Genomic DNA, 144,179 nt, shown 5'->3' on the forward strand with positions numbered 1-144,179 from the left:
CATCTATTATAATGGGTCCAAAATACTTCATTAAGCATTTATGAATATAAATATATAAAGTTCTTTATAAGCTTTTTATAATGAATTAAATGCCATTTCTCTATAAATATACCTTGCATTAAGCTTCCTTGTTAGATTTTTTTTCAGGAAACATTTCAAATAAAGTGGCCCAGCCTATTCCTATTCGAGATGAATGAGATCATTAGGAAACATTCATATCTGAAATAAGGACTGAGATCATTCGGCACACAACCTAGGGGCTGTAATTTTTAAAATATTCCAAATAATGAGTCTCTTTCAAATCATTAGGCTTAGAGACATTTAAGGAACTGATTCAATTAACCCAGAGAGGGAAAATGCTATAATGTGTGATTTATTTTTTGCAGATAAATTAAAATGCAAGTATCTATTGGAAAAGGTGGGCTGTCAGCCTGGCTAGTAATGGGAACACAAAGGCAATTAGGCTGGGCCACCTGAGACTTAATAACTCGTGCACACCAGAGCTTAAAGTTCGAGCTGGACATCCTGTTATTGTTTTAAAAAATTAAAATAAAAAAAGTCATCCAAAAGGGGAATCTTTGTGCTCCATATATTATTTGCCTCAGTGATTTCTGAAGCATTTACCTGTTTTTCCCCCATAGTTGTTTTTGAAACATAAGCCTCTAAATGTTCCAGTTTCATACCTCAAAGTCAGAAGTTACACAAAGCTAATATTTTTAAATTATAGTCTTGTCTGTTACCATTTAGCTGAGAAAAACATAGGACAAAATTTTCTTTTTCTCTTATTTTACTGTAGAATATTGGCTCCATGAAGCCCAATAATTTTTCACAAAGAAATAAAGAGTATACTTAAGTTAACTTCACTTGGGGCTTTCATATAAGATGTATTCTAAACAATAAACAGTTATAGCTCAAGAGGATAAAAGAGAGGCAATGTGAAAGACTACAAAAGTTGATACAGTAAGAGATGTAGAGCTGAAAGGGATCTTGGAGTTTGGGTAACTCAAGCCCCCCATTTTACAGATGAGAAAATTGAGACTCAGAGAAGCAAAATAACACAAATAGTAAGTGGAAGATCTGGGATTCAATCCTAGGTGTTCAGACTAAATCCAGGGCTTTTTCCACTAGCACTATTTGACCTCAAGATATTGGGAATGTAGAATATGTAGATGTATGACAGAGTAAACGGAGGGGAGAGAGAATGTAGGAGGATGGAGGGGAAAAAAAGCAGAAGGTGAAGGGTGCCTATTACGACACTAAGCTAGAGGCAGAATAATGCAGTGAGGGGGGAAAAAGTACTGAATTTGGAAGTAGAAGACAAGTTCAAATAGTGGCCTTACTTCCTTACAATCTGAGTGACCTTTAATAAATTACTTAATCTCCCCAGGTCTCTTCTTCCTCGTCTGCAAAATAAGACAGTTGTGCAAGATGACCCCTGAGGTTTTTTCAAGTTCTAAATCTATGAACCTATACATTAAATGCTGAAATACACAGAAAACAAGGAGATGGTAGGAGAAGATGTGGTTATGATTCATTGATCACACAGAAGTAGACTTACCAGGGAGCATTGCCCTGACTCTGGGAATTAAAAGAATTTAGATGGAGCAAGGACATCCTACAGAAGGTGGCCGTCATCATGTATTAAAGATTATGAGGCAGGGAGATTTATGAAGAGGAAGAACTGAGGAAGAAATGCTTAGTACCCCGGGCTAGGTGGTAATTCTGGACAAGCTTACAGATATGAGAAATGGGAAAATCCAAGGTCAGAGATGAGATCACAAAAAAGAGGAGGAGGATGGGAATGTTGGTTAATAGAGTGAAGAGATGGACTTAAGATGCAGAATAAGATATTTTTTGGATGTGGCTACTGTAGGAATTTTTGCTTAACTATATATATATATATTTGTTAAAAGGGTTTCACTTTTTTCCCAATGGAATTAGGATGAAGATAAAATTAAATGTTAACTGAAATAAAACAAAATGGAATATTTCATTTAGGAAGAATAAATGGGTTGCCATTATTTTCACATGTTTTTGAACATTTAAACATTAGTGGTTTGGCCAAAAGCTATTCTCTATTTGCTATTAAAACAAGAGAGAATCAATAGGGTTTAACATGCAGCCAGGTATAGCCCACCTGACTTCTAGGATATGGCATGCTTCAGATTTTTAGCAAAAACAATGTTTTTACTCAGTTATTCATTTTCCCCAATTAGTTATTGGCTTATCTTTAGGTCAATAGGCCTTAACCACACCCTCTTCTCTGATCCATCAGATGACCACTAGGTGTCATGCTAGCAGCCTTGAAATAAACAAAATCTCAGGGTTGGAAGGAATTTCAGAGGCAATTCTGTCCAACTTATATCTGAATAAAGATCTTTTCTACAGCATATGAAACAAGTGGTCCTTCCCTTATCAAGCAACCCATCCCACTTTTGGAAAGCTCTAATTATTAGCTTTTCCTTATACCAGGCTTAAATATGTACCTCTGTAATCTATACCCATTATGGCTACTGATTGTGTCCTTTGGGGCCAAACAGAACAATTCTAATACCTCTTCCTCATTCTAGACTCTTAACAGACAGCTGTCATGTCCTCTCTTTTATGTTTTCTTCTTTCTAAACTAACCACCCCCAGTTCCTCCAACTGATTCCATGTGACATGATCTTAAGGCCCTTTACCATTCTGGCTGCCCTCCTCTAGACACTCTTCAGTTTTTCAAAATCCTTTCTAAAATGTGGTACCAACAATTGAAAATAACACAGTCAGTAGAGTATGGTGGCATAGTTCCCATTCAGGCCCCCAAAATTATGATCCTCCCTTCCTTGACATAGTCTAAGATTACACTGTTGTTTTTTTTGGTTTTGGTAAAGGTTTGAGGGAAGCTGTCATATCACTGTTGTGCAGTTGTCCAATTTATTTCCATTTGAATGACATTATTTAAATCCATAAACATTTATTAAGTGCTTACAGAATGTAAAGCTCTGGATGAGGTGTTAGAGAAGCTACAAAGGTTAGAAAGGTGTGGTCTCTACCCACTCTTTCTATTTTCTGGAACGTTCTGTGTCTGGGATAGTGGAAAGAACACTGGAAAATAATAAATCCATGTAGCCCCCTCACACACACAGACACCCAGACACACACACACACACACACACACACACACACACACACACACACACACACACGCATGGATTTCTAACCACTGGCCCACCACTAAAAAAAAAAAGAGAGAAGAGAAAAACAAAATAAGAAGCCTTTAACACTAAGAAAAGCAAATCATAAATGAATGAGCAATACTGTGGATGAGGTTACAGATAAAGTGATGGGACACAAGCATTCATGCACACTGAGGATCTTCTTTAATACGTTGTTGTTCAATCATTTTTTAGCTGTGTCTGACTCTTTGTGACTCTGTTTGGGATTTTCTTGGCAAAGATACTGGTGTAGTTTGCCATTTTCTTCTCCAGTTCATTTGACAGATGAGGAAACTGGGGAAAAATAGGATTAAGTGACTTGTTCAGGGTCACACAGCTAGTAAGCCAGATTTGAATTCAGAAAGACTCAACTTTCTGACTTCAGATCCTGCATTCTATCCACTGCATCACCTAGCTTCCCTTTATTGAATATAGTAAGCATTTAATAAATATTGAATTAAATTAAATGGGGAATATATTAAATATTTTGCTTGAATTGATTAACAGTTATTCATTAGGTAGTTGCTATAGTATATGCTCAGAACAATATTAGGAGATTTAGGATATAAAATAATATGTTAGAATATATAGGATATAAAAGAAATACAGGACACCACCTTGCTCTACAGTCTTTACAATCTAATGGGAAACCTATGAATCCTGTCTATAGCACAGTACTAGCTATGGACAAATCATTTAACCTCTTTAAGTCTGTTTCAGAGTGTCAGGCCTGGAGTCAAGAAGACTCACCTTCATGAGTTCAAATCTGGCCTCAGACTCTTGCTAGGTGTTACTCTGGACAAGTTATATGTAAAGTGCTCTGCAAATGTTAACATACCATGTATCAAGTGTTATTATTATGAAATAATCAGAAAGTGCATGGCTAGTATAGCCTTTTACTTATTAAAACTAGGCCTTTTAAAAGGAACTTTTTGGAGCTAGTACTTTTTGGAATGCATTGGAAAATGAGAAGTACACCTGTTCCTAGCATTCAATCAACAAACATTTATTAAGCACTTACTATGTGCCAGGCATAATACTAGGCCTTGGGGATACAGAATGGAAGGTAATCTCTCTCTTTTTTACACTAGACCTCTGATTTCATCAGTATGGGAAGCTCCTAGTGAGGGATTTCTACCAATAAAGATCATAAATTCATAGATTTAGAGCTAGCAGGGATTTTAAAGGTCAAATGAAGAAAATGAGACACAGAGAAGTTAAATGACTTACACAGGTCACACAGCTAGCAAGTAACTCAGCCTAGATTTGAATGTAGGTCCTCTTGACTTCAAGTCCAATGCCCAAACTAAGCCATGTGCCTCCTCTTTTTTTTTTAATCTTAGCACTATGGTGAGACAAAAATGTATCTTTCTCCTTTCCATAGTATGATATAGCTTTAAAAGTACACTGGCTAGTCCTTAAAAAGACTTCATTTTATTATGTTGATATATAATATGTAGCAATTCAATTAAATAATGGGCTTATTTTCAATTTATGCCAACAATCCCTTTTGCTTCTAGACTGTAAATTCCTTTGTATCGTCCTCTGTACCTAATAAAGTGCTCTGCACACAATAAGTGCTTAATAAATGTTTTCAATTATTCTATCACTAATATTCTTTTTTTCTCATTAATGTCTCTACTTCCTCATTATCTCCTTGTTCCCCAAACCAATCAGACTCTACTTTTTCCCCATTTAAAAAAATCCTCTCTTCATCTACATCCTCACTCATTCACTTAATGTTAAGTACCTACTATGTGCCCATGGTCCCATCATTTAGCCAGATCCTAAGGTCTTTCCCTTCTCCTTGCAAACTAGAAATGCTCCCTTGAGTAAGTAAAATAATCTAGACTTTATGACACTGGAACTTTATAATGGGTGGGCTACAAAAAAACCTAAAGTTTTGTCTTTCATTTTTACCCCTCTTCATTGAGAGTCTGGGTGCTAATTAGACAGACGTCCATAATGAGGGCTGATATTCCAGGTTTGATATAGAAAGGACAAATAACCGGGGGACCCAACTGCTTTCTGGAACCAATGGAACTGTAATTTCAGTTGCTTCTGAAGTGGCATCAGAGAGCATGCTGGACCCTGCACAGTGGAAAAGTAGAGAGCATAATCCTAAGGTTCTTGTCAAGTTTGGATTAGGGGATGTGATTTAAGGGAGGAATAAAAAACTTCCTCCCCCCCAAGTATTTGCTGCTCCAAATTTAAAGACTGGGACCGAAGCTCTGTTCCACGAGAAGTTGTGGTGCTCTCTACATCTGGCAGTCGGATGAATTTTTTACAGACAAGCAAAAGGATAAGGATTGTAAAAGTAAATGAAAGAAAGATTAATGGAGGGGAGAAGAGAGAAAAGAAGCACAAAGCAAAGAAAACTAGTGTGTGGAGAATGGGGTCATGAGATCGTAGGATTTAGAGTTAGAATTAGCCAACAAACATATGCCACACATGCCCTGTCCTGGTGCTGGCCACACAAACAAAAAGCACGAAGAGGGGCTTTAACGATTAAGCTTGAGTAGAATATCTCTATACCTAAGAAAAGGAAAGCGAATGGAAAGGAGAGCAGAGGGCGAAAGATAAAAAGATGAGCAGGAAATTGAGGAGAAAGGTAGGAAAGCTGGAATAGCGTGACGAAGGGACCTCTTCCATACGGGCTCCCCCAGTCCCAGCCCTGCATCTAGCCCTGGTCCTCCCTTCAGTGAGCTCTGGGCCCGGCAGAGGGCAGCAGCTCAACAGGAGAAGATGCCTGGAACCTGCCAGGGCTCTGGGACAGAGATGGGGGGCGGAGCGGACAGAGGGCGTTTGCACTTTTGGGGGAGGGTGGAAGAACGAGGAGAAAGTTTTCATCCGGCACTGAAGCTTGGGGGGCTCTGGCCACCTAATGTCGGTGTCTTCAGCAGCGCTAGGCGTTTTGGGGCGGGAAGTTCCTCTTGGGGAGGCCCCCCCCAACTCTGCGCCCTGTGACGTCTTACTCGGCGTCTAGGAGAGCGGTGCAGAGAATGGCTCTCTTCCCACTCTCCGAGCCACACTGGGAGAGGCATAGTAGTTTCGCGACCGAGGCTAGGGGTGTGTGTGTGTGTGTGTGTGTGTGTGTGTGTGTGTGTGTGTGTGTGTGTGTGTGTGTGTGTGTGTGTGTGTGTGTGTGTGTGTGTGTGTGTGTGTGTGTGTGTGTGTGTGTGTGTCGGGGGGGGGGAACCCAGGATACTGAAGAAATTGGGTAATGCCCTTCCCACTCCTCTCCAGAGAGAAAACAATTCAGCTCAGAATTCTGTCCGCTGAGCCCTGAACGCCACGCCTAGGCTTCTCTGTAAAGCCGGGAGCCCAAGCCCGAGTTGGGGACACCTCGAGCACCCCGAGCTGGAGATGAGCGGGGAAGTGCTAGAAGCCCAGAAAGTCGCCTCGGGCGTCGCACTCTGGTCTCTCTCCGCTCGCTAAGGAAAAGTTGTACCCGGGTTCTAGACGGCTTCGGGGACCAACGCGAGCGCAAACTGCGCTCTCTCCTCCGGGCACCCCGCGAGCGCCCGGGAAGCTGCTTGCCGAGAGAGCTCTAACAGAGAAAGAGTTGTCACATACCCTCCCCGCCCAGCCCCCCTTTTCTCCCCTCCCCCCGCCCAGTTTAGCACTTGGTTGCTAATTCACTTCTCCAAAAGTAGCCACTTCTGCTCTCTTAAGCGAAGACCCAGGTCCCTGCTTAGGCACCCCGCTAAGATTTCTTCCCAGGTGCGCCTAGTCCCGAGGTGCTAATTCTGCTTAAAGGATGAGGGAATAAACCTCTCTCCACTCCGCCCGCCCCTATCCCGCCTTCCTTCCTCCCCCATACCTAGGATCCCTGTGTTTAGCTCCTCTTCTCCCCGCTCTCCCCACTTTCCAGGCAGGATTGGGGGCTGGGGATTCGGGGAGGGGGCACTTAGGACTTAGGGGGTGGTAACTGGGAGAAGTGAGGGATGCAGGGCGTGAGGGACGCGGGGAGGGGGTGTAGTGGTGGTGGAGGAGGGGCGGGGTGGACTTGACCAAGCGAGAGCCCATGACCTGTTGCGTGTTGATTGACTTAAGCCTTTCTCCTTGATCGGAGCTGAGTGGTTTATGTAAATAGAGGATTTTAATTCTATCGTCCTAGGTAGGATGGACCAGCCCCCCTTGCCTCTGCCCTCATGTCCAATAAGAAGAGACCCAGCTTGACACCTGCCTATATACAGAGCGAGAGCTAAATCTTCCACACTGATCCCCGGGACATATATATATATATATATATGTATATATATACATATATATATATACATACACATATATACACACATATACACACTTGCTTCTCTATATATATGAGAGCTAGAGAAATTCCAAGGCAAGGAAAAAGGGGTGTGTGCTAGGAAACCTTAAGACCATGACTTCTAGTAAAATTGAGATGCCTGGAGAGGTGAAGGCAGACCCCACCGCCCTGATGGCATCTCTGCACCTTTTACCTTCGCCCACACTCAACCTTGAGATCAAATATACCAAGGTAAGTAGACACCATTGTCCTCTTCCACAGGGGTTCCTTTCTAAAGGAGGGGTTTTTTTTCAATTGATTAATGCGGGTGGGGGACAATGAGCTGAAGGAGGCTAGAGATCCATTCTCGTCTGACCTTCCCAGATCCTGCGACTGAAATCCCAAAGAAACAGCTTTGGACCACAAGAACGCTTAAGCAGATTCCGCAAAAATCTTGGAAAGCTCCAACCTGGTTGCTGCAGAGTAGACTCTTTCCTTTCTTCTCTGCTTTCTGTTGGTCTAGAGTGACCCTCATACATTTCTTTCTCTTGCTCCTCACTGCTCAGAGAAAGTTATATGAACAACTTCAACTTTTCAGCGGGCAAAGGAGAGGGTCTTCTTTCCCAGCCTAACGTCTTTGCCCCATGGGGCTTCTTGGTTTTTCACTGTTCTAAGTTTTCCAAGGGCGCTCCTTTCTGCTAGATTGTTATATGTTGGACGAAATCTCTGGGCTAATTTTGCCCTTGAATTGACATTGTTGCTGGTGCCTTTTTTTTTCCGGTAGAAAATTGTGAAGACGGAAAATATTAGTGCTTTTTCCAAGAATTGTAAGAAAACTGATAATATTATAACGTAACTCTGATACCTACCAGCATTTCATTTGAATTTTGCAGAGTGACTTTTCTTCTAGGAACCTTAGAAACTAAACATTTAAGTGTATGTTAGCAGGTTCACTTTGGAGTTCAAGTTTTTTATAACCTAGAATCTAGAAGGGTTTTTAATTGTTAACGTAAAAAAAAAAAAGAATACACTTTCTTCTTTTAACTATCAATCGTCCTTAGAATTTCTTTATACCTTTTTTCTCCATCGAAAATTGTCAGCTAAAAATTAAACCATACTTCCTGAGAGATTTGTAGCTGGCATTAAAAAAATAATAATAAAATAGAAGGAAGAAATACTATGACAGATGTCTTGTAATTGGTTTTTAAAATACTCTCGTCTTCCTGCATTTGTCCATTTTGTTTAACGGTTTTTTTCTTAAAAAAAAAAAAAAGGTTCACCTTTTAATTTTTTTTTTAAGAGGCCAGCACTGAAAGGTGTTTTCTGGCAAGCTTTTGATGGTGAAGTTCTGTTTAGTATGAAAATCAGTTGTTATATTCCACATTACAGTTTATGGTGAATAAAAGGTACTGAATTGAAGTGTTGCATTAGAAGTGCTTTCACTTGTATTGAATTTTAGGAACTAAATGAGGATAATTCATATTATGAATGACAAATGGATTTCTTCTACCTGTTAGGTTTATGGGGGTGTGACAAATGGGTAAGAGGGGTAGAATGAAAAGTTATTAATGGTTACAGCTATTTAACCTTCTTTGCATAACAATTGTGCCAAACTTTTCTCAAATTTTGCAAATAGGGAACAAGGCAGAGGAGGCAGGAGGGGAGGGAGAAAAATTTCCAAACATAAAAGCTGCAATGAATAGCAGGTCCCTGGCTTCCTCAATATTAAAAACAACATTTTAATTAAAAAATAAGAATTAAGATCTAATAATTTTCAGTGGCTATGGACCAGAGAAAAATAGTGATGGCTTTACTGGCACATTTAAAAAAAAAAAGATCTCCCACGGCCTATTGGGGTTTGGCTTTACTGCTGCTCTACTTTTGGCCACGTTTTCTGTATAGCCTTCTCAGAGAGCTAAAGTTAGGGCTAGAGCAGGTATCTGTCTCAGGTTTTAATTTTGAGGCTCCTTCGCTTCTCTTGTTCAGTTGGACTCTCCCCCCTCCTTCTCCCTCCCTTTTCCTCTCCCCTGCCCGCTTCTGTAGGAAAGACAACTGATTTATAGCTAATTGGAGCCTTTAATGTGAAGTCTTGGCTGGAGAAGACTTTTATCTGGTATCCACTTTCCCACTTATTACAAAGAAAAACAATTAGAAATGAAAGAATGGATTGCAACCTGATTCTTTAATTTGTGGGGAGGAGGCACTTCATTTCTTGTGTGACAAACAGCCCCCATAAACACTAACACTAATCCAAAGGAAAGCACTTTCCCCCAAACTTGTAAAATCAGATATCTGTGAACATTCTCAGCAGCTTTACTCCTCTGCTATTCAGCCTGGACCCCTAAGCTTGCATATATTCCAAGCAACAGGGCAAAGCACTTATTAAAATCCTGAGCACCAGCTACAAGGAAACTTGTTTTTTCTTCTTTCCTGATAATTTAGTATTGCAGTTCCTCACCCCAGGGTAAACAAGGAACAGAAAAAAAATAGCCATTCCAGTGATGTCCTGAATTCTAAAATAAATAAATATAATCAATTTGCAAATATTGATTTCAAAAATGATCCAATGTAAAATGGATAATTAGGAAAATGATCACCTTTTTAGGAGCCTCTAAGATAAAAGTACAAATTTAAAGTATCACATTTTTAGGGTTCATTAGATAGCATATATAAAACAGGCCTTAGATCTATATTATCTTGAGACAGTATGTGATATGAAAGGAAAAAGTCCCTCAAAGAACCATTTTCCTATCTCGAGTTGATGGGTCTTTTGGGAATGATATTGTCTATAATTTTCTTTACCCTTTGGGACTGTAATATGTCACTGAACGCAAACAAATGTTTAGATTAGGAAAGCTGGAAATTTCAGTATGCATTTAGAGTGATTTTCATTTATCAAAAGGCATTTATGTTTCTTTCTAAAATAAAATTTTGATTTCTTCCCTTGTTAAGAGCCTTTTATTTAAACACTTATCCAGGAGATTTAAGATAACTTGGCTAAGGCAATTCTGCTAGTTTAGGAAAGAGCTAAGAATTTCTCTCTCTTCTCTCTCTCTCTCTCTCTCTCTCTCTCTCTCTCTCTCTCTCTCTCTCTCTCTCTCTCTCTCTCTCTCTCTCTTTCTTTCTCTCACTCTCTCTCTTCCTCTTTTTTCTCTCTCATATCTGTCATCTATCTGTCTATCTATCTGTCTGTCTGTCTATCATCTAATCTCTATCTCAATAGACAGATTCCGGCTTAGGGATACTTAAGAGAGCCAAGGTCAGTGATTTTGCCCGCAAATCACACTCGTCATTACTTAAGTTGCTGAAGAGAAAACCTCTACGGTTTTTCATTGATCTTAAGGAGGTAAAAACTAAAGTCCAAATCACAGGATGTCACTGAAAGCTCCATTTTCTCTAGTAAGAATGATGTCCAATGGCACTACCCCTTTTTGAAGGAGATATCTATTCTTACTTAATGTCTGTTCTTCGTTCCGTAATGTAGTTACTTAGGGTCTAAAGGTTTGGGTTGATGCCATTTGAGGGGTGTGTGTATGTGTGTGTGTGTGTGTGTGTGTGTGTGTGTGTCTAATGAATGATTCTAAACAGAGGGGGCTGCACAGAACAGAGAAGAGCCACTAGAAAAGGAAGAAGGACCCCAGATGCAGTAGTAGTAGTAGTAGTAGTAGCAGTAGTAGCAGTAGCAGCAGTAGCAGCAGTAGCAGCAGCAGCAGCAGCAGCAGCAGTAGTAGTAGTAGTAGTAGTAGTAGTAGTAGTAATAGTAAGGAACCAGTTTGAGAGGAAAAGTCATGAGTTTCCCACAGGGACATCTCAGCAGTTAGTATGGAGTTTTAGTCTACTTTAAAGTTTGCTAAACTCAGGGACCTTAGAAATTTGCAGACGAAAAAATTGTCATCCAGAGAAGTTATCATTTACCCAGCATCAGACAGCTAGTATGTGGCAGAGTGGGGCTTTGAACCCAGGCTCTCTGAATTCAAATCCATATTCTTTTGTACTACACAATGCTTGTCACCACTAATAATAAAATCCTGTATTTAATTGGCTTGATTATAGCATGTTGTATGGCTAAGCATGTGATAAGGCAGTGGTACCCAACCTGGAGTACACATATCGCCCTCCCCAAACCTTTGGAATTATCAGAAGCCATTCAAGAGGGCATGAGAAATATTTGATAAATAATTATATTATCCTATTGAAATATTTCAAAAGTAGCGGTATTAGATGAAAAAAAAAGTCATATTCCCAATAAGGTTTTCTTTATAAAATTAATTTCTTCATTTTATTTCATTTGCGTGTGTGTATATCTGGCAAACTCTAGAATTTATTTCCTTTCATAATGAATGGGGGTAATGGAAGGTTTACTGATAATTAAGGGATATAGGGACCAAAAAAAAGATTGACCGCTAATTGCTAAAAATGTGGATACTTAACCTTTTTGTGTCATCGACATCTTTGATAGTCTGGTGAAGCCTATGAATTGCTATCTCAGAACAACATTGTTTTTTGCTAAGTTTCAGTTAGAGATTAGTGAAAATAAAGATCTAGGGTTTTTTTTTCCCCATCCAAATTCACAGCCCCTCTATAATCTATCCATCAATCCCTCTGGAGTCTGTGGATCCCATGTTAAGAATGCCTCTTATAGGTGAATTAATGCTGAATGATCATTGATTGGTGCTTCCCTGATTAATTCATGCCACTAAAACAATTTCTTCTAGATTCCAGCAGGCTCTTTTGGGGACACTTGTCATCCTCCTTATACTTTCTCTTTCATTGTGGTCAGGGCTGGGCATCAATAGCTTTCCTCATTAGGCTAATGACCTATATATACATATCACTTTTCTCCTGAGAACACATGAACTCAGAACCTATTTCTATCAATATGTGATTTAAATTGTTCCAACACGTATTGTTTAAGGCATACATGTGATAAGTTTAATTTGCTGTTGCATTATCTAGATTAATTAAGACCTTCTAAAAAGGCCTAGCAAGCCAAGATTAATGCTACATTTGTTGGTACTCTAGAAAAATTATTTGAATTGTTGTGCATCCTCCTTAGAGATGCTGATGAAACAGTTTAAAGCCCCATAAAATAATCCTTAAAAAATAGGTGCAGGGGATGGAAGAAAGAATTGCTGTTGAGTTATGTGAAATACTTTTATTGCCATCCACCCTCATAGGGACCATTGTCTATAAACAGTGGAAACTTTGTTGAATTGCATTGAATTCCAGCATCAGGTTCAGTGGGTGTGCCTGACCATTCCATTCCTTGATCAGAAACCCTAAGTGGCTTCCTATGGCCTTGAGGAAAAAACTACAAACTCCTTTATCTAACATTTTAAGGCCCTCCACTATATCATATCACATCATATTATATCATATTATGTTATGGTATATGTTATGCTATGTTAAGTTGTGTTACATTAGATAATTTCACATCATGTATCATATATATGTGATACATATAATTATCATATTATATTGTGTTACATTCCATTACGGTGTATTACATCATATTATATTATAGTATGTTACATTATGTTATACTATAACATTTGCTCCCTGGCCATACTTGCACCTTCCCACCTCCGTGCATTTTTCACAGGCCATTACCTTGGCTCAAATGCACTTTTTCCATATCTCACCTCTTAAAATCTGTCTTTTTCTATCAGGCTTAGTTCAGGTGGCACCTCCTCTATGAAGTCTCCCCTGCTTCTCCCTGCTAAAAGTGATCTGCCCCTCTTCAAAAGTTCTTATATCATCCATCATTTTGTCTGATTCTTTTCTTCACCCTTTTGTCACATTCTACCTTGAGTCTTATTTTTTTGTACATAGTGGTCAGATCCTCCTTGAGGGAAGGCCCTGGGTTGCTTTCTATCTTGTGCTAGTGCAAGGAGCTTCATAAGTATTTTGTTGAACTGAGCTGAAGAGGAAAGAGAAAAAAGATAAAAGTGGAAGCCATTGGAACAGGGAGGAAAGAGGAAGAAGAAAGAGGAAGAAGAAAGAGGAAAAGCTTATTCTAAGGGCTTGATCTAAAGATCTAAAAGTAACTGAGCAGGACTCTTGTTTGGTCTTTACTAGTAGACATCTGAATTTACCTTTAGGACCTACCACACAGGGTGGCCGTGAAGATCAAATGAGATCCTGCATGTTAAGTGCTCCATAAACCTTGAAAGTCAATATAAATGTCAGCGTACCAGTATGTTCAGCATACATGAATGTAGCGCCAGGTTTAACCTGGGACTTTGAAATATTTAAGCTACAGTGGAATTTTCCTGTAGATATTTTACTAGGAGAGTTACAATAAAGAGTAATTTCTTTTATTTCAGTTCAATGAGTTTTATGTTGAGTTATAGTACTCATTGAACTGTGTAAGGTTGGTAAAAAAAGAAAGTTGCCTTGTCCAGCCTTGGATGGAAAATATAAGAAATTTAAGACATTTTACTTGTCTTCAAGGAGTATGAAATCCTATTAGAGGAATTATGGTTCAAAATGCAGTAAGGATGAAAATTGGAGACATTGAAATTGGGCCCAAAAAAAGAGTAGTAGATTGACTTCCCTCATCTGAATCTTGGTTTCTGCATCAGTAAAATGGGGAGGTTGGGAGAGAATTTGGAACTCAAAATTTTAAAAAATAAATGTAAATTTTTTACATGTAATTGGGAAATATGTAATGAAATAGATAACCTTTTATTAAGCTAAAAAAATGAGGAAGTTGGTCAAATGGCTTTAAGATCTCCTCCAGGTCTGGATCTAAGATTCTATTTATGGTCAGCCTCTATATAAAGATAAAAAATTTTGAAGTTTCAGGAAGTCCTTATTTTCTGACAAAACACCCACTTTGTCACATATCAATACGCAAAGATTATAAACAGTTTTATCCATCTTAGAGCTGAGGTACTGACATTTATGGCTTTCCTTTTAAAAATTAACACTTACTAATACTCCTGTTTTTGATGCAACTGTGCAGAAACTCCTAGGGCCAAGTATCCTAGGCCCATCATGGGAGGTGTCTTTAGTGATTAGTAGAAATTTATACACCCTACAGGACTTTACAATCCTAGAATGAGTGTTTTAGTGATAAATTACTCATACAATTTTAGATTTATATGTTAGTTACATATATTTATACAATTTAAACCACTGGGGTTTGTCTTTGTTATGTTTTGTTTTTAGTAATTTCACACCAACCCAATGAAGCTGGAAGGGCAGGGATTAGGGTTTTTGCCTTGTTTGTAGGGAATGGGGTCAGGAAAATGGGGCTGGCTGGATTAATTGTTTCATCCTACTCTGGAAGCTCCCCTCACTGATCTATAATTCCTTCTCCATTTATAACATTAGGGGATTTCCTGGGACACTGAGAAGTCATGACTTACTCCATGGTCATGTAGCCAGTGTGTGTCAAAGGCAAGACTTGGACTTGTCCTCCAGTCACTAGGTCACCCACAGTGCCTCTCTAGGGCTGGTATTATAATAGCCATGTGATAGATAAGGGAATTGAGACTCACAGTTTAAATGACTTTCCTAAGGTCACACAATGAATTAGAGAACTAGAACCCATTTCTCTTGAACCAAGATGTCTAGTTTAGTAGATTTTGCTGCCACTCTGTTAGGGACATTTTCAAGACCTTGTAGAACTACACTTATTAGTTCAAAAACAATTCAGGTGGCTTTTTTTCCTATTAAGTCTTCAAAATAAGAGAAAGTAGGTAACCAATCTTCATGAGGTTTTAAAGTGGCCAGACACAGTCATAGGGACACAGATTTAGGACTGGAAGGGACCTTGGATATCATCTAACTCAATGCCCTCATTTACAGTTGAGGAAACTGAGGCCCAGAGAGGTGAAATGACTTGATGGGGGAACGCAGGTACAGGTAACAACAACAACAATAATATCTAACATTTATTTAGTGCCTACTATGTGTCAGACCCTAGTGCTTTTCATAATTATCTCATTCGATCCTCACAACAACCCTTCCAGGTAGGTGCTATTATTTTCCCTATTTTACAAATGAAGAAACTGAGGTAAACAGAGCTTAAGTGACTTGCCCGTGTTTACACAGCTAGTCAGTGTCTGGAGTCAGATTTGAACTCAGGCCTTCCTGACTCCCAGGCCTAGCATTCTATTCTCTGCACCACTGAGCCATCCCTATAAGGTAGTAAGTTCCAGGGCCAGAATTTCACCTTGGATCCTCTAACTCCTAAATCCAGAGGTGTCTACTATAGAAACAGAGAGCTTTCTATTCTATTTAATGCCATTAGGAATCTAGAATATATATGTCCTGGGCCTTGATGCCTTGTTTAGTAAACTATACGGCCATTTATTAATTGACATCTTCACTTGATAAACTATTCTTACCGTTCATGTCTAAAAAAGGGAGGGAAAAGCCCAATGAGGAAAATTCTTCGTTATGTTCAGGTAGAAGTTAACTTGTTTCTTGATGTGTTTCTTTTCAAAACCTTAGCCCTCGTGAGTTAGTTTCACTGCTGGCCAGACTCTCTTGGCTTACATGATTTGGAAAGGCTACCGACCTTTCCAGTTTGAAATTCTAGTTTGAAAGATAATTGGAAAGTTTCACTATTCTTTTCTCCCTTTGCAAGCTTGCTTTGCTCTCAATAGCTTTTCCTTGGAGCTGGACATGGAGATTTATTGATTCTTCTAGGATATGGTAAAAATGAATGTTTGTGACTCAACATTCTCCTTTAAAAAAAAACTGAGGGAATCCCCTGTTCTCTTTCCTTGCTTCAGTTGTATTACTTTCAGAAGTGGTTGCCTATGCTGTTTTCTCTGTTACATAGAGGCAGTAGATGGTAATGGAAAGAGAATTAGCCTAGGAGTCTGGAGTACTGCATTCTGTCCTGCCTTTGTTACTAGCTAGCTGCATGACTTTGGGCAAGTCACCTCTCTTGTCCTCCATTTTCTCATCTGTAAAATGTTCAGAGTTGAACTAAGGAAGAGGTTTTCAGAACAATTGGATTGAGGGACAAGGAAGAGATCAATAGTTCTTATGCTACTTCCAATATCTTTGGGGATATTTCCTTACTGAGCATTCACATTATATTGAGTCAGAAAGTGATACTCTTTCTATCACATCACCAGGCTGGTATCATGGAAATAGTATTGGATTTGGAGTTAGACATCTGGACTAAAATCTTTGCTTTGCTGCTACCCATGTGACTTTGGGGCCCAATTTCCTCAGCTTTAAAACAAGAGATGAACTCCCCAAATTTCTTCTACTTCTGAAGCTATGATTGTGTGTCCATTAGTCTTCAGATAATTGGTCCAGATAATTGAGGCAGCGAGGCAGCACAGTGGATAGAGCATTGGCCCTGAAGTCAGAAGGACCTGAATTCAAATCTGTCCTCAAACACTTACTAGTTTTGTGACCCTGGGCAAGTTAGTTAACCTCTGTTTGCCTCAGTTTCCTCGAATGTAAAATAGGGATAACAATAGCACTTACTTCCAAGGGTTGTTGTGAGGATCAAATGAGATTATAATTGTGAAGTACTTAGCACAGTGCCTGGCACATAATAATTGTTATATAAATGTTTAGTATTTATTATTTTTGAATGTTAACTGTTCCTGGGCTCCCTCCCTGCCCTCAGCACTAAAAAGGGACTCAATGGAAATATATTTAATAACTAATAGAGTAACAGGCCTGACACATATGCAGAGTACCTGTGATAACATCTCCTCTCAGGGATGGGCTTCCAGGAGAGTCTGATGGTTTGTAATGGAAGTGCTTTGGAAGGACACAGCTCTCCCAAAAGCCAGGTCCCCAGCCTCTCAGCAGGGGTGATGCCCTCAGAGGTGCTCCATGCATGTGCCACTGTTACCCTGGTATACTTATATGGGATGCATTTTGAGGATAATAGATCCTAGGGGAGAAGAGAGAGCTCCATTTTTCTCCTTTCCTTCCCTGCTCCCCATCTCCCTCCTATCCCATCAATGAGGAACACCATGCATAGATTTCCATCAGTTTAATTGTACAGTTCTCCTCTCCACTCTTGAAAGTTACAAGTATTCTCTGAATTTTATGTGTCCAGTTTCATAGATTTGAAACTAAATGGACCTCAGAGGCCATTTAACCCAACCTGCTTATTTCACAGATAAAGAAACTGAGGGGATAAATTGCTTACTGTCACACAGCTCTTAAGTGACAGACAATCCTTGAATGCAAATCTTTGGAGTATAAGCCTAGAGCTCTTTTCCATTGTACTACACTTTCACAAGGCACCTGGGTGTCACAGTGGATAGAGAGCTAGTCCTGGAGTCAGGAAGACTCATCTTCTTGAGTTCAAATCTGGCCTCATATACTTACTAGCTGTGTGATCCTGGATAAAGTCCCTTACCCCTGTTTGCCTCAGTTTCCTCATCTGTAAAATGAGCTGGAGAAGGAAATGGCAAACTACTCCAGTATCTTTACCAAGAAAACTCCAAATGGGGTCGCAAAGAGTAGGACATGACTTAAAAAGAAAATTTTAAAATGACTGAACGAGAAGAATACACTTTCACAGAATCATCCTGCATTGAAGCTGCAAGGGACCATTTAAATCACCTTATCCAAATCTCCTTTATATAGTAAGTTGAAACTTAGAGAAATGAAATGACTCTTGCCCAAGGTCATAGTAAAATGGTAAAGTCAGTTCTTGAACCCAGGTATTCCAATTAAAGGTCCAGTGTTTGTACCACTCTACCATTGTGCACTAAGAGATGATCAAATGAGAACACGCACACACACACACACACACACACACACACTTTAATGTTTAGATATTAGTAGTATTATTAATAGATCTATTGTGTCTTCTGTATTAGAATATTCTGCAGGTAAATTTTTATATTACCACTATTGCAGACTATTTTGACTGCTCATTAGAGTGTTTTTATGTGATGTTTGTAAGTGAATGGACAATGCCCACTGTTACACGTCAATGAAATGCATATTGCAAATGTGTTAATTGCCTACTATGTGCATACTGCTGTGGGAAATCTACAAATTAAGTGTCATGTGAAGTATGAGGAGGGAAATCCTTCTAAAACTTGGAGAGGATGGGGAGCTCCCTAGAAGAGGTAACATTTAATTTGTTTTTTAAAGAATGGGTTAAGAGAGTGGTGGAGTAAGTCATCTGAGTAAGAATACATAGGCATGCATATACTTCATATCATTGAGCTACATAATATCAGTGTAGTAAGTGACCTTAGGAATCAGCTTGTATCAGAACAGGATTTCCTTCAACAACAAACATCTCCAACAACTCATCATATAGCCTTTGCTTGTAGACTCAGTGAGGGGCAATCGGAAGGATCAAAAAATTATCTAGTTTGGCTGAAACATGGAGGTCCTGGAGGGAAATAGTATGAATAAGGCTGGGATCCTAGAGTGTCATGAGGACATGGAGGTTGTTGAATATCAGGAAGAAGTGTGTGAACTTTTTTTGGAAGGCAATAAGGAGCCACTGAAGATTTTTGAGCAGAGGAATTACATATTCAAATATATGCCAAAGAAAGATGATTTTGGTAGTTGTATGAAGCTAGGTGGCACAGTATCGGAACTATGGTCAGGAAGATTTATCTTCCCAAGTTCCAATCTGGGCCTCAGATACTTACTAGCTATGTGACCCTACACAAGTCGCTTAACCCTGTTTGCCTCAGCTTCTTCATCTGTAAAATGATCTGCAGAGGTAAAAGGCAAACCACTCCAGTATGTTTGCTAAGAAACCCCCAAATGGACTAAACAACAACATGAAAGAGGAACTGGAGAAGGTAGAGTATTACAGATATTTTGAACAGAAAAAGGACTCTGGTGAGAAATCTACAATTGTAGAAAAGTAATAGTTCATTTTTTAAAAAACATAATGGGATCTTTGAAGTAACTTTTGTTATAATCTGTACTAATAGATTATTTTCACTAGCACAATAAATATTTGCTAAGTGAACCAACATTTGTCAAATTAGCTTCCTCTCAATTTGCTTTAATCCGTCACACTTACTTCTGGAGTGAGGTGTGTTGATTGATGTAGTTTGTAGTAAATCTTGAGGATTTGGTGTTAGAAGGATATTAAAGATCATCTAGTCCAAGAGACTAATTTTACAGATGAGGACACTGAGGCCGAGTAATGAAATGAGTTCCCAGAAGATCACAGAAGTAGAACAACCAAGATTCAATCAGGATTTCATTTTTGCCTATATGTCCCCAGCACTGTGCTGTGAAAATAGAAGACTCTTAATAAATAACTGAATTGAACTGGCCTCAGTCCCCTGACTCCAAACCCAGTGTGCCTTCCACTAGAGGTCCCTGGTAAGTGTCACTTAATAGCCCTAGATTTAAGTCTCTACCTATCGCTTATTCTAGCTGTGATCTCAAGTAAGTTACCTTTTCTTCTCTGAGTAACAGTTCCCAAAGGGTCATAGATAGAAAGCTGAAAGGGTCCAGGCTCTCTCTATATATATAGATGAGGAAACTGAAGCTGGGAGAGGTTTAGCTTCTTGCTCCAGGTTACACAGGTAGTAAGTGTCAGAGGCAGGATTTGAACCTAATTCCAGACTCTTTCCTCTGTGCCTTACTCCCTCATCTATAAAACTGAGGATAATAATACATGTACTACCTACCTTCAGGGATGTTATGAGGAAAACTCCATCGGAAACCTTTAAGTGACATCCAAATGTGAGTTATTACAATTATTGACCTTGGTTATAATTATTTAAAGTAGTAATTTTGCATGTAAGATTATAGGACCAGAAAGGGACTTTGAAGGTTATCAAATCCAACCCCACTCATTTTAGAGATGAGGAAAAATTTGAGTGACTTGCCCAGAGTGAAATAGCCAGTAAATGCCTGAGGCAGGATTTGAACTCAGTTCTTCCTGAATCTAAACCCAGGATTCTACCCATTCGTCATACCACTTAGCTGCCAGCTGTCCAATTTCACTTAGAAGTTGGGATTTCCGAAGCTGTTGGAAGCTGGTACATTTTGCACAAACTCCTTCCTCTTCGTCTTTTCCCCACATTTCCTTTTACCTATAGTCCTTTCTGGCATGCAGACTTATATGAGAGATGCAGTTTCCAAAATAGACACTCATCTAAAATTACATAGAAAGGGTGGGCGGATTCCATCTTGTCTTTTCTGAGCAGGTCTCTTATTGAGGCTTAACTATGAAATCTACCATCTTCTATGTCCTTCAGTAAATGGCTGTGTCAGAGACATGACTGAATGGGATAAGAATGACCTGAATTTCTTGGCTATATCAAACCTCTAATATCTTTTCAATTACTTTTGGGAGGTGGTGGTGGTATGTAAAAATTAGCATTTTCCTGGGGGGAAATTTACAATAGACTCTCTCCTTTTCTAATGAATCTGCCAGAAGTTTCTTTCCCTAGAAATCTGACCTCATATTCTCCAGATTTTTCTACTTTTATACCTTCAGAAAGAACACATTATTCCAACCCTTTGTCCTTTCACCTCTCCAGTACAAACATTTTCTCACTTTTTCTGTTTGTTCCCTCTTCCATCTCCCTCTGCCTCAATGCATCTCTCTTAAGATGAGCCTTTGACATCTCATTTCTAGGTTAGAGGAAAGTCTTTACCTGTTTTCACAGAGCAGGCTGAGCCTGGGAACCTTTGTGGCCACCAGCTCTTCCAGCTGTTTGCCTAAAATGCTCCTTAGGGAGGCTAAAAGCAATGAACCTGGAATAACCACATTTGACTTCAGGGAGCCCTCTTGAGAATTTAGTAATTACTTAATGGATTGAATTGGCGACATACACTATTCCAGATAACAGCTTGGGTTACATTAAATTAACCTTCACAAATGGGTATTTATTGGTGTACTCTTAAAAGACTACATGTGTTGGCCATAATTGCTCTTCCATGCTTCTCCATGCTGATGGGTATTTGCACTGTCTGAGTGAAAAATTTCTCAGATTAAAGCCTGGGTTGTAGTTTGAGCCATTTAGTGGTGTGTGCCATTGTGTGAAGCACATTGAGCATAAATCCTGTCTTGTAAACAGCAGGGACGCTAAGAAGATTTGCCCACATTCTGGTGTCATTACTTGGAGTTCCAGCAGAGAAAAAGAAGAGACCGTTTGAGAGAGAAGCATAAGATACAAAGACAGGATGAGGATGAGAATTCTAGGATCTGTCTTATTGAGGAGTAATCAGTGTTGGGGATAGGCCTATATGTATCCACACACATCCTTTGTTGATTTACACTGTTTGAGCAAAAAAAAAAAGGCGGAGGGGGAAACAAGTGCTATGCTTTTAATAAACATTTGTGGATTTAGCTGATTTGCTCCAGAGAGATATGAAGAGCTTATTTTTGTACATGTCTAGTATGAAGAACAAGGGATAACTTTTAAAAAATTAGTGGAGGCAATTATGAAGGTGGGGTTTTGCTTGGCCCAAAATTTTGTAGCCCCTTATCCTACTTTTATGGAGACCTTTAATTTTTTCCTCCAGAACATTCCTAATGTGTCTGTTTGTTGCATATCCAAATACTTGAAAGACTTTTTCCTGATTTTGTTAAATATGGCTTTATTTTCCAGAGCTTTTAATGCATAATACAACTTTAAGAGAATTAATTTTTTGGTCATACTGTTTGTAGAGTCAAGACCAGCCTTAGAAATAAGAGAAGACTGTAATCTCAAGGATAAAGTATGTTGGAAACAAATTGTTATTGTGTCCCTACACCCTGAAGGGGCTGTAAGATGAAGGATCCATCCTTATTTTCTGTATTTATTTAAACTTTGTGGCCCCTCTGGAGTTTAGAACACTGCTCTGCATGCAGTAAGTATATGCTTAGTACATACTTTTCAAATGAATTATTTTCCTTAAAAGGAATAGTTTTCCTTCCTTTTCCACTGCATGTATCTGTCTGCCTCACCCCCACCCCCATAAGAATCCCTTCAAAGATATAGGGACTGGAAGACTTAATTCTAGTCCCAGATCTACCAAACCAACTGTATGCTCTTGGATAAATCATTCCTCTTTGGGCTCCCTTTCCTCATCTGTCAAATGAAAGGAGGAGGAATTAGGCTACATGATCTATGTGGTCCCTTCTTGCTTTGAATTCCTATGTCTCCCTTATTCCTTTCCAACCAAAAAGCTTGCTGATTTGGAATCTGAAGGAAGCGGGGAAGGGGATATCTCATATATCTTCTTGAGTTCTTTCTTGGCACCCAGATTTCTTTAATCAAAGAAACCTTGTTTAAAATATATATTCTCTAAAGGTTTCCATATACTCACCAAGAAACCTTATGTAAGTACCGCAAGCAGATATTCTTGTCTTGTTAGGGAAGTCATTAGTGGCAGCCTCCCAATGCAGATCAGATGAAGCTATCCTGTTATTTGAAGCCAATTGGGAACATATCATTTTCAGCTATCCCATTATATACAACTATAGACAAATACTAGGTATATTTATTGTTTCCACTGATAACATGTAAGCTCCCTAAAGGATAGGACAATTTCATCTTTGTCTTTGTATAGCCAGAAAATAGCACAATGCTGAGCACACAGTAGATAGATGGCACAGTGGATAGAGTGCTGGACTTGGTGTCAGGAAGACCCAAGTTCAAATCCTACCTCAGAAACTTATTAACTATGAGACCCTGGAAAGGAAATTTATCATTGTCTGCCTCCGTTTTCTCATATGTAAAATGGGAATAATAATTGTTGAGTTGTTGAGTCATTTTTCAGCCATGTCCAACCCTTCATGACCCCATTTGGAGTTTTCTTGGTAAAAAATACTGGAATGGTTTGCCATTTCCTTCTCCAGCTCATTTTACAGATGAGGAAACTGAGGCAAACAAGGCTAAGTGACTTGTCCAGGGTCACACAGCTAGTAAGTGTTTGAGGCCAGATTTGGACTCAGGAAGATGAGTATTCCTGACTCCAGGCCTGACACTTTTTTTTACTGTACTACCTGGGGATAATAATAGCATCAAGGGTATTGTGAAGATAAAATAAGATAGTATTTGTAAATCTGTATAAGTGCTAAGCTGTTATTATTAGTTATTTAATAAATGTTTATTGATGGGTTAATAGAGGCTTAATAAATACTTAATTGATTAATAGCACTTTTACATGGGCAAAATGTTGTAATCCTCCATATATAGTGTGTGATTAGCTTTTTACATTTGCAAAATTGCCCTGAAATTTGAGTGTATCAATGATCCAATGTATCTTCCATAATAAAAATAACTCACATTTATATAACATTTATATCGCAAAGTATTTCCCATACATTTTCTCATTTGAACTATAATGCCACTAGAAAAATAAATTTTCTAAGACTTTAAGCTTTGTCAAAGTTTCATTGTAAAGTAAAATTTTGTCTCTTTTCTAAAGATTCAGAACTAATGACAGTGTCTTTTGAAGGTTGGAGATGAATGAACAATGAAGCTGAGAAAATTCCTCTTTAAATCTATACTTGGTAGAGAGAGTTTGTGGGAAGGAAAGACTTGCTACCACTTTGCCCTAAACTGTTTAAGGAGTTCCTGCCCTAGACTAAGTTCATGAATACTTTAATGGGCTAGAGAAACTCTATGGTGAGTGAACCTTCTAGAAGCTTATGGCTGTGCATTTGCTCCAGTCTAATACAGGCTTTAGCACTTTGCAGGTCAGCGCCACTGCTATTTGTCTCTGACCTAAGAGATCTGGAGTTCTTCACATCAAAACCACATCTTGCTGAGCAGAGATCAAACGTAGGAAGGTAAGGATTCTACCAGTGATTTATCATGCCAGAGAGGGTGATCAGGCCATATGGGGCCACTGCAAATGAAGCTGACATTCCAGCAGTTTCTCATATAGGCTTCTTATGTAGTTATAACCAGATTTTTCTCATAGAAGAATTCTAGTAGCAGTTCCTGTTTCATAGCAGGACTGCCTGTAACAGAAGGTTTATACCAGTAAGATAAAAAGGAAAGAAAAAAAAAAAGGAACCTAACACTTCATTTGACTTGGGACTTGGCAAAGTATCTGAGGGTCACTTTCATACTATTAATTCTATTTCTAATTCTTCCTTTTCCCTGTTCATTGGGAAGGTCTATATATGTAGTTCAGTTTACTGAGTACCTTAAGACCTGCAAAGCAGAGTCTCTTCCTAAATCTGAGGTATTACCACCAAGTAACAAGGTTGAATTCACTAGACACATATAATTAGACTCATTACTTCATTAAATTCAAGAGAGCTGGAATTTGAAGGGTTTTATTACAGCAATAACTCCAGTGGGGAGCAAATGCCTTCATTTTGCTAATAAAAATACTAAACGTTCTCATAGCTTTAAAAGTAGATCGATCAACTGCCATTTATTGCACACCTACTATGTGCCAAGCACTGTGCTAGTGCTGAGGATGAGAAGATGGCAATGAAAGAAAATGTTTTACTTTTTAAGTAAAGAGGATAAGCTTTAAGTCAAGTGTCTGGTATTGTCTGGTAACTGATTTTGTAATTGCAACAAAGCAAAACCCAATCTACTTACATATTATGGTCTTCAGCAATCCCTCACTATTTCTCAGCTTCTCGAGAGCAACACTGACCCTGGAGATGGTCACTTTACTCACGGCTGAGTTTGTATTACATTTACAGTCACCAAACAAATGTTCAACACCCTGTGGAGAAAACTTTTTTTTAATTTCAAAGGCAAAGTCAGTGACTGCCTTGATCATATGCTATGCACTGTGGTGTTTCTGGCTGATTTGCTTTGTATAAGAAATGAGAAGTGCTCCTAAAGTATAAATTCGTGATCAGGACATTATTTCCTAGTTCAACTCAAGATCTGAGGCTGCAACTTGCCTCTGCATTGTGTTTAAGATCCTAAAATGATAAGGTCTGGAAGGAACTTTTAAAACAATCTCACCCAATTCCATTTTCCAGATGATCAAACAAGCATAGAAAGTTTGAGGGACTTGCCCAGTGTCACACAGATAGTTGCAAGGCCAAGATGCATACTCTGGTCTTCTGACTCCAAATTCTATTCTCTTTCCTTCTTGGATATTAGAACACTCTCCACAGGTAAAAAGGAATATTATTTAGACATAGGAATTCTTCACCAGGGCCTGTGAATTTGTTTTTTTTAAAAATATTTTGACAAATGTATTTCAATATAATTGCTTTCTGTTGTGATCTTATGTATTTTATGCATTTAAAAACTTTCTGAGAAGGGATCCATAGACTTCAGCAGAATGCCAAAGGGGTCCATGACACAAAAATGGTTAACAACCACTGGTGTCATGTTAGAGCTGGGGTTTAGCACCATCATCAGTTGTCTTATCCTATAATTAGTGCCACCGCTAGTCATTTAAATTCTTGTTGCCTCAGTTTTTTTGTCTTTAACACAGAAATCATTATTTAAACTGATAAAAGTCTTAAAGTCATTATCTCTAGGGGTCACACTGAATGAATTTAAGCACACTAAGTCAGATGGATTCCAGTTTTCCCCATGAGATATATGGCTTGTTTTTTAAAATTTTCATCTGTGACAAACACGTAAAGGAGATTTTAATTAAAAAAGGAATTGATTGCTTGATAGAAATGAAGGCCAGAGGACCCTTTAAAATCATTGAACCTCAATAGTAAGGAATATAGCTGCTAATTACTGTGCCAAGAAATGCAACAGAAAGATTGGGTCTTGGCCCAGCCTTGCTGGTGAAGTAAGCAGACTACAGGCCCATTGTAAAGACTCCCCTAATCTCCTAAAGGAATTGCCCAAACCTCCTAATTTGAAATCATACAAACAAAAACATTGAGATAAGCTGGTTGCTTTTTCAAATGGGGACCCCTGTGGTTTAGAAAATAAACACCTCTAGTCTCCCCCTTGTTCCCCCACCCACTAGCCTTTCTGATGCCTCTCTATTTGCAAATGAATAGACCCAGCTCCAAGAAAGACCCGGGACTAATTAAAACCAGAGAAGATAGGCAAAGGAACATTTGTTTCAGAGCAGAAGACAAAAAGAAATCATGTTAGATTCCACTTTCTCAAAAGACTGACAGGAGGGAGTCAAAACCCTTTCCCTGGGTTTTTTTCTTTCTAAAAGCAGTTGGATTTCCCACATACCACTCTCTCTCTTTCAGAGCCTCATGGTCTAATGGGATGTTTGAACAAGCCTTAGCTGCAGTTACTTCCGTAGTAGAGCCAGAACTGTTTCCCCAAACTGTGACCTAGAGACCCTAGTAGCCTGGTTCAGATTTTAGGTCACCTTCACTGTCTTCACCAGCTGCTCATACTCCCTTTTAAATGTGTTTCCTCTGTGTTCCATCAGTCAGGCAGTCGATGAGCATTTATAGCAGTTACTATGTGCCAGGCATTGTATGAGCTAAGTATTGAAGATACAAAAGCCAAAACACAGCCCCTGACTTCAAGGAGCTTACTTACATTCTACTGGGGGACACAATATGTAAATAACTAGGTAGAAGCTTATATAGAAGTAACAAGGATCATAAGTTCTTTGAAATCAAATGCTCTATTTTTATCTAACTTTTAAAAAAATCTTTACCAGTACCTAGCATGAGACTTTCTCCACAGAAGGCACTTTATAAATATTTGTTGAATTGCATCTCATGGAACATATAGGAGATAGTTTTTATTACCTTTTACAAAAGCCCATGTTATCATTAGAATAATATTATAATTAATAATATTAGAATAGTAGCATTTAGAGTTTAATTGGTGCCTTAGAGTCCAACTAGAAAGGTTAATAAGTGACTGAGGTTTTCCAAACCTAAATACAGTTCTCCATCCACTATACTATGAATTGCAAGCTTCCAAGTGAGTAGCAATTTTGTGCTGTATCAACCTTAGGAGCTTCATTAAATCTTTTTGTTGTTGTTATTGTTTCTGTTTGGGATGTGAAGGGCATTTCCTTTTAGTGGGAAGAACAATGAAGTCATTTGACTAATCATATATGGGATGGCTTAGCTTATTTCTAGGCTCATGGCCACCTTCTTTGATAACTCTGTTCCTTTCTTTGATTTAAAAAGAAATAGTTAATTTTCAACACAGTTAAATCATATTGACTGCTGGTTTGCCATCTGGTCATCTCGTAATGATCACAAAGCCATTCGGGGGCAAACTTGACACGATTCAGCTTTTTTGAACACAATCCACTGCAAGTCTTCAGGTAAATCCTTTAAAAGACTTTCCACTTTAAAAACATGTTTTATTATGTAAATAAAACTTGGCAAATTCATGTCAAAGATTCAATAAAGATAGAAAATCACCAGAACCTGACCTTTATTAATAAAAATGTCACATGTTCCTTACTCTTGCATTAGGGAAAGCGATCCAGATATTATCTCCTCATCCTGGTAGGCTTTTATGAAGTTCAAAGCTTGCATATGCCAGGCAGTTGGTTCACTTTCGATTGGCTTTCAAAGTAAGCCCACTTTGTTCATTCTTCAAAATGTCTACCTTAAGCCACCATGTATTAAACTATCCATTTTACATTCCAGGCCTTTCCCTATGGAGACCGGGAGCTCCTCCTTCACCAAAGCTTGGGAATCATGAGATCATGGAGCTAGAGTGGGAAGGGCCCTCTGGGGCCATTTGGTCCAAACTCTCCTTTTACAGAGAAGGAAACTGAGACCCAGAGAGTTTCTATGACTTCCTCAAGGACACCCAGCTAGGAAGTAGAGGAAGTGGGAACTGGCAAACTAACTCTCGCAGTCTCATTAGGTTAGCATAATCATTAGGGCTCTTGAGAACATTCCAGAGGAAAGGAAATTAAGTTCCTGAGATAGGAAAGGATATGACATTTCCTGAGCAGGACCAGGTGCCCAGAATCTGGGACATTATGAAATATTTACAAAAGGAAATTACGCTGCCAGATTTTTCAGATGCCTCTGTAGAGTGTCCCCAGCAAAGTGCCATTACTTGTTTCTTCATTCCTTTAGCCGGGAGAAGATGCTCAGAGCCAAACAGCTGCGGCTGCTTCATAAAAAAGACTTTGGCACTGGGTGCCCTACCTCTTCCTACCCCTCTCCTTCCCTTCTTTCCCATCCCAAGACTTTAAAGTCACAGCAACATATGAAAAAGAGATCACTTTGATAGAATGAAACTGTAACCAGCTACTAAATCAGCTGTTTAGAAATTACCATCCATTTCTCTCTTCACCCAGAACCATCCTCCTGTGGGAAGCCATTATGATTTGGATAGATTTTAAAATCCTCTTCCTGGACTAGAAATATATTTCTGGTGTCACAAGAGCACAAAACCATTCTTTATTAAGTCCTAGGGAAAATAATTCCATCTCTAAGAATTGCAACAGCCTGGCTGCTGTCTGTCCTCTGGCAGAATTCTTGCTTTTGCACCTGGGGAGGCTGCAAAAATGTCCAAGGGACTCCATCACTAAGCAATATCACATTAGGAATGTAAATCACCACTGTTTCACTAACACATCACGGCTGCAAGAAAGGAAATGAAAAGTTACATTGTTGTCACCTGCATTGATTGCTTTACAGAAAGAACGTGACTGGCCGAATTCCTCCTGCTGCATAGCTTGGGGAGGGGGGGAGACAATGAGAAGTAGATTCACTTAGCATTAGTCATGTTTTCTGGTGAACCCCCAAGTCAAGGCTATTTTCCTGGTCCAAGTTTAATCTCTGGGTGAAGAACAGCAAGAATTCTAATTATGGGAAGAGCCTGGACTGAAAACCAGGAGGACACGAATTCTAGCCCTGGTTCTCCTATTAACTAGTATGTAATCAGAGACCAGTCTCTGGATTACAGTTATCAGTAAAGATAGACTACAGACCACCTCTAGGGTCTCTTCCAACTCCATGTCAGAGCGAAACAACCCTTTTTTTTTATTTGGATCAAGCAAAAAGATATTCATTCAATAATGTGTTTTAAAATACTACTCTAATAGTTCTTGGCTGTTAAATTTGGAGTTGGTTTACAACATGCTGCCACAACAAGAAACTAAAAACAGTTGTTAGGTTTGTGTGTGTGTGTGTGTGTGTGTGTGTGTGTGTGTGTGTTGTGTATGTGTGTGTGTGTGTGTGTGTATGAGGGTGGGGTAGGTGGCCAGCTGTTTCTGGTGATGACCTGAATATAGATTATAAAATATTTGTGGTTGGAGTCACCACTTTTCCACCTGGTTTTTCTTCACATTGAGTTACCTCCTTCTATGTAATTCCATAAACATCTTTGAGCACCTATTAAGTGTAAGACACACTGAGAACACACAGACCAAATTAAAAGATTCCTACTTATCCTACTTACTTTTTTTTGGGAAGGGGTGGTAGAATATGAGGTATCCACAGGGTGACCAATTTGGATAGAGTATTGGCCTCAAAGCTAGGAAAATGTGGGTTCAAGTCCCATCCCTGACACTTACTACCTGTGTGACCTTGCATGAGTTATTTAAACTCTTGGTGCTCTGGGTAGCTCTCTAAGACCAGAAATTGCAGAGAAGATGCTGACCCGCATTGGTAGAAGTTTACTCCCTGGGAGTTTTTAGTGGCTTGTTTAAGTAAATATATGAGAAAGGGCTGGAAAGTCAACTTCTTCTGTGGTGGCCCCATGTGGCCCATTGCCCTTCCTGGCATGATAAATCATTGGTTGAATCCTTACTTTCCTACAGATATACTTCATGTTGGCTTTCTTGTAAACACATATTCTCCCAATAAAGCTCTTCAAGGGTATGAAGGACTATTTCATTTTTATCTGTGGATTCCCAGTGCCTTGCACTATGTAATTTCAAAGGGGAGGGAATGAATGCTAATGACTGTAGTAACCTGGAAAGGCTTGATGCAGGTATCTGAATTGTGTTTTGAAGGAGCAGAGATGAGGAGAGAGTACTTTCCAGGCATGTAGGACCATTTATGTAAAGGCTCAGATGTGGGAGATCAAACTTTATGTTTGGGGAATAGCTATCAGACAGATTTAACTGGAATAGTGAATGCATAAAGGGAATGCAAAAATTTCTAGTTGCTGTGAGTGTGAAACACTTGGAAAGAGGCCAGTCACTTTTGAATCCAGGATATATTCTATGGCAATCATAAATCATTGCTAGAATGAGAGAATACTCTCTTATGTGAATAAACATGATTCCCACAGCCTCAAAGTTTTCCCATTACGTTGACATCAGTTTTTCAAGTAGCTATTGATGGTGGACTATAGGAGGAAGTCCTTTAGTGATTCCTTGATCTTTGCTTCTGAGGATGATGTTCCTCCCAATAGATCAATTTCTTTATATGGATATTTCAAAATTGTGTAAAGTTACATGATTATTGGTAGCCAGGTGAAAGAAATATTCTAGTTTCTTCCACCAGCCCACAGAGTGCTGAATTGATGTTTGTTGAATTTAGTCAGGTTAGTATCTTTTTAAGCAACTGGGGCATCTCAGTGGTACAGTGAATGGAGGGCTGGTCCAGGACTCAGGAAGACCAGAGGTCAAATTCGGACTGAGACACTTACTAACTGTGTGACCCTCGGCAAGTCACTTAACCTTTTTTGTCTCAGTTTCTTCATTTGTAAAAAAAAAAGCTAGAGAAAGAAATGGTAAACCATTCCATTGTCTTTGCCAAGAAAATCCCAAATGGGGACAATGAAGAGTAGGAAAAGAGCAGCAAGAAAGCATCTTCTTAAGCAACTGTGTACAAGGTATTTGGCCAAGTATCCCTGCTCTTCCGGAGTTTACACTCTAGTGTGGAAATAAGCATATCAACAGATAATCTGAAATAAAGTATAAAGGATAATATAAAATAATAGCTAGCATTTGTATAATGCTTTAAGGTTTGCAAAGTGCTTTACAAATATAACCTTATTTTGTCCTTACAACAACCTTTGGAGGTAGGCATCATTATTATCATCTTTTTACTTTTACCATTAGTCAATTTGATTTATTTTTATTAGATGGGAAAATCAAATTACCAACATGAAAAATAAAAAGGCGAATTGACAATGGCTGAAGAGGAACTAAAAGAATGTATTAGAAACTATAACATCCAGTTATATACCAACAAAATTGAAAATGAATCAAATGGATGAATATTTCCCAAAAATATTTTTTTAAACACCACAATCACAAGCTAAAATTAACTGAAGGGAGGCGAAGAGGAAGGAGAGAAAACTTTGCAGCAAAAATCTCTGGTATCCAAGATACACAGAAAATTGTGTTATCACCATCTTAAAGAGGAAGAAACTAAAGCAAGCTTGCCCAGGATCTCACAGCTAATAAGGGTCTAAGGCTGGATTTGAGCTCAAGTCTTTTTGACTCTAGGTCCTGTGCTCTGTCTGCTTCACCTAGTTGCCATATATAGGAGAGAGAAGACATGGCCCTAGAGTAAAGAGGTCCTATTTTTTTTTGTGTGCTTAATTTGGATTCCAAAGCATTCAAAACCGACAGTGCTTGAAGCCTTTAGACCAATGACATGATCCTTCTGCAACAGATGTTGGACCAGAGGTGAGAGAGCTGGAGCTTGAGGGGACCTCAGAAGCCATACAATAGAACCCATTTATTTTAAAGATGAGGAAACTGAGGCCCAGGAAGGTAAAGTCATTTTTCTAAAGTCATATAAGTCAGTAAGCACCAGAGGCAAAATTTGATCCCAGGTCCTCTAAATATAGAGTTAGTGCTATTTTTCTGCTGCGATCAGTGTCAGTCTTGTCTTGGAGGAAGCTTATTTGCCTTAACTTTAATCCGTTTTTCAAAAGGCGATGGTTCTTCTCTCAGGGAAGAGAAGGTAAGCCTGGATATTGTTGTGTTTTTCAGTTCTTCATGACCTTGTTTAGGGTTTTCCTGGCAAAGGTACTGGAGTGGCTTGCCATTTCCTTCTCCAGCTCATTTTACAGATGAGGAAACTGAGGCAATCAGGGTTAAGTGACTTGCCCAGGGTCACACAGGTTGTAAGTGTCTGAGGTGGGATTTGAACTCAGGAAGATGAGTCTTCCTGACTCCAGGCCAGGACTCTATCCACTGAGCCACCTAACCTCACTAGAGCAAAATTCAACCTCGAATCCTCTCTTCCAATAAGGTGTTAGAATCATATACCATTCCTTAGCATATGCAACCACAGACATATGACAACTGTGACAACTTTTGGTTATTAATATTAAGCAAGGTTGAAAATGAATTGTTTTTGTCCTTTGTTCTCAAAGCAGACCAATGACATTGTGAGGGCGATGTTGAGTTGCACAAAGTTGCCAGCCTCACTCTCTCTCCAGAGTCATCGGAGTCCAGTGACAAGTACATGCTTTCCATAAGTATTCGCAAAGGTCATGAAGGATGTTTTGAACACATCCAAGTGGAAGAGGGATTTCTCTATAGATAATGAGGTCCTGCCAGTGCTGTGTTTGCAGAGGACACTGTGCTAACTGAATCCAGCCTTAGAATATTAGAAATTCTTCAGTGAAATCCACAGCCACTTAGACAATTCTAACAATCGATACAGAAAAGTCCAGATGGATACAGAACCCCTTTTATGGAGACTGACATGCAGTCAGATGAGTAGCCAACTGAGCTGGTTCATCCCTATCCATCTAGGACAGGTACAGCAGATGGACCCTGAGCTGAGTGCAGAATTGAATGGGAAGAAGAAAGGAGGCTCGATTTGTGTAATTAAGGTTTTGGAAAAAAAATCCATTATTAGATTAGCTGTCCAAGCCGTCTCCATTCCCCATTTCTTTTCTTTGTACAACTTCTCACTTTGATATGCCTGTGTAGATGTGACTTTTAGCCCAATTTTTGGAGAAGGGCTTACTGTTTGGAAGCTCCTGGTATTTCATTTGGGGGTGGGGAGGCAGAGGAGATTTAAGCTTGTATTGATTAGACTCTGATTCCTTTAGACTGATTCTTATCCTCAGAGGCCTACTCCATTGACTTCTCTGGGCCAGGTTAGTGGGTACCATGCTTTGGGTAGAGTTCTGTTGCTCTGCACAGGCTGCCTGTCATGTTCTTTATAAAATGAGGGCATGTGGCATATTCTTTCCTTTAGGCTGAAAATCACAGCAATGACTTCAAGGGAGTTAAGAGGTTGTATCACTTCGAGAAAATGCTGAATGTCTCCTTTTTAGTTTTCCCCCATTCTCTTGGTATTATTTGGCTTTCTCCTCTCCCTCTCCCCATCCTAACAGTGCTGGTAGGTAGCTTGCTGATTTTAGTACATCCTTTATATAAGACACACTTTTTTTCCCTCCTCTTTTCAGTCACAAAATGGTAGGTAACATGATTCTGTTCTAACGAAACAGCTTCAACAAATTCTGGAAAACTCCACTAGTTAATCAGTTACCTTTTATTTAAATATATATACTTAATGCTGAATTAAGTTGTAAAAACCCAGGGCTGATTTATGGTCTCAGTCTGCCTTAATTAACATTGATTCCAGGGGAATAGTAAATGGGAATGGCCTTCACAATTGAGGTTGAACAATGAACTCTCTGGGTGTTGTCCAATTTGTAACATGATTTACATGGAAGCAAGCCCTTCCTTTCCTGGGGTTATCCCTTTTTTCATCTGGTGTTCAGGACGGGTTATATATAATCCATAGATAGGAGCATTTGCTGTCAAATAGTTTCACTGATTTAGAGCAAGGCCACGCAGTGGTCACTATTAATAAAGGAGGAGAAAAAAAAAACCTAATTTGAGGCTTTGCAGGGATTCCAGGTCCTCATGATGCGTCATCGCTTGTCCAACCTGTGGCATTTTTACGAAGTGGCCATAAAGAAAGTCAGATTAAATGCACAGGATATATACATTTAATCAACAGCCATTGGAGTCTGTAGTGCTGGAGGAGTAATAAAAGCCCCCGTGAATGCAAATTTATTGCCAAAGAATCGAAGCAGTGGTGGAGTGAATGTCTGTTGAGTGGTACTACCTGACACGGGACACCAAAAACTTTCCAAAGTGAGTTATTTAAAGTGTAAGGTTTGGCTTGTAAAGCTGCCAGCTGCTTGGTTTCAAGAGTTGAAACATTTCCAAAACATTGGATGAGGCACTTTATATGTGCACGAGAGTAAATACTCAGGTTTTACTGCCAATTTAAATGTACTCAGTTTACAGTAATGAGCTTGTATAGGCATTACCTTGTTTATAGAAAGTGGAACAGGAAGAAGCGGACATTAACCATTACCAGTAGCAAGTTCCCCTTACCTTCTACCCCAATGTGATGCCAAGCAATGTTCCTTCAGTTTAGAGGGCAATGGCCCAACTGACATGGAGTGGGCCTGGCTTAAATGCCACTGTAGATTCAAGCAGCTTCTCTGCCTTTGGTTGGACTTTTCAAGGACAAGGCAGCACATAGATCCAGATTCTGCACATGCAAGAGAAACTTTGGGACTGGTAGTGAGATGAGGGAGGGGAGAGAAGAGGAATAGAAGAGACAATAATGGGAACTGAGTATACCAGACACTTTGGAGAATATTTTAGCAAAGTAAGCCATTTTGGCAGTGGACCATTTGCTAAATAAAAATTTTTATATACTTTTTGGGTAAGTTACACTGCTATAGATGCAAGCTGTAAACTCTGATCACTTGTCTCACAGGAGTTTCCTAGGACTTAAATTTGCAAAGGGGCTTCAGAACTGCCCTGTCTACGTAGTTCAGTCAGCTCTCTGCAAGACTTCAGCAGCCTTGTACTTATGGAATGCAGACGCTAGAGGAGACAGATTGGTGCAGACCCAAGGACACAGGGAGAGGAAGATAGAGATTTGCACAGATCCAAGGACCAGAACATTTTTGGAAGACTTAAATGCCATATTTCAGAAAAGATACAAATGCATAAAGGGCCTTAGAAGGCAGAAAGAGAAAGGGACACTTGAAGAACAAAAGAGACAGATAGGGACAGAAGCAGAAGCAAACAGACAGAGAGGGATATAGATAGAAAGAGACTTTATGAATGACAAAAGTGTGACTCTTTAAATGCATTGATCTCAAATTCTTGGATGCTTTCTCTCTTAATTTTTTTTTTAAGTAACCTGATGGGAAAGGGACAAATAAAGCTACCATTCTCCCTGGACATCTTTGGGTTTTGAGAGTCCCTTGTGTTAAGAATCCTTTCTTTTTTTGGCCATTAAAGTTGACTGCCTCTATCAGGAAGGCAGAGAACCACACTTCCCCCCACCCCTCCTTTTTTCCCCCTTTTTTCCATTCCTATTGTTTGGGGATAGGACAGAATGTAGGAATTGATCACAACCAGGTTATATGAAAAATATAACTAGTAAGATTCCTCCCATTTTACTATTAAATAATAGTGTGAGTCCATGTTCCTATTTCACATTCTTCTTGGCTATTCTTACTCTTTTCACTCCCCTCCCACCTTTTTTTATCTTTCACTCATTGTCTGGTTTGGCAATGTTTGCATCATGTTAGCATAACTAATGCTTTTTAGTGGGGGTGAAAATTTTAACTGGCTGTTTAGTGTTGTGTAGATAAACAACTAATTGACTGGATTTTTCACTTTTCAATATTTGTGTGTGTGTGTGTGTGTGTGTGTGTGTGTGTGTGTGTGTGTGTATAATAACATCCCTGGACTTTTTCTCTTACTTCCTCCTCTTTCTTTCTGTTCCTGCCCTCCCCACCCCCAATTTTGGAGAGGTCATTGTCTTGACTTTTTTTTATAGCATTTAGTTTGTATATAGCCTACTTTTTCAGTCTCAAATCTATTTTGTGAGGGAAATTCATTTTAACACATTAAGATTATTTTGGTCCCCAACATAATTTTCTCTTTCTACATTATTCTTTATCTTTTCTAATTTATTCTTATCTTACTTTATCCTCAGTGTCTTCTTTTATCCAAATTTTTTTCTACCCCTCTCAAATCTATGATAGATTTGCAGTCCATTTTTTCTTTTCAATTTCTTGCCCTTTTAATTCCATTTCTTTCCTCTTCTAACTCTCTTTTGATCCCTTTTCCCTCTACTTTCTATTTTCTTTCCTTCTTCCTCTCCTTTACTATGTTTTGGAATTTTCCTGATGTTTGTGTTTTCATGGTATTTTACTGTACACTGATGTTCTAAAGCACACCTAGCCTTCTCTCAAGACAAATCCTGAGGCAAATATCAAGACACCAGGGGGCTGGGGTGGGGCTTCCATTCCACTTCAGGCCATGGCTATTTTGTATTTTATGAAAAGAACATCTCATGATGACAGCAGCTCTGCCGCAGATCCCTACCCATTCTCTGCCTTCTATTTGTCTGTCATAGCCTGCCGTGACTGAGGAAGTTCTTGTGTTTCTGTCCTTCTCAGGAAGTATGCTACTCAGTCATCATCCATTCCTTCCTTCCTTCTTAACAGAGGTTCTTTTCTATCTAACCTGGTGACATGGAAAAAACCGTGCAAATATCCATAAATATCCCATTGCCAGAAGGCTTGGCTTATGGGCTAGCAATGCTATAATTTACTTATAACAGAATCATGGACTTTTAGAACCCTAGGGCAGAGAGAAGTCTTGTTCAGCCTAAGGCAAGAGGAAACAAATCACCCCAGACAAATAGGAGATGCCATCATTTTTTTTTAAAGGTAAACGAGGTAGGTATGACAAAGTCTCTGTTCAAATGAGGGATTTTGGTGAAGAAATTATACTAAACAATGGAGTTGGCTATTGCCAATTGCTGGCTAAAGTACTTCCAAGCAATCTGATTAGGGATTATAGTATATTGGCTTTTGGATGAAGATAACTGATGGCGTAGAGGAAACTTCTAACTATTGGCTGAGGGGATGAGCCGTTCTATCCTTTGGTCTACAGAAAAGCTAGCCTTTTCTCAACTACGTGTATTCGTACAAGTTACCTCCCACATAGATGTTGGCTTCTCAATTCCCCTTCTCAGAATCCATTCTTCCTTTAGGGTTCAGGTCAGGTTGTTACATTCTCTGAAATCTCTAACTCTTCCAGAAGAAAGAAGTAACTCAGTTTGTAGTGTGTTAAAAAAAAAAAAAGATAACCCAAAATGTAGCAGAAAAGGTAGGGAGGAACCAGATAGTGAAGGGTCTAAAATGTTCTGCCTTTCCTAGGAAACAGTTATTGACTCACTTTCAAAGCAGAGAGAGCATTATTAGAGCTCCTGTCTTGGTTTTTCATATAGTTTAGCAATATTTGAAGTATCAGATGAAAAAAGAAACATTCACCCCTAACTTATTCTTATATGCTCCATGAGGGCTAGTTTAATTTTTGCCCTCTGTATCCCCAGCAACTTGCCTAGTACAAATTATTAATAATAATAAATTTGTGATGTTGTTCAGTTGTTTCAGTCATGTCTGACTCTGTGACTTCACTTGTGGTTTTCTTGGCAAAGATACGATAGTGGTTTGTCATTTCCTTCTCTAAGGAAACTGAGGCAAACGAGGTTAAATGGCTTGCCCAGGGTCACAAAGCTAGTAAGTGTCTTAGGCCAGATTTGAACTCAATGAAGATGATGAAGATGAATCTTCCTCGACTCCAGGCCTAGCACTCTATCCGCTGCACTACCTTACTGCCCCAATAATAGTGCTTACTATGTGCCAGAAATTGTGCTAAGACTTTTGCAATCTCATTTGTTCCTCATGACAACCTTGAGAGAAAAGTACTAATTAATAAATGTTTGCTGAATTGAATTAAAAATTCAGTTATATTTCATTCTTTGCACTATTTCAATTGGCAACAGATTTAGTAGTTTAGTGCTCTGTTATCCAAAATTCACCAGCTGTATTTTTTTTAACCTTTTCATCCTAGTTTTTGAGGAAAGCCAAGCTGAGAATTCTCTTTTTCAAGAGTACGATGGCCTGTTGAAATATGATAGGAAACCTTTTTTTTTCCCACAGGATTTGGATACTTTTGAGATTGTTCAGAGAAGCTGAGATGTTTCAAGTGTTGTGGAAATATTTGCTCACCAGCATGCCAAGAAAATTAGATGTCAGTACGGATTTGGGAAATGTTATCTTTAAGGGAGCTAGTCAATGGCACAGCCAAAAATATCAAAATATTTTCAGAAGGCTTTAGATTGCCAGTGAATGTAATAAAGATTTGGTCAAGCATTCTCCTTGCTAAAAATCTAAGGGGGTTCCCCATGATTTAAACCTTATTTTTTTTAGTCTAGACATATATTTGATTGGCGTGGAGGAAATTCCTGTGTGGAAGATTCATCCACTGATATAGAAAGCAGCCACAGGATTCTTCTGTCACGCATAGAGTTGCCTGGGGGCACAGAGATGTAAAGTGATGTACAGGATCACAGAACCCATGTATGTCAGAGGCAAAATTTGAAAACAGGTCATCTGACATCTAGAAATCATTTCATAGATTAAAAATATCGGTTTGGCTTATTACTGTCTGAAGATGTGGGTTCAGGACAAGGCCTGTTCAGAAATCCTGAGAAATTTAACCCTCTCTCCAGAGTGAAATTGATCCATTAATCACCATTCTTCGGATATGATCCTTCAACCAGTTTTAAATCCAACTTTCATTTGATTTGAAATAATGTTGTTGTTCAGTCATTTTCAGTTGTGTCTGATTTTTTGTGACCCCATTTGGAGTTTTCTTGGCAAAGACACTGGAGTGGTTTGTCATTTCCTTCTCCAGTCATTTTACAGATGAGGAAACTGAGGCAAGCAGTGTTGTGATGTGCCCAGAGTCACAAAGCTATTAAGTTTCTGAGACTGGATTTGAACTCATGAAGATGAGTCTTCTGGTTCCAAGCACCGAGCTCTATCCACTGAAAAACATATGAAGAGTTTGACATGGGGACATTAAATAAGTTCATCAGCTATTCTCTCTTTTCACCTCCCCCACCCCAAATTTATTATTTGCCTCCATTTTATAGAGGAAGAAAGCCATATTTGCTTATAATAAAATCATGAGCCAAAATGGCTAAAGCATCTTCAAGTTCCTTCAGCTCATCCTGTAAGATAGCTGTTATTACCTATTTCCTCTGAAAAGTCTTTTCCACACTGAACAGCCACAAATCTTTATATGGCCATGGTTTTCAGTCCCCTTACCATCCTGGAGTCTTCTCCCTGGATACTGGTCAGCTTGTCAATGTCTTCCTAAAATATGACACCAGAAATTAACATGATACTGGAAATGTTGTATGAACAGCGAAGAATGTAGTAGGACTGTTATCTCTTTCCTCTTGTACAAGATTAGTCTGTTCACATATTATAAGATCATCTTGCCTTCTTCCCCCTACTACACACTCGGGACTTTTGTGCCTTCCCACCAACTCTGAATCCAGGGGGTATGCTGGAAGCCACTCTAATGGGCTGGTGAGAGATGGTTGTTAAATTTTTTACTGTCAGCATTTACACCTCAGAAATCATGCTACAAATCAGGGCTTGATTTATGGTTTTGTTGATTAGCTAGACTTAAGGAAGTGTTAATAATGTGGATTAAATTTAAAAGTGTGTGTCTACTTACATTTCCCCAACTTCCCCACCCCATCCTAGCCAGGTTGATAAAATATTTACCAGCATACCCCCATCTTTTGCTGAACTTGCTTTCATGTGTTATATTCTCCAGTTATAGTGTGAGTTCTTTGAGAGTGAACTGTCTAGATTTTAATTTTGTATTGCCACTGCACAGTATTTGACACATAGAAAGTGCTTAATATATATTTTTCCTTCTTTCCTTCCTTCCTTCCTTTTCTTTCCTTCCTTCCCTTTCTTTCTTCCTTCCCTCTCTCCCTTCCTTCCTTCCTTTCTTTCTTTTTTCCCTCCTTCCTTCTTGTTTTCCTTCCATTTCAGTTTTTTTAATTTGATTGCCATATTTGAGAGTTTAGGCCACTAAAACTCCTAGGTTATTTTAATATAAACTACTCTGTAGCCATACCCTATATTATACTACCCTCAGCTTAAGAAGCTTAGAACTGGTCTCTTTTTGTTCAGGGTGGTTACAACTGTGATCTGCCATTATATCTGGGGAAATTCTCTTCCTTGTCCCCAACATAACAACCTTCCTGCACCCCAGATCCCAACTCATCTTTTCTTGGCAGCTGACATCTGTAATAGCTGCAGGCTGCTCTGTGCTCCCTGGTATTGGCCAATAAATAAGAACTTCATCTGTGGGGGTTCTGATTTTGTTGGGAAGAAGTAATTTTTAAGTATATAAATTAACCTGCTTGACTGTCTACAAAAATCAAATTAACTGAATAATTAATTACTAATGAACAACCATTATTTACCAGACTACTCTGCCCCCAGGACATGCACAAAGATTTTTTTTAAGTCAAAAGAGGATGCTTACTATCCAACAATTTGCCCTTCCTATACCTCAAGCTGTGTCCAGAAATCCAAACTTTATTCTCAATTTTCTTTCTTAAAAAAAAAAAACAACTTTTTTTCAGTGAACAAGAATCCATCTCCTCTTCCTCCCAGTTCCCCCTGCCCCATTAAAATAAAAGAAAAACAAAACCCTTATAACAAATATGATCCCCCTAAGCCTTTTCTTCTCTAGGTCAAATATCCCCAGCTCATTCAACTAGTCCTCATATGACATGATATAAAGTTCCTTTTCCATCTAGGTTATCCTCCTCCTCTTTGTCCTCCTTCTCTTCTTCTTGTTCTTCTTTCTTCCTGCCTTTTCAAGTTTCTTTTCTTTGTTTTCTTCCTAAAGCATTACTTCCGTTCTTTAAAAGAATACTTCACTTCTCCCTGATAAGCTAAAAAGGGGCATCCTCCAGGAATTATTCCTCTTGCCCCTTCACTGTCCCTGGCAGGGCAACCAATTTACATTCTGAACATGTGTCATTGGAAGGAACACAAATGTAGCAGTCTCTGCAAGTCACTGCTTTTGCCCTCTGTATTTGCTGAAACTGAAACCCTCCGCTCTTTCTTTTTAATTTTATTTTCCTACTAACTAACTGCCAAGTGTTTTGGCACAAAGCTTCTACGTGAACTTCCTACCTTTCTCTCTCACCTGGTACCAGGTACTACATGTTCAAGAATCTTTCACCTGCAGTTAGTATGTTCCTGCCCGTTTCCTATTGCAAACAGCTACCCTCAGCTGTTATCTGTGGGGTCTTCTAAAGAAATCAAACTCACAACCACAACTCACATTTCTCTTCTCTCCTTTCAGTGGCTGATCAGACATTACCTTTTGGTCTTTGCTTGTCATGTGTCTTCTGTGTGTTCCCAAGTTTTGAGTTCTTATGACAACTTTTTTATAATTTTTTCCCTTGTCTGCTCCTTCACTATGAGTTTTTCACTAATATCTGTGTGCCTATCTATAGCATCTCTTCTAATTTATGTGTGTGGGGGCAGGGCAGAGCAGAAGCACAGGACCGCTGTAGTTGATGGGTTCTCTGAGTTTGGTGAGGGGTTCATTCAGATGACCTAGGAAATCCCTTCTAACTCACAGATTCTATGATTCTGTGACTTACTATATACCATTGCACACTAAGCAACCATCTTAATAGCAGTTTCATAAATATTTTAAAAATATTTGTCATTCTAGATTTTCATCAACAATGAATGGCAGAACTCAGAAAGTGGGCGTGTATTTCCAGTCTACAATCCAGCCACCGGGGAGCAGTTGTGTGAAGTTCAAGAAGCAGATAAGGTAATGACTTTGCTGAAAGAATACTTCCTGTGAGATAACGACCTCTAAAAAATAGAGGACCGAGAATGTTCCCAAGAATAGTATTTGTCAACTTAGACTGCACTGTGGACTGATAAACTGAAATTATCTACTACGGAGCAATTCACCCTCTAAACCCTGGCTTTTATCATCCCAAGGGCCACGTTTAGGGAGCCAGAGAGAAGGAGGGAGCTGGGTGTGAGAGGAATCCAATGTAGGGAGAAAGAGTCAATGGTTAAAATTTATAGAACTAAAGGTTTCTGGAATTAAATATATAAACCGATGCCTATTTATATACTAGTAGTTTACAGACACTGGCCTTTTGGTAGTGCCCCTTCTAGCAGTCAATATATTTCTAGGGAAATTAGATTATTCTTCCTTAATGTGGGGTGTTACATCGTAAAGGGGAACTTCAGTGCAATTGTATCTCCTTCTCTCTGACAGGCTGACATAGACAAAGCCGTGAGAGCTGCACGCTTGGCTTTTTCTCTGGGCTCCGTGTGGAGACGAATGGATGCTTCGGAGCGGGGGCGTCTCCTGGACAAGCTAGCCGACTTGGTGGAAAGAGACAGGGCAGTTCTTTCAGTAAGCAGCATAAGAATATCCTATGTCCTTTTATGCTGAAATCTACTAGGGAGATTTCTATTCTCATATTTCCCTGAAAGTTTTTCTGTCTTTTCAAAAATCTGATAAGGAATTGGAGGTCTGGGACAAAGGCAATGAGTGTTAGGTGATCACCGGGAAAGAGAGGTGCTCCCCTGGGGCGAATGAGGCTGTATGCAATCAGGTGATGAAGGAGGAATCAGATTAGCAATTCTCTTCTCACTTAGTTATAAGGTACCAAGTTACAATTTCAGACCCTCAAGGGGGATCAAGAGAGTTTTACAGGCTTATCTCATGTGAAGACAATAAAAAAAATTATAATCAGTGCTATACAAAAACGGAATGGTTGCCTCGAAAGGTAGTGAGCTTCCCATTGCTAGAGCTAATTAAGTAGGATTTGGGTGGACACTTGCCAGATATGCTGTAGATGAGAGTCATGATTTAGGCAAGAGTTGGATTAGATGTACTCTGAGGTTTCTTCCAAGTCTAAGATTCTAAAATGCTGATACTACCTTTGAGTCATGAGAAGGGAGCCATTTTGTTGTATGATTGACTGGAATGGCCTTGAAAATGGATAGGCAATCATAATCAACCAACTGGGGCCTCTTCGTGGAGAGAAGATGAATTTATGAGATCAGTCCATACTTTCCTTTGATACTGACTTTCTTCTGCCATCAAAGAAAAGAAAATTCCTTAATTCCTCATTCTGCTTACTTGACTACTCATTAGTTCATAGCAATCGTCACATGCTTCTCTTTGCTCTTCATAGTCATCATTTCTTATAGCACAGTGATGTTCTATATATTAAGGGACCACAATTTGTTTTGTTGTTTCCCCAATTGTAGAGCATTGACTTTGTCTCAAGTTATTTGTAGAGCCCTGATTATTAAGAAGTTTTCGCCTATATTAAACAAAGATTTCCAGCCATTGCTCTAAGTTGTGCCCTGGTGAAGGTAGCAGAACAAGTGTAATCTCTAATTTCAAATAATAGTCCCCTTTACATAATTAAAAACTACCCTTGTGATTCCCCCTAAGCCTTTTTTGTCTGGTTCAAATATCCCCAGTTCCTTCAACCAGTTCTGATGTGATTATTATTTCAAGTCCCTTTTCCATCTAGGTTATCATCCTCTGGATACAGTCCAGCCCATCAATTGTCCTCAATTTAGGACATACTCCAAACATGGTCTGACCAAAGTGCATCTCTCTCTCTCTCTCTCTCTCTCCTCTCTCTCTCTCTCTCTCTCTCTCTCTCTCTCTCTCTCTCTCTCTCTGTCTCTCTCTCTCTCTCTCTCTCTCTCTCTCTCTCTCTGTCTCTCTCTCTGTCTCTCTCTGTCTCTCTCTCTCTCTGTCTCTCTCTCTCTCTCTCTCTCTCTCTTTCTCCCTCTCTCTCTCTTTCTCCCTCTCTCTGTCTCTCTCTGTCTCTCTCTCTCTCTGTCTCTCTCTCTCTCTGTCTCTCTCTCTCTCTCTGTCTCTCTCTCTGTCTCTCTCTGTCTCTCTCTCTCTGTCTCTCTCTCTCTGTCTGTCTCTCTCTCTCTCTCCCTCTCTCTCTCTTTCTCCCTCTCTCTGTCTCTCTGTCTCTCTCTCTCTGTCTCTCTCTCTCTCTCTCTCTCTCTCTCTCTCTCTCTGTCTCTCTCTGTCTCTCTCTCTCTGTCTCTCTCTCTCTGTCTGTCTCTCTCTCTCTCCCTCTCTCTCTCTTTCTCCCTCTCTCTGTCTCTCTCTGTCTCTCTCTGTCTCTGTCTCTCTCTCTCTCTCTCTCTCTCTCTCTCTCACACACACACACACACACACACACACAACACACACACACACTACCTCTTCCATTTCACTTTCTAAGTCTTTTTCCACACAAATTGCTTTCTAAGCATGTCTTCCTCATCCTGTATTTGTACAGTTTGTTCTTTGAACCTAAGTGCAGATTTTATATTTATCCGTATTAATGTTCATCTAGTTAGCCTCAATCTACTGATGCAGCTTGTCAAGGTCATTTCAGATCCTATTTTGGTATAGTCAAAGATATAAAATGTAAAATGATCTGGAGAAGGAATGACAAACCACTTCAGCATCTTTGCCAAGAAAACCCCAAATGGGGTCATGAAGAGTGAGACTTGACTAAAAATGACTGAACAATAATAGGGGTGAGAGGATGATTATGAGGCTGAATTATCTACTCAGGATCAGAACCTCTATTCTTTCAGGACTATTAGCTTCTCATACTCACATTATTAGCATTACCCATGCCTCAACCTTCAACAACCCCTCTGGGATCTTCTTACTCTGTAAAAGTAAAAAGTAGATCCATTGTAGATTGGCTAATTGGCATTAGGTTAATTATACATGCAATAAGTTTATAGCCAAGATTATTGGCTTGATTACTGCAATTAGATCTTAGTATATAACTGAAATGTCATTTCTCTCCCAACTTGTGTCCTTCCTTTTTTCAAATCTCTTTTCATACCTTATCTATATCATCACTGCTTGTGGATTAGAGGTTTTGGAACTAATGCAATAGAGATACAAAGCCTTTGATCAGTTTTCTGAGGAGGTAGATCTCACAGCTATTGAAGTCCCATAGTGTACTGTTGACTTCTCTGAGCCATGGCAAAGGTCCAAGACTCTGCTTAGGTCAATACAACATAGAGTGTGGTGCAAATTTAGCGATTACGCAATGAGTTTGAACTGTGTCAATAGTCAACAGAGACTTCACAAGTTCTACGTAATTGGTGGCTCTACACTTTACTATGTGGATCTTAGTTATTAGCATGCTAATTCTTGGAGAATGTTAAACCCATCCCAAGGGCTACATAAAGAAGTACTAATAAGCAGTGGGATATGGTTTCTCTTGATCCTTGTAATTCTTGTGAGCTAACACATGCAGAGCTAAGTAATGTGATATTGAAAATGAATACCATCTTGTCCACATTGTAAATGGATAAATTACTGTGTCAGTAACAGCATTTTTCATTCCAATGAGAGAACATGAAGATGGAGCACATTTTCATTACATCTTGGTCAGCACTAAAATAATTTTTCCCAATAATGTGTGCTGTAAAAATACCCTTAAGAAGAAATTGTGGGTATGTGCAGATACATAGGTTTTTATCCTGTTACCTGTCAATCTGACATACTTTGCTGGTCATTAAGGTTGGACTTGTAATCTCATCTTTCTTATCCGAAGGTCTTTATTTTAAAAATTCTCTCAGCCTACAACCATTTACATTAGATAATTGGATGGTCACTTGAAGTTGTTTGATTGGATTCTTTTCGTTCAGCAGACCAAGGATTAGAATTACTAAAAAGATTGTTGGTAGTATGATGGTGGACAGAGGGAAACTTAAATCCTTTGGTTGTTAATGTATGTGATTCCCTAGAGAAGATCTTGTTTATTTGATTTTAATAAATGAATTAGCTGGGCACCATAGATAGTTCTGTTCACAGCAGGGACCTTGGAAACCATAGAGAACATTTTATATTCTCCTCAGTTCCCTAAAAGTCCCTTGTCCTCATGCTTTTAAATAGATTCAAATTGCTTATGGGGTCTTTGAGCCCCCACTCCCTGCTAGCTGTGATCATTAACAAAACAGAATTTAAATAACATTATCATCTTTGCTATTGATTATAGAAATGTTGTGTTTGTATATCAGAGTGGTGAGCGAGTCCACTGGCTTAAGAATTAGGCTCACATTCAAACACTTGCTATCTCTAGCTTAAAAGTCAAAAGAATATGGATATTATTTTCAGGAAAAAAGGGGAAATTATTTCAATTTTTTTTTTTGGTGAGAAATCATAGAACTTTCCGTAAATGTAATGTCCAATAGGAAGCAAACTAGAAGTTACAAAAAAAATCTTTAGTGTTTCCTGGAAGTTTGGTTGACCAGATATTATACAGTCTTTGCTGTCAGAGCCTTTATTTTGTTTTGTTTTTACTTCTGTGTAACACTGGATGGCGTATGGAGAGGAGCCTGATTTTTCTTTCATTTCTTTTTTTCCCCTTTACAGACCATGGAATCATTAAATGGTGGCAAACCATTCCTTCAAGCTTTTTATGTGGATTTGCAGGGTGTCATCAAAACCCTTCGATATTATGCAGGCTGGGCAGATAAGATTCACGGGATGACCATTCCTGTTGGTAAGTGGAATTTAAATATCTTGAGAATGAAAGTGATGTCAATTCTCCACAATTTTATGACATTTAAAAATACTTTGTATATGCCATACGCAGTCCATGCTTTTATCCCTAAATAAAATGGCACTTGTACAAAAGACACAAGTACACATCCATTTATGTAATGCACACACCTTCAGAAGCATTCTGGGGGTCTGAACAAGAAACTCATGTAATTCCTTCAGGAACATCAGGGTATTCCTTTACCCATTTGTTGACTTTGCACCTATCTGCATGGTACAATATAGAGGGCTGGACTTGAAGACAGAATGATAGGATCGTTTGGGCTCAAATGCTTCCACTATTATTAGCTGTGTGGCTAACAGACAAAGCTCTTAATTGCTCTCTACCTCACTTTCCTTATTTGTAAAATAGGGATAATAATAACCTGTAATCTAAACTTGATAGACTTATTGCGAGGTACCAGTGAGGAAGTGTATATAAAGTGTTTTCCAAACTTTAAAGTGTTCTCTAAATGTCAGCCATAATTATTAGTACTAGCACATTAGGGTGAATAGCTGGGTGGTGCAGTGGGTAGAGCACCAAGCCTAGAGTCAGGAAAACTTACCTTCATGAGTTCAAATTTGTCCTCAGATACTGTGTGACCCTGGGCATGTCACTTCATCCTGTTTGCCTCAGTTTCCTCATCTGTAAAATGGGCTGAAGGAAATGGCAAGCCACTCTATTATCTTCATCAAGAAAACCCCAAATGAGGTCACAAAGAATCAGATGTGACTAAACAACAATGAAAGCCTTAGGTCAGTAGTGCAGCACATGAGTCTCATAATCTGAAGGTCCTAAGCTTGATTCTCAGAGAAAGCAATGTAGTTTTATTTTATTATTTTTGGGGGAAGCTAGGTGGCACTGGGATAGAGTACCAGGCCTGAAGTCAGGAAGACCTGAGTTCAAGTCCAGTCTTGGGCACTTACTAGCTGGGTGACCCTGGGCAAGTCACTTAACTCTGTTCGCTTCAGTTTCCTCATTTGTTTAAGAAAAAAAAGCTGGAGAAGGAAATGGCAAACCACTCCAATATCTTTGCCAAGAAAACCCCAACAGAGATCATGAAGAGTCAGACATGACTAAAGATGACTAAAACAACAACAAAACAGTACACCTTAATTATTGAATCCATCAACTAACATTTAATAAGTATTTTTTGTGTGCAGAGCATTAAGGGTTGTGGGAATAGAAAAATGTAAATCACAGATCCCTGCCCTCAGAGAATTTGTAATCTAGTGAAGGAGACAAAATTAACACACATTAAACAGAGAACAATAGAAGCTAACTCATAATTATGTGGTTCATACAGAGTATATTTGGCTGTAACCAAGAGATTAATGACACAATCCAAGCATAAAGGGATATGGGAATGGAGAGGAAGGGATGGATAAATAAGACATTTCTACAAGTATTTTTGCTAATTTTAGTGAATGGTAACATGCTGAATGTTAAATTTCAGACTGTAGGCTAGCTCCTACCCTTTATGGGAATAAGACTCCCTCCTGAAACAAATTCCTAAGTGCCTAAGAACTTGACTTAAGCAATGCCAAGTCTTGTTTCCTGACTTCATCTCTGCCCAGGTTCGAAAAAGAAATTGAGCAAATGTCAATGGTGCCAGGCCCCTGTGCAGAGCCTAGGGATTCTAAAGCATCTGGAAGGTGATGCCAGTGGGATGCTGAGGTGAGGGACAGAGGAAGGGACAAGCCATGGACACAGACCAATAATGTTTTCTTCACTTTTCTTACCCTGAAAAAATTATCAAAATTATCCTTGGTTTAAATATTGGGCTTAGTGAGTCTAGTCAGTCAGTCAGTCAGAAACCAAGGATGGAGGGGAGTGGTAATTTAGTCATTCATTCATTCATTCTATAAATTCATTCATTCATTCAGGATTGTTCTGTTATGATTCTCCTAGATACATCTAATTTTACTATATATCATTTTTTTTTCATTGTAGCATATTAAGAGACTACAGAAAGCCAGGGGATCTGAAGTGTTCATGTCCTCTCATAGAGCCCATTCTGAAATACAGTCTTTATATATTTATTTCTAATTATGTCTTGAAAGGGTTATGGTGTCAGCTAAGACAAAAAGGAGAGACAAGCCAGCCACCATTTTGCAAAATGTAAATCTCTTGAGCATAAGAGATTAAAACACGTGGGTCATTTCAGAAAGCCTGGGCTCCCCAGGATTGTATCCTGGGCTCCCAACATCTCCTATGTTCTTATATTCTGTTAGGATGTAAGCTCCTTAAGGGTGAGGACATTTCATTTTTGTCTTTATATCCAGTGCCCAGCATAGTGCTTGGTTCACAGAAGCTGTTTAAAATTCTTGTTGATTGGTAGATTGATCTCCCAGAAGACTGTGGTTCTGTTCTGGAGCATCTTTGCCAGAATGCAAATAAAGTCATTATCAATATCATTGTTTGTCCTTCATTTCAAAGAGGACCAATGATATGGGGTGATGTCTTGACCCGTATGTGAATTAGATTTCAGTGAAGCAGAGTTACACAAAGTCATCAGCTTCACTGTCTCCTACTGAACCATCAAAGTCCAGTGGCAGGACGATAACCTGGGATGCAGTGGATGACCTTGGTGTCTTCAACGTCTGACCAAGCTCTAAGCGCTCTACAGCACCTGCTTCTGCTGCCTTTATGGCCATTGGAACAAATTGTTCTCATCTGCCCATTCCACTGGGGGAAATCATCACATGCTTAGGGTAGACACCTCCCTAACTCTCCAACAGGGTTGAGGTCTATTGGGTTACCCTTAACCTGGTTTAGCCCATCTGCTGAGATGGTTTACCAGGATGTGACCAATGTGCACGCTACAGCATCTTGGAGCCACAGGTGAGAGGATCAGGTACATAATTAGACAAGGCCCAGGTGTAGGTAGTTTTTAACATTTTTAAATGGAAAAAAAAAAGCATCAGAATGTCAATTAATACTCATTTATTAAGTGCTTACTTTCTACCCAGCACTGTGTTAGGCACTGAGGGTAAAAATATAAAAATGAGATAATCCCTGCTCTCTAGGAACATACATTCTACTAAGAGGTTACAGTATATTTATAGATAAGTATACTAGTCTAGGAGATACAAAACAAATCGGCGATTTGGAGAGGGAAGCTAACAAAGAGGGAATGAGGAAAGCCATCTCAGAGGATAATCATTGAATCCTACCCGCAGTTGCTTGCATCAGTATTCTCACATTGGCATCAAGGGATAAGGATCACACACAAGTTAGGGGAAATACAACAGGGAACCTCATTGTTTGCTACAGGGAAAAGAACCTTGACTCTTTAGTCAAAGGACTGGGTTCAGATCTCACCTCTGACACTTCCTATCTATGTGTCCCTGGTCCAGGCTCTTAATCTCTTTAGGCCTCAGTTTCCTCATATGTCAAATAAAGAGGGTTGAACTAGATGACATCTCACGTTCCTTCCCCTCTGGATTTTGGGTCCCATGTGAGATGCTTATGATCTGCCTGCTTCTCCCCTTCTTATTTTAGAGGGCTCTAGCAATGTCCCATAAAGACTTCCTCATTCAGTCTCCCTTAAAAGGGTAGAATCACTGCCTAGCTACTGGTGAACACAGATCTTGTCAAAAAATGAGTTCTTCTGCCCTATTTTAGAAACAGCTGCAGAGCAAAGGCTCTATTAGGGGACGTCTAGAAGACAGACAATCCAGGAAGAGCAGGCTCTCTGATTTAATTTGCTGACACACCCTGTGCCTCACCCACCATCTCTGCCCACGTGTGACTCTGCACTGGTACTGAAGCATCGCCCTGGCATGGAGCAGCAGGATGCATCTTCTCTCCGTAAGCCAAATGCACGCCAACATTTGTGCTAACTCTTTGAGGAGTGCACTGCCTCGGGAATGCTTTGGACATACAAGCCAAAAAAAGCCCCTTAGTTAGGGAATTTCTTTAGTGAGGATTATTTATGCAGAACACCATATGTAAAGGTAATCAATCAGAAGCAGTGACTGTCAAGAAGCTGGTATCAACAGTATTAGAGGTATTAGAATGAGAGTTTAGAAACTGTCCAATTGCTGTGTTTATTTCATATTAAGGTGAAATCACTAGCAGCTCAGACATTAACAGCCTAGCAGTAATTGGTTGATAGGAAAATACGCTCTTTTCAGAATTAGGACTGACTTCCACTGAAGCAGTTTCATGGATGTAACCTCACTCAAGCTACCCAACATCCTTAAGACATGGGAAGGAGCAAAGATATTTATTTTCATTTTACAAGTGAGAAAATAAAGGGCAAGTCATGTGACCAAGAGACAGCTCAGGCATCCAGGTCACCAGGCATCCAGTCTATAATTCTTTTTTATAGAATCCACTTCTTTTTCCTTCTGGGAATAAATTTACTACTCTATTAATCATGAGTTTTTTTTCTTGTCAATAAATGTCTTTTTGAAATTGCTTTTATATGAACGCAAAGAAAATGTAGTCCTTGTTTAGGATGAATTGCTAGTCGAATGTGCTTCTTATATCCTGATTCTGATACTACTGATATTCCTATAAAGGGATAGGTACTGGATCTGCACAGGTCAACACCTTCTCTGAAATTGATAGTCCAAGTTGTCTGGAACAGAGGTGTCTAACGTATGGGTTAGGTGCCACAGTCTGCCAAAACAGATTACAATGCAGATGGGAAATATTTAGGAAATAAATAAAAATACAATAAAATACAGATAATATTATATTTTAAAACTAAGCAGTCTTAAAAAGATCCTTATGGATGGACTGGTGGCCCCCATTTCTATTTGAGTTTTGACACCATTGAGCTAGAGCATTAAGAGGTTCAGTGACTTACCCAGGGTCAAATAGCTGATATATGTTAGAGGTGAGACTTGAACTCGGATCTTCTTGGTTTGAGGCCAGCTCTTCATCAAACACATCATGCTGCCTCTAATAGATGTACATTTGTTGTTATTGTTCAGTTGTTTCAATTGTGTCTGACTCTTTATCGCCCTATTTGGAGTTTTCTGGGGCAAAGATACTGAAGTGGTTTGCCATTTACTACTCCAGCTCATTTTCCAGATGAGGAAACTGAGGTAAGCAGGATTAAGTGACTTGCCCAGGGTCACTCAGCTAGTAAGGGCCTGAGGCCAAATTTGAACTTCAAAACTGGTACTCTATCTGTTGTGCTGCCTAGATGCCCAAATATAAGTATGTAGAATAAGCTAAAAGAAGCTATGTATTGTCAGCAGAGAGATTTAAAGAATTTTTAAAAAATTGGGAAGGAAACATGGCACAGTGGAAAGGATGTTAGATTTGCCATCAGGACCTTGGTTCAAATCCCAGCTCAGCCACTTAATATCAATGTGACCTTGGAAAGTCACGTAAACCCTCTGTGTCTCATTTTCCTCATCTGTTAAATGAGTTGCGTTTGATGATCTCTAAGATCTGAGATGACACTAAGAGAGGCATAGTGTACAAAAGTAGGGAGGTGCCCACATCTAGGGAATTATGTTCAGTCCAGGATGCCACAATTCAGGAAGACCACAGAGAAATAGCAAACAGAAAGTCTTGAAAACTGATCGAGATTTATATGGTTGAGATTCACAGCTGGCTCTAAAATTAATTGTGACCCTCTTTTGCCCCAAATTCACAATAATAATAATGGACATTTACAGAAAAGGCACTTTGTAGAAATTATCTCTTTTGATCCTCAAATAATCCTCAAATAATAAATAACAACCACTATGTCAATCCCTGTTTTACATGAAGATGATCAGAGAAATTAAGTGATTTACCCATAGTCTCACAACTAGTAAGTATCAGGAAAAAGACCTGAATCCAGGTCTTTTCTGATGTCAAATCTGGTGCTCCTTATATTGCAGCCTGCTGCCTCATGACCTAAATCCTGAGTTTTGATCAGAACCAGCATGATTTAGAAAGAGTTGCCAAGGAGAGAGGACTACAATGGGACTCTAGTCCTTCAGTGGGAAGCGCTAAAATAAATGACCCGTTCTACCCATTTGAGAGTGGGGGCTCTGAGGACCCTGGGCTTGGAAAGGGTCTTGGAGTCAGGTTTAGGTAAAATAATTTTCTTGAGTCCTGTGCCTTAGGGCAAATGTCAGAATGTAAAAAACAAAAACAACAAAAAACAAAAAAGTCTCAGACCCCTGGGAAGATGAAGTGAGAAGCCTAACAAGTACCCTCAGAAGTATTAGCACCTTTTTATGCCAACTTCAAGTTATAGTGTTTGTGTTGGCATTTTGAACGTTTGCCATTACAGCTGTAAAGTTTTCACTGCAGTCTGTTTAGCATCAGAAGGCATAAGACCTTCCTGAAATGGGGGGGTGGGAGGGTGGAGCAAGGGATATTTAATAGTTCTTACTTAGCAATCTAGGGTGTCTAAGTGGACAGTGTCGGAGTCATCAAAACAAGGCCTCCAGTCCCAGGCAGATGGTTCTTTGCTTGGATCGAAGGATTGGGCCTTGCCCCATAACCTTAGAAAGACAGACAACTCATACCCTGAGAAGGAAGCAGAGTACTCATAAAATCCTGCAATGTGATGAGCTTGTAATGGGGTAATATAAGTAAATATCAATTACTGTTAATTGCCTGATTAGGAGAATATGAGGTTCAGTGGTGACATCAGCTTGTGTGGCATGTTGTAAAGTGATTCTGCTGGCATTGGTAAAAATCCTGATAGGCTGGTGAATTCTCCCTTTTTTGATACTGTTGGAGCATCAGAGCCTCGAGGCTCATGGGAGGCAACATAACAGTTGTCACATTTATGTAATGTTATATCATGATAATATTGTGTATTTACTAACATCATTGAACTAATTACTGTAATGTAATGATATTGCTATTATGTAATTTCTGGACTATTTTATCTGAATTTTTCCATTTCCTAGTTTATTCTATAACTAACTGAGCCATGCATGACCAATCATCATGAGGATCCTATTTTTGATCCACCTCTTCTTTTAATCTGGGGGTTGGCAAACTTTGTCCGACTATATTTTTAAAATATTAAGCTTATTCTTAGCTCCCAGGCAGTAGCATAGCAGATAAAGAGGTGGATTTGACCCCCAGGCATAGTTAATGACAAACACTTAATGAATGAAAGAATGTTGTGAAGCCCAGAGGGAACGGGCTTCTAAAACACCTGGATTCTCCACTTTTCTCTCCATCACACTTTCTCTTAGTCCCATCCATAGTCATTTCCAGATCATTTTCTTGCCTTTTTATGCAAGTTTTATGGATATGTTTTGTTTTAACATTATAAACATTTACAGATTAATCTCATTTCTTTAGGGGTCTCTGGTAACTGAGTACAACAGTTAAATAGAACTAATAACGCAGTGACTTTCCCTGAAAGGGCATACAACATTTCACATCTGTAACATCCCTCTACCTCTCTATTTGAATTTTTTAATCTATTTTCTTTCTCTCCTAACCCCTACCCCATTGTAACAAAATAGAAATGAAAAACAAATTTCTTGTAACAATTGTTGGAGGGAATTCCCTCCTTTTCCATCACCTATTCAAATCCACCTATGTTGCATAACTTGAACTTTGAGATTTGCTGGGGCACTTGTTCAGATTCACACAGTCATTATGTATCACAGTTGTCACTTGAAACATGCCTTCCAAACTCTGAGGCCAGCTCTCTACCAGTATGACCTGTTTGGTGCAGTGGATAGAGAGCTGGGCCTGGAGTCAGGAAGACCTGAGTTCAAATGTGGCCTCAGACATTAACTAGCTGTGTGACCTTAAGCAAATCACTCAAGTTTTTTTTTGCTTCAATTTCCTCACATAAAATGGGGATAGGAAGCATCGAGGTGGCTTTGTGGATAGAGCGCTGGGCCTGGAGTCAAGAAGATCTGAATTCAAATCAGACCTCAGTCACTTACTAGCTTTATGACCCTGGGCAAGTCACTTACCTCTGTTTGCCTTAATTCACTGGAGAAGGAAATGGCAAAACACTCCAGTGTCTTTGCCAAGAAAACCCCTTGGACAATATGGTTCACAGGATTGTAAAGAGTTGGACACAACTGAACAACAACAACAAATAACACCTACCTTCCAGGGTTGTCGTAAGGAACAAATCAAAAGAACTAATATTTGTAAAGTGCTTAGAACAGTGCCTGACAAATAGTAGGTGCTGTATAAATGCTTGCTATCATTTTTATTGTTTTTACTACTACTGCTACTGCTGCTGCTGCTGCTGCTATTACTACTATTACTACTACCACTTCATACCAAACAGGATGACACATGAAGGCTTTTGGGTGGAAGGAGATGCATATCATCCCTTGGGGAGGCAACCATACATCCTTGACCCCATGCTGACTTAATTGTGCAGTAATGCTTCAATTTAAGTAGTAAATGTGTTCCTGAAGAACCCCAAATTAATCATTTTTCAATAAGTAAATCATGCTTAAAAGGTACTTTCTACTTATATTAACCTTGGAATCCATTGAAACTTATGTAAAGTGAGTAATAACCACCTAAACTACTTTCCGTAATTCTAGATTTTTTTTCATTTATCCATTTTATTTAAAACGAAGAAAGCGGGCACTACAAATTGCATTTAATATCTTATTAAGGCAAATTAATTAAAACCTGGACAAAATTAGGTTCTAATCAAAGTGATACTGCAGTTTTTATTTTACTAATATTTTATAAGAAAGAAACTTTCAAGATTAACCCATTTATTATTAACAGATCCATTAAAATTTACTAATTAGCTTTCCATATGTGCTCAATGTTGCAATTTCAGTTACATCTTATGATAGCACTTATCTTTTTTGCTGGATTTCTCATCAGTTTCCTCTATGTTTTGAGTGATAGACAGCAGAGAGAGGGAGAAAGAGAAAGGGAGGGAGGGATGGGGAGAGGAAGAGAAAGAGAGAGGGAGACAGAGACAGAGAGAGGGAGAGATAGAGACAGAGAGACAGAGAGAGAGAGAGAGAGAGAGAGAGAGAGAGAGAGAGAGAGAGAGAGAGAAGAAGAGAGAGAGAGAGAGAGAAAACATTAAGTGCTCACTTTATGTCAGGAACTGTACTAAGATCTGGGGATACAAATAGAAATAAAAAGATAGTTCCTTCCCTCAGGTAGTTCACATTTTTACAGGAAAAGACTACATAAAGGGGATGGGGGGGGGATGGTAGAAGGATATGCCTGCAGAGACATGGAGTAGAGATGGTCAAGAAATTCTGTGGAAGTCTGAATCTGGGCAAGATGAGGTCAAAGTTGGCCTATCAAAGTCCAAAGTCGTTCTAGGGGGTAGAGTCCAATGTTCTATTGGGAAGAGGTTAGAGATGTTGACCTGGTTATTTTGATTCCATTGACATTACCTAGGAATACAGAGATATGTGGATTCTATTGGTTCATGCTAGACTTCTTGATGAAAAAAAGGGAAAGAAATCAGATCGTCATCTGGATTTTTCTAATAAGCTAGCATTAAGAAGCCAGGTCATTTAGAAGATAGTAGGAGATTACTAGGATACCTGCGTTACAGTAATCTGACTTGGTTGGCATTGGTTTTTAATCTATTTTGACCCATCCTGTGGTTCACTGTGGTCACTACATCAACACAGATCAATGACTTCACACCATATCACTTTGTACCCAGGAGACATGACTTAACCCATACATAGTATAAGCAATATCATTTAGAGCTAGACAGAACCTGTTACACATCACTTAATACAACCCTCTCATTTTACCAATTGAGAAACTGTAACCCAGAAAAGTTAATTGACCACTGCCAGGCCACATAGAGAGTAGTTAGTATCAGAGGCAAGATTTGAATCCAGATCCTCTGACTCAGAATCCATTGCTTTTTCCAGGTTGCCATGGCACTATTCCTTGATTCATAGTATAATGAGGCATTTTACACAAAACAGATGGTTATTTCCCCTTAGGACACACTTAGATATAAACATATCTGCTTTGTAAAGAAAACCATATTTAAGATTTTTGTTATTGTTATTGTTTTGAGTCAGCTTTAAATAGAACCACTTTTATGTGGTGCTCATCACTAAAAGCTTGGTGAGAGATGAACACTTTGTTCTGTCCATTTTATCAATGGGAAAAGAGACTAAATAGAAAAGTCAGAAGTGTTATTAAAGCATTGTAGTATTTCCAGTGCAGATGCCTCATCTTTTTTTTTTAATTATTTTTTTTCTTTTTAGCCTTCTGAGCCAAGGTTTCATCCTGACTTGTTGGCCAAAAACAGATGTTATCTGAAAGGTTCTCCCTATATCACTGGTAGATGCAAATGGAGCCTGCTGAGTCATGGAGCTAGGGTTTTATAGAGAGGCATGAAGTTATTAGGCCTAAAACTATGACTCTGAACTAAGGGGCAGAGTTTTATCTATGCCAAGTGAATGAGCTTAGGGCAAGAATAACGTAATCTTTTCTACTTTTTTTGTAGCACAGAAATAATTAGCAAATATTGTAAAGAAAAGATGGAAGAAAATCACTAGTCGTTATTTGCCCTCCCAGACATAGGAGGCTGTAGAAATCTTTTGGGGCAAAGAGGAGAAACACGTAGCCAGGAGCATTTAGCCTTGACCAGGGGTTCTTAACCTTGAATCCATAAACTTAAAAAAAAATTATAACTATTTCGATATAATTCATTTCATTTGTAATACTATGCATTTTATGTATTTAAAAACATTATTATGGTTATCTTTCCCTGATCCTCACTATACATCTCACATAGCATTCTGTTCTAAAATCCTCTGATGTGCTCTACCTGTGTTATTATTCACTTAGCCCCCTACTAGATTATAAAATCCTCGAGGGAAGAAACTTTGTCTTATCTAAACCTCTTATCTAATAGACTTCATTGGATTGTCAAAGGGGTCCGAGACAAAAAAAAAAAAAAGGTTAAGAACCCTTGTGTTGGAATGTGAGGGGATGAACTCATGGCCTCCAGGAGAGCAATAGTCTATATGCCACTGTGCAAGCTTTCCCATAAAGCTAAGAGACTTGGGTTTGCATGGGGCTGTGGATGGCTGTGACCCTGCTCAGCATCAATGGTGAAATGAACTCCCTTTTACATAAGGTGCTTTAAGGACTAAAACAACCAAATGTAACTTTACTGGTATTTAACATCACCAGGAAACTTTTAAGATTGGGATATTTATTATTACCAGATCCACTAAAATTTACTAATAGCTTTCCATTTGTGCTTAATGTTACAATTTCAGCATCATCTTCTGATGGCACTTACTCATTTTGGTGAGCTTCTCATCTGTTTCCTTTATGTTTCAGGTGATAAATAAATGGACTAGAAAAAAATACACTTTAATAAATATACTTTAATACTTTAATAAAAGTATTGCCATTATGAAAGCAGAGCTAAAAGCTAGTCCCATCATTGGCCCAATCCCTGTACCCAGAAAATCTTCGCTCAAGCTTTCCATCTGTTGACTTCCAATGTGTTCTTTGAATTAAAACCCAGCTTCTAATCTATTGTCTTTGTGTTGGCGGGCAAGTCACTTAACCCTTCTAGGCCTCAGTTTTTTCATTTTTAAAATAAGGAGAATGGCTCAGATGACCTCTAGGGCTCTTCTAACTCTAAATCTGTGATCACGTTGTCTTTCCCTGGTCCTCACTACACGTTTCACATAGCATTCTGTTCTAAAATTCTCTGATGTGGTTTTTGTTGTTGTTTGGTTGTGTCCAACTCCTTGTGACCCCATGCCCAGCACTTCTATCCTCTACTATCTCTTGAAATCAACCCATGTTCAAGATGTGTTCACCTGTGTTATTATTCGCCTTAGCCCCTATTAGATTATAAGCTCCTTGAGGACAGAAACATTGTTTTATCTAAGCTTCTTATCTAAATTTTGTATCTTACCTGTCCCACCCCCAACAATGACTTGTACACATTAGGTGCATTTAACAAATATTCTTAGTCCTCTAGATTCCCTGGTTCCCCTACTAGCAAATGTGTGAGAACTCGTATAGGATACTAGTGTTTTAGGAGGTCTCTGGGTCACCTGCATTCCTAGGAGAAAAAATAACTCCAAACTTATCTTAGTGTCCCAAATCAAGACTACCAGTGGTCTCTAGACCCACTGCAACTCTAAAATCCAATTATTTGGTAGTCTTGAGTTGTGGTTTACCTATTGGTCTCCTGGCTGTAAATGGACAGTAAATAGTCTATGGCTTTGAAAGAATTAAGGTACTTTGTATTTACTATCTAGGAAAAGCTAAGACCCTGGGGGGACCATGTCTTAGTCTGTCGCTGATGGGTATCTTTGCCTGTTTGTCAGAAATGTGAACAGTATATCCAGAACAGTTTTAAATGTTTCCGATACCAACTTGTCCCGTGGGAAACCCTTCTTCAAGCTAACTCCTATTCTTGAGAACTTAGCTTTTTAAATGTTTGTCTAAATTTTCCTTTGCCCTCTTTCAACTCAGCCTCATTTTTTCTCCTTGGGACACCCCTCCCCCCTTCTTTTGCAGGCAATCCTATACACTAACTCCATCCTTCCACTCCTTAGTCTAAATGAAGCACTGGATTCTTTGGGGTTTCTTTAGGAGTGAGTCCTGCACATGGATGGGGATTACAACATTGCTTGTATGTGTATGTTAACTTCACTGGTTGCTCACTAATGTCTTTTATTTTTTGATGATTCTAGAATTGAAGATTTGGGATTTCCTGGGAAATTCCAACAGGAATTCCAATTCTTTAAGAATTTGGTCTCCTTTCTAAAAATGGCAAAGGGCAAGTCTTTTATTTTTCTGTTTAATTGTTTGTAAGAGACATTTAAGAAGATTGTCTACTTGTTTTTGGTGTTTTTGGATGGGACCTATGATTTTATTAGTATAGAGAAGTCTCATTGAGAAAACTGCCTCTACTGATATAGACTGGCAACTATCCTGCAACCTTCAGTCTTAGAAATTTGCCTGGGACATTGAGAGGGTAAGTGATTTGCCCAAGGTCACAAAACCGGTATGTGTCTGAGATGAGATTTGAACCTAGGTCCTCCTGGCTTTCAGGACTGTTCTCTATCCATTATATCATGGTTGCTTCTATATTGCTTGATAATATGAACAAATTTTTTTGATTATTCTTTTCTTTTCCCTGGAAGGCTAGTCATCCCTAAGATGTTTGGCCATGTCTAAACCAAACCAAAACAATCAGTCAATTCAATTAAAAAAAAAACCAGTCATTTTTGGGTCTGGATTTATTTGTTTATTCTGGTAACTGGTTGATTGAATTTTTTTTCTAGTTTGTTTTGACATATAAAAGATCCCAAAAGTAACTTTTTCCTCATTATTTCTGTTATTTTTGACCATCAGTGTGAATAATATAGACAGTCAACCTGAATAATTTGGATCAAATAAATTTTCTTTTTCTAAGTAGAAAGATGTTGGAAAGTTTTTTGTTTTAGTGTGGTTTGGATTTTGGGAGGCTACATTATCTGGATAATTATATTAATTTCTTGTTTTACTTTGGCTAAATTCTTTCCTTCCTTCCTTCTTTTCTTCTTTCTTTCTTTCATAGTCTTCTATGGCTTTGAAAGAATTAAGTTACTTTGTATTTACTCTCTAGGAAAAGCTAAGACACTGGGAGGACCATGACTTAGTTTATTGCTGATGGGTATCTTTGCCTGTTTGTCAGAAATGTTAACAGTATAACTAGGAAAATTTCTTCATAATCATCTCCTTCTAGCAAAACCATCCAGAGGAGGCATTCTCTATACCCACTTATTCCCAGGAAAACAAAGAGAGGAAGGAGGAAGAATAGCAGCAATTCACTTGTTTGAAGATAAGCACTGACATAATATCATAGATTAAGATTTGAAAGGGACCTTAGACATAATTTTAAAGATAAGGAGATAGACTCAGGTTAAGTGATGTCCATGGTCCCAAAGGTAATAAATGACGGAAGCAAAATTTGAACTTAAAATCCTCTGGATTCTTCTTCTTCTGGCAATTGGGGTTAAGTGGACTTGCCCAGGGTCTCTGAGGTAGTTTGAAATCAGGTCCTCCTCACTCTAAGCCTGGTGCTCTATCCACTGTGACACCTAGCTGCCCACTCCATTCCTCTGATTTCAAAGACAGCAAAATTTCCACTGTAACATGTGGTCTTGATCGCAATTCTATGCAGCCCTCAAAATGGCTGTCTTCCTTTTCTAAGACCTATTGAGTTTATTTTCAGACTTTCCTTGAGTTGGGTTATTGGTAACAGTATGAAGAATACTTTTTTTAAAAATTTTTGCCCTCACATCTTTCCAGTGGCTGGCATTTTAAGTATATTAGATTATTTGTGGTTCAATCATTTCAGTCCTGTCTGAATCTTTTTGATCCCATCTGGGGTTTTCTTGGCCAAGATACAAGATTCTACAGATCGTTATGCAGATGAACAAACTGAAGCAAATGGGATTAAGTGACTTGCCCAGGGTCACACAGCTAGTAGATGTCTGAGGTCAGATTTGAGCCCATGAAGATGAATCGTTCTGATTTCAAGTGCAGTACTCCATCCACTGTGCCACCTAGCTGCCCTATACTAGATCATTAGGTATTCTTTTATTATAGATTTTGTCATAAGATCGTAGATTTTAAGTTGTAAGGTACCTCAGAAACAATCCAGTCTAAACTCCTCATTTTATAGATGAGGAAATTGAGACCCAGAAAAGAGAAGTGATTTGCCCAAGGTCACACAGGTAGGTGGGTTTGCATCTGTCACATATGGAGGAAGGGTTGCACAGTGGTTAGAGAGCTAGACTTGCCTCCAGGAAGATCTGGCCTCAAGTGCTGCCTCTGACATATTGGCTGTGTGATTCTGGGTATCTCATTTCTCCTCTTAATGCTCTCAGCAATTCTTTAAGACTAAGATGCAGATAAATAATCACAGTATTTGCCTTGATAGAAGGAATTTTCTCTCACCTGAGAGTGCCTTATGCCAATGAAATCCCAGGTCCAATTTCTGTCCACACAGAGGGGAGGGCTAGGATTTGAACCCAGATTCTCCGACTCCCAGCCCAATATGCTTTCCACTGTTCCATGCTACCTTCCTTATAGGAACCTCAGTTTAATGTTTAATCATTTTAAATTATATGACGCTCCAATTTTACTCAGTTTTTCTTTTTCCCCAGTGTGTAGCTTTTTTTTTCTCTTTAAAGACTCATGCTCAACATAGTAACTTGTGATTGTTGTAAGATGTGGTCTCTCGTGTCCTACATTTCTACCTTTACTGTCTTCCTTTTGTTTTTATGCTTGGATTCAGCTATCTTGTAACCATTGCTCCTACAAGAACTTCCAGGATGGCTCGTGTGGATATTTCATCTCTCTCTCCCTGTTTCTGGCTATTACTCAGTTTCCCCTACTCTTATTCTGCATTGTAGGTTTGGTTCTTTAAGTTCAAACTATTCTAAAGAGTGACCATGCTCATCTGTTTCAGATGGAAATTATTTCACATTTACAAGACACGAACCCATTGGAGTATGTGGACAGATCATCCCGGTGAGTGTATGTCCTCCTCACGCCTCATATTTATTTTCATTTGAACTGAGTTCTCTTTAAAGACACATAAAACATGGACCTCAGCAATGTGTGTTTTCCATTACAGAGGGGGAAAAAAGGGCTGAGATCATGTTGTTGACATATCTTTAACAGCCTCCCTGCAAATGCTTATTTGAACAGGTTAATAGGGTTTCAGCTCTGTTACCAGGAGTTGAGTTCTCAAGTCATGGAATTCTCATGATTAAAATAAGCAAAGTGAGACACAGAGTATTAATAACCTGCCCCTGGTTATGGATGCCCAGGCAGCTTATGGAAAATGAATGCTTTGTAATGTTTGCTTATTTATTTTTTAGAACTCTGACTCACCGTCTTTCCAGGCAGATTATATTATTTTATATGGAATTTTAATCCCATTCTTTCCCACTGTTTCTTTTCACAGGAATTTAGCTAGAAGACACTCCACAAGACACAGCAGCGCAATTAACGTCATGGACATAATTGAAACCATGCCGGGCTGTTGTGTGTCTTTTAAAGGGAAATCAGTGTAGTTCTCTAGTGTTTGGGTTGGCCCATTAAACATTGTCCTTTTTTTTTTCCTTCTCTTTCTCTGTCTCATACACACCCTTGGCACAGCCTAGGACATCACTGAATAATCTATCTTTTAAAAGTACTGGCTAATAGTTTCTGGCAGTGATTTCAAGGGGAGGCTCAAATGAAATGATTACACTATGGTGTAAGAAGTTTTCCTTTACAAACCATAGGGGAGAAGATTGAAATGTTCACTGATTTGGGGGAAAAGGGGAATTGTTTTGATTTTCAAAGTCTCTTGGGATGGTAGAAGTAGAAAGGGGAATTAAAGACCAACTAATCTAATTCTCAAATTTTACAGCTGAGGAAATTGAGGCCCTGGAAGGTAAGTGACTTAGCTGAGGTCACACAGTGAAGTTAGTCACAGCTTCTCTGACTCCAAATCCCATTCTCTCTCCACCAAACCATACCACCTCTCTGGTCAGTCCCTGTGAAGAAGCAATTTGGAATGCTAGACTTGGAATAAAGAAGACCTGAACTTAAATCCTACCTCAGACATTCACTAGCCAGTGACCCATGACAAGTTACTTAATCTTTGCTTATTTAAGATAACTCCTTATGACTTAATTATTAAGCCCTAGCTGGTTGTAATCAGTGTTGCTGGAGGGAGTTCCCACATTGGGAGTCTCCCTTCTTTGCATATAATTAATTATTTGCGTTCTGTGTTGGCCCCCACTCCAAGCTTCTAACTGCTGTTAAATTTGCTCTCTGAAAAAAAAACAAGGAAGAACAGTTAGAATAAGGTTCTTCTGCCTTTAAGGCACTTAGTGAAATCTTCCTAGACCAGTACACAGTGATATAGAATCTGTCATCTGAACCACAGAGGCCAAACCTGCTCCCTCTGCCCTTTAATCCTCCCCCAAACTGTAGCTGTCCCTGACAGACCAAGTACTGCTCATCAGCCCACTCTAGCTCAAGTGCTGGGCTCCAAGATTTATATACTGTGGATGGAATTAAAACATCACTGTGGGCTCTCAAGTTTATAAACAACTGTGGGGAAAAGAAATTGAGTGTTTGATGAAGGCAAGACACTTGTATATTTTTGCAAGCTTGCCAGGGCTAGGAAGAGGGCTCCAAGGATGGCAGCTGAGAAGCTTCAGACAGTCAGGGGCTGAAGTCTAGGTGACCAAGATTTCTGTTTTCTTTCTTAATGAAATTATCAATGACATCTGATACCACCAGGATACATGCCTGAGCTGATGACAGTATAATCTTAATGGTCTTTTAAAAATAACTTAAACCAGTTGCCCCATGTATACATCTGTGTGCTTACTCATGGATTTCAGTTTTCTGTCTCCATTTGCATGGAGGTGGGGAGCAGGACCCAAATTTATAAAGAAGTGGAAACAAGTAGCTTTGATATACATTTGCTAATAAACACAGTAACTTCTATAATAACATTTGGGCACAGAGGGTAAAAAAAAAAAGATGTGGCTTTGAAACAAATGTTGACTCGACTATGATGCTCGCCAGGAGCCCTTGGGGCTGGTCCTCACAAGTTGGGAGAGTTTGCAGTTTTCCCAAATCAAGTCAAGTCAACAAGCATTTATTAAGTGCCTACTACTTTCCAGGCACTGTGCTAGGCCCCAATAATACAAAGAAAGGCAAAGACGTAATCCCTGCTCTCAGGGAACTCAAAATCTAAAGGGAAAAATGAAAACACATTACCAGTACCAAAATTCCAAGTACTAGGGGGGGGAAAAAGGTACCCTCTTAACCAAATGCTCACTAAAACCAAAAGCCTGAGAAACAGGCAAACGCTGCATCATATTGTTGCTTTGGGGAGTGGGGTTGATGGTGGTTGTTACTGGTGGATCAATGAATAGAGGAAGAATTTCAAGGTCAGCCATCCTCCATATTTAATAGGGGTGATTAAAAAACCCAAACACCCATACTTTGTACTGGACAAGATTTATGACGAGAAATCTGAGAAGTCACTATTTGAAAACAAAGTGGTTTTTTCCATCTGTCAATCTTGGGTTATTTCTCTCTCTCTCTCACTCTCTCAGTGGAACTTCCCCCTGCTGATGTTTGCCTGGAAAATTGCTCCAGCTCTGTGCTGTGGTAATACAGTAGTCATTAAGCCTGCGGAACAAACACCTCTCAGCGCCCTCTACATGGGAGCCCTCATCAAGGAGGTAAGAGAAACTCTTACCTCTGTCAAGGCTCTGTCAAGGGGCTACTAGAGCCTATCAGGGGTGGGGAACCTGTGGCCTCGTGGCCCTACATTGTGTGTGTCTTCCATCAACTTCCACAAAACATGTTTCTTCCAATTGCATTTTATCAGGCTGGCTTTCCACCAGGAGTCGTCAATATCTTACCAGGATACGGGCCAACAGCGGGGGCAGCAATAGCTTCTCATGTTGGCATAGACAAGATTGCCTTCACGGGGTCTACTGAGGTGAGTACCATGGAAAACATTGGTCAAAAATCAGGCCTGTAAATGGGCACCAACATATGTGATGCTTAAGGCTTAGACTAGATTAAATCCAACTTGAAAGAAGCTATAGCTAGGCTTTGGAGCTGATCATTGTAATAAATGTTATCGACCTCACCTGGAAAATGGGGCTAAATCTAAAACCATGGTTATATAGTATTTTTTTTTTATGAAAAAAGATCTTTGGAGGGAAGAATGAACTGGAGAATGTTATTAGAAGAAGAATGGAACCAAGAGCCACTCCCCAAAAGGATAAATGGTCAAAGGATATGAAGAGTTCTCAAATGAAGAATTATGAACTATTAACAGCCACATAAAAGACTGCACCAAATCAGTGATAATAAGAGACATAAAAATTAAAACAACTGTAAAAGGAATTTGGAACTCAAAAAATGTTTTAAACTGCATGTTAAAATCAATGAATGAATGAACAGATAAATAAAAGGGGGAAAAAAGAAAAAGAACTGAGGGTATCAGGGGGCTGCAAGCTTAATATGAGTTAATAGTGTGAAGTGGCAGCCAAAGAAACTTAAAGCAAAATTGGGCTATGCTGCAAAGAACACAGCCTCCAGGAAGAAAGAAGCGATGATCCTTTTGTACTTGGCCATGATCAGACCAAATCTGGAATATTGTCTTCAGTTCTGGAGACCACTGTTTAAGAAGGACATTGATAAGCTGGAGAACACCCAAGTGAAGCCAATCAGAAGGACCTCAAATTCATGGCATAGTTGATTGGGTAAAGGAAACAAGATGCTCAGTTTAGCCTGGAGAGAGAAGATTGGGGAATGGGGTTGGGAAGGGGAATGGGACATAGCTATCTTCAAGTTCTTGAAAGGTTGTTAGGAATGAATGAATTAAGTATTTATTAAGCACTTAACATGGAGATACAAATAGAAAAGTAACACTCTCTGCTCTCAAGAAGCTCTAATTGGATAGATAGGTGCGTTGTGAGGCTCAAATGTAATCATGGATATGAAGCACTTTGCAAACCTTAAAGTGCTACGCAAATGATAGTTATTATTATTATTATTATTATTATTATTATTAGCCTCCAATCTGATGACTTCACTTCTTGAGCTTTCTACTACATACCTCCTGAGTTCAAGCAGTTAATAGAGCAACATAGGGATGTGCTGGTAAATGTTTAACAACTGGATTCTCTGGGGGAAAATATGTGCACAATTTTTTTAAATTAAATTTTTTATATTTTATTTTATTCTTCCAATTACATGTAAAAACATTTTTAGCATTCATGTTTTTAAATTTTTGAGTTCCAAATTATTTCCCTCCTTCCCTCCCCACTCCCTGAGAAGACAAGCAAGTTGATATAGATTATATATTTACAGTCCTGCAAAATGTATTTCCGTATTAGCCATGTCCCCAAAGAAAACAGAGACCAACCCCCCCCCAAAAAAAAACCACAAGGAAAGTAAAGTAAAAAAAGTATGCTTCAATCTGCATTCAGACTCTATAGATTCTTTCTCTGGAGGTAGTTAGTATTTTTCATCATACATACTTTTGAATTGTCTTAGATCATTGTATTGCTGAGAAGAGCTAAGTGATTCACAGTTGATCATTGCTGTTACTGTGTACAATGTTTTCCTGGTTCTGTTCACTTCATTTTGCATCAGATCTTTAAAGTCTTCCCAGGTTTTTCTGAAACCGTCCTGCTTGCCATTTCTTACATGTGCACAAACTTTCAAGTTTAATTTACATTATTAATACTTTCCTAAGTCAACAAAATAATAAATCAAGCTCTGATTTGTAGTAATTGCTTATTCCTGAGATATGTACTCTCACAATGAAAATTTTTAAATGGGCTTTCAAGAGCCCATCCAAGCTGACTGTAGTATGCTCCTGGAGACAACACATATGAATGGTTTCAGCTGCAAGTCAGACAGAAAAGTCTCATGGTCCTTAGTGTACAATGGCAAAGTAAATGGCAATGTCTCTTATTCAATGTCATTTCCACTGATCACATGGAAGAGGACTTAGATTTGTTTTGTTTAGGTCTGTAGTACAGAACTTGGAGCAGTGGGTGGAAGTTGTAAAAAGGGAAACTTAGGCTCCATGTAAGGAAAACTAATAGAGGCAGAATGGTATAATGGATAAGGCCCTGAACTTGAAGTTAGAAAGACATGATCTGGTGTCAGATCCAGTCTCAGTTACTTACTAGCTACGTCACCCTTGGGAAGACACTTAAATGTCTCTAAGCCTTAGTTTTTCTCATCTATGTGTAAAATGAGGGGAGTAGAACTAGATGATCTAGAAAGTCTTTTCCACCTCTAAATCTGGGACCTTATGATGAAGTATATATACATATATATACATATATATGTGTGTGTGTGTGTGTGTGTGTGTGTGTGTGAGAGAGAGAGAGAGAGAGAGAGAGAGAGAGAGAGAGAGAGAGAGAGAGAGAGAGAGAGAGAGACATGGTCAGAGCTAGAAAGGGAAGATGGAATGACCAATTACGTAGTGCCTACTATGTGCTAGGCACTGGGCTAAACACTACGAATATCATCTCATTTGATCCTCACAACAACCCTGGGAGTTAAGTGCTGTTATAATCTTCATTTTATAGTCAAGGAAAGTGAGACAGACAGAGGTTAAGTGACTTGCCTTATACAGCTAAGTGTCTAAGGCTGGATTTGAACTCAAGTCTTTTTTACTTCAGGCTTAGCACTCTATCCACTATGCCACCTAGTTGCCTCAAATGATTCTGGCAGCTGTGTGGAGGATGAATTGGAGTGGGAAGAGATTAGAGAGAGGGAAACTAATTAGGAGGCTATTTCAGTTGTCTAGATAAGAGGTGATGAGGGACCAAACTAGGGCAGTGGCTGTGTGAATGAAGAGGAGGTGACCTGTGTGAGACATACTGTGGAGAAAAAAAATAGAAGTATCTAATAACTGATTGGATACGTGGAATGAGAGTGAGTTAGGATTGTGGTGGTAATGGAAATGTAAAGAAGAGTTGGATGTGAAAGGCATTTTGATGGAAGAATTAGTTAAGACTTAGTGACTAGGCTTGGTGTTGTAAGGATTGGGTTAATGAGGATTGAGTGGAAGGTCATTAATCAATCCAAAGTTTTGAGCCTAGGAGACTGAAAGAATGATAGCAGCATTGGCAGGCATAGAAGTATACTGATGGATGGTTGGATTTGGGGAAAAGATGAGTTTGGTTTTGGGCTTGTTTTAGTGGAGGTGATCGAGTGGGAAGTTTCAGATTTGTAATTGCTACATAATAAGGTCTAGAGTTGTAGATTTGAGAATCATCTGAGGGGAGGAGAGAGTTGAAGCAATGAGAGTAGATAGCATTTCCAAGACTGTACTACTAGACTGTAGTGGGAGGAAAATGGGACTGAGGTCTGAGCCTTTGTATAGCCATATTTATAGGAGAGAAGGGGGAAGTGAATCCAACAACTAAGACCAAGAAGAAAGGGCTGAAGCAGTGAGAAGAGGAACCAGTCCAGTGTTAATTTACAGAAGCTAAAGAAGTATAGAGAGTTTCAAGGAGGGGGTGATTAATAGTGTCAAATGATAAATGCTTCAGAGAAGGAGTAAGTACTATTTTCTAGCCTTTTAATCATCTTAAATTGTTTTCCTTAGCATTTTCAACATTTTTTTTTACATCTCACTCAAGTTGCATAGTCCCCAAGTAACTTTCTTTGAGAGAAGTATGAAAGGGTTAAATGTTAATAAGATAGCTTAAGAAGGAATGCAGAATATAAGACTAAAATGTCATTAATAACTAGCTAGGTCTAAGTGTGTTTATAAACATTGAATTTTATGTCAGAAAACCTGGATTCAGAATCCCAAATCTGCTATCTATGTGACATTGTGCAAATCATGTTATATCTCTCAACCTCCTCATTGTAATTTCCTCATTTGTAAAATGGAAAGGTTGAATTAGATGATCCCTATGGTCCCTTCCAATCTGTCCTTTCTAGAGCCTATTACCAGGCTCTAAGGAGAGATTACATCCGTCTAAGATTCATAAATTTGAAGAAAGTTAGTTCATAGGATCATAGATTTGGAGACCATCTACCCTAATACCCTCATCTTTGTAGGTGAGGATACTGAGACACAGAGAGATAAAGTGATCCAGAGTCACATAGTTGTCAAGTGGCAAAGATAGGACTGAACCCAGTCCTCTTTCAAAATCTAGCACTCTTTCCACATCATCATGGCACCTCATAGCTTGTGATCATAATCACTGGGAAAAAATAATAGTCCTACAACTTGATTCTATCCATTTTATAGGCAGATCTGGGAGAGATGAGGCCATTCTCCATTTTCCATCTTTAATGTTACACCTCTGCTTTGGAGGAATTGACATGGTAGTCCTTTGGGAGTTAAAGAATGGGGAAATGGCAATAACCCCAGCTAGTATTTGGCTATTTACTATTTTCAAATAATCAATAAATACCAATATTATTCAATTTTCTGGGTTATTTTCCATAGCTGATGTTGAGATTCAGAAAGTTTGATGAAATTTTTATTTGAATGTGAAATAAAGAGATGCCTTGTAACAGTGAAAAGAGCACTGGGTCTGGAGTAAAGCACCTGGGTCTAAACTCCACTTCTCCTGCTTATTACCTGTATGATTTTAGGTAAGTCATTTAACCTCTCTGAGCCTCAGTTTCCTCATCTGTAAAATGAGGGGATAGGACTAGATGGTCTCAGAAGGCCTTTCTAGCTCTAGACCCTATGATATGACCCAAAGTGTCAGGTTTCACAATTGTCTCTCCTAGCCAAATAAATAGGGTCTTTTGGGAGAGAAGAGGGAGTGGGAATTCCAGACAGCTTTACTTTAAATAGGCATTTATGCTCCAGAGTTGTAGATTTTATACCAACTCAATGTCTATCTTTAAAGGCCTCTGTAATAGGAAGTGAAAAAACCCTACAGAGATGAAAAAGCTAGCTCCAAGAACTTAAACCAAGAGCAGATGGACCATTTTAATGCAGTGTTAGTGTAAGCTGTTCCATACTGGTTTTGATTTCCTATGACACTGAATGCTTGTTAGAGTAAGTCAACACTGTAAAAACACGCAGGACTTTTAACAGTGACTAGTGAACATGTAATTTCAACCTTGCAGTAAAAGTGTTTAGTATTTGAAGAACATAAACATGTCCCCAAATAACAGGGAAATAACTTGGTTTTCCTCTATGGTTATTTCCCATGTCACTTTTCTCCCTGCACAGACCAGATTACCCTCAACTTTATCCAGACCAAGTTAATTTCCTTCCACTCAACCTTACCAGTGATTTGTCATATGGAGAGCTAATTCCTGAGCTGAACAAATTAATCATGAAATCTGATTAGAAGAAAGGACAAGTTAAAGAAGTTTTAGAGTCTTTGGCCTTCAGAGACATTGATTGGTTCAGTTTGAGTTAATCTCTTTACAACTTTGATTTCACAGTCTCCAGGAAGAAAAACAAAACCAACACTACAACATATGCCACACCTTTAGAAAAAGAGCCACTAAAGCTGACTTAGAAGAGAAGTGGCCCAACAGGTGTTTTGTCTTTTTTACAAAGAGGAAATCTTTGCTAGAGTGGGAGGGAGGGTGGAAGGACAGTTAGCAAGAGTCTTCTCTCTCTTTATCCTCTCCCTTCTAAAAAACAAATCACCACGACCAAAAACCTGTAAACAAGGCAAATCAAAGCTCAAATGCAATTAAGCATTAATTAAATTATTATTTAATTAAATTATGTTAATTATTCAATTAAATTTAATTTAAACAGGAATTAAAATAAAATGTGTCCTAAGCCCAGACATGGTAGTCGCATGTAAATCAGCTTCCTAGGATCTGTGTGTGTGTCTGTAGGTATCTTGCTGGCCCACCTTGGGCCTGTTTGGGGAGAAAGTGTCCATTTGCAAATCAAATGCCAACTGCAAATTAGTCCCTGCAGGCTCCTGACAGTTTGGTGTTGGGTCTGTTTGTTTTTAAAAATATTTTGGAAAGATTTTCAACTTCTAGTAAAAGTTTTGTATATCAGTGTTTGTTATTTTGTTTACCTTTCAGGAAGTTGGGAAAGGCTTTGGGCTGGGTGTTTGCTTTGCTTAAGGAGATTTAATTGTTTTACTTTGGGAAATAGATGGGGGAGAAAGGGTGACAATGTTGGGTGGTACAGTCTTTGGACTCATCTCTTAGCTTTCTGTTGGCTCAGAGTTGCCTTGATAAACAATGACATATAAAACTGATAACTAGGATTTGGAAATCTTTCCAAAATATTTATGAAAATAAACATATCCAAAACAAAATTGAGAAGAGACTGAAGGAACTAGCTAGAAATTGGAGTCTTATTTGCGAATGAACACTTTCTCCCAAAACAAGCCCAAAGTTGATTTTCACTGTTGAATTATGGTTTAGGGAAAAGTATCTTTGCAGGCAAGCAGAAACAACTTTTGTTCAAAATTAGGATTGCATGGATAAATAAATCTCCCAGAATTTCTGGTAACTCATCCAGTGATAAGGCCACCATATGTAAACTTGCAAACTTGAGCCCCGGCTCAGACCTTTGTAAATTGATAAGTAATCTACTTTGCATGCCAACTGTGCTATAGTAATAGTCCAACAATAGTTTCAGTATCGGGGCACCTAAAAGGAAGAAACAATTAATTCAAAATGTTTGTATGAGCAATCATCTTTTCTCAGAGCCTCTACCACCTTAACTCTCTACACAGTGAAGAAAAGCCAAGATGTCAAAGTTTTAGTAAGTATTTGAAAATCTTTCCAGAAGTTTGTAGAAGTAAGGAAATCGTATAATACAGTGATATAAAAATGCCCACCTAGAGCAGGAAAACTAAGTTCCCATTTGGGCTGGGCCATCCTCTCTGATGTATTTTTCCCTCACAAATAGATTGTAACTTAGAAACGGTATAACTATGAGGCAGTGAATTGACCACATATCCAAAGCCTTTGGTTGTTCTGACATAATTTTCCAATCTGCTTGTGATTAATTACATTTTCCCCTCATTCCTGCTCCTTGCAGTCTGTTCTCTTTGGGAATCACTCCTTGGTTAACTTACTGTTGCTAAGCCTGACTCATTGGACTTCCCCATTAACCAAGCCCTCCCTTTTGCTCCAGGATTCCCCCCTTATAGACTTGATGGTATGACATTATAGATTTAGAACTGAAAGGCACCTTAGTTGCTATCTGGTCCAATTCCCTCATCTTAAAGGCGAGGAAACTGAAGCTGTGAGAGGTAAAAGTTGCTTGGTCAGGGCCACACAGTGTGTAGGGGTTTGAGGAGGATTTGAAATCTGGTCTTCCTGACTCCAAGCCCAGCACTCTGATAGATCTTTTCTACCTTCTTGAAATACATCCAAAATATTCCTCAAGATTTGACCTAGCTAGTCCTCTCCTATATGAATGTAATACTTTAATGTTAGGACAGAGTGCATGATTCAGGCCATGACAGGGCCTCTCTCTCAGCATCATGGGAAGGGGTTGTCTTCTTGCAGTAAGGTGTCCAATGATCTATTTGATTACTTCTTATTATCAGTATGAAAGTCTTCAAGCACTTGAGTCTTTTATGTCTTCCTCATTGCAGGTCTTCAATCGGAGGCTGAAGCAGAGCGGGGATACTTGTCCAGGTGTAGGTCAGAACAGATTAGGGTTAGGTCCCTGAGGTCCTTCCCGACTTTGAGATTTTATCAACAGAACATTTCCTGGGTACAATAGTTTCTTTACGTATAATCAAATTCCCTTGCTCTAGCTGAAATGTAATTCTTTTGGTTTTGTCTTCAGTGAAGATGAATACGAACTTCTATATTAAAATATTTTCTAAATTTTTGTTTCTCTCTTTCTATGTAACTTTTCCCCACTCCCTTCCCTAACCCTTTTAATGCTTTTATTCTTTCACCATATCCGGGCCTGTCAGCACTCTTTAGTTTTGTTCACTTGGATGTCCCAAAAGCTCATTAACTGGACATGTCAAGAACAGAATTTTAATCTCTCCATCTCCCTCCCTCCGTGGCTCCTCCTTCTTCTACGTTTTTTAAGTCCATGATACCTCTATTTACCCATTCACTTACTCTTGAAACGTGTTATCTTTGACTTCTCACTCTCACTCACCTCCCCTAACCAATCAGTTAACAAATACTAATAATTCCACCACCACAATATACCTTGAATCATTTCTATTCTCACTTCCCATCTGTGGGGAGGCATCAATTACTAGTAATTTGGACGACTATGATATTTGCCTAACTTGTATTCCTTACCCCCTGTTTCTCTCTCCTCCATCCTTCCTTGACATTGATGCCAGATTTAATCATCTTTTTGGTTGTAGCACTCTACTCAAAATGTTTCATTGGTTCCCTACTACTTATTGTCAATTAGACTGTGAGCTTTTTGAGGGCAGACTGTCTTTTGCCTTTTTTTTCACATCCTCAGCATTTAACATAGTTCCTAGCTCATAGTGGGTGCTTAATAAATGTTTATTGATTCATTTTTTTGATTATCAAACAACATCCAAACTCCTTGGCTTATTATTCTAGCCCACCACATCCCAGGATCTCTAGTTTAGTCTTCTACCACTCCCCTCCTGATGCTCTGAGCTTCAGCCAAAGTGGACCATTTGATATCATTGACACTTATCCAGAACATGCCCAGCCCTTCCATTCATTTGCTCTCACTTTGCTACACCTGGAATACCTTTTCATCATCTCCCCTCTCTCCTACCTCTGCTTTTTGAAGCTTTGTCTGTCTGTAAGGCCTACCTCAAATGCTACCTTCTCTGGGAAGCTTTTCTTGTACTTCTGATCAGAAATGCTTTTCTTTCCTCTCACCTTAGATAGCATTTTGTCCCACTTGCATCTTATTATTTTCTCTTCTGCATTGTTGTGATTACATATTTCTTACACACTGATATCTGTATATACAATAGTAATAATAATAATAATAATGGCTTTGACATAGTGTTTACCATGTTTCAGGCACTGTGCTAATTGCTTTATAATTATTATCTTATTTGATCCTCACAACAACTCTGGGAGGTAGGTGCTCTTATTTTACTGCCATTTTTATGGATGAGGAAATGGAGACAAATAGAGGTTAAGTGACTTGCCTGGAGCTGGGTTTGAACTAAGGTCTTCCTAACTCTAAGCACTCTATCCACTGTGCCACCTAGCTTTCCTTGAAGGTAAGGACTGCATCTTAATTATATTTTTATCCTCCTATTGCTTAGCACAGTGCTTTGAACATGGAAGACATTTAATAAATGTTTGATGGATGAATGATTGACCTTTTCCCCCCATTCTGCTTTCTCCAAATCTCTTCTCCTTTCTTTTCATTTCACTTCTTCTTTACTACATTCCACTTTTTTTTTTTACTTTTTTAGACAAATGCTATTGCTTTTTAAATGATACTTAAAATTTGATTGGTCATTTATGGGGTATATTTCATATAAATCAAAGCTATTCAAATTACTTGTCAAGAAGATACAGTTAAGCAATTTTTTTTTCTTTCAGTAGAGATGATGCAGCAAGATATATAAGGTAAAATATACTGGATAGATATTCATGAAGTGCCTGCAATGTGCCAGGTGTTATGAGAAGACCCGGAGATACAAAGACAAAAACTAAGCTTAATTTGTACTTCTGTAATATTATCATCAAAACCATTATTTAGTTTCTACTGCCCCTACCTTTTTTTGCATTAATCTCTAGCCTTCTCCCCTTTAACCAGATCTAGTCTTTCCCTAATACTGTTTTATTCATTGACCGTTGTGAGAGAGAAGTGTGGGTTTTACCTCTGTATACAAACTTGCCCAAAGAGAGTGGCTGATCAAATTTGCTACGTCTCTCCATAGGCTGCTATCGTGAAGCCTTCAGTCTGAAGACAGAAGCCCATAACTTGACAATTGGCACTAAGCATCTCTTTGATAGATACATTTAAGCATAAACTTATGCCAGGTGCTGTGATGAACACTGGTAATACAAATACAAGCAAGTAAGATTATTTCTTCCCTCAATGGGCTTACTTTCTGATGGGGGAAGGTAGCATATAAGAGCTTGGTGTGGAGAGTGGCCAGGAAGTGATGTGGAGACCTGGTTCTGGGCAAGATGAGGCCAAAATTCACCTAGAGGTCTGGAATTCCAAAGAAAAGTGAGGCCCAAATCTCATTAGCAAGTTATAACTAGCTGAAACTACTCTTTTGGTTGGGGGTTAGTGAATGGGTGGGCAACATGGAGGACATTCCCACCATAAGTGAGGTTCCTGCAGGACGAGAAAGTTGGGTCTCACTCCTGGAAAATGAGAAATAAAGAATAGAGATAGTGATTGCCTTAGAGAAGAAATATGGAAGCATGCCCTTGGAGACAAAAGTGTACTCCTATGCCTACCACATGGGTTCACATTCTGGTATGAATTGCCATTCATCCCATGCTGGTTACAGCTTTGCAAAATAATAATAATAAATTGTTTTTCTTTTGTCTAAACCCTGGGCTCTTAAAATTATAACATATACAAGTTTATCTTTTAAAATGAACAAAATATCTTCCTTTAAATTGAAGTCAGCTTATCTGAGAGTTCAGTAGCTGAAACTCTTCTCACTTTAGCTCTCAAATAGTATATAGCCAATAGGCAGGGCTGGACAAAGATATTTTGTAGCTCTCTACTATGCTTACTGCAGATTGCATATACCATCAAAAGGCGAGCCATATATTTTTTCAGAAAGGACATTAATTATAGAAGTATAAAGTTTTGCTTGCAGATATACAAAGCCCTATCTGAAGCACCTGTGGGGTATTAGAAAGAATACTTGATCCAGAGCCAGAAGCTGTGAGTTCTAGTCCCAGTTCTCTCATTTCATAGCTGTATGACCTTGGGAGAGTTACCTCTCCTCTCTAAGCCAATATTCTTCAACAATAAAGAGGGAATAAAAATGCTTAGTCTATTTCACAAGGTTATTGTGAAAAACAAATGTGGTGATGTATATATACTTTATAAACCATAAAATGCTATATTGATGTGAGCTATTAGTATTGTTAAGAATTAAGAGGAGAAGAGAGGACCAGGTAGAAGAAATGGGGGGAAATTGGGAAGAATCTGCTTTTGCCACATGAACCGAGACCTAGTTTCCTGTCCACAAGAAAACATCTTGCAATTTTCACTGTTATATTGTAGCAACTGAAAGTCTTATGAGTGTCCCTTATCTTCCTTTCCCCATTCATAAATGTTTTTTAGAGGATAAGATTTCATTTTTAGGACTCAGAAGGACTCGGAACATTTAAAAACATGTAGTGCCAAAAGAAACCAACAGGAGCTCCGGGGCCTCCAATTACAGATTCACAAAATGTTAGGGCTGGAAGGCACCTCAGAGGCCATCTAGTTTAATGCATACTTTAAAAAGAATCTCATCTACATAACATCATTGCTAAGTCATCAGCCTCTTTGTTAGAAGACCTACAATGAAGTAGAAACCACTTCTTTCTGAATCGTCCCATTCTATTCTTAGAAAAATCAAATTTTTAGGACAATTTTCCTCATGTCAAGTAGAAATTTGCCCTAGTTTTGCCTTCGGGGCCAGATAGAACAAATCTATTCCCCTTTCCACATAATAGCCTTTCAGATACTTAAAATCAGCCATCCTGCTTCCACTATGTCTTTGCTACTCCATGCTGAACATCTTTAGTTTCTTCAATCAATCCTTTCAAGCTTTGGTCTCCAGTCCTTTCACCATCTGGTTTATCTACTTCTGGATATGCTCCAGATTGTATATATCCTTCGTAAATTATGGCACACAGAAGTGAACACGGCACTCTGGGTGAGATCTGATTGTAGGACGGGGAACAAGAGAATTACCGACTCATTCATTCTGGGTGATGATCAGTTCAGAGTAATGGTATGCAGCACGGCCTTTTTGGCTACTATGTCCCACCGTTGATTCATTGACTCAGACCTATCCTGGAGGGTTTGTTTGTTTTTTGGCTATTGCTTTTCCTCCCCTAGAAGTGTCCCAATATAGCAGCCACGTTCCATTCCACTCAGGTCAGCAGCCCCTTTTCCAAATGAATAAGGATTAGACCTTTGATTTTGTAGATACAGCAAACTCCTTGTGCTATTGGAGGTTGGCACTTTCTCTGAAACTTAGAATCTTAGACAGTTGCCTAAAGCAACGGCTTTACAGGGGTCACTAAACCACAATAAGGATCCCTGTGGGCTATGTATTGACTTAGGAAATCACACGTGTTTATGCATTTCTTTTATGATTAATTTATTTGTTTTGTTAAATACTTCCCAATTATATTTTAATTTGGTTCTGGCTGTACTTGGGAGAGCTGGGTGCTATATCCTGTTTTTGATACCTCTGGTGCCTGGAAGTATCTATGCTAAACTCAAAGAGAAAAGGGTCCCTGCTGGAAATGTGCTGACTTAGAAAACCACAAATTAACATTATCTACGCTGTATTATATTTTCCTTTATTTTGTTAAACATTCCCCAATTACATTTTAATCTGGTTCTGGCTGCACAAACGAGTTTTGCTGTCCAGAAGTGCCTGCAGCAGCTAGCTGGAGTTTGCTGCCTCTGGAGAGAACAGTGAGAGGTTAAGTGACTTGGCCAAGGTGACCGCAGCCAGTATGTGGTAGAGGTAGAACTCAGACCTGGATTTTCTGTACCAAGGCCAGCTCTCCATCTATTACTCCATGCTATGTTGATGTCAGCTCTCTTCTCCAAAAATAAAACAAAACATTTCTTTTTCACTCTGACAAGAATATGAAGACAACCTGACAACTTTTGAATACTAAAAGACTTCAGTGAATCAACAGTCAAATTTAAGAAATCTCCAGGTCTAATTAAAAGGGTGTAAAACAAATTCCTGAAAGTTCAAGTTAATGTTTTACACATAGGTTAAGGCATCACAAGAAAGAGCCTTTATTTTTTTTAAAAAAAGTCAAAATGAAAGAAAAGCTGAGCCATTTATGAACTCGGGCTGAAATGATGTAAAGGAGATTCCAATATTTAGAAATACATTTCTGAAATGCTTATCAGAGTCTGAAAAGATTTAGGACAGATTCACTTCAAGTACTCTATCCTCTGACCCTCAGTGGCCTTCTCTATAAAATCGGTGCTGGACTGCACAATTAAAACTCAATGAATGTTTAGCAAATATTTTCTATGTGTGAAGTACCTTGTTTTGTCTTTGCTGTTGTTCAGTCTTTTTCAGTTGGGTCTGACTCTTTGTGATCCCATTTGGAGTTTTCTTGTCAAAGATACTGGAGTGGTTTGTCATTTCCTTCTCCAGCTCATTTTACAGATGAGGAAACTGAGGTAAATAGGATTAAGTGACTTGCCTAGGGTCACACAGCTAGAAAGTGTCTGAGGCCGGATTTGAACTCATGAAGCTCCTGACTCCAGGCCCGGCACTCTATCCACTGCACTGCCTAGCTGCCCTTGTTAGGCACTGGCTGTACAAAGATGAAAAACTATATAATCCCTGTCCTCAGAGTGCTTACAATTAAAGTTCCTCCTTACCTTGAAATTCTTTATTTCAAGTATAGATCGAGTTCAAAACTTTTGCCCTTGGGTATCCTATTCTCTGCTACTGGTACCAATCCAAAGCTGGGAAAAAATAACACAAACCGCAGGATTGGTGAGCCATCAAGTGAATTTACACATTCCAGGCGGAGGAAGACAATGAATTAGGAATGCAACATCAGAAAGGCTTAGCCAAAGATTTGCCCAGTGTTCTAAGTAAGCTATTTCAGTGTCAGGAGCTTCTTCATCAATGAAACAAAGATAATTGTATCACAGGGAACAAGGAGGTGAAATCACAATTTAAGAAAATCTTTAATGAATAAAACGTATGTATTCAAATTCAGGTGTTTCCTATAAAGGTCAACACTTCTAAAATTGTCCTGTACAAAATCAACTTTTTGGCCTATTGCTAGAATCATTGGATGGTAGATGCGAATTATGTAAAGGTTCCTTCATGAGTATACATCCAGATCTAACACCTCCAATAGGCAGGAATTCTTGAAAATCTCTTCCTAGCTTGGTATAGTGAGGAAGTGACTTGGAGTCAGGATACATTTGAGTTCAAATCCTACCACAGCCACTTAGTAGTTGTGTGACTTTGGGCAGGTCATTTAACCTTTCCAAGACTCATCAGCGAAAACAGATATTTTGTTATTTAGTATCACTGCATAAGTTTATGTGAGGTTAGACTTTAAACTAATGGGCCTTGGGTAATCTCTTTCCTTTCCAATCCAATCCAAATAGCATTGATTATGCAGCTCTGGTAAATACTGGCTCTTGTGACTTCTGGGTAGACAAGTCACTTAACCTCTTGGTCAGTATTCTAGGCAGGTCTCTAAGACTATTCATGGCCAAGAAGGGAAATCCTCATCTTTGCATTTCTAATGCTAATGAAATCACGTCTGGTCTCTATCCTATTAGAATGTGAGCTCCCTGAGAGCAGAGACCACGGTTTTTGCTGTCTTTGTGTCCTTAGCACTTAGTACAGGGTCTGCAAATAGTAAACACTTAATAAATGCTTATTGTTTTTGTTATCTAGTCTCCACTGTATATGCTAGGCACTATACTTCCTTTTGGGACTATAATGACAAAATGCTGGCCTGCTCCTGCCTTCAAAGAGCTTCTATTCAATTCATATTTAAATTTGCTTATTTTTTTTTTCTGATAGCAGATTTAACTGGAATTAAATTTATTTAAGTCATCAGTCAGGACGTATACTCTGAGCCTGGAGAGGTAGCATGTGCAGTGGAAAGGGTTTAAAGTTAGAAGATTTAGGTTCACATGTTAGACCTGTGATGGTGGACAAGTGGTTTGACTTCTCTGGGCCTTCATTTTCTCAACTGGAAAATGAGATTGGTCTAGATAAGCCATGAGATCCCTTTAAGCTTCACATCTACCATCCAATGATTCTAGCAATAGGCCAAAAAGTTGATTTTGTACAGGACAATTTTAGAAGTGTTGACCTTTATAGGAAACACCTGAATTTGAATACATACGTTTTATTCATTAAAGATTTTCTTAAATTGTGATTTCACCTCCTTGTTCCCTGTGATACAATTATCTTTGTTTCATTGATGAAGAAGCTCCTGACACTGAAATAGCTTACTTAGAACACTGGGCAAATCTTTGGCTAAGCCTTTCTGATGTTGCATTCCTAATTCATTGTCTTCCTCCGCCTGGAATGTGTAAATTCACTTGATGGCTCACCAATCCCGTGGTTTCTGTGATTTGTCCCAGCTTTGGACTGGTACCAGTAGCAGAGAATAGGATACCCAAGGGCAAAAGTTTACATATGGACGATGAATAGAAGAGCCAACTCCGTTATCCATGCCATGAAGGAGACAATTAATATGGATCAAAGAAAAGGCTCCAATTTCACCCAAACTTTATATTTATCAATTGTGTTAACCATTTTCCACACCTGCCTTTTATAGAGTTGCAGCCGACTTGAGAAGAGTTTATTATCCTTTGCTCTAACAGAAGACCTATGGTTTTACCATTTTTTGTTCAGTCATTTTAGTTGTGTCTGATTCTTCATGACCCCATTTTCTTGGCAAAAATACTGAAGTGGTTTGCCATTTCCTTCTCCAGCTCATTTTACAGATGAAGAAACCAAGGCAAAGAGGGTTAAGCAACTTGCTAGGATCACACAGCTAGTAAGTGTCTGAGGCTGGATTAGAACTCAGGTTTTCCTGACTCCAGAATAGACAGAGAGTGCCTGGCACTCTATCCACTGCATCACCTAGCTGCCCTTTACCATTTTACATTTTTGTGTATGTATTTTTTTGTCTGTTTGTTTGTGGAAATGCAAGCAATAGATTCTTCCAAAATGAATCTTGATCTTTAGATTCTGAATTTTGTACAGCTCCAACCTATGACTGAAATGAGGAGATGAGAATTTTTTTTTTTATCATATCCAGTATCTGGAACACTCACCAAGATGAAGAATTATTTGTGATGGCTGGTTTCCATCTTAAAGCCCTAGCCCCATTAAAAAAGTAAGCAGAGTCGCTCTGATTAAAGATAGGATTAATTTCCTTCTTCATGCAGTTAAATGCTCAAGCAGTGAAAATAAATGTTTAATAAATGGTTATGAAAGGCCTGCTGTAAACACAAAGTCAACAAACAACTTCAAGGAGGTGGCCTGCATTTTGCTTGGTGGAGTGTTTTCTTTATTCAGTTAGATGAACAAACCATGATCTCATCATTGGTCAACAAGATAGTAGAGAGACCATCAAAGCGCACTACAGGAGAGTCCAAATTGATTCATGCCAAACAAATGTTTGTACCTAACAGCTGTATTACCACTGATTCTAATTTACTCAGCCGGGGTTCTCCTTTCATTTTCTAAGTGAGATGAATGTCACATTGCATGATATCGACAGCATGTCTATTGCCTGAGTAATGAGTTGTGTCAGCTCTGTTGTGTGTTTAGCCTCTTCTCCTTATAGGCAAGGGAAGTGTCAGGCTTATGTATGTGTTCACGTTCCTTTTACTGGAACCAGTGTGTCATGTTAGATGTTGTCACAGCTTACTCATGAGTCCCATAGAGTTTGAGTATGAAATAGCCACTTTGGTGTTGACAAGGCTTTTGGAGGCAAGGACTTTGAACTATCAGGTTATTTTCTTCCTCCGTTTCTATATTCACATTCAACAAGTACGTTTAGATACTGCTTTATCAACTTTAGGCTGAGTATTGAAAGACATTCAAAAGAAGTATAAGGCATAGTCCTTGTTCTTTGGGTTAGATCTGTTACTGCACTGAATTAGAGAAGAGGCCACAAGCTCTCCTTAGCAGACAGACTCAGGATGAACTGGCTGTCTGCTACCACGGGTAGGTCCCCTACTAACTGCTCACATATGTCAGTGTTTAGTTTTCTCAGTTTGATTGATTATACTTGTTTCTGATGTCAAGAAACTGGAATTTTGAATTTGGGCCTGGAATAGGACGGAGGAATAGTCAATCAACAAATGTTTATTAAACGCCTACTGTCTGCCAGGACACAAAGATGGAACAGTACCTGCTCTCAGGTTTCTTGAGGGCAACTCTTCATGACCCCATTTGGGGTTTTCTTGGCAAGGATATACTAGAGTGGTTTGCTATTTCCTTCTCCAGTTCATTTTACAAACAAGGAAACGGAGGCAAACAGGATTAAGTGACTTGTCCAGGGAAAACATAGTAAGTATCTGAGGCTGGGTTTGAACTCATGGAGATGAGTCTTTCTCATTCCAAGCCCAGTGCACTATCTGCTGAGCCACCTAGCTGCCCATGGTATTAGAATAGCATCTTGCAACCTAGGCAGGATGGAGTATATAAAGCAGGATTCTGAACTGCCATATCATTGGACCCAGTTGTTCTGCCAAGAGTCTATGGATAATGCATTGTAATAATTAAAGCAAACCCATAGGAAGGTGGTTTAGTATCTAGGAGAAAGCAGGAGAAAAGGAGCCAAAATTAGTAAGTCCTTTCAAAAGTATAACACATAAGGAATGGTTAAAGCAGTCAGAGTTATTTAGGCCAGGAAAAAAAAAAAGAGAAGCTGAAGGACAACTTAATAACTGTTATCCAGAGGTTTATTTTTAAGGAGACTATTTACTGATTAGTTATTTTCTATTTCCCTAGAAGAGAGAACCTGAGGGAATGGGCTGGAATTCCAGCGAAAGATTAGATATAAAGACATTGCCAATAATAATGATGTCAGGACATGGGGGGACATCATAGAATCTCCAACCCTGTAAAGCTATAATTGAAGATAAACTTTAGTGTAAAGATGGTTCAGGCTAACCTTGCCTACATCCCAGAGGTTAACCTAAATATTCTCTTCAGATACAGTAATCTATGATTCCTTGAGAAATTAAGTTTATGTATAATATTTCTGCTATGCAACCACTCTGTCTCAATGTCTCCAATTATCCAAAAAAAGGTTTGAGATTTCAGGTACCTCCTAAAAAGCTGAGATTCATGTATCTTGCCTAAACCTCTTGTGTCTGCCACATTCTAGTGGGAATCTGAATGAGGCATATTGACTTGCTCCGTAGCTTACTCCTGATCATTTCAGTATGACAAGAACCATCCGTTATGAGGATTCTTGACATCTTCTCCCCAGGCACAGACAAAACCAAGAAACAGAAAAAATGAAAAATAAGAAGGGAGAAAAAGAGAGAAGAGTAGAGGGGGAGAATTAATCAGTCTCTTTTTGTGTGAGTCTCAGAAATGAAAGTATGTTGTAATGCGTTGGCCAACAGCGAATCCGTTCCTCTGTATTTCAGCCAGGAGAGCCCCTCCTGTTTAGATCCCTACTGGCAATTTCTTTTTCTCCAAGAAAGCCACATAGTCCTGAAAAGGAGCCTTCTCCAAACCTGGGCAATTAACTAATTAATAAAACAGAAAATTGCAATCAGTTCTGGAAATGTTGTTCCGTGAGCAGATGCTTTGAATAGAGGAGTCATGAAAAGCTTTCCTGAGTCTTTATTGTTTAACATAACAAATTATTTTCTTTGAGAAGGACCAAATTACATCTCTCCAGATTGTAACTATTGCCCTGTACAGGGTAATGGTACATCAGGGCTTATCCAGGGATACTCCTGATATCAATCTTGCCGCCTATTCAAAACAAGAATGGGAGTTAGAGTTAGCCGGTGCCAACATTCCTGCTGAGAATCAGCCCAGTTCCATTATGCGTGGGGGCGCCCCCAACTCATCTCCCTTGCCTGCTAGGGGTGCACAGATACTGTTGAGAGACTCTGCAGGGAGTGCAAAGTAAAGAGGCTGCGTGATAGGAACACTATCTCTTATTCCTTCATAATGAGCTCTGTGTGGGGACTGGGGGAGTCTAGCAAAGGTCAGTTTCTTTCACAATTCATTGCAGCTGTGGGGCCATTGCCAGAGGCCACTCTGCTCCAAAAGAGCGGAGAGAATACAAGCACTTGGTGGGAGAGAGCTCCATATTGGGCGAGACCCTTGGTCCATCGGCCCAGTATCATGTAGAGATCAAGCGACAAGTTGAAGAAGAGAATAGGTGTTCTCCTTGATGAATTTCTTCTGGATGAATGTCTTCAAAGAGTCAGAATGTACCTTCAAATATGTTCCTTTTCTTAGATTGTCCAACCATTACACCCTTTCACCTATGAATTTTTATGAAACCTATCTTGAGGCTCTATTTTTTTTTTGGTGGGGGGGCCTATACATCTCTTGGGGCAGCCAGGAGGCACAATGGATAGACGACTAGGTCTGGAGTCAGTATGAGTTCAAAGTTGGCCTCAGACACTGTGTGACTCTGGGCAAGTCACTGAATCCTGTTTGCCTCAGTTCCTTCATTTGTAAAATGGTCTGCAGAAGCAAACTACTCTGGTATCTTAGCCAAGAAAGCTCCAAATAGAGTTGTAAAGATGGGACAAGACTGAAAAATGACTGAATACATCTCTTGGAGCGATGTGTTCCATAAATTTAACAACTTGCTGTGTTATCAGTAGTTGTTTTTATTTACCCAAAACCAAGTTGCTCAAGTTTTTGCACAAAGCTAAGCACCTAGTAGGCATTAGATGAATAGCTAATGAATTGAATCCAGTTGAGCTGAAGGGTGAATGTTCTCTAAATTTATTGAACTAGCTCATTTACTTTATCCATATCATTTATGATTTTATAGACTTAGACCCTGTCTACCTTTAGTCTTTCCAAACCAAAGGGTCCTGATATTTTCATCTTTTCTTTGTAAAACAGCCTTTATAGTTTAGTTACCTTTCACTGGACCATCTTAAGTTCTTCTATTTATGTGTCTATGTATGTATGTATCTATCATATATGTATATATATATATATATATATATATATATACACACACACACACACAGATACATACTAAAATATATATGTATAAATATACACATGAATATATACTTACACACATACATATATAGATGTAGCATCCAGAATCTCACATTGCAGTATAGATTTCAGTAGACCATGATTTTCTATAACGGTAAAATAAAATTTTCTTCTTTGTCTTCACTTTCCTTGTTGATGCCCAACATTTGTTGGTCTGTTTTTGGCAGTGGCATAATCTTGCAGGGTCTTATGCTCTTTCTAGTGACAAAGCCCTTTCCTATGCCATAGCTGTAAGCTCAGAAGTTTAGTTAGCATCTTTATTCCTTTTGAGATGGGAAGAAAAAGTGTCTGGCCATGAGAAGGAGCTAACATTATTCTCCAGGGAAGATGGATGGTATCTCTCTCTGAGGTCATGGCTTTCAAATAGGAAGACAAGCTAATCTGTTTGCTTGTCCTCATTGAAACTCATCTTGCCATTATAAACAAACAGCTGGTTAATTGACCTTGTCCGTTATTTCTTCATGTTCCCCCCATTGGCTTAGATTTTATCTACATAGAATAATTTACTTGGACATATCATGGTTTGTTCCTTTGTTTGAACCTTTATAAATGCAGTTAAAGATGACCTATCCTAAAAATTATTATTAATTAAATTAAATAACCCAAATTATTACACTTATCCACCTAAGGAAGTGTCCATTTATCTTTACCCATTGTGGTCTTGTCTATAATCCAGTTCGCCAACCGTGATGAGGTTCCCAATCCCATAATGTCAGGGAATTGACCAAGCAGGAAGAGAACAAGAATACCAGGTGTCTTATCATTTCCTGTCCCAAATTTCCAACTGTCTGATGGTTCCAGCATTTTAGATTTGTCCTTAGGGATGGGAGCAATGAGGGAAGAGGTGGGATAGGGCACAGTTATTGCTCCCACTACCATACTTGACCTCTAAGAACACTTTGGTCCCCTAATGCTCAGTCTAGGTCCTAAGAAAAATCCCTTTTGCTTTTAGTTGAGCTGAGGCAAAGTTGGATTTTTCAAAAGTTGCTTTCCTAGGCCGCTAAGAGTAAAGTGAAAGGGTAATAATAACAATAACAACAACAACAATAACAACTACTCTATATAGTGCTTTATGATTTACAAAGCACTTTCTTCACAACAGCTACCACGTTGTGAATTAGATAATGCAAGAATTGTTGTCATAGGAATGAGTTTACAAGGCATAGATGTGTTATCCTAAGTTAATTACAGTCCAGTGCTGGATTGGATTGACTAACACAGCTTACAGGGTAACCTGTCCCCATTTTTGGTTCCCTCTGAGGGAAATGATTCAAGCTGGCACTTCCTTATCCCCCAAATTTCCCTCCTTGATGAAACTCAACTTCTTCATTTCTTATTCGTGGGCTAGGCAACCATGTGACCTCTTACGAGAGATGCCACCATCCCTGGAGAATTACATTAGTTGCCTTCCAAGGACAGGAGCAAACTTTCTCTTCTTCCAGCTTCAAAACCTGGGCTTTTTGTCAGTCCCCCTGCTTAGTTCTTGCCTCTGGTCTCTAGAGTGCTTCTAGTTGTCAGCTCATTAACAGTACTGGGTTGATGGACATGACCTGAGTAAAATGAATAATCATGCTATGGCATAGTATAAAGGATATAGGTATCTCAAGGTTTGGATTTAAATCACTTCTCTGACATTTGCTATCTGTATGGGCTTGGACAAATCAAGTAATTTCTCAGCCTCCATTTCCTCATCAGAAAAATGAGTGGGGTGAATGGAAAGTCCTCCAAAGTGCCTTCCAACTTCCAATTCTATGATTTTCCAGCTTAGGTTGCTAGTTTCACCTATATCCCCAGATTCTCTTTGATAACTCTTTCAGGTGATACACCCTACCATCTGAAGAATGACTTTCCCATATCCTACTATTATAATTTGAAGGATGGGACTGCATGAATTATGGGACTGCACCCCATGATTCCATTGGTGACTGCTTGATAAAGTACCACCAGCTTGTCATTTGGGAAGCAGTTGGGTATCAGAATATTTCTAACGTCATCCTTAGTTTTAAAAAAGTGACCAGCATCCTTCTAGGCATCATCCTTGACTACTCACTCTATCTTACCTGATATCTAATCAATGGTCAAATCCTTTTGTTCCTACCTTCATAACTTTTCTCATATACGCCCCCTCACTTGTCTTAACACTGCCACTGTCCTGGTGCAGACTCTTATCACTTCTTGCCCAGACTATTGCAATAGCCTGCTAGGGTTTCTGACTTCCCCAAGTTCTTCCCCACTCCAGTTCATTCTTTGCTTAACTGTCAAATTGCTCTTCCTAAAGCACAAGTTTGACCATGTCACTCCCTCCCCATTCAATCAACCTCCCTAATACCTCTAAGATCAAATATAAAATCCTCTATTTGGCTTTTAAAGCCCTCCATAAGCTGGTCTCTGCTCACCTTTACACACCTCCATGTACTCTGGGATCCAGTGACACAGGCTTTCTTCTGATCCTCACCTAAGACACTCCATTACTCAGTCGAGTTTCGCTGGTTGTCCTTGACAGAGCCCTGCTCCTCTTTATCTCTGCCCCCTGGCTTACTTCAAGTCTCAGCTAAAGTCCCATCTTCTACCAGAAGGGTCCTTTTTCAGTCCTCCTGAACTCCATGTATTCTCTCTGAGATTACTCAGAGGGGATTTTAGATGTTTTCTAACCCAGTCCTCTCATTTTATAGATGAAGACAAGAGAGATTCTGTCATTTGCCTAAGGCTACCTAGATAATAAATGGTAGAGGCAGGACTCAAACTCAGATCCCCTGACTTTAAATCACTCCCTTTCTCTTCTCTTTCTCTTTAAAAAATTCTCTTTCCATGTCACTGGATTGCCTCCCAGCTTGTTTCTCTTTTGCTTTCACCTTAGATCATAGTTTTGGAATCAGGATCATCAAAGGACCATGCTTATTGTCTGATAGCTTCCTTGTTTTGGTGTTTTCAAAAAGAATCTCTTACTAGTTCTGGGGTCATTTGCAAAATACTCTTCAACTTGCTTCTTGGCAATTTTAAAAGCTATTTTCTAGTTTCCATCTGATCTGCCATCTCTTCTTTTTTTTTTTTTTTTTTGCTTTTCTGTTCTCAGTTGGACTGTTTTTCCATTGAAAGATGACTTTTTCCTTGAAAGAATCATAAGCTTTGGGGTTTCAATTAAGCCCCTTTGAACATCTCTTTCCCCCCTCCTGTCATGATAGATGACAGGAAACTCTGGGGTCAATTGAGTCTTGGACCATTCACCTCCCTCCTTTGCCCCCAGCAGCAAAAACTTTATAGATGATAATATATTTTCCCAAGAATGTCTTGACCTTCAGATCTGGAAACTTGGAGCCCCATGGTTGGTTTCATGGTACCTTATCCCTTTATTCATGAAAGTTGGTTCAATTCTAATCCATATCTGGTGTTAAGAACCAGAGGGCAACCTGGGACTTGGCCTGACCCTGGGTCCCAGATTGGTTCCCATGAAGGACATTAAGGGCAGTCAGACTGCACCATTTCTCCCAATTACTCACTTACAAACTTGAACCTTAAAGTATTCCTGGAACTAGACAAGTCTATAAAGTGTCATGCAGACTGAGAAGGACCTGAATTGGTCAAGGCTTCCTGGGACTGTAATAACCTGCCCCATCTATAATTTCTCTTAAATTGGGGCTAGAATTTGCCTTACAAAGTTGGACACATGAGCTATTATTTTTAAAAATATATATTTTCAGTCTACACTTATTAATCATCAACAAAGACAAACTTTTAAGTAAATATTATTTTAAAAATATTGTATTTTAAATCAATAACTCCAAAATAGTTATTATTTGTTTAGTAACTCACTAATCATTGGGCATATGGGGTTCTTTCCTTTTTTTGGTGTTGAGCATAATAGTTAGGAATATTTTCATGCTGATAGATCTTCCTCTCTCTCTCCTTTACCCCCTCCCCCTTAATAACATCCTCAAGTTATGTTTATGGTAGTAGGATCACTGGGTCCTATGATGTAAATAGATTTATAGCCCTGATTTTATATTGCCATAGAGCTTTCTAAAAATGATTGCTTTATTCACCTAGAAATTTACTCCTACAATGTTTACTAAAAAGTCAGCTTCTAAGGAAAGTCTGGCAGAACACTGAGCCAGGAAAAATTGTTCTTTGGTATTATTCTCCATTCTCTGATTAACAGGAACTGAGCAAGCTTTTTGCATAGCTATTACAGCCACAAATAAGCTGTGGCCTACATTCCTAAAGCCTAAAGTAAATCAGTTTATAATGGAAATCCAACAGTGGCCTAAATGCATGCCAGGCAGCAATTGAAAGAGAAATTCAAAATTAACATAATCAACATAAACATTTCTTAAGTACCTACTGTATACAAGGCACTGTGCTAGACTTATCTTCCTCTAGCATCTGGCTTTCTTAGGACTGAAGACAAGGTATAACAATAAAATAATAACTATTATATTAATACATAGTATATATTTTTAGACCAATAAAATAAAATTTTATTTTTGAATGCTAGGATGTTATAGCCTAACTAGAAGGCTTACTTGATTCTTTTTTTTTTTCTCATTCATTCCCTCATTCATAGCTAGGTGTTATGGTGGCTAGATCACTGAGCCTGGAGCAGGGAAGAACTGAGTTCAAATAAGTGTCTCAGGCACTTATTATCTGTGTGATCCTGAACAAATGTAAAATATAGACAAAAATGGCATCTACCTCCCAGGGGCTATTGTCCTGTGGGGATCAAATGAGATAGTATTTGTGAAGCATTCAGCACAATTCCTGACACATTTTTTGTTGTCCAGTCCTTTCAGTCATGTCTGACTCTGTGAGACCCCTTTTAGGGTTTTCTTGGCCAAGATACTAGATTGGTTTGCCATTTCGTTCTCCAGCTCATTTTAGAGATGAGGAAAATTGAGGCAGACAGAGGTTAAGTGATTTGCTCAGGGGCACAGAGCTAGTAAGAATTTGAGGCCAGATTTGAACTCCTGGCAAATACTAGGTGCTTAATAAATTCTCCCTTCCCCCAACACTGCCCCCAATCAGTTAACAAGTCTTATCCATTCTACCTCCTTAACATCCCTCCCAGCCATCCCCTTTACTCTACTTAAATCACAATCACTCAAATTCAGGGCCTCATCTCTCCCCTGGACTATTATAAAAGTTTCCTAGTTGGTGTCCCTATATCTAGTCTCTCTCCAATCCATCCTCCAAACAGCTGCCAAAATGACATTTCTTAAGTGTGGGTTTGATCTCATCAGCTCCTAGGGGCTCAATAAGTTTTAATGTTGCCTCTCCTATGAAATACAAATGCCTCTGTTTGAGATTTAAAACCCTAATTTGCCTCCAACCTATCTTTCTAATCCAATTTCATGACTCCTCCCCACGCACTCAACAATCCAATATGCCTGCAAAGTAGAATGTAAGAAGAGAGTATTGTGAACTAAGGCTATAATGACAAGCTGGAGCCATAAGATAGAGGGAAGGCCTATTACAAACAAACAAAGCTTTATTTTTTTTTCTAGAGACAATAAAAAGCTCGTGAATGTTTTTGTATATTGGTATAACAAGATCAGACATGTGCCTTGGGAAGATTATTTTTGAAGTATATTTGAAGGACATATAAAAGAGAGGAGAGATTGGAAACAGAGAGAACAGTTAAGAAGTGGCTACAAAGGTCCAGATTGGAAATAAGGGGTGTGAAGAGGAAGAGACAGATATGAAAGATATTGTAGAAATGAAATCGAAAGGACTTGGCAACTAAATGGACATAGCAGTTGAAAGAGCTCGAAGATTCAAAGACAAAAATGATTTTAATTGAGAATTTTAAGCCTTGGTGAGTGGAAAAATTGTGTGGCACACTGGTGTCCAATTCAAATAGAAATGGATCCTTGCAGGGCCACAGATTGATTTAGAAAACTACAAATTAACATCTATATTACATTGTATTTTTATTTATTTCATTAATCTTTATTTAGTTTATTAATCTTTAATCTCTTTGAGCCTCAGTTTCCTTTTCTATAATCATGAAAGGACCAGGCTCATTGGTTTTGAAGATTCCTCCCAGCTCTAAATTTTTAATGCTACGTATGCTGGGAGGACAGGCAGGTTGGTGTGTGGGGGAGGGGGCTGGGGCAGGAATGAGTTCAATATTGAATGATGTTGAGTTGGATATTATTGCAAGACATCCAGGTGTAGATAATAATGACAGCTAGCATTTATATAGTGCTTTAAGGTTTGCAAAATGCTTTACTAATATGACTGCATCTCATCCTCACCACATTCCTGGGGGGTAGGTGCTATTTCTATCCCCAATTTACGGGTGAGGGAACTGAGACAGAGATAAATGAAGTGATTTGCCCAGGGTTGCACAGTTAGTAAATACCCAAGGCAGGATTTGAATTTAGGTCTTCCTGACTCCCAGTACATCACTCTATCCATTGTACCTCCTAGGTTCCTTAGATTTTCAGATGCACGAAATCATTTGACATTAATGAGGGGTCATGCTCCTGATCATTTTTTAAAGTCACTTTGAAATAAGGCATTGGTCTATAATGAATAAAATCATTCTTAGTATGGGCCAGCCACTGTGCTAAGTGCTGGGGATGCAATAAATAAGTAAAACTGTTCCTGCCCTCAAGGTACTTGCATTCTAATAGGGTAAGTGGCAGCCAGGGAAGCCAGGGAAGTGTATTTTGGTCTAGTTAAGTAATAAGGATGGTGAGGCATGTTTTGATTGAAGGGCCCTTTCTATAAGCAATGATTTAAGTTCCCTAGAACCTAAAGTAGAAGGCGCCAGGTGAGGGGGATGCAGGGTGGGTGGCCTTCTTTGATCCAGCCAAACTAACCTTCTCTCTGCTTCTCACACACCGCATCGCATCTTCAGTCTATGCCATTGCCCTGGTCATTTGCCATTCCTGGCATCCCCTCCCACCATCCCCTCTCCACCTCGTGGAGTCTCTCTGTCCCTTTAACACCAGTAGGACCAGGAGTGACAATAAACATTTTTGAGACATTTTAAACTCAAAAAGTATATATTTCTACTTGCTATTTCATGAACTTTCTCTACTTCTTTGTTATCAGCATTCCTTAGCATTCTAAAGACTTTTCAAATAATGGAAGAAATAAATCATGTGATTCTACACACAAGGACCAGATGTGTCAAAGGATGCATGTGCTTAAAGTACAGCTCATGCACCATATTCTGCCTTTACTAATCTCCCAAACTGCTAGTGCCTTCCCTCCCAAACTCTCTTGTGTTTAACTACTTTGTATTTGTTCTTTTTTTTAAAAATAAGTTTTATTGATATTTTCTGTTGCTTAAATCACCATGGTTATGGCAAATATCCCTCTCTCCCCCTTCCCAGAGAGTCATTCCATATGACAAATAGCATTTTTTACAGAGGGGAAAAAATAGTAATACAGATCTATACATTGAAAGAAGCTGAAAACATATGCAATGTGTAACATCTGTGGACCTCCCACCTCCATGAAGCAGTAGATTGGTCTTCTCATATCTCTTCACTCTGCATCCTGTTTGGTCTTTATAATTTTGTTACATGTACTTTCAAATTTTTGGTTTATAGTTGATCTTCACATTCATATTGTTAGTTGTTACTCTGTGTGTGTGTATGTGTGTGTGTGTGTGTGTGTATAATACATACACACACAGACTGTACTTGTCTCTCCATTAGAATGAAAGCTCCATGAATAGGCATTGTTCTTTTCTTTGCACTTGTATCCCCATCAACCATCACTATCCCAGTGTCAAGCATACAGTACGTACAAAATAATACTTATTGATTGACTGAATGATGGCAAGAAAGCATCTGGGGTGAAGTACTGGACAGGGCACTGAAGGCCAAAGAAAAGTGTTTGAGAACAGGTTTGGCTATTCTCTTTACCTGAACTAGGGGTGGGTTCCTGTGGCCTTGAGCCCACATGTGGCCCTCTAACTCCTCAAGTGTGGCCCTTTGACTGAATCCAAACTTCACAGAACAAATCCCCTTAATAAAAGGATTTGTTCTGTAAAAGTTGGACTCCATCAAAAGGCCACACCAAGGGACCTAGAAGGCCACATGTGGCCTCCAGGCTCTGGACCTGACCACTGGCCTTCCACAGAACACAGAGACAGCCTGGGAGACTGAAGCTCCTCAGAAGGACCAGCCCTCGCAGCTGATAGGGCTGTCTCTAACTCCCACTTCCAGCTGGCATGGAATTGAGCCCTTGATGTCCCTAATTTCCCTTTGCTGTCTTTCTACCCTTTTGGTGAGTGTTATAGCCTTCATCCAATATAATCTCTTGCCAGATTATTCTGTAGCTGCAAAACAGAATGGCTAGATTCTCCTTCTCCCCCATTTATGCATATCCTCCTTTCTCTTGGCATACATGCCCATTGGCATCTTCCTTGTCAGGAGGCCTTCTAGGCAGCAGCACTGACTTTCAAAGGAGTTAGCAGCAGGGCAAAAGAGATAAAAGGAGCACTGTTTAGGGGAAGAAAAATCTGACTGGTGGACTGGAGTGTCCCCATTAACCTCTGATTTCCAGCTGTCCTGAAACTGACTCTAGCTGCCCGCAATCTCTTTCTTTAGAAGTGCCCTCTTTCAATGCATAGCGATGCCCCTTCCCTTTCTTATCCCACCATTAGTATCTAAGTGTCTCTCTCTCTTCCCCTTCCAGAAAGCCATCCCATATGACAAATAGTATTTTTTTTTTTTGCAGGTAGCTACATGATGTAGTTGATAGAGTGTTGCATATGGACTCAGGAAGACTTATCTCAGTCCAAATCTGGTCTCAGATAATTGGGTGACCCTATGCAAGTCACTTAACTCTGTTTGCCTTGGTTTCCTCATCTATAAAATGGGGATAATTATAGCAACTACCTTTTAGAATTGTTGGGAGGATCAAATGAGATAATAATTGTAAAGCTCAGCATAGTGCCTGGCACATAATAAGTTGCTAGCTTAGTGTTATTATTATTCTGTTACTAATTTTCACAGTCCTTTGCATTTTTCTCATTCTCTTTTGTGTACTTTTCCTACCAACCTTTAAGTTTTAAATTCCTTGAGGGCAGGGTCCCCATCACAGCTATTTTTATATACTCAGCATTAGCTGCTGCCTTGCATATATAAACATTTTTAAACTGGACCTAATGATTTCATCAATATAAGGAACTTCTGTGGTAGAAATTCCCTCCACCAAAACAGATCAATGGCTCCTCTGTAAGGTACTCTTAGGAAAATGCCTGGTGGCACTGAGTGGTTAAGTGACTTGTGGATAGTCACCCAGCTACTATGTTTCAGAGGTAGGACTTGAACGCAGGTCTTCTGACTCCAAGGTCAGCCCTCTTTCCCCTATGGGATGTTGTCTCTTACCCTGATGTTATTGTTTAGTCATGTCTGACTCTTCATGACCCATTTGGGGTTTTTTTTGGCACGATATTAGAGTGGTTTGCCCTTTCCTTCTCCAGCTCATTTTCCAGATGAGGAAACTGAGGCAAATGTGTGAATTGTCCAGGATCGCAAAGCTAATAAGTGTCTGAGGCCAGATTTGAACTCAGAAAGATGAGTCTTTCTGACTCCGTATCCAGCACTATATTCACTGCACCACTTAGCTTATTGAGTTTAAAAACTCCAGTTTTTCCTCTTTTAGAGCAACGATTTTTAGCAAGGCTAATAATTCCTTAGACTCAAAGCCATCTTTAAAAGGTATATTTAATGAAATCTCTGATGCAATATTCAGTGTTAATAAGTTACTGAGATGAGATTGTGAGGCAAAAGGCCTTGCCTAATCCTTCCTGGGACAGTCTTACTTGTCTGAGTATTTGGGGATCATGCGGTGAGAGATGCTCTGGAAGGATCTGGGAATTGTCACTCCAAAGAATTCTATCAATTTCTGATTTTTTGAAAGTGAGAAATGGAAAGCAAAAGCTGACAGTTTCTAGCTTCTTTGAACTGAGAGAACTTATAGAAACTAAGATGCACATGCTAAGCAAGGGCATCAGCAAGGGTAAGGGCTGAGACAGAAGCTCTTCATTCCTTCTACTCCCCAGCCTTCCTCAGTGTTTCACCTTCTGGCACAAGCAACATATTTTAAGGTATAAAACAAAAAGGAACTTACATGAGGACATATTTTCTTATGGAATCCCTTCAGTGACCACTTTTCATTTTCTGAATAGTATTCTGGTCCATTCTGGTCCACCAATGAGGTAATTTTGGCAGAAAGTAGGAAGTAAAAAAAAAAAGTTTATGTATTTATTATTATTATTATTATTAGATGCCAGCTCTTTTCCAGGAGAGTAAACACATTACCCATGCAAGAGAATTTAAAAGAGAATCTCACCTCTTTCTAAGAAAGCCTATGTTTCTGAAGTATTCTTTTGCTCCTGGGGCAGAATTAGGATAAAGTTAATAAGATAAAAATCCCTTGACCATCTGTGAATCTACTTTGAATTTACTTTGTAAATCACTTTTAAAACCTCTAAGATAATCATATTTTCTGCTCACTGATGGTTTTCTTTTATATGAGCCACTGGGATGGGCACGCATAAGAATTTTTAATCTCTATTTGTTCTTTTAAAATCAGTACCTTAAGATAACACTAAATTCCTAGCTAGGGTAGAATCTAGCCTGCTTCACAAAAATAGATCAGTTCCACCATTATGGAGGAGTGGGGGACTTGTTCAAGGAACAGACTGCTCAGTACCTAGTCTCCCTTTCTTTCTTTCTTTCTTTCTTTCTTTCTTTCTTTCTTTCTTTCTTTCTTTCTTTCTTTCTTTCTTTCTTTCTTTCTTTCTTTCTTTCTTTCTTTCTTTCTTTCTTTCTTTCGTCTTTCTTTCTTTCCCAAAACTTTCTGCTGCTTCATAGTCCATGATTACCTTTTGCTCTCTTCCTCATGCAGAAGCATGCTTAAAAATCTGAAAGTCATCCTAAAGAAAATATACCCAGTTTAGTTAAATGGAAAAAACTCTTTTACTTTTTCAGTGATCATTGGGCTAGACTTGAGGGCTCCTTCTGAAAATAACTCAACCACAGCATCCCTTCCTAGCCTCCCATAATACTTTCAAACTTTATTACACACCTGTTGGCACCTGATTACATATGGTCTTATTTTCTTTTCCAATTATTTCACATTTATAAGTGCTGTTTCCTTGACAAGATTACAAACACCTTTTTTCTTCCCATAGCATCTAGCACAGTGCTAGGTACTTGATGGGTGTTGTTTGGATTGTATTTGTATATATTCTGTAGGTACTTCATATCTCCCTCAATAGAATATTCTGCTCTCTGCCTTGAAGACAGTAACTGCTAATTTTTGTCTTTGTATCCCTAGGGCTCAGGACAATGCCTGGATTGTAGTGGCTCTTATTAAATTTTTGTTGATAGATTTATTGATTTAAAATTTTTTTGATATAGGCATGTGCAGAATAGTTACTATTTGACAGCTTTATTTGGATCAGAATTAGTAAAGATTCTGAGCCTTAATGGTATATAATGTAGACAAGCCAACATGGTACTACAACATCATTTTTTTTCTTCTTTCCCTCTTTAAGATATGCTGTCATCTGTCTTTTAATTTTAGCACAATCCTTTCTTCTTCTTCTTCTTCTTCTTCTTCTTCTTCTTCTTCTTCTTCTCTTCTTCTTCTTCTTCTTCTTCTTCTTCTTCCCATCCCCTTCCCCTTCTCCTTCTCCTTCTCCTCCTCCTCTTTCTCCTCTTCCTCCTCCTTCTCCTCCTCCTCCTCTTTCTCCTCCACTTCCTTCTCCTTCTTCTCCTTCTTTTCCTTCTTCCTCCTCTCCTTTTCCTTCTTCTTCTTTTTTCTTCCTCCCTCCCTGTCTTATAACTACTACTATTTTGGAAGCCCTGTTGTAACAATGCTAGACATGTAAATACTTGCTGACAAATTGATATGATAGCATAAGTTATGTTCTCTACCCTTGTGTAGTACCCTACATACCATCATAGGATTTAGAGCTGAAAAGATGATTGCCAACCTCCTCATTTTATAAATAATGAAACTGAAGTCCATAGAAGTTAAGCAACTTATTCAAGGTCACATAAGTAATAACACTACCTGCCATTTATATAGGGTATTCAAGTTTGCAAAACACTTTACATGCATCATTTCATTTGAGATAGCAACTAGCAAAGTAAGCAGAAGAACTTAGATCCTCTGAATGAAAAGCCAGCACTCTTTCCCTTCAGACACTCCCAATTTATCCTTTATATAAATTGTATGTGCATGGTTGTTTGCATGTTGTCTTCTCCCATTAGAGGGGGTGCTCTTTGAGAGCAGGGACTTCTTTTTGCCTTTCTTTGAACCCCCAGTTTTAGCACAATACCTGACATACTGTAAATGCTTACTAAATGCTAGTTGACTGACACACTGCCTCTGTTTGCTTTAGTTTACCTCTACCCCATATCCCTTTGTTGTTCTGTCCATTTGCCTTCCTTTCCATGAGTTTCTACCAACACCAGCTCCTTTATATTTCTGTTCTTTCTTGATTCTCCCATCTTTTTCTCCCTAGTACCTGAAACACTCCATTTTTTTAGTCTTTGGGTCACCAACCTGACCAAGCAGAGCACTCATTCAAGCTTCATTTATGGCTATTCTTTTGCCAACTCTCACCTTCAAATCCATTTCCAGTTACTTGAGTCAGATTTTAGATAAGTAGTATAGGCCTATAGTTTAATATTAAAAGTAGCCCTAGAGCTGTCTGGAGTTCTTTTAAGCAGTCCTACCTAGAGGCAGGAGCTATATTTGATGGCCACTTTCCAGTCCTAAGTTTGTATTAAAGGAATCACATTCTAATCCTTGACCTTAAAAAAATGTTTTGTTGATGTCTTTTATTTTTATGTCCAGTCATTTCTATTTATACCTCCTTGCCCTCTCTTCTCCTAACCAGTAAGCCATCCCTTGTAACGATCAGTTAGTGAGCATTTATTAGTTGCCTACTATATGCCAGGCACTGTGCTAAATGTTGAGGATAAAAAGAAAGGCAAAAACAAACAAAAACCAGTTCTTGCTCTCATGGGACTTATGTCAGATGAGAGAGACAACATGCAAATAACTATATACAAACAAGGTATCTTTCTATCTATATGATATATTGGAGACAACTTCAGAGGGAAAGTATTAGCATTAAGGGAGATTGAGAAAGGTAGGATTTTAGCTGGGATAAGAAGGAAGCTAGGAAAGCCAGGAGGCAGAGATGAGGAGGGAGAGCATTCCAAGCATGGGGGACAGCAAGTAAACATTCATGAAGCTGGGAGATGGAGTGTCTTGTGAGAGGACCTTCAGGGAGGCCAAGACCAACTTTCTTGGGGACCTCATCACTGTTTATGCAACACTGTGCACTATAGTATTCTCCTATCCCCAGCTCCCAAGGAAAGGAAAAGTTCATTTTCTCGTTTCTTCTCTAGGTCTATTTTAATTACACAGCATTTCGCTGTCTCTTTCATTAGTTTATTGTAATACGTGGCATTTTTAAAAAGAACACTTGAATAATGTGTTTTACATCCATCTGTAGTTGGACATGTAGTTGCTTTTGATATCAAATAGAGAGCAGTTTGGCTTTCTTTAAAGGCCAAAATCTGAATACCAAGGCCATGATCCAAGTTTAGAAATCTCACTGTGCTAATTTGGGCCATGGCATGCATGCCAGTTACTCAGACAGAAGATCACTCAGTGTTCAAGGTACCAGATTAGAAGCCTCTCCCCTCCTCTCTTTTTTCTGTTCATTTCAGCTATGATAGTAAAACAACTCTCCAAGATATTTCCATAGACCTTAAAGACCTAAAAAAAATATCCTTCATTGACAAGTTTGATTATCTCGCCTGCTGTCCTCTTCTGGGAAAGGCCCTGTGAGCTATCTTTGTGTCATTCCACCAATAAGTCTTCAATACATGATTATTTATTTACTGCTACAACCAATTGCTGTCCGTAGCAGGCTATGGCTGCCAACTCTCTGATGATAGTGCATGTTAAACCTTTCTCCACTTCCTTTCCTTTCAGGTTGGAAAACTGATTCAAGAAGCAGCTGGAAGGAGTAATTTGAAGAGAGTAACTCTGGAGCTTGGAGGGAAGAGTCCAAATATTATTTTTGCAGATGCTGATTGTAAGTCAGCTACAGATCTTACACATTTCCCAGGACAGTTACACATAAGCTCTGTCTCTTCTCCTTTTCTCTCCTCTCCTTTCTTTCTCCTCTTCTCTTTTCTTCTCTTTTCCCCTCCTCTCCTGTTCTCTTCTCCTCTCTTTTCCTCTCCTCTCCTCTTTTCTTCTCCCCTCCCCTCCCCTCTTCTCTATTCTTCTCTCCTCTGTCTACTCCCCTCCCCTCCTATCTTCCGTTTCTTCTCCTCTTCTTTTTGATCTCTATTTTTAAAAAAAAGCTACTAAGAGCCTGGTCTTTGAAGCTAAGCATCCTTAGCTGGATCCCAGTTGTCTTGAAGAAAAAATTATTTTATATTAGAAGTAGAGGAGAGAAACATTATGAATTAACAGGTGAATAAAAAGAGGCCACTTTTAATCCTAGGGATACAGTAATAAACTCTTGTGATGCTTCTGAATCATGTGACATTTAAACTACCCTGGATCACTGAGGGCCCTACTTTTTTTCTAAGCCTCTCCAGGAAAGGAGATTTTCCCCATTTCATCTTTATGCCTCCTCAGAGTTGGAAGGAACCACACACATCATGTATCCTAACTTGTATCAGAACAAGAATCCCCGTGACAGAATCCCCAACGGGTGGTCCCTCAGCTTCTTCTTGATGTCCCATACTGATGAAGGGCTCCCTGATTCCCAAGGTGGCCCATGCTACTTTTAGACAGCCCTCATGGTCGGGGGAATTCCAAACTCTGCCTTTTTTTTCAACTTCTACTAATTGTTCCTAGTTCTCTCCTCTGGGACCAGGAAGAACAGACTGAATCCCTTTTTTCACGTGGTGGCCCCATTTTTTTAATCTTCAGTTTTATCAGTGGGTCGATGATTTTGTAAGTGATGTGGTCATAGGATCACAGATTTAAAGCCAGAAGTTGAGGTGTACTAGAGCCCACTCAAACCGGCTTGTGAGAGTCGATTGTTGTATTTTCAAGGTGAACATTTACACCTTAGAAATCAACAAATGCTACGAACTGGGGCTTGATTTACTGTGTGGTTCATTCCTAGGCTTAAGAAAGTGATGGAGAAAATATTAATGCAGATTATATTTAAATGGGTTGTGCATGCATTTCCCCCCCGTAGAGACATAGTTGTTAAGCATTTACCAGCACGCTGTTAGCCAGAATGGACCTTGAAGGCCAGCAGATCCAACCCTCCCATTTCCCAGATGATGAAACTGAGGCTTAGTAAGATCAATTCAGTCAGATCAAATTTACGTGGCTAATAAATGTCTAAGGGCAGGAGGTAAGCCCAAGTCTTTTTGACTCTTACACCAGTGCCCCCTCTACTATCATGGGCTACCTCTTCTATTCAGCATCTGGCACATATATAAACACCTAGTACATCTTTGCTTACTTGATTTCATCAGAAAGTCCAGTTGTTTAACCTCCCGGTTTGTCCCTTACCTAGCTAAAAATTCACCCTCTCTTTTAATTATTCCCTCTATCAAAAGGATATATCATCCATTTAATAGAAACTTGGATAACATTATTCCTTTAGCAGCTAAAGGAATGAATAAGGACACGAGGAATGAATAAGGACAAAGGTATCATTATTATGAGTGGCATTATATGATATATGTTCATCAGAAGAGTGAAGGGCATATTCTCTTTCCTGTTCCTATTAAAAATAAAAGTTACCCCTTGATACCAGTTGGGCACCAAACACCAATTCCATCGACATCTCACCTCAGTTGCCTTTCCAGCCCATTTCTCTCATGTATAGCATTGCATTGGGTGCTTTGGGGAAAAGACACAGGTGTTGGCTTCACTAGTGGGGAATGTAGTGGATGAGGGCAACACGGAAAAGATGGCGACTTTCATCTTGCAGTGGACTACGCTGTGGAGCAGGCCCACCAGGGAGTGTTCTTCAACCAAGGTCAGTGCTGTACAGCAGGATCCCGCATTTTTGTGGAAGAGTCCATCTATGAGGAGTTTGTTCGAAGAAGCGTGGAGCGTGCCAAGAGGCGAATAGTTGGGAGTCCTTTTGACCCGACCACTGAACAAGGCCCTCAGGTAAGTAATAAGAAATCTTTCATTTCTTTACATAGGCACCTGCATAGAGCCTCTGTGGATTCTAAGGAGGGCCCTCAATGTTAAGTCTCTTTTTCTTTACTTCCTCTCTCCCTACAAACACACAAAGAACTTTGCTTGTTTTCTTGAATGTGACTAGAAATTCAGCCATGGAGGAGTCTTTCCCTTTCAAATTAGCATCTGGATAGCCTTCATTTCTGGCAATTTCTTCAACACTATTTTTGCTTCTGAAAAAAACAAGGATGTCATTCCTTCTAATTATTTTCTTCAACCATTTAGGCAAGGCTTAGGACTTGCTTAAGAGCACCGAGGACTTGTTAGGATGTGAAGTATTGCTTAGGCCTACAAGAGCACCTGGCCCAGTGTCTAGAAAAGAGGAGTGAGTTGCTAGGTGTTCAAATCCTTGATCTATAGGAATGATCTGTACAATCTGGTTCTCAAAGCATAGACTTTACCTGAGTGCTAAGCTTCTGTGCAGCCCTACAGAAGGTAAATGTTAAATCAGTCATGGTTGGAATGTATTGGTAAGCATGTCAACCAAGTCTATTGCAATTTAGAGAATGGTGATAGCATTTTATAGCAAGGGATAGGAATAGGACTGGACCTGAGATTTTGCTGTTATGGAGAATACCCTCTACACTGAAGGTCTGTACATTCTGTGCAACTTATAGAGAGTTGCCCAGAGTCACATAGCCAGCAGATATCAGAGGTACCACTTGAACCTGGGTCTTGCATTGAGCTCCTCAGCATTCCTATCTGACATCTCCTACATAAAATGATTCCTTCAAAGGGTGGGTGGATGGGGGAAGAAAAGTAGAGAAAAGAGGAAATGTCTCTTTTAGAGAATGGAGTTACATCCTTTGACTGTGAGCTCTCTTGTGCTGCTCTGGGAAGTTTTACCAAATGGAGATCTGGTTTTATAGAAGACCCAGAAGTACCTATGAGAATAGGCCAGTTGTCCCGAGAAAACTTCTTATGAGGACCAATGTCACTTTAGGTCTGGACAGATATACTATGTCTTTACTGCAAAAGGGAAATGGAGATCCAGGCATTTATCAGGGCAATTCAAGCAAAAACAAAGAAAATAAAGAAAAAAAACTCAAGTGAAGGAAGGCTTTTATCTGAACTGTTAAGATAAATGACCTGTCATCTTATAAGAACCAGCTTCAACTGACTATGCTGATTAGTGACTAGCCTTTAAAAGTGAGCATTTCATACTTTCCTCTCTAAGTATTACAGGAACTTACAGAAAACATGCCCTTTCCAAGTTGTATATTTGTTTTTCAATAAAAAAAACCCCTACAGTTTAAAAGCATACCACCTTCCAAAAGCCTCGTTCAGACACACAAAGCAATCCTGCCTTGATAATTTCAACAACAATAATAGCACATAGTTAAATAGCACTTTCTAATTTGTAAAGCATCTTACAAGTCTTTGGCCACCTTCACAAGCAGTGCACTTTCCATAAGACTGATTTGATTTTGATTTCTTATTCTTCATGTAAATGACCTAAGTGGGTAAGTTAGCCACCTTTCAATCTAGCAGCCTGCCTCCCTCCTATTTAGGGCCACTACTCATGATTATAAGGGATGTTGCTGGTGGCCGTTATTTTCAAAGCCATACGGTACCTCAGTTCCTAGACATAAAGCCAAGAACTTAAAAAAGTACAAATGAAGGAACTTTTCATAGGATGCCTTTCCTGATCCTCCAGCTGTCAGTATCCCCTCACCTCCCCCCCCCAAATCCTTTGTATTTATCTTGATTATACTTACTGTTTGTATTATAGCCTTGATCCTGCCTCTCCTCCTCCATCCCAAAGGGATCCTAGCTTTATATCCAAATGTACCCAGATCCATTTCTAGTGGACCCAGACTCCAAATAGGGGGTTTTAGGCTCTTTTCTTTGTCATTTTGCTTCCACTGGGAAATAAGGATGAGCTCTTAAATAAAATGCAAATAAAACACAGATTTGACTTGTGAAGGGTCTCCCCAAAAGGGGCAAACAAGGTGTTTTCTAGAGAACTTATTCAACATACAAAGTAGTGAATATCAAGTACAAGGCAGCTATTTATTCTTCCTTCCAAAAAAGAAATGCTTGAAACACACAACTTGTAAGAATTCATTAGCACATAATCAAAATATAAATGATCATCTCTCATTTCTGTTATACTCTCTCTGGAGATAAAAACTCTGGGGAGACTTGTGAAACTGAGGAATAGATATTTCACATTCACTTAAGGTCTGTACTGCTTGAGTGATAATCCTCAAAACACACACATATATGTATACGGATACACACACACACATATATATATATAGATAGATATCTACACATGTATACACAAATGCACATCTGTGCATGTATATTGACACATATAGATATATGTATACACACATACCTATATACATACATATACATACACACAGATACACACACACACACACACACACACACACACACACTTATTTCCTCAATAGAATATAAACTACGTAAGGATAAGGACTGTTTCATTTCTGTCTTTATATCGCTAGCATCCAGCAGAGTATTTAGCACATAGAATGTGCTTAATACATACTTGTCAACTGATTGATTGATACCACACTCATTTATCCATTTCCATCTTCATAGCAGACTTTCTTACTTATGTTGACAAGGTAATTTCTTTTTGCAGATCGACAAGAAACAGTACAACAAGATCCTTGAGCTCATCCAGAGTGGCGTGGCAGAGGGGGCCAAGCTGGAATGTGGAGGCAAAGGCCTAGGCCGAAAAGGCTTTTTCATTGAGCCCACTGTGTTTTCCAATGTTACTGATGACATGCGGATTGCCAAGGAAGAGGTACCCAATATCTCAGTTAAGAGAGTCAGAGATTTCCCTAGGGTTGCATTCTGGAGTGCGTTAGCAGAAAGTCTGAGAAGTTGTATTTCCTGGATTTATTATTTTTTTTTAAATAGCTTAAGTAATACAAATACAAATGCTCTGCCATTCCAAATACAAATAGTTTGGAAACCAAAGAAAAGGAATTAGCTGTGAGATGGGTAGATGAGATAGAATCCCATGGAGCAAACCAAATAATTGTGGTCTTTGTTTTCCATAATAATCTTCTTATGGTAGTTAACTTTTCATAACTCATATTTACATAAACACTTTAAGGTTTGCTACTTTTCCCACAATAACCCTGCCATGATTTGTAATGCAAATGTCAATTTACCCATTTTCATAATAACAGATATGAATATAATGCTTTAATGTTGCAAAATGCTTTGCATATATTATTTGTGCCTTACTATAGTTATTGTTTTCCCTGTATTACAGAAGAAGAAACAGATTTATAGTGTCCATAGTCACAGAGATTCCAAGTATAGATGTGATATATTCTAGGCTCCAAGACTATCATTCTTTCTCATATATCAATCTGCCCTGACATTGTACTAATTTTCCAGCCTATAGGTCAGGAATCAAGGCTCCTCTCTGTGTAGAGAGGGGAAGCAAAGAATGCATCTCCCTGCTCAGGAATGGATCAACCACTTCTTCATTTAGTCCTCTGTTTCTTCTTCAGATATGTAACATGGAGGTTTCCCAGCTTGACAATCCCAGAATTTTCGAGCTGGAGAGGTCCTTAGTACAACGTGAGAGCATGTCTTCTACATACGTGAAGACGTGCGCATACATGCAGAAACACACTTGTGCGTGTGCTAAGGCATACATGCCCTCCAGTGTTCAAGGGAACCAGACTCTGAATGTTATGCAAACATCAGAGTCAATCTATTTATTTGATTTTGTTCTTAGAAAGTTTAGAATATTTTGTTGTACGGTGCTGCTGGAATTAAGTTTTATTAAGGGAATCAATAAAGGGTATTGATTATACCTTTATATTATTGATTACACACACACACATATGCATATGTACAAACATGTATGCAATCTATGTGATACATATACATGTGATACACTATATGTATGTGTGTATATGTGTACACACATATATGCATATGTACAAACATGTATGCAATCTATGTGATACATATACATGTGATACACTATACGTATGTGTGTATATGTGTACACACACACACACACACATATATGAAATCAATAAATGGAGAGGGGTAACAGGCAAAATAGTGGCAAAGCCATCACAAAATCACTTTAAGTGGCTTAATGCAAAACATTTCATCCTTGTTGCAGATTTTTGGGCCAGTTCAGGAAATCCTGAGGTTTAAGACTGTGGACGAAGTTATAGAGCGAGCCAACAATTCTGACCTTGGACTCGTCGCTGCTGTTTTTACAAATGATATCAACAAAGCACTCACAGTGTCAGCAGCGATGCAGGCTGGGACTGTTTGGTGAGTCTTTCCCTTTTTTTCTCTCTCCAAGTCTCTGCTTTAGTGGGTAGAACTGGCACTAACTGCCTGCAGAAATAACCTCGTCATGCCAACACTCTTCAAATGGGATGGAAAGGAAGAAAGGCAATCCAGCACTCTATCTTCTACTTCTGTTCCTTTGTATATCTGGGTGGCTCCTTCATGTCAATGATCTACATCCTTACTCAAAAACCTTCAGTAGCTACCTGTTGCTTCTAGGATAAAGTAACATTCTCAGCATTTCAACCCTTCCACAATCTGGTTCCTACCCACATTTCCATTCCTATTTCATATTACTATCCTTTCATGAATTTTCTATTTCAGTCAAAACGTCCTGTACCTTGTGTTTGCAATTTCATCTAACTCAAGCGTGCACCTCCTACCCAAAGCGTTCCTTAATTCCTCTGGTTGTTAGTACTCTTCTCCCCGTTGAAATTACTTCCTATATACTTATCTATGTACAGGTTGTATGCCCTTAGTAGAATATAAGCTCTCAGAGGGCAGAGATTTTTAAACTTTTGTCTTTTTATCCTCATTTTTGTCCAGTCCTGTCTAATTCTTTGTGAGCCTTTGTGGGATTTTCTTGGCAAAGATACTGGAGTGGTCTGCCATTTCCTTCTCCAGTTCATTTTACAGATGAGGAAATTGAGGCACATAGGGTTAAATGAACTTGTCCAATGCAACAAGTGTTTGAGACCAGATTTGAACTCAGGAAGATGAGTCTTCTTGATTTCATGTCTGGCACTCTATTCAGTGGGCCACCGAGCATCCCCAGTGCTAAGTACTTAGTGTTTGTTAAATTAAATTAAATTGGATTAAATCAGGAAATCTAATTAAATTTAAATCATATCATTTTTCTTTACTTATTAAAAATGCATTTTCTTTTTATAAGAGTAACTAGCCCATTGCCTTTTTTCCCTATTAAGGAGATTCCACTGACGATTTCTCACCTTTTCTTAATTCAGGATCAATTGTTACAACGCCTTAAATGCCCAAAGTCCCTTTGGGGGATTCAAGATGTCTGGAAATGGGCGGGAAATGTAAGTATTTTGCTATTCACTTTCAAAATTTATAAGAAGGTTTTGTGATTATCAGTAGCAAGAAAGTCTTAGCCATTCAAATAATAATTTAATTATCATTCTCATGATCACTTTCATCTTCCATTGTTGTCGTTCAGTCCAGTTGTCTCTCATGATCCTGTCCATGGGGTTTTCTTGGCAAAGATATTGAAGTGGTTTGCCATTTCTTTCCCCAGTGGATTAAGGTAAACAGGGATTAAGTGACTTTCCCAGAGTCACAGAGCAAGCTAGTAAGTGTCTGAGTTCAGATTTGAACTCAGGTCTTCCTGACTCAGGCTCAGGATTGGAATTCTATCCACCGAGTCACCTCACTGCCCCATTCTAGGTCTAGATATATGTCCCAATGTAACTGGGTCACAGAGAATTTAAGTGATTTGCCTAGTCACACAGTTAAGTATCTGAGGGAAGAACCAAACTTAACTTCTTCCTGACTCCAATATCAGCACTCTATCCACTACCATACCTGTGATTCTCAGTGTGGTCCAAAGATTAATGAGCATTCCTGAAACTCTTTCTAGTGAAGCTAATGGATCCAGGAATATTTCTTTTTATTTCTTTTAAATTAATTTATTTTTGATTATCAACAATTACTTCCATAAGCTTTTGAGTTTTAAATTTTTCTCCCCCTCCCTCCCCATCTCCCTCCCCAAGACGGCATGCAATCTGATATAGGCTATACATATACATTTCTATTAAACATATTTTCACATTAGTGATGTTGTAAGTAAGAATTAGAACCATAGAACAATAGGAGGAACTACCAGAAAGAGGAAATAAAACACAATAGAAGAAAAAAAAAGCAAATAGTATGCTTTGATCTGCATTCAAACTCCATAGTTCTTTCTTTGGATGTGGATAGCATTTTCCATCATGAGGCCTTTGGAAATGTCTTAAATCCAGGAATATTTCTAAATGCTTAAAATAAAATATGTAGGATTGGAAATTAAACCAATTATATTGAATACAGTTATCAAAAAAAAAAAAGAAAGAAAGAAATTTACAGACTCCAGGTAGCCTTCTTACGAGGTCATAGCAGCCAGGGTTGTTATCATATCACATCTTACAGTTGAAACCAGTTAATTCAGTAACATAAATAAATAAATAAAGCAGTTGGCTCAGTTTTTTTGGTACCATGTCAACAAAACAACCAGTTAATTGACTAAAATTTTTGTTTTGACATCATGTAGAAACAATCCAAGACTATGTTTACACGAGCCAAATGGAGGGGAAGGTTGAGGCAATTATCCAGATAATTCAACTTTAAAAAAAAATCCAAACCTTGTTCTTAGAGGGAAGTTAGTAGGAATTTTTTTTTCACTGCTGCAGCTTAGATTGTTACGTCTTTTGTTGTGCTCCCATCCCAGCCCTGACCCATACTGGAAAAATGAGCCTGGTTCTACCCGGTGTGGTAGGAAGCACCCAAGAAAGGATTCTATCTGGCCATCTCTCTTAGATGCAACTCCAGAACTGAGCCTATCGCCTCATCTCCAGGACAGAACTGCTATCCTGTTTCCAGCAACTGCCATACATCTGTTGGCCATAACACATCTCTATCTATCTCTAACATGTAACATAGCAATGAACTATAGGATTTAGAGCTGGAAAGGACCTTAGAGGTTATCTAAGCCAACCACTTTATTTGACAGAAGAGGAAACTGAGGTACAGAGAAGTTAAATGGATTGTCCAAGGTCACACAGACAGTGAGTAGAAGTGCTGGGATTCAAACCCCGTCCCTCTGATGCCAAATTCAGCTGTGCTTTCCACCACTCCTGGTTCTCTTGCTTAAAGAACTATTTTACTCCTACACAAGATTAGTGATAGAGAAACAATGAATTCTCCCAACCCAACATAAACCTATTGAGAGTTACCCTCTATAGGTTTCTGATAACGTGGCCCCCAACTTTTGAGGTCTAAATTAGACATCGTTTTCCAGATATGTCGACCTGGCAATTCATTGCCTGAACACCTCTCAACCTTCTTTTACTTCTGTTAACACAGTCTTGGATGCATACTGGAGGAGGAAAATATTGCAGAATTTTTGCCGTAGATTAAAGAGGAGAGAACATCCTAAGAGCATAGAATCTAGGATTGGAAGGAGCCTATATGATGATATATATAATGACCAATAAGTCATCTAGTTCAATGGTGCCAAACTTAAAAGAAACAAGGGCTATTTACCCATACATAAGGATCCCTGTGTGCCTCATATTGACTTAATTTAAAATGTAATTTTAAAAAAATGCTTTATTGTATTTTTTATTTATTTTATTAAGTATTTCCCAATCACATTTTAATCTGATTCAGGCCACATCAGCTACAGGCTGCATGTTTCACACCTCTGATCTAGTCTAAAGCCCTTATTTTGCAGATGAAGAAACTGAGGCTCAGTGGGGTAGAATAACTTGAGGAAAGTCACCTAGGTGACAGAATCAGACTTCAAAACAAGATCTTATGATTCTAACTTTGATGCTTTTTTTTTTTACCCACCATACCATGCTGGAAGTATGTCTTGACAGTTTAAAAACTAATGAGCCACAGTTTGAAAATGAGATGCATTATGAAAGTAATTTTAGTGGAGATAAAACAGAGTGGCAAGTACACACAAAGGGGAATTGGACACTTACTTCAAGTCTATAGTGTGAAAATGGCTTTCTGACAAAATCCTGACTTGGCTTCTGAAAAGCAGTTAAAAAGCAGTTAAATAGAGTTGTATCTACCTAAGTCTCTGGTAACTTAATACCAAGATTGACTCATCATAGCACATACAATCAGGACTGGGGTGAGAAGCAGGACATTTGGGCTCTAAATATAATTTTGGCCTTTGAGTAATCGTGAAGGCCTCCCTATGAAGACTTCCCTTTTGGAGAAGGTCACTAGCCATGTGTTTGCCTTCTCATAGTGATGGACTCCTGCTAGACTTGTATTACCACAGAATTTAACCAGACAGTGAATTTCTCTTAAGGAAACTTTCCCTTAAGAGCAAGGTTTTGGCCAGGAATGGTAGCTCATGCCTGTATTAGGAACTACTTGGGAGCCTGGAACTGGTAGATTCCTTGAAATTAGGATTTTTGAGTTGTAGTAAGAATAAAGTTTATAGGGTGTCCATATTTAGTTTGGCACTAATATGGGGAACCCCCAGGACCTGAGGCCCACAAGGCTGCCTGAGGAGAGCCAAACGAGTTCAGGTTGGAAAAACAGACCATGTTAAAGCTTCTTTGCTGATTAGTATTGGGGCTGGCCATGAGTGGCTACTACAATTTCTGGCCTGGGTAAGATAGAGTCAGTAAAAACAGATAGAGAGAGAGACAGAGAGACAGAGACAGAGACAGGCAGAAACAAACAGAAAGGAGAGAGACAGAGAAATACGGAGAGAAAAAAAGACAGAAACACAGAAGCGAGAGTATGTATTTGGTTAATCTGATTAATTGCCTCAGCCTTCCACTTCATTTAGCTTTTGCAGACACAGTATAGTGCAAAATTTTCTAACTTTTTTTGTGTCCTGGAACCCTTTAACAGTGAAGCCTGTGGACTCCTCAGAATGTTTTTAAATGCATAAAATACATGGAGTTACAAAGAAAACCAATGACATTGAAATACAATTAGCAAAAATAATTTTTTTTTTAAAAACCACAAACTGCAGATTAAGAACCCCTAGACTGTAATGGAACTTGGAGTCAGGAGAACTGGATTAGAATCCTGGCTCTATCACATTATAGCTGTGTGACCTTGGGTAGGTTACTTAATTTTGCTGAGCTTCTGTTTTCTCCACTGTGAAATAGGATAATAAAATATTAGGACTCCTATCTTACAGGAGGTGACCAGGTGGCACTCTAGATAGAGCACTGTACCTGGAGTCAGGAAGATCTGAGTTCAAATCTGTCCATAGACATTTGCTGGTTGTGTGACCCTGTGCAAGTTCCTAACCTCTGTTTGCCTTAATGTCTTCATCTGCAAAATAAGGAGAGTAAAATATGATAATTCTTACTTCAACGACTCTCTATTGTAAGGACAGCGTTTTGTAAACCTTAAAATACTATATAAATACGAGCTTTTATATTATTGTGCCGTGATATCAAAGCCCCCAAACCGTCAATCCAATAGTCATTTTGAACTCTTTCTCTTACCCCTCCCACCGTCTATGGATCAATGAGTTTGCGCCTCTGAAGTCTTCCTCCACCAGACCCTTCTATGGTCCATTATCTCCCAAGTCTGTCCAAGTTCACATTCGTTATTTCTGTGATGCTATTTATCTATCTCATCTTCTGCTGTTCCCTTTTCCTTTTGCCTTCAATTTTTCCCAACATAGGGTCTTTTCCAATATGTCCTGTCTTCTCAGTGTGTGTCCAAAATATTTAAGCTTCAGCTTCAGTATTTGCCTGGGTTCTCAAAAGTTATGCCTATGGTGCACAAGTGCTGTGGCCATTCACGGTTCATTTCAGTTGCAGGAGCCATGGGCATGAGCCACCACTCCTGGCCAAAAACTTACTCTTAAACAGAAAGCTAGAATTCCTTGGGAGAAATTCATTGTCTATTTAAATTCTGTGGCGATTCAAGTCTAGCAAGAATCCATTTCTTCTCAGTTGGAAAGGTTTCAAGTATCGACTGGTCCATTGACAGACTCTGTGTCTTATAGTCAAGGACCTGCCTACTTAAACTCATAGAGGCTCATTACCAGAAAGCTGGCCATAAAGGGATGATTTTTTCCCCCCTTCCTAACAACTCTTGAAAACCGTCAGTTGAGGTTTGGAAGAGTTGCAATGTGTAATGTTGGAGGAAACACCCGTCCCAGTGAAGTCATAGATTCTTGAAATATTAGAATATTGAAGTGGATTTGGAAGATACAGAGCTTAGAACGAAATGAGGAAACCACATAATAAACTAGTCCAAATAATCATGGAATGCTAGAACCATAAGGGACCCTAGACAAAGCTCTGTTTCAATCCCTACATTTTAAGGATAATAGAACTGAAGCCCAGAAAAGTTTACTAACTTCAGTAAGGTCACATAGTTAGAGAATCACATTTCACCTAAGTTTTCTGATTCCTAATCCAGTGCTCCTTCCACTATGCTATGTAAGTTTTTTATTTCAAAACGACCAAATGATTTGGGCAGCTAGGTGGTACAGTGGATAGAGACCGGCCCTGGAATCAGGAGGACCGGCCTTAGACACTTGACACTTACTAGCTGTGTGACCCTGGGCAAATCACTTAACCCCATTGCCAAACAAACGAAAAATCAAATGAGATTAACCTATGTAAAGCTATGTTTTCAGCTTTGCAAAGCTTAAAACATTACATAAATTCTAACTATCTAGCTACAATAATAATAAAATATTATAATTGTTACTAGCATGTATTTGGTTCAGGGATTCTTAACTTTTTTGTGACATAGATCCTTTAACAGTCTGGTGAAGCCTCAGAATAATGGTTTTAAATACATAAAAGAAAAGGGAAACCAATTATTTTGAAATACAACCAACAAAATAGATATTTTTGAAAGTTCACAGACGCTAGGTCAAGAACAGCTGATTCAGACCCACTGTGTGATTCCACTCATATCTAGATACTTGGGCCAGCGATTATTTTAATGTTAGAGATTAGTCTAACCCCTTCTCCAAACAAGACTGTATCTGAAAAACCATGCCAGAGATAACAGCTGTAGGAGCTCTGAAGAACCACAGTGTTGTTTTCTGAGGTGAATGCTTTTTGTTTGGTTTGGGTTTGCTTTGATACAGTTCACATGTGATGGGAATGTAATGGTCAAACTCAAAACCAAATTTCTATCAAGACAAACGGCCTTATTAGCCTCCTTTAGGCTTCATAGAGACTGGATTAAGACACTGACAGAGAGAGGAGAGCACAGTGCAGGGATCTGCCCCAAGTGCGTGCAAAAATCAGGAAATAAGAAGGGAGTGGCCTAGCTCTAAACAGGCACATGATGTCCATGATGGTGAGGCATATTCACAATGGCCTGAGGGCAGGAAAGAGTCCAAACGGAGCCAGAGCTGAGCGCATAATAATCTGTCTCCCAGCCTGGACAGCACTAATGAGCGAGCAGGTTAAGTGAATAAGTCTGCCCTAAATTTTCACTGTCCACTTCTAGGACAATAGATAGTGATGTGCATAAGCAATGCCATTCTGACACAAGTCTTTTCCAGCTCTTTCTTCAGAACAATTCATAGAATACTAGGATGTCAGTCAATTAACGGGCATTTATTAAGCACTTATTACGCCAAGGATTAGAGATACAAATAAGGAAATTAACCCTACTTTCAAGGAAGTTGAGAAAACCTTGGAAATCATCCCATTCAAGACCCTTGTTTTCTGTTGAGGAAACAGAGGCCCAGATAGTTGCCCATGCATGGTCTGATAACCAAGAGGTTCACGTAACTCAGTTATCCTCCATATCCAAAGAATCCAAAGTTTGGATGGGTAATGGATTCCAGTAGAGAGAGTTCAGGTAACATGGCTGCTCACTCAGGTTAGACTGTTTAAAGTAAATGTCCCATTTTAATCAAAATATGAATGAATGAATGAATGAGTGAATGAGTGAATGAATGAATAAATGAGTGAAAAAAACTTATTGTTTTCCATGTGCAAAGCACTGGATATAGTGAATACAAAAGCAAGAGATTCCCTACTGTCCAGGAGATCACATTCTAATGCAGGCTACAACATATATAGGTAGTTGGTATTGGCTACAAGTCAGATAGAAAGGCCCAGTGGTCCTTAGAGGTGCAGCAACAAAGCAGATGGTAGTATCATTTCCACTGATGGAACCATATCTGTTTAAGATGTTGAACCATTTCAAACGGCTGAGGACTTTGGTGTTGAGAATTTTCAGGACTTCAGTAGCTATGGTTGCTGAGGAGATAGGGGCTCCGTCATATAGAAGGGAGAAGGGATGAGCCTTTAAAAGAATATAGAACCACAGATTTAAAGCAAGCAGGGCTCTTAGAGTCCAATCCCCTCATTTTACAATTGAGGAAACTGAGACACAGAGCAGTGAAGTTACTTGCTCAGGGTCATATAGTTAGTATCTGAGGTGAGATTTGAACCCAAGTCTTCTGATTTTGAGTCCAGTGCCCTAAATATTGGGCCATGCTTACCTAAGATAATGAGGAAAGAGAGAGGGGGAAAACAGTGTCAGGACAGTTAGGCAAAAGAAGAAAAAGAGAGAGATACAGCAACCAGTCTTGATGACACACCAAAATATTTCCATATTCTGGTTGCAGCATGTTGCTGCAGGGTACTCAGAAGAATACTTAGTTCTCAGAAGTGAAGGCTGTAACAGTAAATATTCTCATAATGAACTCCTAAGAAGGGCATGTTTTCCTTTCTGGAAAGTTTGTCATCTGCACATCTTCCAGAAATGGTCATCACATGGAGCTAATTGTCTGGGAGAGCTCACCTGATCCTCTCAACTACTAATATCTTTCTTCTCAAACTACCTTGTATTTAACTACTTTGTACATATTTGTCTCTATTAATTTTATATTTATGCTACATATGCATATAGTTACATATACAAAGATATGTAGATGAATGAAATAATCCCTACTCACAAAGAGCTTACATGAGGGAGACAACAGATATCTATTTATCTATCTATCTATCTATCTATCTATCTATCTATCTATCTATCTATCATCTATTTACCTATCATCTATCTATCTATTTATCTATCATCTATCTATCATCTATTTACCTATCATCTATCATCTATCTATCTATTTATCTATCATCTATAAATCTATCATCCATCTGTCTATCTATCTACCATCTATTTACCTTTCATCTATCTATCATCTATCTATATATCACCTATAAACTATCATCTATCTATCTATCTATCTATCTATCTATCTATCTATCTATCTATCTATCTATTTATCTATCATCTATTTACCTATCATCTATCATCTATCTATCTATCATTTGTGGCTATGGATTATTTCATTCTTTGACTTTGTATTCCTAGCATCTAGCATGGGTCCTGGAACGTGTTATTATTCAGTTGTTTCAGTCCTGTCTGACTCTTTGTAACCCCTTTTGGGGTTTTCTTGGAAAAGATATTGGAGTGATTTCTCATTTCCTTCTCCAGCTCATTTTACAGATGAGGAAACTGAGGCAAACAGTGTTAAGTGACTTGCTCTGGGTCACACAGCTAGTAAGTGTCTGAGGCCAGATTTGAACCCAAAGAAGATGAAGCTTCCTGACTCTGGGCCCAGCACTCTTTCTACTGCATCACCAGATAGGAACTTAATTAGTAGGAACTTAATTAGTACTTGTTGATTGATATTAGAGATCTGTATGAACTGGACAGCAGAAAGAAGGGAAAGGAAACCCAGATACTCCCAGGGAGAGAGTTACAATGCTTGTCCCCTTACCTTCTTTTATTTGCTCACTCTTCCTTGATTCCCCAACAGCTCTGTGAGGCTGATGTCTTTTGTTGTTGTTCATTCATTCAGTCATGTCCGACTCTTTGTGACCCCGTGGACCATAGCACACCAGACCCTTCTATGGTCCACTATCTCCCAAGTCTGTCCAAGTTCACATTCGTTATTTCTGTGACACTATTTATCTATCTTATCTTCTGCTTTCCCTTTTCCTTTTGCCTTCAATTTTTCCCAACGTAGGGTCTTTTCCAATACGTACTGTCTTCTCAGTGTGCGTCCAAGATATTTAAGCTCCAGCTTCAGTATTTGCTCTTCCAATGAGTACTGTGAATGAATGAATGAATGAATTAAAGGTTGATGTCTGCTGCCCAATAAACTGAACTTTCAGATGACTTGGGCCTCAAGTTTGTGCTCTTCCAAGCTCTGCCTTCTGATATTCATTCCTATTCCTTTAATCTGTGTAACACTTAAAGTCCTGCTCAGACACCTCATTGTGATATAGAGGTTATTCTTGGGCCTTTGAGGGCTATGCCAATGAATCACAAGCTCTGGTTGGTCATACCAAGCTGGAGAGGCTTCAGCCTGGTAAGATCCAGCAGGTCACTCAGCTGAGAACCAAGAGAACACAGGGCAGAAAGACTTTCACTCAAGTGAGCTACTCATTGACTTTTTTGTGTTTGTTTGACCCCATCAATTAGCAAAATGCAATGGAGTCTTCATCTTCCTCAATGGCAGGAGCACGTACACTGATGAAGTCATCTTTCCAAGCATCCCATTGATCAAATAATTAATAAGTGTTTATTAAGTGCTTACGATGTATCAAGAAAAGGGACGGAGAACTGCTTCTGCTTTGCCAGTCTTGGCTTGGGAACCTCATCCATTTTTTATCAAAAGCACACTTTATACAATACTTGACAGAAGTAGATAAAAATAGCTTTTTGCCATGAAAGATAGGTTTCTCAAGGTATGGAACAACAGAGTGTGGTAAGAGCAGCAGTATTTTAGGTATGAAAAGTGCACTATTATCCACAAAGAAGTATTAGTTAGAACACTGAACTGGATATCTGGAAGTTCAGCATTGACTGATGGGACATTCAGCTAATGATGTCATTTCCCTGGGCCTTAGTCTCTAGGTCTGAGGATAGGAGTTATGTTTCTTGTTACTTTAGTAAAGTGTTAAGATATAAATGATTCTCTAAACTTTTTTTTTTAAATTAAGGAAAGAAACACAATGAAATCATATCTTTGGAGTTGCCTTCAGGGAGAAATTTGGACATTTTTTTGTGTATCATGAGTCTCTTTGGGAGTCTAGTGAAACTTACAGACCCCTTTTCAGGATAATTTTTTTAAATTCATAATTGAAGGAAACAACAAATTCTAGTTAGAGGGTAGTGAAAATAAAGATATTTTTCTCCTTATCTGAGTTCACAAAGTCCCTGAAATCCATTCATGAATCCTTTGAGGAGTTCATAGACCCTATGTTAAGAATGCCTGACTGAGAGGAAAGGTGTGATGATGATGTCTAAGGAACCATCATATAGAAACATCGAGGTTAATGACATATGGGTTTTAGGGAGGATTAGTAAGCTCCTCCCTCGAAGAGAGTAAGAACTGCTGGAATGTCTAGACCCTTAGTATCTGACCTCTCTTTTCTCTTTTCTAGGGGGAGAATGCGGTTTGCGAGAGTACTCAGAAGTCAAGACAGTGACAATAAAGATTCCCCAAAAGAACTCCTAAGAAGGGCGAGGAAGAAAGGGGGCCAACCAGCCTGCGTCAGGCCCTCTCAATGTTCTCTGTGAGGCCCAGCACTCAGGAATACAAAGTGTTACACAGTCTTTATTTAAGAATTTAAATGATAACCTATATGCCAGGCAATTCAATGCATATATAAAGCAAACCAACTGTGCCAGGTTGACTGGCATTCTGTGAGAAACCACTTTAGTATTACCAAATAATGAAGGGAAATACAACAAGGGTTAAGACTTACGGCGTCAAACACATTCAGCTTCCCTTCCTAGAACCTGGGGTCAAGTTGGGGAACTGTTTCATTTGATGTCCAAAGGGCTTTCTTCTTGAGGAATGGTGATCTTTTTCATTTCCTTCATTCTTTTTCTTCTCTTCTCTCCCCCCTCTCTCCCCCCAACTACCTTCCCCTCCCCCAAGAAGAGCTCCTTAGCTGAGCTCATTTGGGGCAGATGTTTGGGCCGGGAACAATTTTCCAAGGTTTTGCAGCCAAATTACCGTTTCATGTTATCCATTTCTTCAAAGTGAAACATGAAATGGTTTTAGTTAGAGCCAGACCAGACTAGAAACGCCAAGAGCTGGTATACTGCAGATGTATTAAGAAGCCAGAAATCATGATATTCCTGACTTTCCCTGGTTTTCTTTCTAACCATCATGCAATAAGAGATAGAAATCAGGGAGATGCCAATCGGGCAGGCAGCATGGGTAGTTCACCAACTTCTGAGCTTCTGGTGTTCTTTTCTTTTCTGTTGTTGAATTTGTTTGCTTAGATGGCTAAGATGTTTTAAGAAAAAAAACATTTTTTTTAAAGCCACACCAAAAATAATAATAACGTGAAGGTGTAGGGGTACAAGAAAAGATATCAGATACTTAGCAGAAATAATTCAGTTCCCTTTTTTGTGTCAATGGTTTTTAAAAATTAATGATCTATAAATTTGGAGTCTACGGGCTCCTCAGCTCCTGTGCCCATCCAACCTGATGCCCATCCAACAAATGGGACTTTGGTCCATTGAAACCTGCCATGATCCAGATTCACTGGAAATAGACAAACCTGGCAAGTTGTGTGGCCAAGCCCTAAAGTTTCCCTTCTGAACATTCCAGCATGCCACCTTCAGCAGCTTATTGTTGCCAATACCACTCCCAATGGGTTTGTGCCCTGGCATTTTCCCCTTGACCTTGCCTTCCAGTAAGGTTTGGGTCTGCAATGTGGGAAGCATTAAAAAGGCTGTGCTCCTATCCCCTCTGAAATACCCATTCCCCTCCTACTTCCTAATGTAACAGCAGGTTCTACGTGGACAGTATTAGCTGCCTTTCCAACCTTTCTTTTCCCCTTCTTCATTACCAGCTGCAAACGTCCATTCCTATCTGTCATCTTGATGAAGAACAACATTTATTTAAAAGTGCCAAGCCTAGCCTAGAATATGTGGAATAATGGGCAGATATATATATATATATATATATATAATATATAATATATATATATATATATATATATATATATATATATATATATATATATATATATATATATATGTATATGTATATCCTTCTATGTAACAGTTTTCAGCTTCCTAACCATACCAGTCTTCTATTTATAACTATCCTCTCTTCGTGGATATTTTCAGGCCATCTGTATTTGCTGTTATTTGCAGATGATGGTGCATTCACAAACCCTGGTCCCAAGACAAAACACCCTGTTTCTGAGTTCTTCAATTGAATGTCATGCTTTCCTACTACTGTAGTGTATGTCTGAGCAAAAACGTCCACTAATCCACTTGTTGTCTTTGAACTGAGATAGAGAATGTGAAAAGGGAGATTTATTTCTTTTAATTTACTTAAAAAGAAAACTTCTGTGCTAGCAATAAAGCATTTATATTGTGTACTCCTTGGGATCATTTGGCTGTGTTTGTGTGCCTGTATGTTATTCTGAGTCGGTTTGGGTCATTGCTTGGTTTCTCAGCTCAGCAGCTGTCTTTGCAATCACCATTAACTAAGGTTGGGAATATATTATTTTTTATAGAAACTTATGAGTGTTGCCAAGATCCTTTCTTTCCTGACTTCATTTTCACAAGTGTGTACATATCTGTATAATACCCATCTATTAGACGTATATGCATATCTATACATACACATATGTGTATATATATATTTGTACAATACACAACTATTATACATATAGGTGTATGTGTGCATATACACATAGCTGTGTATATATCTGTACAATATACATCTATTGTATGCATATGTGTATATATATGTATCTTGATGCATTTGTATATATGAACTTGTGTGTGTGTATATGTATATACACTTTTGTGTATGTACCTTTGTATGTTTGTGTGTGCTTTATGTATATTTATATATGTGTGCATGGGTACTATCTTTGTGTGTTTAAGTGTATATGTTCCTGTGTGCATGGCTATATGTGGCAAACCGATATAACTGTGTGACATATTTCCTATGAAGTTTTCTATCAAAACTCAGCCTCAACTTGAACTATGAATGAAACTAAAATTATCAGTGGGTCAGGCTCTAGCACTGTCAAGTTCCTGTAAACATGGGCTGGGCAGAACGAGCAGAATTGTACTTACGAGGTTGTTTGCACTAGTTTGATTTTTTTAAAAAGTATACCAAAGTGAATGGAGAAAACGGCCAGAGATGCGTTGTAATATTATTGCAGCTGTATGAAGAAATGTGACCATGCTTCTCAGTTAGAGCCGCCTTCTCACTCTGTGGTCTCAAAGCCTAGTTGTTACAGGGGAATTCCTGCCTTTTGGTGCTATAAGACACGTCCTTTCAACCTGCCCCATCCCAATTCAAGTTCTGGTCAAGTGATACAAACATCTGATGACTTGCCCTCTGAGTGGATGACACTGAGTCACTAAGGGGCTAAGTTGCTCGTGGGCGAGTATAGGACTTGAGACAGCACAAAGATGAATAAATCAGGTCCTAAAGAAAGGCACACTAAAGCCTAGACAGATTGGGGCTAGTCTTCATTCTGCCTGTATTCAGAAGACTAAGCTCTCAGAAAGAGGGGGCACATAGCTGCTATTTTGAAGCTCTTCGGAAAATGCCATCATTTAAAATAATGTTTCCTATGTACATCTAATCCATAGACAATGGGATATGTGAAGAGGGAATGAAGGAGTTTGCTGGTTCCTTTTTTAAAGAAGCCACCAGACCCTCTTATTTGTTCAAACCAGTCAAAGATGTATCTTTCCCCCGAGCCCACCAAGATACATATTAGATCTGAGATACTGAGATGTCACTTGACATAAAAGTAATGATGGAAACATTACATAAGTCACTAATGGCTAACACATGAGTACTATTATCACAGCATCTTACTTACTCTTAACCCTCAAAATGTCTATACCTGCACCTTTTCTCTGACAGTCCCAGAGCTTTTTCACGTTGAGGGTGTTTCACTTCTATTCACACAATATTTGCACATCCCTAGAGAATTAAGGGGGGAGAGGATACTTATCCTCCAAACTTTGGCCACGTAGAAATAATAGAACAGAGGAGTTCAATGATTACAAGTGATATTGCAAGGTCGTGACAGACCCAAGCTTTGAACCAACACTTTCCCAGTGTTCTAACCATCAGGACACACTGCCTCTTTGTGTAAACTCTTTGTATTTAAACTTAGCACTCCACATTCCCTAGCCTCTGATCTTTATGATTAGTGTGTGGGGGCTTGGTTCCCCTTAGGCAGGATGAGAGCAAACTCCAGTTATTTTTTCATGGACAAACTGCAGTGCAATTGAAGGGAATGAATACACATTTTCAAATCCTATAGCCAGGCAGAGCCCAAATTTGTCAGCTGCATGGACCATTTATAAATGATACTCAGTCCCAGGATAGTGGGGAATGAAGAGGGGATTAGGAGCAGGTATTGTCACAAACATTCTTTTTAATATTTTTTTAAAGTCATGAACAGACAACTATACCATGCATTATGAATAGTAGAAAACCAAGCAAAAATATACAGGTTAGTCTTACCAAAAATCAAATTAAACTGTTGCTTGAATGTTTAATTTTCTATTGCTCATCTTAAAAAAAAAATAGAACATGGCTCAGTTAGGAGAATATGGAACTATATAGAATAGAGCTATATAGAATGAGCAGTGGATACAGTGCCAGGCCTGGAGTCAGAAAGTCATCTCCCCGAGTTCAAATCTGGCTTCAGACACTTACTAGCTATGTGACCCTGGGCAAGTTATTTAACTCTATTTGCTTCAGTTTCCTCCCCTGCAAAATGAGCTGGAGAAGGAAATGGTGAACCATTCTAGTATCTTTGCCAACAAAACCCCAAGTGGGGACAAGAAGAGTCAGACACAACTGAAACAAATCAACCATAACAAGAATACAGGAGTATGACGTATATAATCCCTGTTCTCAAGCAGAAGACAATTGATTGTATGAAACAGTATCAAATAACACAAGGCATTTTGCAACCCGGTGCTCACTTGTGCTATTGTTGTACGTACCGTGTACATGCCATTGTTGTACTGTTGTTTTTTTGTTGAGTTGAGGAGAAAGAAGAATGAACAAAGAAAGCAGAGAGGATATGGTAAAAGAAAATAAGAGGAGAATTGTATCACAGGAGGCAAGGAAAGAGAGAGGTTTGAGAAAGAGAGACAATATGGTACAATGGAGACAGCACTAGATCTGGCATGAGGAGGACTGGCTCTGTCATTTATTTGCCGCATGACCTTAAACCAGTCACTTTATTTCTCAAAGACTCCATTTTCTCATCTATGTTGGCAAAGCAATAGTTACACTTCCTATTCCATGGGGGATTCTCAGAAGAATTAAATAAAACAATATATGCAAAGTGCATTATAAATCCTAAAGTGTATAGAGGCATAAACTACACATATTAAGGAGGAGGTAACAGAGAAGTTGAAGAGAACGGGGATTATAGGATTGAGCAGAGGTGGAGTCCCTTTTGTCCAGATTGCCCTAGGTGTGAGTAGTCTACCTAAGAAAAAAGTCTCTTTGTCCAAGACTTAAGTGATCAGAGTCAAGTCCCTCAGCCCCTCATTACAATAGGTCCACCTCTCATTATAATATTCATTCTTCTCATTAATTGTTAATCAATCAGAGTCAACTGCCACTGTCAGGAACACCCACTCTTCCAAGAGCATATAAGCAATAAATGGGTCCTATGGGCGAGTCTTTGGCATTTGAGAGTACCACTAACCCCTTTTATTAATTACATGTTAGCATGATTAATAAAATGATTACCCAGAAACTATGTCTCTTGAACTTTTTATACACCACAGGAACATATATTTAGAACAGGAGGGGGCCTTATGGACCATATAGTCAACCATCCTCATTTTACAAATGAGGCGACTCAGGCTCAGAATGCTTGGGTGATTTACCCAGCTGGTAAGGGTCAGGGTAGCATATGAGCCCAAGCCTTGCTGACTCCAATCTGAGCATTCTATCCACTGTGCCACCATCTGCATCCCTAATTGTAACAGAATATAAGCAGAAGAAATCATTCTTCATTGGAGACGTTTACTGGATTCTGAAATTAAATTTTGAGAACTCAGAATTTAAATCTGGACCACTGGCTAAGGGTGGCAATCAGTAGTCATGATGCTTCCCCTGAACTGCACATATTTGTAATATGCTCTTCAATGAATGCTGCTTTAGCTACCACTGTACCTCAGGGGTTAGGAAGGTTACCTCATGGGAACAAACACAAAAACATAAAAGACCAACAGGCAAACACTGAGCCCCTAGTCTGTGCTTAGTACTGTGAAAATACTCTGAGAGATGGAGAAAAGCACAGGACATGATCCTTGACTTCCAAGGGCTTCTCATTTAAATTGAAGTGAAGATTGGTACACATTAAACCGTTGAGATATAAGCAGGGGATACCTGTTTGCCCAGGGCTACACTGAAGCATGCCAGCTGCTTTCTCATCTGGCTGGAGGATGTCTATTTGCCCAAGGCTACTGAAGTATATGGTGCTTCTCAGAGCTGGCAGCAGCAGAGGTTGGCATTTGCCTGCTCCACCACACTGGGCTCAGGATCTCCCACTGGTTTGCTGAGGTAGGGCTTACTACTGGTTTTCTTGGATATTTCCTGTCCTGAACTATGCTCCCTTTTCACCCTAGTGAGATGGACCTTTCTTGCTGCTTTTCCCAGTTTCTTGGGCTAAAAGATTGTTTTACCCTATCTTTTTGCTGGTTTTGTTGTTCCAGGATTTATTTGGGGGCTCTATTTTATGGTTGTTTGGAGGTGAGTATGAGAGAATTATAGCAATTACTGCTTACTCCACCATCTTGGTTCCTGGAAGTCCTGCAATGGATAGAGCTCTAGGCCTAGAGTCTTGAGTTCAAATCTAGCCTTGGACACTTATTTAGCTGTGTGACCTGTGTAACCTCTGTTTGCCTTAATCCACTGAAGAAGGAAATAGCAGGTCACTCTGGTATCTTTACCAAGAAAACCTCATGGATGGTATGGTCCAAGGGGTCACAAAGAATCAGACACAACTGATCGACTGAACAACAAGACCATACTTCTTCTAGATGCTCAGAAAAGTGAGAGATCAGTACGGCCACCTTGAAGCCACAGGTTCACCACCCCTGATAGGCCATCCTAGTTCAGAAATACCAGTACAGAATGGTGACTCCTTTATGTACTTCTACCTAATAAGGTGTCCATCTGTCCTCAGTGGGACAGTGCTATGGTTAATCTCTTAGCTCAAGTATGCTGGGAATTACCAAATCTAGAGCAAAAGAACTAGCTGTCTTCCTTATTATATGAATCTATCTCATTAAAGGAGGGAGTAGAGAGTCCTGTTGTACCCTGTTTTGGTCAGGCCATCCCTGGAGCATTGTGTCCAGTTGTGGATGACACCTTAAAAGACATTGCCAAGCTAGAATGTGTATGGAAGAAAACGACCAGGTTAGTGAGATAACTGAAAAGTATGCCATATAAGGATGAATGGAAAGTGTTAGGGCTGTTTAGCTTGGAGAAGAGAAAACTTAGAGAAGATATAATAGCTTTCAAGTACTTGAAGGGTTGGCATATGGATAAAAATGTTACACTTGATCTTCTTGTTCTCAGGTTACCAAATTGAAATTAAGTTATGGTACAAGTTACAGTGAGGTATATTTCATCTTTATAAAAGGGAAAAAACCACTTTAATGATTGAAGTAGTCCCAAAGTAGCAGGGGCTAACCTTGAAAATGTGAATTCCCTATCGTGGAGCTGTTCAAGTGAAGATTGGATGACCCCTTGTCAGGAAGGCCACAGGAAGGCTTCCTGTTCAGGTATGGATTGTATTCAGTGGCCTAGGAGATCCCTTCTATCTGTGAGATTCTATAATTCTATTGCTCTGTTTATAAGTCTCAATTGTGGAGCAGAAAAGTCAGGAGAGGATTGCTTTGGTTTCCACACAACATCCCCTTTCCCATCATAGACAATAGTGGCAAAAGGGAATGAGTTGGGTGGCAACACAACCCAATGCTTCTAAATTTGACAGACGAGCTGATGGTTTGATGTTGTGCCAATGAGATTATTTGTCTGAAATATTCACTTTCCAATCAGCTATGGTGGCATCTTTTAAACATAAATATCAGATACAGAATCTCAAAACTGAAGGAGAATTCAGAGGCCATCTAGTCCAACTCAAAGCAGAACAGGAACACCAACTATGGCATTCAGTCTCCGTTTGAAGTCCTTCAGGGACAGAAAACATCTAAAATCTTCCCCAAGATGTCCAGGGAGACTTTTACTATTCATTCAATAAACAAGTTGGCGGCACCTTTTTTTTTTTTGGTGCAGAAGACTCTGCTAAGTAGAAGGAAATACAAAATTTAGGTAATAAACAGTTCCCATGCCCGTGGAATTTATAGTCCAACAGGAAGAGAAGATAGATACGACATAGGTAGATATCTGCGCATCGTATGTGTGTACTAGAGAGGAACAGAAGAGTGTTAAGTCCCTCTGAGCAGCCCCTGGCTGTGCTCAAAAACACTTCTCTCAAAAACCCCTGTTTTGTCACTAATTTGATTCTTTCCTGTGACATTTTCAAGTCGAGGTAACTTTAGAAGTTAAAGGGAAGATGTATATGATAGTTCATTATTAGAAAACAACCAAAGGGATAAGGCTGCAGAATGACTAAATGGGCGTGATTCAGTGAAGGGGTCTCTCTGGGTCTTCTTTTCCTCTTGAGGAAGTTGGAGAAGATGATCTCTTAGGTGTCTTCCATTTCTTAAGCTTACGCTTGCCTATCTTGCACCCAGATGCCCCCAGTTTGCCACTGCCATTGCCTTGGGACTGTGCATCTTCTCAGCTAGCCAGAACATCCCAGGGTCTCAAGTTAGCAAATCAGTGTTCATCTTCAAAAGCCTTGACTCCCCCTTCCCTGAGTTCAGTATCCAGACTTTGCCCGGTCCCTCCCTAGAGACCCTCTTGGGGGACTGTATGAGAAAATTGCAGGCTGCTGACAGGCAGTCTGTGCCATGCAGGCTCCCACATACACAACATTTGCACATCAAATGGAACAGGGCTGGTATGAGAGCCTGGGAAAGGCCTGCCTGGAACGGCGTGAAGCCGCTTTCCTAAACACGTACATTTTAGACTTTTCACTTGGTTATTGGCCAGACTGAAAGGCACGCAAGGTTGCCATTTGCCCTTTGAAGTGAAACTGCATGGATAATGTTTCCTTTGGCCATTTATCTATGTAGCAAGAAGGAACCTAAAACCAGGGCAGCCCAGCTCTCTCATCTGAAAGAGCGAAGCCTTCTTAATGCTTTCAAGGTCTTAGCTGGGACTTGTGGCCCGGCCTTGTGATCTTTTTCAAGGGCAAAGTTTAGTCACTGTCCTCCTCCTTTCTCAAGGAATGGGGGTTATTTATCAAGTGGGCGTGTGTCAACTAATTTTTTTATAAGGTTTTCCCAGTTGGTTTGTAGAGGTACACAGCTAGTTTCTTATTTCATACCCACATCAAAACAGAAACCTGCTTATGGGTAGCGTGGAAAATGCATGGACCTTAACATAGGGGCAGAGTTTTGTGAGTTGGGGAGTGAAGAGACAGAGCAGAGACCATTCTGCAACTCTCTCTCCCTCTGTCTCTCTGTCTCTGTCTGTCTCTGTTTCTCTCTCTCTCTCTTACACACACACACACACACACACACACACACACACACACACACACACACACACACACACACGCAGTAACCCTAAGACAATAGGAGAACCTTTTTTCTTTCTGAACTCTGCTTGAAGAGCCCTCAGCAAGTTCTGTTCTTGCCAAGAGCGCTGCTGGGGCAAGAGGAAGGTCTATTTGTTAAACAGTCGAGGTTCCTTTCTCCCATTGACAACTCAGGTTTGTTCATAAACAACACTGCATTCTGGTAAAGTTGAATAAAATCCAGATGCCACTTGTTAAACACAATTAGCTCATTCTCCCTGGTGGCCCTGGGGTAGGTGTAATGCTTACCAACTCTCCCAGGAGCCTGGGGCCATGTCCACCTTGGACTCTGTGTGCTGTATTACATCCTGAGCCTGAGGGTGGGGTAAAGAGGGGCTCAGGACAGTCAAGCAAGAGGTGCCAGGATCTACTCACCCAGGGCTAAGGTCCACTGTATGAAATCCTCAGTACTGACCCTAAAACTCTGATTTAAGAAAGACTTTGAGAAGGAGGCCTTATTATTTGTTTTTGTCTTTATCTATCCAGAGGTAATATTTCATAAGGAGTAAAGAGCTGGCCTCAGGATTGGGAAGATGGTGTTCAAGTCTCACCTCTGACATTTATTGGTTGTGTGATTCCACGAATATTATTTAATCTCTCATGTCCCCAGGCAAATTTCTAAGATTAGAAGCTATAGTACAGTACCTGTTCGCACCAGTAGAGGAAATTCCTCAGAGACAGCTCCCTAAGTTGATAATTAAATTATTTAATACATTTTAAAATTTTATTTTAAGAAATATTTTACTCATTTATTACCACTTCTAAGATACAAAGAAAGCTCCTATAACACTAGAAGGACCAGAATTTAAGAATACTTCAAAGAACCAAGATGTATCTATTGATGCAGTATATGTGTGTGTATATGTATGTGTATATGTGTATGCATGTATATAACACACACACACACACACACACACACACACACACATATATATATCCATAAGGCAAAGAGAATAGACTAGTAAGATGAACATTTTTATTTCTATGTAAAATTACATTTGAGTATGTTCTGAGGATGGATTTTTTTTTTAATACGGTGACGCCCTTCCTTTGATTAGAATTATAAGAATGAATCAGCAAGTTGTAGTATAGAATATATGAACGAATACCATTGTGCTGTAACAAATGATGAAGATTATAGTTTCAGAGAAATTTAGGAAGACTTGTTTTCATCGATACAGAGTAAAGTGAGCTGAACCAGGAGAACAATTTATACAATAACATCAATATTGTAAAGACAAACAACTTTGAAAAGAGCAGTAAGAATTTGTAAGTGATGGCTGAAAGTAAGCTTATATTCACACAAGATGAACCTAAACAAAAATAAACCAAAACCTAAACGGTATTGTGGGATCATAGGATTTAGAGCTGAAAGACTTTAGACAGTGATAGGGGAAAAAAAAAAGGTAACTATTCCAACATTTTATTTAATTGCCTTCTTTTAAAATAAAATTTGCATGGAAACTTATCTTTGTTTTTTAAAAGAATTTTTATTGATTCCTTTTGGTTTTACATCAGTCATTTCTGGATATACTCTGTTCCCCTCTTCACTACAACTCTCATGCATCGGAACTGAACATTGCTGTTTTAATAAGGAAAAACAGTTAAGGAAAAACAATTGATAAGATCAGTGGGCAGCTAGGTGGCACAGTAGATGGAGCACTGGGTTTAGAATCAGGAAGACTCATCTTCCTGAGTTCAAAGCAGGCCTCAGACATTTACTAGCTGTGTGACCCTGGGCAAGTCACTGAACCCTATTTGCTTCAGTTTCCTGAGCTATAATTGTTGTTGTCAGCTATAAAATGAACTGGAGAAGGAAATGGCAAACCACTCCAGGAACTCTGCCAAGAAAACCCCAAATGGGGTTGAGAAGAGTCAGACACAACTGAAATAGTTGCACAACAAGGTGTCCATATCAGAAAAAGTATCAACATTCTGCCTCTGTAGTCCCTATCTCTGTTTTCTTGGAGTAGTATTGACTTTTACAATTATTCAGAGTTCACTTTCCTTTTAGTAGAACCTGTTATGTTTGAAAACTAATGTTGGTAAGTTGGTCCACACAATGATTTGATCACTTTAAGAAGTTCAGAAAAATAAACAGTCGTAATAGATCTTTTCAATCCTGAGGGCTCAGCTTGAGTGTGCAATGACCCTAGATTCTGATTCAATTCTTTTTTTTTTTTTAAAGATAACAAATAAACGAACACACAAAGCAGCATATTGGAAATCCCTGTCATATTTTCCACTGGTCCTACTTGATATCAGGGGCTCTGAAACAAATAAACATGTCAGGAATTCTTTTCAGGAAACTAAGCCATAATTTTGGTCCTTTATAGTCAACACATCATTCAGAAATGTTTTGGTAACCTTTAAAAGCCTGTCCAAAGGAGAGATTCCCATACCCAATTCAATTCTTTCCTATTTGGAAGGTCATTTAGGCTTTGGAAGATAGGCTAATTTACATGGATTTGAGTCATAGGACCATGTCCCCTGCTGGGAGGGGAGGTGCAATAACTCAGGAAACAGGAACGCCACAGTAAGGAAGAGCTGGCTATGTGCAAAGCAGAGGAGTTGGTAGGCTCTAGGGGAGAAACAAATTCGACTCCTTTACAATGTTTTTTTTTCTTTTTTTTTTAATATACTCCTACTGTGCACCAACATGGTACTAGGCACTGAGGATACAAAGGCAAAAGCAATGAATTAATGTCTGCCCACAAAGAGCTTACAGATAATAATACAAAATGAGGGAATGTAAATAAATATAAGGGAATGGGGGAGCAGTGCTAACAACTGTGGGCATTAGGAAATACTATTAGGAAGTGACTTCTGATCTGGGACTTGGAGGAATAGAGGAATTGTAAGAGTTAAGAATGAAGACTTGGAGTCAGGAAGACCTGAGTTCAAATTCTGACTTAGACTTGTGGTAGTTGTATGACCTAGGGCAAGTCACTTAACTTTGTTGGGCCTCAGTTTCCTCGTCTGTAAAATGATGGAGTTGGACTACATGATCACTAAAGTCTTTTCTACACCAAAATCTCAGAAACAAACTGACAAATTGGTCTGTGACTTCAAAGTCACCTGTGGCCTTCTAGGTCCTTGGGTCCTAGACTTCAGGTCCTTTTGACTGAGTCCAAGTTTTACAGAACAAATCCTTTTGTTAAGGGGATTTGTTCCGGGAAGTTTGGATTCAGTCAAAGGGCCACACTTGAGGACCTCAGAGGGCCACATGTGGCCTTGAGGCCACAGGCTCCCCACCCCTGGTGGACTTTGCTCTGTTGGTCTCTGCTCTGTGATCTCTGCAGGGAAAGACTTTCTTTTGAAAGAAAACCAGAGCTAGCAATACAAAGGATAAAGTCTATTTAAAAAAATATATTAATTATCTTTTGTTTTTATGTCACCTTCATTTCCAAATATATCTCTCCTCCTTTCTCTACACCCAAAGCCATCCTTTATAACAACGAATAAAAAGAGATATAAAGGGGGAGGGGAAGCAGTTTAACAAAATTAATGACCATTGTAATGGGGTCTGAGAGTATATACCACATTATGCATCCATACCCACTTTGCAAAGAGAGAGATACATTTTCTCCTTTCTTCTGCAGAGCAAAATGTGGTCATTATAATTATATAGCTATTACAGGCCAAGCCAGAGATTCAGGCTCAGGAATAGAATGCAATGAGACCCTCACAGACCATAAAATGCAATAAAAACAATTTCACTTAGAATAAGATTAGAATGGGTAGAATTTCTAGTTAAAATCAAATAAAATGATACTCCCCTTTGCCTCTTCATTTACCAAGGCAATTAGCTATGCTACCTCAGAAAGTTGTCCCTAGAATTACTTTGACATCAATTACCCACAGGGAGGCTAGGTGGTAAAATAGATAGTGCTGGGCTTGGAGTCAGAAAGACTCATCTTCCTGTGTTCCAATCCAACCTCAGACACTTACTAGCTGTGTGACCCTGGGCAAGTCACTTAACTCTGACTCAGTTTTCGCATCTGCAAAATGAGCTGAAGAAAGACATGGTAAACTACTCCAGTATCTTTACTAAGAAAACCCAAAATGGAGTCACAAAGAGTTGGAAATGACTAAACAAAAAACACATCACCCACAGGCTAAGCCTCTTATACTTTAGGCAGCAAGAAAGCCAAGCCAGAGATGATCACGAGAATGGCCTCCCATCCCCTTAAAGGGGCACTAGCCCAGCTGACAAGAAACAGGTGCTGCTCCTAGCACAATAGTATTCAGTTTTGGTTTGGTTGTTCTTTCTATTTACATTGTTATAATCACTGTGCTTATGTTTTCTTGGTTCTGTTCACTTCGTATCAGTTCATGTAAGTCATGTATAATTCATTTTTTCTCTGAATTCTCCATTATTCACCATTTCTGATGACACAATATTAATCTATTATTTTCATACCCCACAGTATGTTTAGACATTCTCCAACAGATGGGCATCTACTTTGCTTCCATTCTTTGCTATTACAAAAATTGTCACTATCAGTGGCTTGGTATATATAGGTCCTTGCTTTTGTTGACTTCTTTAGGATATAGAATGAGAGGTAGGAACTCTGCATCAAAGAAATTTTTGCCACTGGGATAGACATTTTAGTCATTTTCTTAGCACAATTCCAATTGGGTAAGATATTTTAACTTAATTTAAGTAGATAAAGATTTATTAAAATGCCTACTATGTGAATAACACTGTGTGCTAGTTTAGGGCAGTTATAAAATTTAGAAAAGACACAGTCCTTGCCTTCATGAAACTTGTGATATAGTAGAGGAAAGATACACACATACATATATTTATATGTGTGTGTATGTATATGTATATATATATATATATATATATATATATATATGAAATTAACTATAATATGCAACCATAATAACAATTGGTCACTCATTATGGAGCCATCAATGGCTAGCTCATCAGTGAAGAGGGCTTAGCTGAGTGGAACTAAAAGCTTCTTTGCTAAAATTAGAGATTCTGGGGTGGGGACTTGGCATCATGACAGAAAAAAAAACAGGAAATTGGCAAATTTATGTGGCCCACACCTCCCATCTCTGACCATTTCTTTCTTATCTAAACTTATTTTGGGGAAGGAATTTGCTAAACTTATTCACACTGAGGTGTAAAAGATTGATAATGAATATTTTTTTTAAATAAGGGAAAAGTTTATACCAGAAGAATGAATTTCTAATTATACAAATTCCATGCATCAGCCAACAGTCACAGGATATATCTTTTTTTTTTAAACATACTACATAGGTGGCCACCCACTCAGCCTACTCACCAAGTTAGCACTGGGGAGAGGAGAATAGGAGAGGCAAGAGCGTTCTCCAGGAACTAGGTGCCTGTGTTCCTAATGCGAACAGGGAGGTAGCCAGAGAAGGAAAAATGGAATTAGGAAAGTTGGATTTATACATAAATCTGTAATTATACTTCAATTCTACCACTTTTTAAAAATATGTTTTTAAGCTCATCTCTCAAGTGATTGTTTCCTTTTAGTGACTTCACTTGCAATTATGGTTTATTGCTAGCAAGTTGGTACACCATAATTATAATGTGGATTATTACCACTGAACTCTTAGACTTCAGCAGTAGGAGAGTGAAATTTGTGTGCTTCTTCACTCTAATGTATCTATGTGTTTATATATAAAATAGCTAAACAGAGCAACACTAAATAACATTCATTCTAAATTATATATATTTAATAATAGAATAGCTGGTATATCCATTTGATCTTCACAATTTGTGAGTTAGAGTGAATATGATTGAACCTATGTAACCCTAGACTGCTTGGACCCAGGATCACAATGACTATGGAAGACCTCCCTAGGATGTTAGAGACTTTGGAGGACATTCCAAAGATGGAAAATCTTTGGAACTAAAATATTGGTGGGTATTCAGAAGAGCTGATTTTGTCTGGGGTTCAAGTGGCCTTAAGAAAAGGACTTGTCCCCAAGTTTCGGATCCTATAAAGGAAAAGCAAGAATGAAAGCTGAACAGATGAGAACACAGATGGGAGGGAAGGAGGAGAGAAGGCAAATGTATGGTAGGAATGGCCTTGAGCCAAGATTAGACAGAATTAGACAGTTATGGCAGTTGTGGACCAGAGTTTAGACCAGGTCAAATGGACAGTTATGGTAATTGCTGAGAGCGAAGTCCAGTCAATAGATCCTTCTCTCACCCCTTCTCTTCTCCAGAGCACAGTGCTAAGAAAACTTCCACTGAAAGTTTAAATCACATTCCCTTTCTTCCACTACCCAACTCAGATCCACTGGGAAAAGCATGGAGGAGGGAAGAATGAGGTGACCCTAGCTGTGAACCCCATCACAGCCTTTATACCTTCTTTGAATATTTATCTTTATTTTTGTTACTTGATACTGCTAATAAATTATGCGGCCATTAACCATGATTTTGTCTAAGCCTATAAGTTTGTGGTTTGAAATTGAAGAGGGAAAGTGGACTCATGGGAGAAGAGATTTCCCTGGATTATTTCAGAGTTGAGGCTGAGCTGATTAGAGAAAATTTCTGCAATTTTAATAATTTCTGTTAATATTCTCTGGCATACCCACTAGACTGCTTTTAAACCAGGAGAGAGATAATTAATAAGGAGATAAGCCAGTAGTAGAAATGGGCAGGGGTTGGTATAGCTGGCCTTGACTACACCCTTAATGCATTGTATCTATATACCTATACCTCACAAGTGCTGAATAACAATAATAATTATAATATCTAACATTTATATAGCATTTACCATGAGCCAAGCAGTGTGCTAAGTACATTTATGATCTCATTTGATCCTCACAACATCCCTGGGAGGAAGGTGTTATTATTATTTGTTCCTACTTTACCTGTTAGCAGACTGAGAGGCTCAAAAAATTTAAGTGACACTACTGAGGTCACATACTAAATATCAGAAACAGTTCTTGAACTCAGGTCTTCTGAATCTGAATCCTTTCTACTACACCATAGCTTTAGACAACCCTTAGAAATGTACACTTAGGTAAAATTTGGTATCTTTCTTTTTAATTATTATCAATTATTGTTTAATTATAACTCTAGTTTTCTCATCAGACTCGTTTATAATATTTTTTCTTAAATTTACTCACAACAGTTTCCTTGTCTTCAAACTCTACTTAGTCTTGAATTGTTTTCGTTTGTAAATCTTTGTAACTTTTGAGGTGTTAACTCTGAGTATCCTAGTGAGAATCCTCTATCACAGTTTATCTTACTGAACCAATAGTGTTCATCACTTTCAAAATAACTTCCGAGACTTTTTCAGTCTCTGCTAAGCCCTGGGACATCTGCAGGGGAGAAAAAAAAAACATAGCCTCTTCTCCACACCCCTGTTTAGACCTGTTCCCAACTTTCTTAAGTTCTATGGATTTATAATTAGCGGGGATCTTAGAGGTGATATAATCTGCCTCTTAGTTTTACAAATAAGGGAAGAGAGACCTAGCAAGGTCTAATGGTTTTCCCAATGTAATTCTCAGCTTTCTTCTCAGGCATACCCTCAACCAATGCAACAGTTAACACATGGGCAGGCCTCTTCTCTCTGGAAATGGTTCTCTACCCTCCACAGGACAGGGGGAAATTCTGAAAGAATAATCAAGACTGGGGCAGCTGAGTGGTGCAGTGGATAGAGCACCAGTCCTGGAGTCAGAAGGACCTGAGCTTAAATCCAGCCTCAGACACTTAGTAGCTGTGTGACCATGAGCAAGTCAGTTAACACTGCTTGCCTTAAAAAAATATTGGGGCTCAGAGTACAAAACAGTAGAACCTAGGTCTTTTGATTCCAAGTGCACTTTAATGGCTGTATCCAGAATTACATGGGTCATTGGGTCATTTCACAGTCACAGTCCATACAGAGAAAGGAAGGAAGTAAACTAGCACTTATTAGGCTCCAATTATGTGACTGAACAACATCTAAGATATAGTGTTCTACATTCATCCTTCACAGAAGACTAACCCTGCCCTATGAACCTATTTTCTCCAGTAAAACCATTCTCATTATATTTAAATTCTTCATGAATAGGGAGCCACATCCTTTCTTTTCTAGAGGCAGCCAAGTGGCAAAGTGGACAGAGGACTGGGCCTAGAGTCAGGAAGAATCTGGCCTCAGGCACTTACTACTTCTGTGACCCTTGGCAGGCCACTTAATTTCAGTCTGTCTCAGCTTTCTCAACCGTCAAGTGGGGATAATAATAGCACCTACTTTCCAGAGTTATTGGGAGGATTAAATGATAAGTTTGTAAAAGCACTTAGCACAGTGCTTGGCACATAATTGGAGCCTAATAAGTGCTAGTTTGCTTCCTTCCTTTCTCTGTAGTCTATAAATCTTCCTGTTCCACAGTGTACATAGTTATTTGGCGATGTTAATTTCCCTTACAATTTTTAAAATAATTTTTATTGATATTTTCTCTTTCTTATGTCACCATGGTATCCCATGAAGTTCTCCCTCCCCCTTCCAAAGATCCATTCCAAATGACAAATAATATATATTAGAGAGGAACAAAAAAGTCAGCACAACTGATGAATACATTGAAAAAAGTCTAAAAACAATGTGCATCGTATAACACCTGCGGACCTCCCATTTCCATGAAGGGGTAGGTTGGGGGTGTTCACTCATATCTCTTCAGCTGAATTCCACTTAATTTATGTAATTTTGTTACATTTACTTTTAAATTGTTGTAGTTACCGTGTATGTCATTTTGTTGGCTCTGCTTTTTTCACCTTGTGTTAGTTCATATAGATCTTTCCATGCTTCTCTCTATACATCACGTACATCATTTCTTACAACACAGTAGCACTCCATTACATTCATATGCCACAATATTGTTACTCATTCCCCAATTGATGGGCATCTGCTTTGTTTCCAATTCTTAACACAAAAAGTGCTGCTATAATTATTTTGGCATATATTGGGACTTTTTAAAAATGATCGATAGCTTCCTTGAAGTATAAGTCTAGTAATGGAGTCTCTGGTTCAAAGGGTACAGACATTCTAGTCACTTTATTTATATAAATACAAATTGCTTTCAAAAATGGATGTACTATTTCATAGCTTTACCAACAATGTATTTGTGTGCCTAGCTTTCTACAACCCTTCCAATATTGACTGTTGCCATTTTTTTGTCATTTTTTTTTTTGCCAATTTGCAGGGTATGAGGCAAAACCTCAAAGTTGTTTTGATGTACATTTGTTTTATTATTAGTAATATGAAACATTTTTTCATGTGGTTGTGAATACATTGCAGTTCTTTTTAGGACTGTCTATTCATATCCTTCAGCAGTTATCTATTGAGGAATGACTCTTAGTCATATGTATATGCATATAAATGCACATATTTGCATATCTGCATATATAAGTTAATCATATATCTTAGATGTTGTTCAGTCACTCAACCGTGTCTTACTCTTCATGACTCATGAGTCATAGCATGCCAGGCCCTTCTATCCTTCACTAAGTCTGTCATTGTTTCCATGACACTATCTATCTATCTCATCCTTTGCTATCCCCTTTTCCTTTTGCCTTCACTCTTTCCCAACCTCAGTATCTTTTCCAATGATATGTCTTGGATATCAAACCCTTATCAGAGAAATCTGATATGAAGATTTTTTCCCCCATTTGACCACTTTCCTTCTTATCCTAGATGCATAAATATTGGCTGTGCAGAAGTTTTTCAGTATTAAATAAAGTTATCTATTTTATCTTTTGTAATTGCCTGAAATTCTTGTTTGGTTAAGAACACCTCTTTTACCCATACCTGTGAGAGATACATGATCTGTTTCTCTTCTATTATTTTTATAATATGCCCTCTAATATTAAGATTATGTATCCATTTAGACTATATTGTGGAGTGTGGTGTAAGATGTTGGTTTAAACCTAATTTCTGCCAGACTGATTTCCAGTTTTCCCAGCTGTTTTATCAAATAGAGAGTTTTTCCCTAGGTAATTTGTTTCCTCTTTTTTTTTTATGTTTCCTCCTTTTTAAAAAACTGGGTGGTAACTTACTTTTAAGCTCATATAATCATAACCAAAGGCACTCCGCAAATAATTACCATACTACTATCAAGTACAAGACATTATATTAGGCTGACAAACAACTGAGGTAGTGACAGATTTTATCCCTGCCCACAAAGAACTTATACACAGACAAATATACATTGATATACACATATACATAAAATATAGTACATGCATACATACATACATTACTACTACTGCTACATAGAATTTATATATCTATCTCAACATCTTTTTCAGAAGAGCCCTGAAGAAATAATACACAATCTGGGCATTTGTGTGAGCAGTCTCTCTCATCAAATGGGACATCAGATGAGAAATTCTTTGAGGACAGAAACCTGGTGTCTATATTTTCCTCAATAGCCTCTTTCCAGTGCCTAGAATCAGGCACTGTAATGATTTTGAATACTAACTGACTGAAATCTACTCCTGACCTGGTGATTCTGGTGAGAACAGATTCCCAGATTCAATCCAAATAGGGATAAGATTGGAGAAGATTGAAGATTCCCTTCCCTAGCAGTTAAAATAAGGTTCTTTCTTACTTCATATAAAAAAGGGGCTGTTAGAAAGCAGTAGCTCCAGGTGACACATGTTGAATGGGATTAAGAAACCTCTGAAAGAGTATATTCTAGCTCCCTTATTCTTCAAATGCCTCGTTGGCTTAAGCTTAATGTTCTTTACCAAAATGCTTATTATTTAATACGCAGGCAGCTGATATTTGGCCCTGGCTGCTGGGAATTGGAATGGTCCTTTAAAAGCTCAAGATAAGGGAAATAATTAATATTTTCCTAGGAAATGTTTATAGCCATGGGGATTTTAATGACTAATTCCAAGAATTCTGCAGCCTGGTATAAATAGTATATAAGTATCCTGCCTTTTTTTTTTTAATTAATAACTGACATCGTACTTTCCAGTACACAAAGCATTAACTTTACAACAACTCTGTGAGGTAATGCACTGTAAGTATTAACACCCTCATGTTACAAATGGGGAAACTGAGGTTCAGAGAGTTTAAATGGGCTTCCCAAGCTAGCAAGTGGAAAGATATTACCTGCACTTTAGTTCAGAGGATCAAAGATTGACAGGTGTTAGGTTCCTTAAAGGTCATAGAGCCCAAGCCCTTCATTTTACAGATGATGAAACTGAGGTCAAAGGAGTGAAAATGTCTTGTCTAAGGCCACACAGGTAGTGTTAGAGGTGAGATTTGAACCCTCAGAATCTGGAGCCAGTGACTCTGCATTCTTATAATTTAGGCAGCTGGTGGTGCAGTAGATAGAGGGCTGGACCCGGGGCAGGAAGACCTGACAGGTTCAAATTTGGCCTCAGACACTGCTTAGCTGTCTCCTGAGCATGCCACTTCAACTCTGTTTGCTGTCTCAGTTTCCTCAATTGTAAAATAGGGTTGTTGCAGGGTTGTTATGACAATCAAATTAGATACGATTTTAAAGGTTCTTAGCACAGCCTGGCATATAGCAGACCCTCTCTAAATGCTGCTTCCTTTTTTCCTTGTGATATTAAGTACTCCTTCCACTATGCCATGTTTCTTTTTGAATGGCAAAAACAGGAAGGGGGGGGCGGAGAGGGGAGGAAGGGAGGGATAGTGGGAGAGAAGAGAGAGAGAGAGAGAGAGAGAGGAGAGAGAGAGAGAGAGAGAGAGAGAGAAATTATTGCCATATAAGGTATCTATCTCTGGGTTGAAGTGCAACTTTCTATAATTACTCTCTTCAATCCTAGATTTTCTCACCCCCTGACTGCTTCTCCACCTTTATTTATTTTTGAGTTTCTTTTCTTTTTTTCTTTTCTTTCTTTCTTTCTTTTTTTCTTTCTTTCTTTCTTTCCTTTTTTTGGCTAGGCAATGGGGTTAAGTGACTTGCACAGGGTCACACAGCTAGTAAATGTTATATGTCTGAGGCCAGACTTGAACTCAGGTCCTCTTGAATCCAGGGCTGGTTCTCTATCCACTGTGCCACCTAGCTGCCCCTTTCAGTTTCTTTTTTCAAAGGGTTTTAAGCTAACCCTCTCCAATCTGATCAAAGCCTTACCTAGGTCTATGGTATATTGAAATTTCCATCCGATTCCCTTAAGCTAGCAGTCTAGTTAAGGATCCAATTCAGGCTTACTTCTTATCAAGATTTTACAGTGACAAAAATCTCAGTTTATATTATACATTGTTTTCAAACAGGTCCCCTACCAGCTCCAGATCACATAATTTAAGAGTATGATATTAATACAATACTTAATAAAAATTTTATGCATAGCTTCTCAATGTTTTCCTTGGAAAAGAAGAGTGGCTATAGAAATCATACGATCCCAGACTGATAGAAAGAACCTTACAGGTAATCTATTCCCACCTCCTCACGTTATAGATGAGGAAACTTGTGTCTAGAGGTTATTTGTCCAAGGTCATACAAGTAATAGCTACTAAAGTTGTTCCAAAACCCTGGCCCTCTGACTCCTAAACTAGTTCAATCTTTCCTTCCTTCCTGAAGAGGTGAGTCAAAGAGGAGCTTTTTGGAAATGATTGTGATATAAATGCAAAATCTATCAACAAAACACATATATGGCTATATAGAAAAATACATTTGTACATATATATTTATACAGAAACATATATGTGGGCTTATATAAAAATATATTGTGTAAAACATATATGTAGGTATATATGGGTAAAACATGTATGTGTATTTTATTGATAGAACTTGCATTTATATAGAGATATATTTAGATATGTGGCTATATATAAATACATACATATATGTTTTGATAGATTTTACATTTATATCACATATATTTTATATATATATATATATATATATATATATTATATATATTATATTATATATATATATATATATATATAATATATATATAATATATATTATTATATATATATATATATATGCTATATACAGTGTCTCTCTACACATATCTGTGTATTGAAATTATTGATTTAGGGGACTTCTGCTTCCAGAAGCCAAGATGGCAGGGTGAAAAGGTAGTCACTCTCACTCTCCCTTATCATCCTGTGAAAACCCAGAAAGTATCACCCCAGAAAAATAAAAAAACCCTGGAACAGCTGAACTAGAAGAAAGACAGGGAGCAGCAGTGCAGCAGCCTAGCAAACGGGTTTCCCAGTGCCTCAGCAAAAATAAGGGAAGCAGCACTAAAAAAGGCCCCAGGAGGATAAGCACCCTGCAGCATTCATCTGAAAAGAGCTGAAGAAAGCAACCTAAAGACCAAGCCTTGCTGATTCCTGCCCAACAAGAGGTAAACTGCCAGAACCCTACAGCCTCCAATTGCCAACATAAGAGGCCCCAGCACACAAAGCCAGTAACCAAGACCTAGGCTCCCAACACAAGAAGCTTGGGTCAGTGCCATCTGTTCCCCAGCAGGAGAGCTCAATCTCTTCAAAGGCCAGGAAATAAAGAAACACCGTGAGTAAAAGGAAACGTACCATAGATTCATATTATGAGAAGAGTGAAGATCAAGACAGAAATTCTGAAGAGGACAACATTGTCAACAAACTCACATCTGTAACATCAAAAGGGAATATGAACTGCTCTGAAGCCCAAAAAACCTTCTTAGAAGAGCTCAAGAAGGATTTTAATAGTCAAATGAGAGAGGTAGAAGAGTCCTTCAAAAATACAATTGGCCAATTGGAAAAAAAATACACTGAAGAAAACAAGTCCCTAAAAAACACAATTGGCCAATTGAAGAAGGAAGTACAAAAACTAACAGAAGAAAACAATCTGTTAAAAACTAGAATTGGACAAATGGAAACTAATGTCTCTATGAGAGAGCAAGAATCAGTCAAACAGAAACAAAAAATGAAAAAAATAGATGAAAACGTAAAATACCTCATTGGTAAAACAAGACCTGGAAAATGATTCAGGAGAGACAATTTAAAAATTATTGGACTACCTGAAAATCATGATGAAAAAAAGAGCCTGGACAGTATCTTTCAGGAAATCATAAAGGAAAACTGCCCTGAAGTCCTAGAACCAGAAGGAAAATAACCATAGAAAGAATCACCATCACCACCTGAAAGAGATCCCAAATTGACAATGCCAAGAATATAATAGCAAAATTCCAAAATTACCAGATGAAAGAGAAGGTGCTGCAAGCAGCCAGAAAGAAACAATTTAAATATCATGGAACCACAGTCAGGATAACACAGTACCTTGCAGCTTCTACATTAAAAGACCGCAGGGCGTGGAACATGATATTCCGTAAGGCAAAGGATTAACTACCCAGCAAAAATGAGCATCATTTTTCAAGGGAGGAGATAGATATTCAACAAAATAGGGGACTTCCAAACTTTCCTGATAAAAAGACCAGAGCTCAACAAAAAATTTGATCTTCAAGTACAGGACTCAAGAAGGACATAAAAAGGTAAATGGGACAGAAAGATACAATATGTTGTTAATAAGGGGGCTGTTTAAACCCCTACAAGGGAATATGACACTTGCAACCCTTGAGAACTGTATTGTTATTACACCATGTTAAAGGAGTATACATAAAGAGGGTGGATATTAGTTGACTTTGATGTAATGATAAAAAAAAATCTAATCAAGTGGGTTAAATGGATCCAAATAAGTGGATCAATCTGATCTTAGAAAATGTACTGAGAAAGGAGGAGGCAGACAAGGGTAAATTACATTACAGGAAAAGACACAAAATCCTATTACAGCAGAGGGAAAGAAGGGGGGGAGCATTGTTTGAACCTTACTCTCATCAGATTTGGCTCAAGAAGGGCATAACATAATCAGTTAGGTATAGAAATCTAACTTGCCCTATAGGCAGTAGGAGGGAAAAGGGGAAAGAAAAGGGAGGGAAGAAGGGAGGGAAGAAGCAGTAAGACTAAAGGGGAAGAAAAGGGAAAGGGATAATAAAAGGGAGGAGGGACTGAAGGAGGCGGTGGTCAAAAGCAAAACACTAGTGAAGGGGAAAGGAAAAAGGAGAAAGAAAAGCATAAAGGAAAAAAGGATGGAGAAAAAGACACAGATAGTAATCATAACTGTGAATGTGAATGGGATGAACTCTCCCATAAAACGGAAATGGATTGCAGAATGGATTAAAAACCATAATCCTACAATATGTTGTTTACAGGAAACACATTTGAAAAAGAGTGACACATACAGGGTAAAGGTAAAAGGCTGGAGCAGAATATATTATGTCAGCTGAAGTAAAAAAAGCAGGGGTAGCAATCCTGATCTCAGACAAAGCAAAAGCAAAAATAGATCTAATCAAAAGAGATAAGGAAGGAAACTACATCCTGCTAAAAGGCACCATAGACAATGAAGTAATATCATTACTAAACATATATGCACCAAATGGTATAGCATCCAAATTCTTACAGGAGAAGTTCAGGGAGTTACAGGAAGAAATAGACAGCAAAACTATACTGGGGGACCTGAACCTCCCCTCTCGCACTAGATAAATCTAACCACAAAATAAACAAGAAAGAAGTTAAGGAGGTGAATAGAACATTAGAAAAGTTAGGTATGATAGACTTCTGGAGAAAACTGAATGGGGATAGAAAGGAATATACTTTTTTCTCAGCAGTACATGGCACATACACAAAAATTGACCATGTACTAGGGCATAAAAACCTCACAATCCAATGCAGAAAGGCAGAAATATTAAATGCATCCTTTTCAGATCATGATGCAATAAAAATTATATGTAATAAAGGGCCATGGAAAGATAGACTAAAAAATAATTGGAAACTAAATAATCTAATCCTAAAAAATGATTGGGTCAAACAACAAATCATAGAAACAATCAATAATTTCATTCAAGAGAATGACAATAATGAGAACTATGGGATGCAGAAAGCAGTTCTTAGGGGAAGTTTTATATCTCTAAATGCTTACATAAATAAAATAGAAAAAGAGGAGATTAATGAATTGGGCATACAACTAAAAAAACTAGAAAAAGAACAAATTAAAAATCCTCAACTAAACACCAAATTAGAAATATTGAAAACCAAAGGAAAAATTAATAAAATTGAAATTAAGAAAACTATTGAACTAATAAATAAAACTAAGAGCTGGTTTTATGAAAAAACCAATAAAATAGATAAACCTTTGGTTAATTTAATTAAAAAAAGAAAGAAGAAAACCAAATTACTAGTATCAAGAATGAAAAGGTGAAGCTACCACCAAGGAAGAGGAAATTAAAACAATAATTAGGAATTATTTTGCCCAACTATATGCCAACAAATTTGACAATCTTAGTGAAATGGATACATATTTACAAAAATATAAATTGCCCAGATTAAACAAAGAGGAAGTAAAATACTTAAATAACCCCATCTCAGAAAAAGAAATTGAACAAGCCATTGATGAACTCCCTAGGAAAAAATCTCCAGGGCCAGATGGATTTACATGTGAATTCTATCAAACATTTAAAGAACAATTAATTCCAATACTATATAGACTATTTGGGAAAATAGGTGAAGAAGGAGTCTTACCAAATTCTTTTTATGATACAAATATGTGTTGATACCTAAACCAGGAAGAGTCAAAATAGAGAAAGAAAATTATAGACCAATTTCTCTAATGAATATAGATGCAAAAATTTTAAACAAAATACTAGCAAATAGATTGCAGCAACTTATCACAAGAATAATACACTATGACCAGGTAGGATTTATACCAGGAATGCAGGGTTGGTTCAATATTAGGAAAACTATCAGCATAATTGAGCATATCAACACCAAAACCAACAGAAACCACATGATCATCTCAATAGATGCAGCCATTCCTATTAAAAACACTAGAAAGCATAGGTATAAATGGAGTCTTCCTTAAAATAATAAATAGCATATATCTAAAACCTTCAGCAAGCATTATATGTAATGGGGACAGGCTAGAAGCATTTCCAATAAGATGGGGTGAAACAAGGATGTCCATTATCACCACTGTTATTCAATATTGTACTGGAAACTTAGCTTTAGCAATAAGAGAAGAAAAAGAAATTGAAGGCATTAGAATAGGCAAAGAAGAAACAAAGCTATCACTCTTTGCAGATGACATGATGATATACTTAGAGAATCCTAGAGAATCAAGTAAAAAACTACTTGAAATAATAAACAACTTTAGCAAAGTTGCAGGCTATAAAATAAACCCACATAAATCATCAGCATTTCTATATATTACCAACAAAGCCCAACAGCAAGAGATAGAAAGAGAAATCCCATTTAAACTTACTGTAGACATTATAAAATATTTAGGAGTCTACCTGAAACAAACCCAGGAACTCTATGAACACAATTACAAAACACTTTTCACACAAATAAAATCAGATCTAAATAATTGGAAAAACATCAGTTGCTCATGGGTAGGCCGAGCTAATATAATAAAAATGACAATCCTACCTAAGCTAATTTACTTATTCAGTGCCATACCAATCAAACTACCAAAAAATTATTTTATAGAGTTAGAAAAAATAATAACAAGATTCATTTGGAAAAACAAAAGGTCCAGAATATCAAAGGAACTAATGAAAAGAAATGCAGGGGAAGGTGGCCTAGCAATTCCAGATCTTAAATTGTATTATAAAGCAGCAATCATCAAAACTGCTTGGTACTGGCTAAGAAATAGAGGTGGATCAGTGGAATAGGTTAAATATGCAAGACACAGTAGTCAATGACTATAGTAATCTATTATTTGATAAACCCAAAGACCCCAGCTTCTGGGATAAGAACCCACTCTTTGAAAAAAACTGCTGGGAAAACTGGAAAAGAGTATGGCAGAAACTAGGCATAGACCCAAATCTCACACCATATACCAAAATAAAGTCAAAATGGGTTCATGACTTAGATATAAAGGCTGATATAAGTAAACTGGGAGAACAAGGAATAGTTTACCTATCAGATCTATGGAGAACAGAAGAATTCATGACCAAACAGGAGATAGAGAACATTATGAAAAGCAAAATGGATAATTTTGATTACATTAAATTGAAAAGTTTTTGCACAAACAAAGCCAATGCAACTAAGATTAGAAGGAAGGTAGAAAATTGGGAAAGAATTTTTACAACCAGTCTCTCTGATAAAGGCCTCATTTCTAAAATATATAGAGAATTAAGACAAATTTATAAGAACACAAGCC

The 144,179-nt window shown here is 38.8% G+C and overlaps 1 protein-coding gene across 2 annotated transcripts; it reads left to right on the forward strand.

Annotated features, from left to right (window-relative positions):
- Positions 1–6,844: 6,844 nt before the first annotated feature.
- Positions 6,845–117,584, forward strand: ALDH1A2 (aldehyde dehydrogenase 1 family member A2). Of its 2 annotated transcripts, XM_020981778.2 has the most exons (14): positions 6,845–6,920; positions 7,318–7,701; positions 41,809–41,913; positions 42,376–42,516; positions 46,531–46,660; positions 62,094–62,155; positions 64,753–64,881; positions 65,031–65,144; positions 99,040–99,142; positions 101,015–101,199; positions 103,889–104,053; positions 105,404–105,561; positions 106,545–106,619; positions 116,722–117,584. In XM_020981778.2, exons 2-14 carry the CDS (start codon positions 7,585–7,587, stop codon positions 116,792–116,794), a joined length of 1,557 nt encoding a protein of 518 aa, XP_020837437.1. In that variant the 5' UTR covers positions 6,845–6,920; positions 7,318–7,584; the 3' UTR covers positions 116,795–117,584. The 2 variants fall into 2 exon arrangements, with proteins under 2 accessions (XP_020837437.1, XP_020837426.1); XM_020981767.2 differs by lacking the exon at positions 6,845–6,920 and having other exon boundaries at positions 7,198–7,701.
- The last annotated feature ends 26,595 nt before the right edge of the window (positions 117,585–144,179 follow it).

Source organism: Phascolarctos cinereus, unplaced genomic scaffold, assembly GCF_003287225.1.
Source record: "Phascolarctos cinereus isolate Bilbo 61053 unplaced genomic scaffold, phaCin_HiC Scaffold_3;HRSCAF=262, whole genome shotgun sequence".
Classification (NCBI taxonomy): domain Eukaryota; kingdom Metazoa; phylum Chordata; class Mammalia; order Diprotodontia; family Phascolarctidae; genus Phascolarctos; species Phascolarctos cinereus.

Coding starts and splice junctions, on each gene's coding strand:
- ALDH1A2 (XM_020981778.2), top strand. CDS start 7,585: ATGACTTCTAGTAAAATTGAGATGCCTGGAGAGGTGAAGGCAGACCCC. Junction 41,914..42,375: donor AAGTTCAAGAAGCAGATAAG/GTAATGACTTTG, acceptor TCTCTCTGACAG/GCTGACATAGACAAAGCCGT. Junction 104,054..105,403: donor TGCGGATTGCCAAGGAAGAG/GTACCCAATATC, acceptor TCCTTGTTGCAG/ATTTTTGGGCCAGTTCAGGA.